Here is a 144,179-nt window from a genome sequence, read left to right on the forward strand (position 1 = left end):
CAACAAGCTCAAAAAAATAGAATTTGAAGAAATCTAATGGAAAAGTTAAGTCGTGGGTTTACTACAAAAGTGAAGGTTACTGAGCGGATGGAAGTTTTTGGATGACCTCAAAAACATTTTGCTAGAAGAAAAGTTTATCATACGAGTAAATCGTATAATAAACTTGGGGGGCAAATGTTATCCCCAAAATTTCAGTTCGATGACGTGGCAATCAGAGTGACAAGTGGCAATGCATGGTCAGTAAATGGCACATTAATAGTCAATAAATGTGTTGGCTCTTTGGAGTTGTGATAAAGTGATCTGACCGATCTGATAGAATTTCTGTCCGACCGGTGAAGATTTTTGACTAACCAGTCAAGTGTCATGCTAGACCGGAGATGTGTCATGTTAGACCAGAGATGTGCCATGTTAGACCATAGAAGTGTCATGCTAGACCAGAGACGTGTCAAGTTAGACCAGAGAAGTGTCATGATAGACCAGAGATGTGCCATGTTAGACTAGAGATGTGTCATGTTAGACTGGTGGAGTGCATGGCCAATCGGTGAGGTGTTTGGCCGACCAGTCAGGTGCTTGTCCGACCAGTCATGTGCTTGTCCGACCAGTCAGGTGCTTGTCCGACCAGACATGTGCTTGTCCGACCAGTCAGGTGCTTGTCCGACCAGTCATGTGCTTGTCCGACTAGTCATGTGCTTGTCTGACCAATCAGGTGCTTGTCCGACCAAACATGTGTTTGGCCGACCAGTCACTTGTCTTGGCCGACCAGTGAGGATTTGGCCAACCGGAGAAGTGTTTTGGACCTCCAGTTTTCCTTCTGGGTGTGATGTGGACCAACTAAATAGATCATTGCTACGCAAGAGATCCCAATAACGTCTTTAGCTAGAATCGGTCAAACCTGTGCGGGAATCTCTCATATTATCCCAAAGAATCACATATTGTTGTATTTTAAATGTTATTATTAATTAAATATTGTGAGAGTAACAGAAAAGACCCGGTCAAAGGGAATATTTGATGTACGATTCATGAGTCTATAAATAAATGGTTCATGGCATCATTTTGGGGATCTGATCTTTTTAGACTGAGAAAAACTCTCTAGTTTTGAGACTTTGGGACTGTTACTTGGGGTATTCTTAGGGCATTATCTAAGAGAGTTTAGAGAGAGAAACTATGTATTTTCCTACTTACACTTAAGAAACTCAGTTGGCTCAAGTTCATCTGATCTTAAGTGTGTAGGATATATATCACAACTCCAAGTGGATTAGGCTATTACCAATAAATTGGTGATAAACCACTATAAAATTATCTGTGTTGTATTTTTCTCTTGAAGGTTCATTGTAGTTTTGACGTCTACTCGTCGTTGGCCAAAATTGTGGTCAAAAAATATTATACAAAAAACTTCAATGTTGTACAGCAATTATAAATTCTAAATATATATTAAGTAGAAATTTTTATATTACTTATTTTTACTGTATTGATTGCAACTAAATCATTAATAATTGGATTTCAAGTTAGCAACTTTTTTTTATTTCCGTTCTTCTTCTTCGCTTCGAATTGGAAAATAGAAAAATTGAAGAGTTGAATCAATCAAAAACGCAAAGGAGGTTCATGGCCAGGGTAAAGATGCCCGAGTAATGATTATTTTGGAATGTACCAGTTGTGTTCGAAACCGCGTGAATAAGAATCAATAGGCCCGCGTGGGGGCTATTTTCCTTTGGGAGAATATAAGGTGGGATGTTCAGGACTTTTTTGGTTCATGTCTGACATCCCAAACAGTGAAGTATTCACCAGCCGAACCTTATGGATTACTTCAACCACTCAAATTAGCGGAGTGAGTTTGGGAAGATCTTGCAATGGACTTTATTGTTGGACTTCCTAACTGCTATGGCCTCACAACAATCATGGTAGTGGTCGATCGTTTCACAAAATAGGCACATGCTGGAGCTCTTCCAACTCAATATAGTGCAATAAAATTCATTGAACTCTTTTCAACGATGGTAATTTGTCTCCATGGTTTGCCACGCACCATTGTTTTAGATCGTGATCCAATATTTACTAGCAAAAATTGTTCGAAATGATGGGCACACGATTGAAGATGAGTTCATCTTATCACCCCTAAACTGATGGCCAAACAAAGGTGACCAATCGGTACCTGGAACAGTATTTGAGAGCCTTCACAACGGAGAATTTGAAGCGTTGGAGTCAATTTTTATCTTGGGAGGAGTATCATTACAATACAGTGTTCATTCGACAATAGGAATGACACCATTTCAGGCTATGTATGGACGGCCCCACCTACCATACCGATATATATGCAAGACTCAACTTCCGTTCATGTAGTTGAGGAAAAGTTGACTATGAGGGATGCAATTCTTTAGCAGTTAAAATTGAACTTACAGCGAGCTCAACATCGAATGCAACAACAAGCTAATAAGAAACGTTGACACATTGAATTCTCGATAGGAGATCTGGTCCTTGTGAAGCTACAACCATACTGCCAGACCACAGTCGGACACGCGAGATCAGTCACTTATACACTAAAGTTACCTGCAGGTAGTCAAATACACCTCACATTTCATGTATCCTTACTCAAACCATTCAGAGGTGACAACACTTCCGAGAATTTTCCTCTGCCTGAATTGAATCATGGTTCTCAACCTTTGTTATTGCCTCTTGCTATTGTGGCTAGTCGATTCATCAAAAGGGGATCTCACAACATTTCACAGCAACTAGTACAATGGTCTCACATCTCCCTTGAAGATGCTACTTGGGAAGATTTTGGACCTTTTTGCCAGATATACGATTTAGTTGGCCTTGAGGACAAGGTCACTTTCGAGGATGGGAATAGTGATAGACTAGCAACCCAAGAGGTATTACTGGACCTGAAGAAAATAGAGGCCCAAGTGAAGGCATGGATTGAACTAGCAACCCAAGAAGAAATGCCATCCCCAACTACAATACACATGACCCAAACTATAGTAAGTGAAGCAGCTGCCAAGACACATTCAGTTGAGGAAGAACTCGACACACCAGACCCTGAGAAGAGAAGAGCAAGCGTTGAGGGTGCAACGCGTGAGCAGAGGACGTGCGTGAAACCAAGATGGCTAAAGGAATATGTGATGATCGAGAGTCCTTGAGGAGTGGGCTAAGGCTATCAACCGATTTCTATTATGCACATTTATCTATTTTATATTTTCTTTTGCTTATCCCTTGGCTGAACTATATATGGGAAAACTGGTATTTGGAAGGTTTTTATGTTGAATGAGAAATTGGTATTTGGGAGTTTGGCATTGACTCAAAGAGTGCTTTGATATAGCTATTACGCAGAGATGGGAAGAGCTGATGATGGCAAGTTGTTTCCCGATCAGGCTAAATTTTGGTACTCTTGGATGAAGATATGTTTCTGTCTCGCCAAAAAATGTAATAAGTGTCCTGTACATTTAAAGGTTGAAGATGCACTCTGGTTTGGGAGGAGGCATGTGTACAGCGACCAACGAGGGCCTTTGGCAACCAACTAGGACACCTGAGGACATCTCCATCCTGCAATCTCTGACCACTATCTCCTCCCTCTTGCTTATTGTTCTTTCCATCTCTGACCATTTTTTCACGCATCTCACCCATGATCACTTTTCCTCCTTGGAACGACATTCAATATCCATTGATATGTGGCAACCACAACTTCCTCATTTTTTTAACTTTGGCAGTCAAATTACGAACTCCAAGACCACTATGATCTCAAAAGACAACGTTAAAGCTAGATGGATTTATGGATCAACAAAGGTATTATTACCAAATGGCTTTCTCTTTGTCTTTCACTCTGGTTAGTTCACAGGAGTTAAGTCCGGTCAGTGTTGTGCCAATGGCAGAGAGTCCAGTGATTGTGGCTACACCTAAAACATTGGATTTGATTCCTTCTAGTTTGGCGACTCCATATTATTCTGATATATGATGTTAGAAGAACAAATGTGACAGTGGAGAGCCTTTCTCCCCAAACTTCGAACGCCAATGTCATGTCGTTTTGAGTGGGCTTGCTATTTGGGCCACTTCGGCTTATGATTGTTAATGGCAGAAACTCAATTTCTTCATTATGGTCATTTCAATTTTTATTGGAAGCATTATTGTTTACACCATCACTGATTATATATCTTATTCTGAATTGGCGTCTATTTTCTAGTTGGAATGTTCTCAACAATAATTTCTACATAAATTAGGTATGTCTTCTTTTTATCATATATATTTTCTGATGATAACTTTCTAGTGGTTAATCTTTCCGGTGATGATTCAAAAAGTACTTTGGTACGATTTCAATTTTATTTGGTAGTTAATTATTTATTCAATTTTTGCGGGCACTATATTGGTACTTACTTATATCAGTCTATATAAATATCTCTATTTTGTTTTCATTATGTTTTGTTTCATTCCATTTTGTATTTGATTTTTAAAAAATTTTATTATTTTCAAGATTAATTTCCATCATCAAAAGCTATTGTTACACCCCGATTTCGAGAATGGAAATTTTGATCTTGCAACTCAAGCTTGTAAGGTGTAAGCTCGAGACTAGCACAGTCGTCATCTGATTAGCAAGTCTGAGAAAATTTTGCTGAGCAGTAAATGTGACAACGTCAGGATTGGTGAGCTCAGGAACTACGTAGTCTCGGAGGTGTTCCGAGTTTATAAGTTAGGCTCGTAACTTGCAGTGGCAATGGTTCAACACTTGTATAAATTTCTTGATTTATTCCCTGCCCTCAGGCAAGAAGATTCGAGCTCAAGTATTGTAAGCTCGAAGAGGATGGTCTCGTCAACATCACATATTGCGAACATAGGTGAACCAAGGTGATGAGATCGCAATAGGTAAATAGTCTTGAAGGCATATGAATCTAGCGTTCAAGCTTGCAAGCTGTGTGTGAACATGTTTATTGTTATAAAATTCCTATGTTTAAGGGATGTGATGTAATTTGTTGTTAAATCCCAAATATCATGGGATATTACTATGTACATAGTAACTAATGCATTTAATGGCATTATTTTAATTGATTTGTAGAACAATTCCCCGAAATCTATGGGAAGAGATTCAGTAAACCACTTTATAAATAGAGTGGGATGATTCATTTGTAGGGGACGGAGAAACGAATATTGGAAAAACTCTGCACAATTGCTTCCAGAAAGCTATCAGAGAATTCCAAGAAGTTAATAACACAGACTTGTGGACTAGGCAGATTTTAACTGCTGAACCACGTAAAAAAACCGTGTCTATATCATTTGTTTCCTCTAGTATATTTCGTTCAATTGCTCTTCTTCTCTAAGTTGATGAAAAATAGCGCCAACAGTTTGGTACTTTCATTGAGAGCTATTAAATAAGACGTGAGACTGTTTAGTCAGAAAGCCTCTCAAATCATCAATGGCCATTGCGAGTAACCTCAGTACAGGTGAACGACAATGCCCAATATACCCGAGGAGCAGATTCCTCATGCTGAAGATTACCCAAGACGGCCTAGAAAGCATCCCATGGTGGATCCAGATCCTGAAGAAATGAGCGATTCATCCAACTCTCAAGGGCTACCTGCCCCCAGCCGTGACGAGGATATGTATTACAATCCTAAAAGATATGTTCCAATTGTGGAACTTGAAAATCGCAATTTGCACAAACAGTTGCCAGAAGCAACAAAGCGCAACAAAGAGTTAGCCAAACAGGCTGCTGGCGTCTGGGCACCTCCTTGGAGGCCTAGGGGACGTCCTCGTGAGTACGGCCGCCAGGAGGGCAGAACAGGTGCCGCCACCAGCATCCCAGCCAGTTCAGCCAAGGCCCCAGAGAAGTAACGGGCTGAGGGTACTACCAACCCAACTACAAAAGCATAAACATGAACGGAAATAACCAAACCCCCTCAGTGGCTTGGAACTCGAATCCTGATGTTGCGCAAAACAACCCAGAGCCTGACCAGTCAAATTCAGGACCATCTAGGCTTGTCAATGGGTGACATCCACCGTCACCCATAAGCACTCACCATCGCCAATAAGGCACCCCTTGCCAATCCAGGAGGTTCCACGACCTGCACATCGAGATGGAAATAGATGGGCTAAGCATGGACAAGGGAATGAAAGAGAAGCTACCCGAGATCGTAGGGCTCCTCAACCTTTGGGAAGCCAAATGTCGAGATCACAAACTACTAGGACAAGGAGGCTAGCAGGGGATTTGAATCCAAATCTGCGAGACCATCTGAATGGCCGCAAACAGTCAGAGTATAATCCCATGCCGGGACAAGGAGCTGGAGTGTTTATTAACGATAACCATCCCCCTCAGGTCCAGGCTAGACCCTCGGTGGATTTAGTCGAAGAAAGGGTTGAACAACTAAAGAGGGCATTTAGGCTCTTACAAAATGAGCGTAGCAGGGACAAGGCTGAAGAATCTAATGAAGAGCTCGAGCCTTTTGCCCCACATATCTCCAACACCCCATTCCCTCAGGGATTCAGGATACCTCATGTCCAGCCATTTGATGGAAACTCTTATCCCTATAGCCATCTGAGCACGTTCAACACTATTATGCGACCCACCAATGTTGGTTACGAGCTCAGGTGTATGCTGCTCCCAACCACACTTACAGGACTAGCAAAAAACTAGTTTGAGAAGTTCAAAAGGCATTCGATCATGTCTTGGGATCAATTGTCTAGAGACTTTAAAAAACAATTTAAGGTTGTGGTTGGCATCAGGCCTGAGGCCTCAACCTTAACCAACGTCCGACAACAACAAGATGAGTCGCTAAGAAGTTACCTCACGAGGTTTAACTTGGAAGTGCCCAAGTTCAAGATGTCAACGATAGTGGTCACCTGATGGCGGTTAGAGCAGGCGTAATGCCGGGAAGTCCCCTCTGGGAAGACTTAAAAAGGAAACCTATCAGGTCTTTAACTGAGTTCAATCGAAGGGCATAGAGGTTTGTCAATGTGGAAGAGGCGAGGTTAGCACCCAACATGACCTCTCAGCCTGTAACTACAATGAAAAACATGAACTCTGCCTCGACCTCGGTAGACCCCTCAACTTCGAAACCCCTTGGGGATAACCCTTCTAAAAGGAAGAAAAATGAAGGGAATAACCCTGAGGCAAATGGAGGGAAGAAGAAGAAAGGGGACAGATATTTCTACGTATACAAGGTGTATACCGAGCTCAACGAGTCTCGGGAGAATATCTACCTGGCTAATGAAAACCAGATCCCATTCAGATGACCTGACCCCATGAGGAACCAAAAAGCAAAGAGAAATTCAAATAAATAATGTAGATTTCACCGAGTTATCAGATATACAACCGATGAGTGTCGAAAGTTGAAAGACGAGATCGAAGGTTTGATCTTGAGGGGTTATTTCGGACAGTACGTCAGAAACCAAAATCCCAATCAAGCTTCCACAAGCCAAAGGGCAGCGGCTGCATCACCTGCCCAAAACAATAACTCCCAAGATCGGGAGGATGAGCGACCCCCTCCAATTGATGGAGAGGATGTAATAACCGTCTCGGGGCGACCTCATATCACAGGATTGGGCAGGAATGCCCAAAAGAGATATGTAAACGAGCTCAAGACAGGCGACGGTTCTCCCTACAAACCTGAACCACAAGCTCTGAAACAACAAAGGGTTGAGACTCAACCCATAACCTTTAATGAAGAGGACGCGTCACACGTCCAGTTTCCCCATAACGATCCCCTAGTCATAACCCTCCAACTCGCGAACAAGAGGGTACGCCGAGTCCTGATTGATAACGGGAGCTCAGTGAATATCCTCTATAAAGCCACTCTAGAAAAGATGGGACATGCGCTTCACAATCTAAAAGCATGTGCAACCACACTATATAGTTTTTCAAGAGAAGGGATTGCCTGTATGGGACCCATTGAACTCCTCGTGACCATGGGAGACTATCCAGTCTCTGTAACAAAGATGATGGAGTTTGTCATGGCGGACCTTCCATCGGCCTACAATGTACTACTCGGGAGACCCGCCTTAGTTGGGTTGGGGGTAGTGTCATCTGTTAGGCACCTGGCCGTCAAGTTCCCGACTTCTAGTGGCATCGAGACGCTAAAAGGGGACCAGCTTGTGGGGAGGGAATGCTATAGCATCTGTGTTAAGGGAAAGAAGAAAACAAGTGCACAGACACGTGAAATTATTCAAAATAAGGATGGGACGGTCTTCAAGATAGATGAAGAGATCGACCCCAGAATAGAAGAAAGGGCTGGCCTCGAACCTCTAGAAGATCTCGAGGAGGTCAAGCTCGAAGACCCCACAAAGATAGTAAAGGTGGTTAAGAATCTTTCTAAATAAGTGAAATAGCAATTAATCCTCTTCTTAAAAGAAAACCAGGATGTATTTGCATGGCCACACTCGGACATGGTGGGAATCAGTCCAAATGTCATAAGTCACGCACTTACATCGACAAAAGCTTCCCCCTGAAGCAGCAAAAGCGAAGACTCCTGGACGACGATAGAAAGAAGGTCCTCAAGGAAGAAGTCAGTAGGTTAAAGGAAAATTGATTCATAGGAGAAGCATTCTATCCTGATTGGATTGCCAATCCAGTGTTGGTTCCGAAGCCAAACGGCACATGGAGAACCTGTATTGACTACTTCGACCTTAACAAGGCATGCCCTAAAGATTGTTTCCCCTTACCTCAAATTGATCAGCTCGTAGATGCCACTGTAGGTCATGGCATCATGTCATTCATGGATTCTTATTCTGGATAAAACCAGATCGCCATGCACGCGCCGGACCAAGAGCATACGAGCTTTGTAACCGATAAAGGGCTATACTGCTACAATGTCATGCCTTTCAGGCTAAAAAATGCTGGAGCAACGTACCAAAGACTGGTGAACAGAATGTTCTCCGAGCAGTTTGGTAATAACATGGAAGTTTATGTTGATGACATGCTAGTCAAGTCCAAACATAACAATAACCATGTGGATGATCTCAGGGAATGCTTCACCGTAATACGAAAATATAACATGAAACTCAACCCAAAAAAATGCTCTTTCAGAGTATCTTCGGGAAAGTTTCTGGGGTTCATAGTGAATGCGTGAGGAATAGAGGTTAATCCTAACAAGATCAAGGCATTGATTGATATGCCCTCACCTCAAAAGCATAAGGATGTCCAGAGTTTAACTGGATTAATGGCAGTACTAAGTAGGTTTGTTTCAAAATCTACAGACCGTTGTCTTCCTTTTTTCAACTTTTGAGAAAGGGCAAAAAGTTCAAGTTGTCAGAGGAATGCGAGCTTGCATTTAGGACTTAAAGAAACATCTCACCAAACCACCGATCTTCTTGAAGCTTATCACAGGAGAGGTCTTGTACTTGTACCTCCCTACCACCGAGCACACCATTAGTGTCGTGCTCGTCTGAGAAGACAAGAAGGTACAAAAACCATGTACTATGTCAGCAAAAGGTTACTGGGGGCAGAGTCGAGATATCCTTTAATGGAAAAACTGGCTCTCAGCCTGATCAACTCATCTCGAAAGCTCCGACCTTATTTCTAAGCACACCCTATTCATGTGTTAACTGACCAACCACTGCGACAAGTTCTTTCTAAACAAGAAGCCTCTGGGAGATTGTTAAAGTGGGCGGTCGAACTCGGACAGTTCAAGATCACATATCACCCGAGAACGACCATAAGGGGACATGCCCTGGAAGATTTCATCGTAGAATGTACTGGGGTGTCTAACGACAAAGTTATAACCCCAGCCCACGAGCTGTGGAAACTTTATGTCGATGAATCCTCCAATGAAAATGGATCAGGGGCAGGTATCATACAAATCATTCCAGCAGGAATTCGATTTCATTTCGCTTTAACGTTCAACTTCGAATCATCAAATAACAAAAGCTTAATACGAAGCATTATTGGCAGGACTTCGAATATCCAAGGAACTCAAAGTAAAGGCTATACACTGCTATAGTGATTCACAGTTAGTGGTCAACCAATTTTTAGGGGAATATTAGACCCGTGGCATAAAGATGGCTGCATATTTAGAGAAAGCCAAGAATGCGCTTGGACAGTTCGAGTTCTACGCTATAGAGTAAGTTTCCTGAGAACAAAATTCAAACGTGGACGCATTAGCCAGGCTCGCTATGACTAGCGAGGCTGATACACTGGACGTGGTCCTAATAGAGTTTCTATCGACCCTGAGTATCAGTGAGCCTAACGAAGAAGACGTATGCATGATCGACTCTCAACCTACCTGGATGACCCCAATAATCGATTACCTCGAAACTGTAATTCTCCCAGCAGAATGGAAGGAGGCTCAGAAATTGATGTATTAGATCCCGAGATAGACTATTGTGGAAGGGAGGTTGTATCAAAGAGGGTATTCTATGCCACTACTTCGATGTGTAACTCCACCCGAAGCAAAGAAAATTCTGGAAGAAATTCATGAAGGATTTTGTGAATACCACACTGGGGGGCATAGCCTATCCAAAAAAGTGATAAGACAGGGGTATTTCTGGCCTACAGTCAAGGCAGACGCATTCGAATATGTCAAAATATGTGATAAGTGCCAGTGATTTGCTTCCATTCCACGAGCTCCACTTACCGAGCTAACCATGCTGACCTCCCCATGGCCATTTGCGGTGTGGGGAATTGATCTTATAGGCTCACTACAAACATGCAAAGGTGGAGTGAAGTAGTTGTGGTCGCAGTCTATTATTACAAAAACTGGACTGAGGCTGAACACCTGGCAACAATTACCTCGAAAAATGTTTTAGACTTTGTGATAAAAAAAACATCATCTGCTGATACAGAATGCCCAGAAAGATAGTGTCGGACAATGGTACCCGGTTCGACAGTGACTTGTTTACCCATTTCTGCGAAAAGAATGGGATAATAAAAAGCTTCTCCTCCGTTGCCCATCCCCAATCAAACGACCACGTCGAAGCAGTCAAAAAAACCCTTAAAATCTCCATAAAGAAAAGGTTGGAGGAGGCTAAAGGAAGGTGGCCCGAGGAGTTACCCCAAGTTTTGTGGGCCAATCGAACCACAGCTCAAACTTTGACAGGACATACCCCCTTCTCCCTAGCATATGGATGCGAGGCCATGTTGACAATTGAAGTTGAAATACCTACAATATGGAGCCATGCCTACGATCAGGCCTCGAACCAATCCCAGCTCGAAGAAAGTCTATACCTTATTGAAGAAAGACGAGATGAAGCTCAACTGAGAAATGTTGTATATCAGCAATGAACTACCCGATATTTCAATAAAAAGGTTCGAGATAGAAAATTTGGATTAGGAGACTTGGTATTAAGACATGTATTCTTGGCTACAAGAGACCCGTCAGCTGGTGTACTCGGACCTAACTGGGAATGACCATACCAGATCAAGTCTATTATCTGACCTGGGGTTTATAAATTGGCGAGGTTGAACAGAGAACTGGTACCGCGAGCTTGGAATGGGGAACTTCTACGACCTTACTATCAGTAGTCTAGGATAATGTTTTATTGTAACCAAGCTTGTTTATTTTTCAGACTTTCTATTATTAAATTGTTAAACTTTGCTCAAAAGTTATTTGCTTTACTAAATGTTGTATTTTTCGCAAACTCTCTTAATTCAATAACCTATGGTCACACTCATAGGATATTAAGGGAGCATCAGTGGTATACAATAATATCATAAGTTTGAAAAAATAAATAACATAGAATAAAAATGTCTGGATCGTTAACCTGACATAAAAATGTTAAGTATACACATAAACTAACAAAAATGTGTGGATTATTAACCCGGCATAGAAGTTAGAAGTGTATACGCAAGCTAAAGTTGTCTGGATATAACCAGAAACGCGAGCTAAGATGATCTGGACATAACCAGATTATCAAAATTATAAGTGTTTGGATATGACCAAATACGCGAGCTAAGATGATTTGGACATAACCAGATTACCAAAGTTACAAGTGTATGGATTACAAACCCGACACGAGCTAAATAAGTTTGGAAAAAACCAGCCAAAACTAATCGACAGAAAGTTGGAATATAAATAAACCCACTTTGAGTTAAGTCAAGTTCAAGGCTAGAATATTTTGCAAAAAAAAAGATAGTTTTGACCTCACAACCTTGGGGAGCCACTCAAGGAAGAGGAAAAGTGGATAGAAAAGTAAGATACAACTAAAATACTAATCTTACATGCCATATAAGCACTTTTGAGTGCATGGTGAAAGTAAGGTTCGACCTTGACAAATAACGAGATCGGACATGGCATCGAGTAAACTGTGCATGAATGCATTGAAACTCGAGCTTAAATCCAACAGATATGTTTGTACGAATAAACAAACATAAAATCAAACCTTTAATATAAGATGCTTTAAATATTTCGACCCATAAATGTAAAGAAAAAATATTAAAGTAAAAGCTGAATGTAAAAATCAAGTGTATAAAGGTTTTCGAGCAAAGAAAATCATATACATATGGATTAAAATTATTGTTTGAATAAGTATAAAATAGCCCTAAAGTGAGCTATAAATTGTCTTTGCCCAAAGGGCTTAAATAAAAAAATAAAAAAAAGAGGGTTACAAAAACTTAATGGGACGTAGCCCATGACCTCACTTTTATGAAGCAGATGCATCCTCCTTGGCAGCATCAGGCTTCTCTTCCGCCTTTTCGGCCTCCTCCTTGGCGTCCTCCTCGTCTAGCCAAGCCTGCCACCTCTCAAGGAACTCATCTTCAAGAGTGTCCAAAAAGCTGGTATTGAGATCAGCATTGTTGGCCCAGATTCGGGGCATGACCATATCAACAACATGATCTTTCTTCCGCTTGAACTCCTCAAGAAGGTGAGCCTTCTCACCTTCGATTATATCAAAGGTGGCCTTCTTCTCCTCCTTAATCTCAGCATTCAGCTCTTCAAGCTCCTTGATTTTAGAATCCCTATCCTTGATCTCAGAATCTTTAGCCTCCAGCTTTGACTCGAGCTTAGACTTTGTGGCCTTAAGCTCGTCTGCGAGCTTAATCTGGAGTTTCTTCGACTCCTGAGCATAGGACAAGCTTGAGTGGACTTTGTTATTCAACTTGTAGTTAAGCTAAGAAAATGCAGCAAGGGCCTGTACACAAACAAAATGGGTTAGAACACATACAGAATAAATCCGATCAGGCAGCATGACAGGGTAAAAAGAATTACCGAAGTGATGAGCTTGCTACCCTTGTCATAAAGGGTGGCGTTGTCTCGACAAGATGTGAGGAATTTCCATTGAAGGGCATCAAGGTTGCTAAAACTTTTGCTAACTCGAGACAACACATCCGAGCCCAGACTGGCCCCGTGAGTTCCCCCGGCGCTGTCGATCACATACTCAGAAGTATGGGTCGAAATTGACAACAAGCGTTCTCGAGTGGGAACCAACCTCTTTGGAGCCGAAGTGATCTGTTGAGAAGTCTGAATGGCAGGAGGAGGCGGGGGGTGTGAGACCTTGGCAGATACCCTGACCTCGGGGCCTATTGCAGCAGCTTGGCTCTGGTCTAGGGAGTCCGGGGTTGGAGGAGTCGTCTTGGCTCTTTTTGGGATCTTAGAAGGGTGTCCCACTCTCTGCGACACCCTTGGACGCTTGCTCTGTTTACCTCCCGAGCGGCGGCTAAGCACATTATCGAGATCAGACTCCATGTCACTTACATATAGACAATTTACACATTAGTGATCGAGCTTAAACTACAAAAAGAAAGAAGGCTAAAGTCAAAAGAAACCTAATTGGTAATCTCCCCCGAGCCTGTGCTCGGCGACCAAGTAATCCCCCTATCTTCAGAGGATGCTGGGGGAGTCCCTTCCCTATATGTTGGGGATAGCCTCGAAAGGCCTCTATAATCATTGGTCCCATATTGAACTGCAACCCCATCCCAGTCTTCCTTTAAACAATACATAGTTTGGAATTTGCCTAACCAACTATCGAACCTATGTACCCTATAATCTACCCAAGACCAAACATGAAAATTATCACTGGAATTCAAGAATAGGATCAGAGTATCAGGCTTATATTTTAGCAGAGAGGGGGACCACATAGCCGAGCTAAGAATGATTTTACCTTCCCCGCTCGTGCTCGAAGCCTCGTCTTGTGCTTCATTTCCCGAGCATGGGCGTTCATGACGATGAGCCACTGGGGAGCGGGCCCGTGAGCTTGATGACCTCTGTCTTGGAGGAAGCTTCTCAGTGGGAAGAGGCATATGCTCCTACTTCAGGTACTTGCGATAAGCGACATTGTCTGTCAATTGATCTCGCTCCAAGAGGCCACATGCTAGGAGTTTTTCTTAATGAAGGAGATAGGATAGGGAGCACCTACCATAAGGAAGCTGGAGCCAAGCCTTCTTGTGCTCCACCATTGAATCCGAGGGTGTGGGACGGTGATAATTGGCTGAAGAAATGGATACGTGTCATTATTTTGAGCTTAATCATTAATCGAGCGAGAAAGAAATGAGTATGTGTACTTACGAATTTGTTGGAATGAATATAATTTTGAAGGAGCAAGGTCGTCCGTCCAGAAGAAGGCCAGCTTGGAGTTCGGAGGATGGTTCGGCATATCTTCGAAGATCTTCTTCTCCTTTGGATAGCTCAACAAGTAGTAGAAGCTATCCCCTCCTCGAGCTCGAGAGGGGTTACTCTTCAAACAACAGAGGTACAGGATCTCCTGCGGTGAGGGTCCTTCCCACTTCAGCTCGTGGTACAGAGACTTGAGGGCGGACATAACCCTATATGAATTGGTCTAGAGTTGGAATGGGGAGAGCCCAACAAAGTCTAGAAAATCCTTAAAAGAGGATTTCAAGGGGAGTAGGGCCCCTACCTTCATATGCTCACGACTCCAGGCCGCGATCTTAATCTTTCTATCAGGTCTGCTATCACCCGGGGCGTGGCAGCTCCGCTCATTCGAAGTTGCAGGACGACACATCAGTGTGTCGGAAAGCTTCAGGTCGTGGCGAGCTAGAATGTCAGAAATTTAGCCCGTTGAGGTGACCGAGCTCCAGTAATGTTTTGCCTAGAAAAAACCCTCTTGCATGGTCGGAATTGATGTCGTTCGCGAAGTATAAGGGCGATCTGAGGGTCCTCCATCAGCGAAAAGGAAAGTGCACCAGGCTCGTAAGTAACAATGACTTTGAGTTTGGGATCGAGAGGGATAGGTTTGAGCTCAGGGTCTGAATCTGGATAAATCGCAACCCGAATTTTCTTCCTTTTTCTTTCCTCGACCTCGTCAATTTGACGTCGGAAATGGGCTCGGATATCCTCTTATTAGCACCTCATGCGGTGCTCACGTATCAGTCGCTGGTTCCGGGTGAAAGAAGATTTTGGATTGGGAGTTGATGGAGAATAAGGGATTGCGAGCATTGACCCCCCACCAATTCTCAAAGTTATGCGACTTATAGCAAGAAAGAAAAGGGTGAGGGCTAGGCATACAAGAAATCAGAGTATAGTTTTTGGGATTCGGGCTCGAAGGCTCGAGATCACAGAGTAAGCTCGATTGAGACCGAGGTCTCGAAAGGACAGATAGAATTCGAGGAAGAACCCCGAACTATTGTAAAGTTCAGGCTTCGAGCGTGTATTTGACGCAAGAGTGGGAAAGTGTGGGTTCATTTTAAGAATCACAGATTTTCAGGGGGAAATTTGATGGTTACCTAAAAAGGTGATAATTTTGGGATTTGTGCAATTAAAAACCCTAATTCAGAACCCCATTTCTTGGCTGACACAATACATTACCAATAGTGTAACGCCCTAAATAACCAAGCCTGTTACACTGTGTGTTTATAAAGTGCCAGACTTGCTAATCATGTCAATCAATTGAAAGCGTGTCATCGAAACTGTAAAGGAACTAGGGTTTAAAATGTTTTGGTCTCAAAAGCCACATTTACATTAAGAAACGTTATACGTTTACACGGGATCCTGAAAATACAAGTTTAAAGATCGTTTACAAAAGTTACAAGGTTCAGATACAATAACCAGCCATACTAAGGCAAAACAAACAGTTAGGTAATCCCTGTCCTGATCCACTCCTCGACCATGGTAATCGAACAGCTAGCTATGTACATTCAACCATGCAGCCCTCCATCTCAGGATTGGTCCAACCTGCCCTTTCCTTTACCTGCACCACGTAGCACCCGTGAGCCAAGGCCCAGCAAGAAAACACAACAACAGACCATAGGCAATCAACAGACAAATCAATACCTCATGCTGTATCACATAATCTCAACCATATAATCATTCAGTATAATCAAGCATTCAGCACACTAGCATGTCATCTCATATCATATATCAATTCGCAAGTGATAACTAGGGCTAGCGCCCTCAGGCTGCTCCCTCTGTTATCCGATTCACCCCGGCCCACTTAAACCGTTCTCAGTGAATATCAAGCTGTCCTCGGCTACTAGTGGACAAGCCGCGCCCTGTGCGCAAATATAATGTACGACACTCTTAGGCCACTTTTACATGTCCCGTGGCGTAATACCATCAATGACACGATACAAGTATCGGGAGCACTTAGTCCCATCACAAACATATAACCGGGTGCAGTTTTCTTACCTTTCAATTCACTAGCCTTGATCCCTCAACTCCTTGAGCACGATCCCCCTCGAGCCCTAGCGCTCACCTAAACACAATCATGGGCCAAAGCCATCATCAATCCTCAAGTCCAAAACTCAGCCCCGGGGCCAATCCCGAGCCTCCAGGATGTCCTAGTTCCACCAAACAAGGTGATGGAATCAAACCCCAAACCCTAGGTCAAAAGCCCTTGCAAACAACCCTAAAATCCCCTTCAGAAGGCAGGGTAGCGCTACACTGCTCATGGGAGGGCACTACAGCGCTACCAACAGAAGAAAAACCCCATCAGGAAACTTGGCCTAGCGCTACAGCGCCCGAAGGCTAGCGCTAGTCACAGACAGATACCACCCCCAGTTCTCCTTCTTGCGATTTCCTCGAGCCAACCTCAACCAAAACTCTTCCAAATCTTACTCAACCTTAAAATCAACCTTATAACCATTCCCCACTCATCCCAAGCACCCCAAATACCTAGAACTCAAGCACATGCATCCCCAAACTCAAAATTCACCATAGCCACTCCTAAACACTAAAACTCAGCAGAAACCAGTTGAACATCAGAGTTAGAGCTTAGAATTTATACCTTTGGTGGGATTTCGACCACAAGTTGCCTCAAGATTCCTTTGGCTTGTTCCTCCTCAGCCTTGGGCCTGAATTCCCTAAAGTTCCATCCAACTCAACTTAAACACCATAACTCAAAAACCAGTAACAGAAACTGAAGAACTCTAAAGTCTTACCTCAAGTGTTGATGAATTCTTGCTTAACTTCTGCCAATTTCTCAATCCTAGGTTAGGATTCTTGATGCTTAGTTTATCCCAGCTCCCCTCTGAGCTTTGCTCCAGAAATCCTCAAGAAAGGTGGTGAGAGAACCACAAACCGACCCAAGGAAGTGCAACTCTGTTTTTCCCTTCCTTTTCTCCTTTCTTTCTTTTTTTCCTTCTTTCAGACTTCTATAACTTTCTACAATTCCCACTAACATAAAGCCTTGGTAATACTTAACTGCTGTAAGCCAAATGACTATTATGCCCTCCCTATTAAATCTAAACCCTTTAATCCACTTAAGGGCATTTTAGTCATTTTTCCCCAATTCCCGCTAACTCCTCGAGTGTCTCTAATATTTCCCGCTTAACTCCCGATACCTAATCAATCACCAATAATATTCCCTCAATGTCAAGATAGACTCTAGTATATTCACTAAATTCCCATTTATACCCCTAAGCTCGCCCCGAGCCGGGTACAAATCCCCGCCATGACTTTTTCACTACTTTGCTCACTAGGATCGTCTCGAGTCACAGATCACAGATATATCCACATAATAATGTAGTCTCGACAATTATCACATATATCAAAGCAGTTATGCCCATAATGGCCAGAATTACGATTATGCCCTTCTAACCTAATCAGGGCCTACATGCATACTAATACACATAGTCATGCATCTCAAATATTCAAATAGTCATATAACATGCTTTAAATCATAATCATACATCTTAATCATTGAAATCACATATAATTCCCATTATGCCCTCCAGGCACACTAATCAAGGCCCTTAAGCCTTATTAGCGAACTTGGGTCGTTACACGTAGTCTGTAAACACCCCATGTTTGCATTTTTTACACTAAATGTGGGTTTTAAAACTATGTCGTCAAAGATTTTGAATTGAAAGTTCATGCTAAGCAATATTGCTAAAACTACCAACTACATCATTCATTCATACGGGAATGAAAAACACAAAAATGCACGAAGAAATAAGAATAAGAGAATCAAGAACAACAAACTTACATAGAGAAGCTTGTGGGTATAGTGAGATCGACGACTAGAGGAGCGGTTGCAAGAATGCTTTCACGGAGTCAAAAATGCCAGGGGTGTTTTGTCTCTTCGGCTTGGAGAACATGCAAAGATGAAAGAATTTTAAGCTCTGGTTTTTTCTCTCTGAAACTAAAAACGTAAAGATAAAAGTGAAGAAGAAGAGAAGATGAGACTATATATATTCATACCAAGAGGAGGTCAAGGGTCGAGCTAATCTGGGCCATTGGCTGGACTCGGTATCTGATCAAACGGTCGGGTGCAAACGTGGCAATGGCGGCAAAAAGCTGGCATGCAAGTATACGTGGGTGTGGTGAAAAAGTACTCGAGTACTTTGATTGAGCAATCCGTGACTGGCGCGTGTCCACACTCGAGTGTAGTAGGTGGCTCAGTTTTCGAAAGAGGCAGTTCAAAAGTTTCCTTCTCATAGGATTCAAACTAAGACTTTTGAGGGGGAAAAATGTTACACCCCGATTTCGAGAATGAGAATTTTGATCTCGAAACTCAAGCTCGTAAGGTGTAAGCTTGAGACTAGCATAGTCACCTTGTGATCAGCAAGTCAGAGACAGTCTCACTGAGCAGTAAATGTGATAACATCAGGATTGGTGAGCTTGGGAACTACGTAGTCTTGGAGGTGTTATGAGGTTATAAGTTAGGCTCGCAACTCGTAGTGGCAATGGTTCAACACTTGTATAAATTTCTTGATTTATTTCTTGCCCTCAGGCAAGACGATTCAAGCTCAAGTATTGTAAGCTCGAAGAGGATGGTCTCGTCAACATCACATGTTGAGAACATAGGTGAACCAAGGTAACAAGCTCGCAATAGGTAAACGGTCTTGAAGGCGTGTGAATCTAGCGTTCAAGCTCGCAAGCTGTGTGTGAACATGATTATTGTTGTAAAATTCCTATGTTTAAGGGATGTGATGTAATTTGTTGTTAAATCCCAAATATCATGGGATATTACCACGTACGTAGTAACTAATGCATTTAATGGAATTATTTTAATTGATTTGTAGAATAACTCCCCGAAATCTGTGGAAAGAGATTCGGTAAACCACTCTATAAATAGAGTGGGATGATTCATTTGTAGGGGACGGAGAAACGAATATTGGAAAAACTCTACACAATTGCTTCTAGAAAGCTATCAGAGAATTCCAAGAAGTTAATAATATAGACTTGTGGACTAGGCAGATTTTAACTGCTGAACCACTTAAAAAAAATCGTGTCTATATTATTTGTTTCATCTGGTATATTTCGTTTAATTGCTCTTCTTTTCTAAGTTGACAAAAAACGACGTCAACAGTTATTATCTTAGATTTTTCAACAGATCATTTTCCAAGAATGGTAAGTTCGAAATGGTGTATATAGATAGTTCATAAGTTATTATTGTTAAAAAATATTGTTTTAATTTTTTAATTTGTTATTTTAACGATTATCATATTTTTTTTCTTTGTGTTTGTTTTTGAGAGAACATTTATTTTGGGTGATATTTTGTCATGCAATCTTCATCAAAAGAGAAACTGATAATTGGAACAATTAGTTATGAATTTAAGAATTAAATTAGATATTTTGAAAATTGTATACAAATATTTTTAGAAGTGTGGCAGTTTCTTTAATTGCTATTGGATGTTGTTATATTTTTTGTTAAAATGTCATATTATCAAATAAAATATGTTTTGTAATCTTTTCTTTATATTGTGCTATGTTGTGTCCTTTTCCATCTCAAATATATGGTTTGGTTTTGATTTATTTCCATCTCTATCAGGTTATTTTATGTTATTGAAAATGAAATTCATCTTTTGTGTTTTTCAATGTTTTGTTGTGTTGCGTTATATTACTGTTTATGCGAGTTATTGAAAATTTAGAGACAACAGAAGATCGTTTGGATGACTGTTGAATTTCATAGATAAGTTTTTAACTTTTATTGTTATTTTATCATGAGATCTTCATGTTGGATTAAAATCCTATTTTATGGGCACATATGTATAATGTATAATGCTATTATAAAATGTGATACAAAATTAAGTGACCAATTATGTTATAAATATCATAGAGTATTAAAGTGTCATGGATTTAATGTGTAGACAGGAAAATGAATTTTTAATTTTATAATGGGAAAATTGGAAATCACTAATTATAAATTAGGGTTGTGGTCCCCTATATATATATATGTATCATTCTATTATGTCTGTCATCCCGTTTACAGAGAAGAAAAGAGAGACTTCTCTCATAGAGATACATATTATATAGGAATATCTAAACCGTCTGTGCAATCTCCAACAATGGCATCAGGTTAGTGCTTTCGCTCTCATGTTCATCTTATTCTTTGATTAGGAAATGATCTATAGAAATATGATTTAGAGTATTATATTAAAATACTTTTAGTAACATGTTTAGGATCTGAGATTATGTATTGAAATATTGATATTTATGCATGTTGCTTGTGTGATTAATAATCCTTATAAGTGGTAACAAAGCTAGGTTTGCTGAATTTATTGAAGATTTTATGATTTTATTCAAGAAATTTAGGGTTTTGATCTTTCTTCATATTTTTGTTTTATAGCTGCTGTTGATAACATATGCTTCAAGATTTATAATCGGCGATGTCAAATTTCTATGTTTGATGTTTGACGAATTGATTATTGCTGTAAAAGTTAGGGTATTTGTTTCTTGATTCCTGAACAAATCAAGCCCAGCCTAAAGGAACACTTTGTGCATCAATTCCATCATATATGATATATATATATATATGTATATATATATGTATATACTAATACATGAGTTTCGTTATAAAATCATTGTTTATTGTTTTATGTTATATTGTTTGAATACCAGTTTGTAGCTTTTCATTTGGTTCATATTTTTTCTTTCATATTTATATATGTTTCAATTTACTAAAGTTTTTCATATATAATATATGATATAAATGGTTTTGTTAACAAAATATATACATGTATATTCATGAGGATTCCTTCGCGGAAAAAATGAATTTGGTCCAATTTGTTTTTTTTTTTCCCTTATTTAGTCTTATTCATATATATGTATATATGTTAACACTTTATTTTATATGTATATATATATTATTTATTTAGATATTTTGTGCATATTTTTCAATTTAGTTTATATTTAATTAAAAAAATTAAGGATTGATAATTTTTTAAGAAACAATTAAATTTAAATTTTGGTTTTTGGAATTTGCTCAAGGATGTCTAATATTTTAAATAGATTAATTGAAACAATATGTTGCCAAAGTGACTTCTTTTGTGTGGATTAATTTATTTAAAATATCAAAATGCTTGTGTGTTTGTAATTTATGCATATATTAACTGACCCAAAGGAAAGTGAATATTTCATTGAATTTCATACACACCTGTGGTGATAAGTATGTGATAATTATAACGTATTTTGTGTGAGCAATATGTTAGTCCAAAGATTGACATGTTGTTTGACATAATTTATTGTCAATGGTTGATTGCTACTACAAGAGTACCGCTTATAGTTAATATTATTGTCCAAAGATTTGATATTAATGTTGTGTTTGGTATCTTAAGATGGGATTAACCAATTTTTGAATTATTGTTTGATTATGCGGCTTGTTTTTTTTTTTTTTTTTGTTCTATATTCATCTAGTTCATCTTTTGTTGCCTCAATATCTGCTAATATTAATTCTATTCCTATGCTTAATAGGACCAATTTCAAGGATTGGAAAAGGAACTTACTTATAGTTCTGGGATGTATGGATTTAGACCATGCATTAAGGAATGAACAACCTGCACCTCTCACTAAGGAAAGCACCCGTGATGAGAAAGTGGGTTTTGAGAGGTGGGATCGTTCAAATCACACGAGTTTAATGATTATGAAACATAGCATCCAAGAAGCCTTTTGGGGCACAAAATCCGAATGGATTACTAAGGCCAATAATTTCCTTGAACAAATTGAGGAACATTTTGCTAAAAACGATAAGGTTGAAATAACAACACTTCTAGGTTCTTTCATGACCATGAAGTATAAGGGTCAAGGAAATGTAAGGGAGTACATTATGGAAATGTATCATATTGTCTCAAGGCTTAAGACACTTAAGATTGAGCTTTCTGATGATGTGCTTGTGCTTATGGTTTTGTTAACGCTTCCTGCATAGTTTAACCAATTTAAAATTAGTTACAACTGTAAAAAGGAGAAATGGACTCTCAATGAGCTCATTTCTTACTGTGTGCAAGAGGAAGAAAGGTTAAAAAAGGACAAGACTGAAAGTGCTCACTTGGCCATTGCCTTGAAGGATAAGGGCAAGAAAAGGAAATCGGAGAATGACGCTACTAAAGGTCCAGCCCAAAAGAAACAACAGAAGGATTTAGAGGGTTGTTTCTTTTGCAACAAGCCTAGATATGAGAAGAAAGATTGTGCCAAGTATCACGCATGGCGTGCAAAGAAATGTATGATTCTTACTTTGGTCTATTCTGAGGTTAATTTAGCTTTAGTACCTAGGAATACTTGGTGGATAGATTCTGGTGCTACTACTCACATAAGTGTTTCTATGCAGGGTTTCCTAAGCTACCAAAATCCAAGTGATGGTGAAAGACACATCTTTGTAGGCCATGGAAAATCAGTATAAGTGGAAGCAATTGGGCATTTTAGGTTGTTGTTGGGAAGTGGTTTTTATTTGGATTTGAAAGACACTTTTGTTGTATCGTCTTTTAGAGGGAATTTAGTTTCTGTTTTTTTGTTGGACAAACTTGAATATTGTTCTTCTTTTGGAAACAATCAGTTTAGTTTGTCTTTAAATTCAAATGTTGTTGGAACTGGTTACTTGAATGCTTGTGACAACATTTATTTGCTAGAAACAATTGCATCCTATAATGAAATCTTGCATGTGGAATCACGTGGTACTAAACACAAATTAAATAAGGAAAATTCAGCGTCATTATGGCATAAGTGCTTAGGTCATATCTCAAAAGGTAGAGTTGAGCGCCTTGTGTCTGATGGCATTTTAGAGTCTCTTGACTTCACAGACTTTTATGTTAGTGTCAATTGTATCAAGGGAAAATAGACCAAAACTAAGAGATTAGGTGCCAACAGATCTTCATATGTCTTAGAATTGATTCATACAAATATTTGTGGGCCATTCCCTATAGCATCATGGAATGGTCAACAATATTTCATATCATTCGTAGACGATTACTCACGATATAGGTACCTATATCTCATTCATGAAAAGTCCCAGTGTCTGGATGTGTTCAAAGCTTATAAAGCTGAAGTTGAGAATCAACTCAACAAAATTAAAAATGTCAGATATGATCGTGGTGGCGAGTACTACAGTAGATATGATGGCTGGGGCAAACAACATCCAGGACCGTTCACTAAATTCCTAGAGGAATGCGGTATTGTCCCACAGTAAACCATGGTACGATCTCCTAGCATGAATGGTGTTGCTGAAAGACGCAATAAGACTCTTAAGGATAACATAAGAAGTATGATTACTCATTCTACCTTACGTGAGTCCCTCTGGGGAGAAGCATTAAAGACAACAACTTACATTCTGAATAGAGTACCAACAAAAGCAGTTGCAAAAACACCTTATGAGCTTTGGATAGGTTGAAATCCTAGTCTAAAGAACTTTCACATTGGGGGATGTCCAGCTGAGACAAAGCCTTATAAGCCACATGAAAAGAAATTGCACTCCAAAATAGTGAGCAACTACTTTATTGGTTATTCTGAGCGATGATCCCACAATTAAAAATATTTTTGAGATGGGAACTGCAACATTTTTTGAGGATTTTGAGTTTGGGGGAGAAATAAGGTTAGAGACATTTCTTTTGAGGGGGAATTGAATTCAAACTCAGTTCCTACAATCATTTTTTACAATGTTCAGGCTTCTACACCTGTCATTGTTGAAGAAATGAATCCAAAACATCAACAAGACAATGTTGAACAACCCCCAATTCAAGATGAGGTAATTGTTCTAGAAGAACAAACTCAATAGCCTCAAGAACCAAAGCCATTAAGAAGGTCCACAAGAGAAAGAAGAAATGTTATTTTGGATGATTATGTTGTATTTCTTCAAGAACATGAGGATGAACAATGGAATGATGGAAGATGATCAAATCAATTTTCATTAGGCCATTAAAAGTTCTAACTCTCAAAAGTAAATTGATGCCTTGAAAGAAGAGTATAAGTCTATGCAAGACAATAAAGTATGGGAACTTGTCCCATTACCAGACGGTGCAAAACCAATTGGTTGTAAATGGATATTTAAAACCAAGAGGGATGCAAATGGTAATATGAAGAGGTATAAAGCGTGTCTTGTAGCTAAAGGCTATACTTAGAAAGAAGGCATTGATTATGCAGAGACTTTCTCTCCAGCTTCATCAAAAGACTCTTTTAGAACAATAATGACACTTGTTGGTCACCTTTATCTTGAGCTATATCAGATGGATGTTAAAAAAATATTTCTCAATGGAGACATTGACGAGACAATTTATATGGTGCTACCAGAAAAATTTATGCCAGGAGACCCAAAGAATATGGTTTGCAAATTGACAAAATCCATCTATGGACTCAAGCAACCTTCTCGTCAATGGTATCACAAATTTCACCAAGTAATTATCTCATTCGGTTTCGAGATGAATGTTGTTGATGATTGTGTATATCACAAGTTCAATGGGGGTAAGTATATGTTCCTAGTTCTATATGTCGACGACATATTGCTTGCCACTAATGATATAGGCTTATTGCATGAAACCAAGAGATTTCTATCTAAGCATTTTGAGATGAAAGATCTTGGGACACCTATTTTGTATTAGGAATTTAGATACATCAAGATCGTTCTTGAGGTATTCTTGGATTATCACAAAAGAGCTATATCAATAAAGTGCTCAAAAGACTTGGCATGCAAGATTGTAGACCAGGTGATACCCCTATTGCTAAAGGAGACAAATTCAATCTTAGTCAGTGCCCTAAAAGTAACCTTGAAATTCTGGAAATGCAAAAGATTCCTTATGCATCAGTTGTTAGGAGTCCGATGTATGCTCAAGTTTGTACGCGTCCAGATATTGCATACATTGTTGGAATGTTAGGTAGATATTTAAGCAACCCTGGTATGGACCATTGGATAGTATCCAAGAGGGTTATGAGGTATCTTCAGAGAACAAAAGGTTACATGCTCACATATAAGAAATCAGATCGTTTGGAGGTCGTAGGGTATTCTGATTTTATTTCTCTGGGTGCTAAGATATCAGAAAGTGTACATCAGGCTATATTTACATGTTATCCGGAGGAGATATTTCTTGGAAAAGTTCCAAACAAACACTTGTAGCTTCTTCTACTATGACAGCAGAATTTGTAGCATGTTATGAGGCATCGAATCATGGAATATGGCTGTCAAACTTTGTCACTAGGCTGCACATTTTGGAGAATGTGGAAAGACCACTCAAGTTATTTTGTGACAATAATTCAACAGTATTGTATTCTAACAACAATAGGAGCTCATCCAAGTCAAAGCATATTGATATAAAGTTCCTAGTTGTGAAAGAAAGAGTGCAAAGTGGACAAATATGCATAGAGCACATTGGGACACACCCCATGATAACGGATCTACTCACAAAGGGATTACCACCCAAGGTCTTTCATGAGCACATTGCTCATATGGGTGTTTTATTGTTTGAGGATATCATGATTTAGTGGGAGTTTGTATTTTATTTATTATGTTTATTTCAGATGTTTATGTATTTGATTATATTCTGATCAAAAATGAAGTTTTTCAGTTCATTCACTATGTTTTTTGTTATTCTGACCTCACTAAGTTTAAGGAGGACCAGTTGGAAATAATTATTTATAATTTGAACCTTAATTTAAACTTATTTATTAATTTAGATACAAATTTATCTTAATTAATAAATCTGCCATAATTTCTCTTTTCTTCTCAAAATTACATAACTCTATGAAACTATCCAAAATTGACTTGGTCAACTTTGATAATTCTAATTGAAAATTAAATCAATTAATTGAGACTATCTAGATGATTTTATCCAAGGTACAGAGGGGACCATGGGCCTATGAAGTCAAGCTCCAATAAGTTATCATAAAACTAACAAATAAATTTACCAACTTATTAATTCCTCGTGACTCCACTAAAGACTCGGAATTGCACTCTTGAATTCATAGAACACTCTATAACAAATATAGATACGCTATTAATGTTGGGGTTTGATGCCCTAATTAAAGCCCATATTCTTTGTAATCTCATTTTATTATCAATAAAAGAATAGAAATTATTTTTTGACTTGGTCAATCACTTTGCTCACATGTTTTATTTTCATGATTATTTGTCTAATATTAACTTCTATTAAATCCCGAGCATATAGCTAATCGTATTTATAGTGACGTAATCACAGTGGAATATAAATATGATTATATGTTCAAAATAAGTTAGTCCTAAGATTAGTTAGTGCACAGGATTTACATTGACTCGCCAATCTACGATATGATCCACTTACACATTGTGGTGTTATGTTCTTTCCAGAACATTAGCAAAGTAGATAAGATCGGATGTATTTGTTACATCGGATAGGATCGATATTGAATGTTGATAAGATAAGTAAACATACCATTATTATCTATTCTATTCATATCATATAGTTGACCATAGGTCAATTCAATCTCAATTCTGAGTGGTTAGTATTCTAACTGATTGTATTATTTGCGTTCTTTGACTTGTTCATTACCAGCTTACCCTACGTACTATCCCATACTTACATCTTGGGAACTCAGTAGTATAATCTATGATTAACACACCCACTCAATTATACTACCGAGTTCCCAAGATGTAAGTATGGGCTAGTCCGTAGGGTAAGCTGGTAACGAACAAGTCAAAGAACTCAAATAATACAATCAGTTAGAATACTAGCCACTCATAATTGAGATTGAATTGACCTATGGTCAACTATATAATATGACTAGAATAGATAATAACGGTATGTTTACTTATCCTATAAACTATCAATATCGGTCTAGTCTGATGTAACAAATACATCCGATCTTATCTACTTTGCTAATATTCTGGAAAGAACATAACACTGCAATGTGTAAGTAGATCATATCGTAGATTGACAAGTCAATGTAAATCATGTGCTGTAATGCCCCGGATTCCTTATTATAGTATAATGGCTGAATTAGTAGGCCGGGAGGGCCATAACTGTTTAATTATGCCATTAAATGTGTTTATGCATGTTTATGAGAATTATATTATAATATGATGTTAAATGCATGCATGTGAGTCCACATTTGTTTTCAGGGGTGTTTTGGTAATTTCGCCCGTTGAGGGTATAATTGAATATTCGTTTGCGTGTTAATGATTTATTGTGAGACTGCATTATAATGTGGATTGGTTCGAGTATTTCGACATGAGACGATCTTTAAACATGAATTATCGGTTTGGTCATAACAGGTTTGAGCTCGGGGCTCGGGGTGAGTCTCGGGGTGATATTAATGATTATAGCGTTACCGGGGATTTTAGGGTAACGAGATATGAATTATTGGTGTTTGAGGATATTGAGATTAGCAGGAATTGGGAAGCATTAATTATGATTAACGGGATAAGCGGAAAGTACCAATTTTACCCTTGAAATGGTTTTAGAGGCTTTAGGTGGCTTAAGGGTATTTTGGTCATTTGAGGGGATTAATATTACCCTTTAGTTGGCTGTAGAAGGATAAAGATTAAACAGAACAAAAACATGGGTTGTCTTCTCCCTTCCCGTACAACATCCTTCTCTATATTTCCTTTGGTGTTCTTGAGCTCTAGAAGAGGTTTTAAGCTAGGAAACTCAAAGGCTGGGTTGGTGGACTTGGTTCAACCATTGAAGGAGGTTCAAAACCGATTTCAAGGTGAGTTTTAGTCTTTGGTTTCAGGTGTTACTCTGTTTTCCTTTTAGTTTTCAATTCATGGTTTTTGATGTGGAAAGTGGGAATCAAAGGGAGTTTTTGTGTTGGTTTGATTGGGATTTGATGAGGGTAAGCTATGGGTGTTGTCTAGAGGTTAAATTGAGTGTTTGGAGGAGGTTTGGAGTTGGTTCGAAGGGTTGGTTCTAAGGGAAAACGCAGGGGAGAGTTGGCTGGTGCGTGCTGGTTTCTTGGCTGGTTTGCGAAATGAGCCGCGGCCTGTCTATGGTGTGCCGCGGCCTGTGTTGGCCTTAAAGGTGAAAATGGCTCTGTCAGGAGGGTGAGCCGCGGCATGGCTCTGGTGAGCCGCGGCCCATCAGGGCAAATTTAGCCAAGAACATGTTTTTATCTTGGGGATTCAAACCTTAGGCCTCGAGGTTGAACCTAGTACCTAGTTGAGTTATGTTTGATGTCCCGGAGGCTAGATCTTGGTTTGGGAACCCTCAGTTGTCATTTTTATTGATGAATCCTATATTTTGGTTATGACTAGGTGACCGTCAAGGAATTTAAAGGTTGATCGTTCTCAGGGGTCGTTCATATAATAATCCCCACTCGAACCAGAGGTAAGAAAACAGTGTATGATTATAGTTGCACCCTGTATAGGTATATGACATGCATGGTTTGATATTGAGGCATGTTGATTGATATATGTGGACGTGGATTGCATATTAAATGCTAGTGAACGCTGGTTACCTGCTTAAGACACTGACTAGTCAGGGACCGACTCTAAACTCGATGATCACGCATTGAATAGCTCTATGGCATTAATGCGGGACCGACCCTAAGGTCGAAGAACTTATAAGCGTTTGCCTGGTCTACGACCAGATGTCTATAGCCAAGGTATATGACCCCGATGACTGTTAGTCACGTGGCTAAGGGACGTTGTCCATAGTTTTGACTCTAGAGTCGTGAGGAAGGTTATGTTAGTGACTAATCACCTTGCACCTGTCCTTATCAAACTTATGAAAGAACCACTTGTTAGTTGAGCCCTGGTGACCCTATCGTCACATGGCTAGAAGAGGCTGAGCTCATTATTGTGACTTTTGGCTATTGTCACCTATTTGTTTGGACTGATAGTCCTGAATGGTTATTATGATCGTTGTTGATATTATATCATGATTTATTGTGTTTTCTTGCTGGGCCTTGGCTCATGGGTGCTTTGTGGTGCAGGTAAAGGGAAAGAGAAGCTCACCCAACCCTGAGTGGAGAGCTTGGGCGATGTTGTGTACATACAGGGCCGCTTGTCCGCCACGGTCAAGGAGTTCTCAGAGGGACTAAGGGTTTACCCTATTTTTGCCGCTTAGGCCAGCGAGGACTGTAAATTTGAAACAATAGCGACTCTTTTGTATTACGAACTACTTGTAAACATTTTGAAAGGCTCATGAGCAATTTATTTACTTAATGAAATGTATCATTTCCTTTTTACAGGTTTTCACCTTAACCTGATAATAGCACTTAGATCACGTTTTTAACCAAAGGACTCGGGTAGCGAGTCAAATTTTTCGGTTCACTGTTCACCGTAACTGTTATGGGGTAACCAGGGCGTTACATGTGCACTGACTAATCTTAGGACTAACTTATTTTGAACATATAATCATATTTGTATCCCACTGTGATTACGTCACTATAAATATGATTAGCTATATGCTCGGGATTTAATAGAAGTTTATATTAAACAAATAATCATGAAAATAAAACATGTGAGCAAAGTAATTGACCAAGCCAAAAAATTATTTCTATTCTTTTATTGATAATAAATGAGATTACAAAGAAATTTGGTTTTAATAAGGGCATAAAACCCCAACAAACTCTCACTTGCACTAATTGAAACTAATGCGTTTATTCTACTAATCCCATTTCCTTGATATGCTTATCAAATGTAGCTTTTGGTAGTGTCTTTGTAAAAGGATCTGCAAGATTGTCTTCAGATGCAATCTTCATAACCTTCACATCTCCCCTGGCCACATATTCTTGAATAATGTGATACTTCATTTCTATATGCTTACTCCTCTTGCGACTATGAGGTTCTTTCGAGTTGGCTATCGCTCCTGTATTGTCACAAAACAACTCAAGTGGTTTATCCATTTTTAGAATAACACCAAGATCCGAATAGAACTTCTGTAGCCTGACTATTTCCTTAGTTGCTTCTAATGCGGTTATGTACTCAGCCTCCATGGTGGAATCTGAGATTGCAGACTGCTTCACGCATCTCCATATCACAGCTCCACCCCCAAGAATAAACACCATTTCAAAAGTAGACCTCCAGTCAACAACATCAGTCTAGAAATCTGAATCGGTGCAGCCTACAGGGTTCAGAACACCCCCTTGTAGACTAACATAGAATCCCTAGTCCGTCTTAAATTCTTCAGGATATGCTTAACTACTATCCAATGCTCCGGTCCTGGGTTTGACTGATACTTGCTCACTACTCCCACTGCATAGCAGATATCTGGTCTAGTACACAACGCGGCATACATCAGACTTCCAACTGCAGATGCGTAAGGAACTTTTCTCATTGTATCTTCCTCTTCAGGAGTCTGGAGAGACTGCTTCTTTGAAAGATGAATTCCATGGCGGGACAGTAAACGTCCTTTCTTGGAATGTTTCATTAAGAATCGTTCAAGCATTTTATCTATGTAAACTGCTTGAGATAGAGCTAAGAGTCTGTTCTTTCTATCCCTAATGATCTGGATACCTAGAACATAACTTGCTTCACCCAAATTCTTCATCTGGAATTGAGTGCTCAGCCAATTCTTCACATCTGATAATTTTTTAACATTGTTTCCAATGAATAAGATATCATCTACATAAAGAACCAGGAATACTACCATTTGATTTGCCTTTAGTTGGTAAACACAAGGCTCATCAATATTTTGTTCAAAGCCATAGGTTTTGATTTTTTCATCAAACCTAAGTTTCCAGGAACGAGAAGCTTGTTTAAGTCCATAATTAGACCTATTCAACTTGCAAACTTTTCTTTCTTGTCCAGCTACTTTAAATCCTCCTGGTTGATCCATATAAATGACTTCATCAAGCATCCCATTGAGAAAAGTTGTCTTGACGTCCATTTTCCAAATCTCATAGTCGAGAGCAGTTGCTATGGATAGGAGGATGCGAATGCATTTGAGCATGGCTACCGGACTAAAAGTTTCCTCATAGTCCACGCCTTCTCTTTGGGTATAACCCTTTTGCCATTAATTGAGCTTTATAAGTCTCGATATTTCCATCAACGCCTCCTTTCTTCTTGTAGATCCACTTGCACCCAATGGTCCTAAAGCCACTAGGTGCTTCCACAAGATCCCAGACGGAATTAGAGTACATGGACTCCATTTCCTGTTTCATGGCTTCGAGCCATAGTTCCTTTCCAAGGCTAGTCATTGCCTAATTGAAATACAACGGATCATCATCACTAGTGTCACCAATAACCATATTGGTTTCACCATCCAAACCATAGCGAGCTAAGTTCCTAGAAACCCTCCCACTACGACGAGGCTCTGTGACTATTTGCTCAGGAATAGTGTTAATTTCTTCATTTAAATTGACTTGCGTCAGTTGGACATGAAGAGTGGGAATTTCATCATCAACTCTTGTTGATGACAATGAAACACTGGTTGGAGTCAACTCTTTAACCATCTCCTCTAAAACTACTTTGTTGCGTGGTTTGAAGTTTCGGACATAGTCTTTTTCCAAAAAAGTAGCATTCGTAGAAGTAAACACTTTCTTTTCTAAATGACTATAGTAAAGTCCACCTTGAGTACCTTTAGGATAGCCAACAAACATGCAAACTTCAGTTCACGGTTCTAGCTTTCCTTCCTTTTTCCTCAGGACGTGGGCGGGACACCCTCAGATTTTATAATGGTGTAAACTGGGTTCACGACCATTCCAACATTCTAAAGGTGTTTTGGGGATTGATTTAGATGACACGACATTGAGAATGTCGTTCGTAGTTTCAATTGCATGTCCCCAGAGCGAAGTTGGTAGAGTTGAGTAACTAAGCATGCATCGAACAATTTTGAATAAAGTTCTGTTCCGGCATTCCGCTAAACCATTTTTTTGTAGAGTACCCGGGGCAGTAAGTTGTGATAAAATCCCAAGTTCAGTTAAATGATCTTGGTACTGCATATCCAAATATTCTCCACCTTATCAGATCTCAAGATCTTTAACGTTTTACCTAATTGGCTCTGAGCCCTCGCTAGGAATTCCTGGAACTTTGAAAATGTTTCTGATTTCCTATGCATTAGGTAAAGACATGAGTATCTAGAGTAATCGTCAATGAAAGTGACAAAATACTCAAAACCACCCCTAGCTTATACATCCTATGCATTAAAGTCTGCAAACAGAAGAATGGGGAGGTGAGGAAATAGAACTCTAAAAAGCTTTTATAATAGCGTTGGTCGAGTATAAAAGTTAGGCTTTTACACAACATCATTCTATTAAAAAGCTAGTTTTTCAGCACGAGCAGTTTGAAAAGCGGATCAAAGGGTGAAAGTAAAAAAAAATTCTGTGAAAGCTTTTTCAACTCCCCTTAGGGCAGGAAAAATTTATTTTTCAACTGGCTTAAAAATCGAAATGATACTTCGGTTTTACGTCCAAAAAAGCATGATCTTGAATTTTTAAACTAAATCGTAACTCTACTGCGCCTACAAAACATTCTGTCTACAGGAATTTAAAACCAGAAATAGAAAGACTCAAACAGTATAGCACCAGAAGCATGCATCATAAGAAATTAGAAGCATGGAGTTTCGAAAACTTACCAAGAAGAGTGATCGTGAAGGTGGAAGAAAGGTCTTCGGAGATTAAAGAGCCCACGGTCTGATTCTTGGAAGTGCAGGAGAACGGTCTTCGGAAAAACTTAAAGCTTTGGTTTTTAGGGTTTTCTGCAAAGATAATGGCGTGCGTAAAAAGAAAGAAGAGGCTTCGACGGTCTTATATAAGTATTCTCTGATATTAAAAAAGTATAATCATTAGTCTTCCTTTTTCTAAGTATGGGGAAACGTGATGGCCGTCGAAATCGTTTCTGGGGAACTGAAAGGACATGATTGGACAGAAGTGGGTTGCTTTTTTCAAGAACACACGAAGGGTTCTGACACGTCAGAAGGGGTTACCGAAGGGTCGTTCTCTCAAAGTTTATTTACTGTTCGTAGTAAATAAACTTTGGGGGGCAAATGTTATCCAATAAATTAGCACTGGTGACGAGGCAAATAATCTCTTGACACGTGGCTGATACCTGGAAGCGTCTGCTAGAGTATCGACCAGGGGACACAATAGAAGCGGGGTAAGCCTGTCTTACCCGCGACCAGTCTGTTCGGTAGTTCCGCGTATAAGGCAACATTTATGGGAAGATCTTTATGAATCCCGAAGTTATCTCATACAATCTTATGGATATCCAATTATTCAGGGAAGAATATCTGTAACAATCTCTTGTGACCCTCCTTGAGCCTATAAATAAGAGGAGATGGCTCAAGGAATGGGGACCTTTTTTTTAGCTTTTGAATCATAGGAAACGAGAGTTATTCTCCAAATAAATCTGTATTGTTCCTTACAGAAGAGTGAAACTCATTGAACCCTGGTTCTTTGATCACCCCTCTGATTTTATATCAATATTATCCTAAGTGGACGTAGGTCATTACCAGATCCTGGGGCCGAACCACTATAAATTACTGTGTTTCCTTTACTTTTGTCATTGCGTTCTTCTCTATACATTCGTCCATATCAATCACGTTTCCACTCCGTGTCAGTTGGCCAAATCTTGGGTCAACAAGACTATCTAGATGATTTTATCCAAGTTAAAGTGTGGACCATGGGCCTATGAAATCAAGCTCCTACAAGTTATCATAAATCTAACAAATAAATTTACTAACTTATTAATTCCTCGTGACTCCACTAAAGACTCGGAATTGCACTCTTGAATTCATAGAACGCTCTATAAAAAATATAGATACACTATTAATTATCCATTGTTACAACCATAATTATCACTAAATCATCTATAGACGGTATACAATGAGATGGGACAAAAATACTGTTTTACCCCTCATTGTATTTTATCCTTAAAACACTTGGTTCCTTTTAAATGATATTTCAGTAAACTAATATTAGTTACTGAAATGAGATCTCTATCATTTAGCACCTTGAACCAAACTAAAAGGAAAGGATTGTTTCACCTCTTCATTAGAAGCTATAGATGTTCATATCTATAATTAACACTCCCACTCAATTATACTACCGAGTTCCCAAGATGTAAGTATGGGCTAGTCCGTAGGGTAAGCTGGTAACGAACAAGTCAAAGAAATTAAATAATACAATCATCTAGAATACTAAACACTTATAATTGAGATTGAATTGACCTATGGTCAACTATATGATATGACTAGAATAGATAATAACGGTATGTTTACTTATCCTATAAACTGTCAATATCGATCTAGTCAGATGTAACAAATACATCCGATCTTATCTACTTTGCTAATGTTCTGGAAAGAACATAACACTGCAATGTGTAAGTAGATCATATCGTAGATTGGCAAGTTAGTGTAAATCCTGTGCACTAACTAATCTTAGGACTAACTTATTTTGAACATATAATCATATTTGCATTCCATTGTGATTACGTCACTATAAATACGATTAGTTATATGCTTAGGATTTAATAAAATTTTATATTAAAAAATAATAATGAAAATAAAACATGTGAGCAAAGTGATTGACCAAGTCAAAAAAATGATTTCTATTCTTTTATTGATAATAAATGAGATTACAAAGAAATTTGGTTTTAATTAGGGCATAAAACCCAAACACTTTCTTCATTAAAATCGACTTGCGTCAGTTGGACATGAAGGGTGGGAACTTGCATTGATGATGATAGAACATTGATTGGAGTCTATTCTTCAACCATCTCCTGTAAAACTACTTTGCTGCGCGGTTTGAAGTTTTGGACATTGTCGTTTTCCAGAAAAGTAGAATTCATTGAAGTAAACACTTTATTTTCTGAATGACTATAGAAAAGTTCACCTCGAGTGCCTTTAGGATAGCCAAAAAACATGCAAACTTCGGTTCGTGGTTCTAGCTTTCCTTCCTTTTTCCTCAAAATGTGGGCGGGACACCCCCAGATTCTATAATGACGTAAACTAGGTTCACGACCATTCTAGCATTCTAAAGATGTTTTGGGGATTAATTTGGACAATACGACATTTTGCATGTCGTTCACTGTTTCAATTTCAAGTGCCCAGAATGAAGTTGGCAGAGTTGAGAAACTAAGCATTCATCTAACCATTTCCAATAAAGTTCTGTTTCGGCGTTCCACTACACCATTTTGTTGCAGAGTACCCGAGGCAGTAAGTTGTGATAAAATCTCAAGTTCAATTAAATGTTCTTGTAACTGCATATCCAAATATTCTCTTTCCCTATCAGATCGCAAGAGCTTTAACATTTTACCTAATTGGTTCTGAGCCATATCTAGGAATTCTTGAAACTTTGAAAATGTTTCTGATTTCCTATGCATTAGGTAAAGACATGAGTATCTAGAGTAATCGTCAATGAAAGTGATGTAATACTCAAAACCACTCGTGGCTTTTACATTCGAAGGTCCACAAACATCTGAATGACACAAGTCCAAGCTGTTCTTTGGCCCTATCACCCTTTGTAGAGAATGGATGCTTGGTCAGTTTGCCTTCTAGATAAGATTCACAGACATGTAATTTACCTAAGGTTAGTTCCCCCAAAGGTCCGTCCTTTGTAAGTCTTTGAATTCTATCATAATTAATGTGACCTAGTCTCAAGTGCCATAAATACTTCATGTTATCGTTATCGGTTTTTTAACGTTTATTGTTCGTAGGTTTAGCTGCTTTGAATAAATTATTATTATTATTAAGCATGAGGGGTTCATTAGGTCGTAGAATATAAAGCTCGTTTTCCAAACATGCAAAACACAATTTTGACCATTGGAAGAAATTGATATATTAGAACTTGTAAAAGTCATAACAGATTGTTTTAATTGCAACATGGAAACTGAAATTAAATTTCTACCAAAATCCAGAATAAAAAAATACATCTTTTAAAATTAATTATTTATTTCTGAACTTCAGGCGAGTTGTTCCTCTAGGTGGGACTGCAACGAACGCTTTGTTTCCAACTCTAAGCTTTAAGCCCCCTTCGTCTACTTCTTCCCACAATTCAAGAAGTTGTAAAGGGTTACAAACATGGTGAGTAAATCCATAATCAATAATCCAAACTAATTTATCATTCTCTAAAACACATGTTTCTAAGTTGAATGAACTATAATCATTACCTATGTTTTTCGCTGCTAGAAAGTTGGGGCAATCATGTTTCCAATGCCCCTTCTCATTGCATTGAAAGCACTTAGCTTTACTTTTCTTTTCTTCTTTTTCTTTTTCTTCCCCTTAGGCGTTTGTGCTCTTGGTGGTGCACTCATCTTTGCAGGCCTTGGGTTGGTGTTTTGTCTATCTTTGTTGTTTTTTCCAGATTTTGAAGATGAAGCTAGGTTAGCTTTAGCCTTAGCTGGATCAGCAACAGCAACAGCAGGAGTCTTCTTTTCTCCTCCCTTACTTGGTCCACCCATGATAGACTCAAAATTTTGAAGCTCGTTCATGAGCTGCATCAGACCATAGTTGAGTTTATTCATCACATAGTTGGTGGTGAACGCCAAGAAAGCTGGAGAGAGACTGTTGAGAATTAAGCCGACTTGATTCTCCTGATCTATTATTGCTCCGTGCAGTTCAACTTCTTGAAACTAGTTGGTTATCTTGATCAGGTGATCGCGAATGTGCTGAGACGGTGCCATTCAAGCATTGACATATTTCTTGGTGGCCACAAATTGAGTTTGCACAAACTTTGCCCCGAACATGTCTTGGAGTTGATCCATGATTTCATAGGTCATCTCGACATTCTCCATCTTTGTCTTGAGAGTGTCGACCATATTAGTCAATATGTAGTACCGTGTCTTTTTATTAGCCGCCTGCCAATGCTCATATTTGTCTCTTACAGACTTAGTAGCTTCTTTAGCTGGACTTCTAGGGATTCTTCAGTCATGACAAACTTGGAGTTGTCACCAATCAACACTATGTTGATGTTCTGCTTCCACTTAAGGAAGTTTTCTCCGATGAGTTTCTCCATAGAAAGTTGAGAAAGGATGGGAGTAGACACAGCCATAATAATATTACATATTATCAATAAAATAGAAATCAATCACATTTTCTCAATAAAACTTCTATTCACTCAATTTCAAGAAATAGAACAACATATACCATAAAATATGTAAGATATGGAAAAAATATCAATATAAGGATATCTCTATTTCTTTAGGTTTTTAACTAATCTATGATATTGTTGTCCCAATTGGCGAGAGTCAAAAAAATTATCATTAGTTAAATAGAGTTGTAAACTCATTTAATAATGGACACCATTATTAACAACCAACTATTCTATAAAAAAAGAAATTCTTATTTTATGAGCTAGACCCACGGTTTCGATAATCATAAATTTAGTCCTAGCAATCATCGTAGGGGTGAGTCTATTAGAATTTGACCTATAATTATCTATATTTCAAAATCTAACATTGTCAAAATAACTAATGAACACATTCTGTAGGGAGACAAATCAAAGCGTCTCGAGGCCCCATTAAGCTATTAACATTGTTAAACTAATGGTGGAGATCAAATATAATTCTTAAAATAAGCTCATTATTCAATTAAAATAGTATTTTTATTATTAATTTGCAAACATTAATGACTATAGTTCTTCAAAAAATTATAAAATTAAAATTTTAAAATCAATGTCCTATAATGTTCTGTTAATTCTAAAGTGTCACATTGAAACAAATTCAATTAAATTATAATTAGTTTGTTGCTAATCAATATTTAAGTTTAACTATAATAATGAACTTATACAATTAAGTCAAACTCAGACAAATGAGCCTTAACAATTTGGCTTGTATGGAGGAGGGTTGGGTCCATTATGCCGTTCCCATTACTAGGCCCCCCAAACTTCCATACAAGATCCAAAAGATAGGAATTTAAACATTTGTTTTATTATTTGTTATTAATTGATTAGGCCTACTATAGTCATGCAAAGGAAATGGACATTCACAAGTGATATCACTCACAAGAGAGGAATTTAAACTTTGGATTTTCTAATGGGCCCAAATAAAATCTATTATTTTATGAATGTTTTATTTAGCAAATTAAATATATTATGCAAAACATATGGGTCATTATATGTATCTAAGTCCAATTGTAAACATACCACATATAGTGTAATCAGACATGTTATAATTGGATGGTCTTAATTATGTTACTATATGAGCACGTATATGAATTTATGCAAAAACACTACAATTTATTTCATTTGCAAAAACACCACAATTAATTTTTTAGAATTTATCCAAAATTTGAATTAATTAAATTTTTGCAAAAATAAATAAGTCAATTTAAATGAAATTTATCAACAATTAACAAAAGTTAATTTAAATTTCATTTATCAACAACCAACTTATTTTAGGTTATTTTGAAAAATATTAATTTAATTTAAATATGATTTATCAACAATTAACTTAAAATTCATTTAAATCCCATTTATTAACAAAAAAAATATTTTATTAATTGGTTTGTAAAAGTGATATTTTTAAAATTTAACCAATTTTAAATTTTAAAAACAAATATCATTAACTGTTTTTCAAAAATATATTGTGTTGTTACAACTACCAACAAATATCTTAACCATTTATAATTAAAAAAAAATTAATAGTTGTAACAAACCTAAAATATCTTAAACAATGAAACAAATTCAAATATCTATAAAAATATCTAGTCAACAAATTTTCAAATTGCAAATAATTTAAATATTAAAATTCATTGAATAATAAGATATTAATATTTTCAAAAAAAATATATTAAAAATAACAAGTATTTAAAAAAATATCTTTAATAAATGATAACTTAATTATAATATTTTAATACATTAAAGGATTTAAAATTAATTAGTTAACCTATTTTTAAATTTGAATTTTAAACTTTGTAGAAAATATCTAATTTTTAAATAATAAACAATAAAATATCTTATTTTAAAATATTTGTAAATTATAAAATAAATCTGATATTTTTGGGTTTTTTATAAAAAATCAATTTCATATTTTATTATCTATAATTAAATTAAAATAAATCTGGATGAACAATACCCGTATCGTGGCCGTGTGTACAGGGGATACGCGCACACACACAAGGGTGCTATAACGACCTACTACCCAAGGATCGTTACGGTGTGCATTTTAAACATTGTTAAACTCGCTAAATGAGTCATTTGGCCATAATCGTATAACTAAATGTGATTAACGGTTTAGGGTTAAAAAATTTTGGTCAAAGATACAACGTTTCACTAAAGCGTTTACTGTATACATTGGGATCCCAAAAATATATTTTAAAGGTTAATTACAATAAAATGTTTACCTTTCTTTTGCCTTTACTTGCACCACATAGCACCCGTGAGCCAAAGCTCAGTAAGAAAACTCAGTATGCTCATGAACAAGTAATAACATGTTACCAAATCACAATAGGCATGCCTAGTAGTAATAATCATACTCATGCATGCAAGCAGGTACAAATAAATGTTTGTGGAGTCCTGCGCTCTGAGTAGATGACTAATAAATCTCTCGCTTTGAGGTAGATGACTAATAAGTCTCTCGCTCTGAGGTAGATGACTAATAAGTTTCTCACTCTGAGGTAGATGACTAATAAGTCTCTCTGAAGTAGATGACTAATAATTCTCTCTCTGAATAGACGACTAATAAGTCGTACTCTGTATAGATGACTAATAAGTCTATCCCTGTGTAGATGACTGATAAGTCTATCTCTGTTCAAATGATTGATAAGTCTATCTCTGTATAGATGAGTTTAAGTCTATCTCTATTTAGATGACTGATAAGTCTATCTTTGTGTAGATGACTGATAAGTCTATCTTCGTATAGATGACTGATAAGTCTATCTTTGAGGTCCCATGCTCTCCTAGCCATGTGACGTATCATTCACCTGAGCTTATAGCCTTGGCTCTATGTAACTAGCCTTTAGACTAGACAAGCACTTTTGTTTTCATCGAACTTAAGGTCAGTCAAGCATATCATGCTTATGTTGATAATGCTTATGTCGATTAGATCTAATCTTTTCGGCTTGCATTAAACACGCTAATACCGTTCTTGAGTCATAAGCCAATACCATACTACTAGTGCCCAGTACCACTGTCGAACTTGACTAATAAGTCACAGCTTCACAATCAATACTGACACCATTGTTGTGTCTGACTAATAAGGTAGTACCATACACAGATAAGCAAAGCTGCTATGCATTTACTATCCAATCAATGTCCATATATAGAGCACTCAACATGCCCCATCAACAATTACCAGCATAATTATAACCATGCACCTTCAAACATCCAGATATAAGGCATTCAGCATGCTTAATCGATAACCACAAGCATAATCATAATCATGCACAATTACAGAGACTCATGCTTTTATCAATTCCATATTCAACATTCATGCCATGCCATGCCATAACCACATGTATCATATGCATCTCATGCATCACATACTGGATGTAGTTTTCTTACCTTTGGTCCAAGCATAGGTTACCAATGAACAACCCTCGAGCACGATCCTATTTCTAAGCCCCTAGCAATAACCTAGTCACAACCACAAATGTTGTTTCAATTAGTTCAAGTTCCAAAACCCAATCTCGCGCTCTCGGGACCTCCAATCTCACCAAACAGGATGGTGAAATCATCCCCCGAGCCCTCAGGTCAAAACCCCAAAATGTACCAAAAACCCACGTTTTGAAGACTCTGTAGCGCTACATCGCTACCTATTGGGCGCTACAATGCTATATTTAGCACTTCATCCCCAAAACAGAGAACCCAACGTTGTAGCGCTACCAACCTAGTGCTACAGCGCTCAAACTAGAATTATGGGTTTCTAACTTCGCATTCTTCGAGCTTCAAAGCTCCAAATCCGACCCCAACGGGTCCCTAGCCCCTCAAATCAACATTTTAATCCCCCAAACAGTTCACCCAATAGTTTAGCAACATTAAAACAACAAAAAATAGCCAAAATCCCCATAGGAACTCATAATCCAAGTCTCGAGTTTGTAAAACTCAAGAACACCAAGAACATAGAATAAACTCAAGAATCCAAAGCTTAAATTACCTCTGATTATGTCGTTTCTCGCTAAATCCTCCGGATAATAAGCTTCTAATCTTCCATAGAATTGCTATGCCTTGATCCTCGCTTGAATCTGAGTCCTAAAACTCAAGTTTCCTTCGAAAATGCTAACGGTATCAAAAATGGAACGGGAGAGAGAGAGAGAGAAAACATACTGAACGTTCTTTTTATGTTTCTGACAGGTTACTTCAAGCTTAAGTAACCTCAAACAAATCCTAATGCTCGGGGTCCCAAAAACGCCCCCGGGGGTAAAATAGTCAAAATTCTAGAATTTTCCCCTAATCTCACTAACTCCCAATTTATCATCAAATATTTATTCCCATTACCCAATATCACAGTAATGTACTAAATACCCCTTGACTCACCCCGAGTCAAGTATGAATCCCGTTGTGACTTTCCCAAGCTTGCCTCCTAGGATCTTCTCGTGCTGAGTAACCCTATCATAACCAAATAATAATAAAGGACCACACATATACTACATATATGCCAAATATACCCGAAATGACTAGAATATGAAAATTGCTCAATTAAACAGAAATGGGCCTACATGCATATTTAATACACCTAAACATGCATATCTAGTCATATTATAATATAACTTACATAATCACATAATGATACACATAAATATCACATAATCATATAATTCCAAGATTTGTCATCCTAGCCCCCTAATCAAGGTCCTAAGCCTCATTAGGAAATTTGGGACGTTACAACTATCCCCTCCTTACAGAAAGTTCGTCATCGAAATTTATCTAAACACCCCGGAATATAAATTCCACATAATTGATTCCATTTCCCAGGCCGCTACCTCGACCTCACTGTTTCTTTATAATACTTTAATAAAAGGTACCATTTTGTTCCTTAGAACCTTGTTCTTTCTGTCAAAATCACAACTGGCTATTCCTCACAGGGTAACTTAGCCTCAATCTCCAGATTCTCATAACTCAACCTACGAGTCTCTTCTAACCCATGTCCTCAACATGGAAATATAAAATGCACTGTATACAGCTGACAATGCCAAAGATAAGGCCAATCCATAGGCAACCTGACCGATCCTATCTAGGATTCAAACGGTCCTTACTAATCTTGAGCTCACCTTGTCCTTATTTCCTCACCCCTTTCCATGGTGATATTCTAAGGAAGTTATAGTCTTCCACTTGGAACTCTATGTTTCTGCATTTCAAATTATTATAAATTCCCCATTTACTCTGAGAAGCGAGCATCCAAGCTCTAACCTTTTCAATAGCCTCAATGGTCCCCTGAACTACCTCAGGATCCAAATAAAATCTCACCCATCTCATTCCAATGAATGGGTGTTATACATTCTCTATCATATAAAATCTCCTAAGGTGCCCTCCCAATAATTGGATAACTTCCTCTCTGATTTACCATCAGTCTGAGGATAATAAACTATACTAAACTCCAACTGTATATTCATCACCTTATGCAGCTTTCCCCAAGACTTGGAAGTAAAAACAAGGACCTTATCTAATAAGATAGACTTTGAATTCCATGAAGGTGTACTACCTCTCTCACATTGAGGTTTGTATACTGATCAACTGTATTACTCGTCCTTACTGATACAAAGCGAGCTGACTTAAATACTGGTCCATAATGACCCAATCCAAATCTCGTTGGCCCACTATCCTGGGCAGCCCCACCACAAAACCCATCGCGATGTCCTTCCACTAAAGAATACACAGAGGCTGTAATGGCCCTATTGAAACCTAATACTCTGTCTTGACTTGCTAACAGGTTAAGAACTTTGTCACATATTCGGTTACATCCCTCTCCATCCCAGGCCACCAATATAAAGCTTCTAGATTCGGTTACATCTTCCTGATGCCTGGATGAAGAGAATAAGAGGGGTAGAGGGGTAATATGAGATTCATCTAAAATCCCTCATTTAATCTTAGTGTCCATTGGATTCCAAGTTCGATCACTATACCACAATAAACTCATATCTGACACTGCATAGTCCTTAGCTAATCCAGCTAAGACATTCCCCTCAATTTTCCATCTATGGGTCACTTAACTATTTTCCCTTGATCTTCTCTGAAAGAGTAAATCAAACATAATGTTTGCCACCTTGCCCACCAGTAACTCTACTCTAGTTATGGTCATATCCTTCAACTATCATGATGCATAGGCAATCACTTTTCCCTGTCACTGAGGTGCAATAACAATCTACAAATTGACTATGATCTGTAAGAAGACTCGGAACTCTTTCCCAAAACACATGTAATATCCTGCCTGTCCAAGGAAACTCCTACCCTCTGAGGTGTTCCTTGACCTTGGCAAATGTCTCATTGAGAGTATACCACAATACCGTCGATCAAGACGATCACAAATCCAATTCAGATAATCTTTAAATACTCTATTCATCTAATCCATCAAAATATAACTTAGCACTCCAGTGTCCATAACTAATATAGAAGGCAGTCTTCTGTCTATCCTTCTCCCTAATCTTTAGCTGATAATAATCAGATCGAAGATCCACTTTGGAGAATACCATCTTACTAAATAATTGAGCTTGTAGCTCTTACAATTTTGCTGAAGTCATCCAATACAGTGCCCTAGACCTTATTCGGTCCCTGGCACCAACCTAATCACCATTCTATCTCTTTATGTAAAGGTAACCCTGACTATTCCCCTGGAGATAAATCCAGAACTCACAGACTATCCAGTTTGTCTTGGTCCCACTGTCACGATCTAAGTGGTATCCACCATACTAGCTAAGAGTTTTATGCATCCTCCTGCGATAGATCTCTAGCTTTGAATACAGATGTCATATGCACAGTGCCAACTATTACAAAAGTTTCTCACTCTCAAGCCCAAGAGTTACTATCCCTTCCTTGCATTCTATCATTGCCCCATACTTGGCTAACCAATCCATATCTAGGATCATACTGAAGTCAGTCATAACCAACCCCATCAAATCAACTGATGAGTCATTTCCACCATAATCTAACTCATCACAACATAACCATGCAATCTACATAACATGTAACGCCCTGGATTGCCAAGACCGTTACACTGTGTGTTTATAAAGATGCAGGACTTGCTAATCAAGTCATTTAGTTAAAACGTGATATTGAAATCACTAATGAACTAGGGTTAAAAGGTTTTTGTCTCAAAAGTGTACATTCTATATAACAAAACATTTTATACATGGGATCCCAAAAAGGAACAGCGTTCGAAAGTCAGTTTACAAAATTTCCAAAGTTTAAACAACCATTAGCCATTCTAAGGCAAAAGAAACATTTCTGGTTCCCCTGTCACTGTCTTCCCCTCAATCATGACGGATGAGCAGCTGGTCATGTACATTCAACTCACAGAGCTCTCTAAGTCAGGGCTGATCAAGTTTACCCTTGCCTTTACCTGCACCACGTAGCACCCATGAGCCAAGGCCCAGCAAGAAAACATATTATGTATCATAAACAAAAATAACAGATGAATAATCCTTTAAGCATGATCAAACACTTAACACCCATATTAATCACATAGCAAATATTCAGAATCAAACTACAACCAAGCATTAATGACAATAAAGTTACATGACAATCAGGGCAGACAACTTAGGCCGCACCCTCTGTTTACCCCACTGACTCCAGCCCGCTTAAACCGAGCTCAAGGCATAATAAGCTGTCCTCGGCTACCAGTGGCCGAGCCGCGCCCTGTGCGCTAGTGTAACCCTGGGCACTCTTAGGCCGTGGTTTACTGTTTACATGGCATATTACCATCCTTTCATAGCATACATATTAGGGAACCCTTAGTCCCATTACAAATACACAACCGGGTGCAGTTTTCTTACCTATAATTTCCACGTTCACTGACTACGAGCGACGACCCTCGAGCACGATCCGCTTCCTGAGCCCTAGCTTAACACCTAGTCACAACCAAGGTAATGGATTCCATTAATATTCAAATAAAGGTTTATGGGTACAATGCTAGCTTCTGGGGCATCAAATTCCACCAAACACGGTCGTGGAATCGATCCCGAGCACCCTAGGTTAGGTTCCTACGCTTAAAATCTCAAAAGATCAAAAATGCACCTAAGGGTTGCGGCCCCTGAAACCTAGCCACGACCCGCCCCTGAGATAGAAGCTAAGCCTCTCTGTAGACAGACACGCGTCGCGGCGCTCCCCCTCGGCAGAGCCTCCTTGGCTCCTTTGCTTCGTAAGGCCGCAACGCTCTAGAACAGAGTCGTGACCCAAACCTTCATGCCCAAAAAATCCACCATTTCTAACATCCTAACCTTATTCAAAACCATCCCAAAGCACCCTAATAACAAAACCCAATAATCACAAAACTTTTAGCATGATCCTAACAGCATAATCCAACAGAAATCCAGTTTAAAAAGCCCTCAGAATCCCATTTTGATTCCTAAAACCCAACATCTCAAAAACACAAAAACTGTCATGCAAACTCAGATTTTAACCTTTAAATTACGAATTGAAGCTTACCTTTTTTGATGAACCACCTCCTTAACAGGTTCCTGAGCTAAAATCCAAGCTTCTCAGCTTTAATTCACTCCTTAACATAAAAACCACAAACACCTTTAGTACTCAGCCAAAACTCAGAGTTCTAAAGCTCAAGAATGAGATTAAATTCTTACCTTGATCCTGGTTGAGTGTCCCTTAGTCAGAACTAGGCTAATCCTTCATAAATTCAGCTCAAACCCAGAATTTCCAGTTGAGTTTTCCGTAGATTTCTATAGCCTTCTTAAGAGAGGAAAGAGAAGGAAGAGAGAAGTGAAAATGGGTCGGTTTCCTTATTTTGTTCTATTGCTTCCGGTTTACTTAGTCTAATCCCGAGGCTCGGGGTACCGAAAACGTCCCCGAGGGAAAAATGGTAAAATTCCCCCTTATTCCCGCCTAGGCTTCCGAACCTCAAATATATCTCCATATAGTTATTTCCATGACCCGATAACCCAGATAATTATCAAATACCTGAATTACCCCTTGACTTACCCTAAGTTAAATATTAAGCTCCGTTGTGACTTTCCCGCTGACTGGCTCCCTAGGATCGCCTCAAATCGCTCTCTGCATCTCTACCCACATAATAATGTGGTTCTCACAAATATAACATTTAACCACATTTACATTCATATAATCATACAATCATGATTATCATATAATCATGCATTAAATTATTAAATTCACACATAAAACAATTATGCCCTCCCGGCACACTAATCAAGGCCCTTAAGCCATATTAGTGATTTTGGGTCGTTACATAACAAGTCTATGCCTCTCTAGATGCAATAAACAAAGAACAACATGGCACTAAAACCAGTCAGCACAATACAAAAATCAGAACTAGAAAGCTAATCTACCACCACTGAGGGACCAGCCTCAGTCTCAGTCTTTGACTGCATCGGAGCGAACACTCGAGCTGGAGTCGAGCTGTCCACCCCCTTTTTATCATCCTTCCTTCGCCTTGGGAAATCCTTCTTGAGGTGCCCCACTATCCAACATATGAAACATACCTTTGGTCAGCATCCCTTCAGATGACGCCTCTTGCACCAAGCGCATACTGGGAAGAGTCTCCAATTCTTATTCTTGCTCGCTCCAATAAATGGAGGTGTCACTACTTGAGCTCCGTGCTCTCCGGCACTCTCCTTCTCAATCTGATTTTCTGTGCTCTCAACAGCAAGAACCTTTCATACCACCTGAGCATAGGTAGAGATTTCATACACTAGAGTGACCCTAACGCTCTGAGCTACACTGGGATTCAATCCCTGAATAAACTTTTCCTACCGAGCTACATCCGTGGGTACCATATTAAAAGCAAACTTGGCCAACCCATCGAATCTGTTAACATACTCAGTTATTGTTGCATTTTCCTGAACCAAATTCAAAAACTCATTCATCTTAGCAGTCTTGGCTGCATCACAGTAATATCTTTCATAAAACAGCTGCCTAAATTCTTTCCAGTCCATCATAGCTGTATCTCGTGTCTGAGATACTACTTCCCACCATGTCCGGGCATCATCCCGCAATACATATGTAGCACAGATCACCCTATCGTGACCTATCACCCCCATACTATTAAGGATGGAACTGATCATGCCCATCCATTGCTCAGCTCTGAATGGGTCTAGGCCTCCCTCAAAGACTAGAGGGTAATATTCTTGGAATCTTCCACAAAGAAATTCCCATCTGTTCTCAACCCTAGGCTGAGCTAATACTGGTGCCACTCCTGGCATAGCAAAGGAAGATGTGTTCCCTGACAAAACCTGCTGTTGTTTCAAACAACTAATCTCTTCCTCTTGCCTCTACAATCTTAATTGCATATATGTAAAAACCTACTGGAAAATCTGAGGGGCAGGTGAATAACTCAAACCCTGGCTATAATTCCCAGCCTCGGTATAACCACCACCAGGTCTCATTGTCTGCCTTGGATACATACCTGCTGATTGAATCTGCAGTCAATAACTTGACCCATTAAACATGATGAGCATATTAAAATCCTTCCCCACGGGAACAATCATACCACACTACATTCACAAACCACTGCAGTGCTAAGAATATGCCCATATAATTCATACATCAATCGTAACCCCTGCTCTTCCAACATTCACACCATGCTTCCAACTCCAGCATGCAAATAACACATTTATATATATTCATTGAGCAGGTAATCATATAATTATATCAATAATCAAGAGTCAAGCTCTATCAGAATCTCATGCTTTCTAATACAATACGCATTTAAAGCACTTACATTCTATTTAAGCAGTTAAGCACATAACCACATAAATAATTACCATACCCTGAGTGAAGCGTGTCTTTAGGACGAGTGTACATGCCCAGCTTGTCTACAGGAACCCTTAACCTTGGCTCGCTCTGATATCAAGTTGTAACGCCCTACTACCCAGGGACCGTTATGGTGTGCATTTTAAACAGTGATAAACTCGCTAAACGAGTCATTTGTCCATAATCGTGTAACTAAATATGATTAACAATTTAGGGTTAAGATTTTTTGGTCAAAGATACAACGTTTCACTAAAACATTTACTGTATACATTGGGATCCCAAAAATATATTTTAAAGGTTAATTACAAAAAAAATATTTACATCAGCCGACCTAAGCGGCAAAATAGGGTTTAACCCTAGTTCCTCTTTAAACCCTCGGTCGTGGTGGTCGAGCAGACACATATGTACACATCGTCACCTAAGCTCTCAAATTCAAGGATGGTCCAGCTTTCTTTTGCCTTTACCTGCACCACATAGCACCCGCAAGTCGAAGTTCAACAAGAAAACTCAATATAATCATGAACAAGTAATAACATGTCACCATATCACAATGGGCATGCCTAGTAGTAATAACCCTACTCATGCATGCAAGCAGGTACAAATAAATGTTTGTGGAGTCCTACGCTCTGAGTAGATGACTAATAAGTTTCTCGCTCTGAGGTAGATGACTAATAAGTCACTCGGAAGTAGATGACTAATAAGTTTCTCTCTGAATAGATGACTAATAAGTCATACTCTGTATAGATGACTAATAAGTCTATCCCTGTGTAGATGACTGATAAGTCTATCTCTGTTCAAATGACTGATAAGTCTATCTCCATATAGATGATTGATAAGTCTATCTGTGTATAGATGACTAATAAATCTATCTTCGTATAGATGACTGATAATTCTATCTCTGAGGTCCCACGCCCTCCTAGCCATGTGACGTATTAGTCACCTGAGATTATATCCCTGGCTCTATGTAACTAGCCTTTAGACTAGACAAGCGCATTTGTTTTCATCAAACTTAAGGTCGGTCAAGCATATCATGCTTATGTTGATTAGATCTAATCTTTGTAGCGCTACAAAGCTATCTATTGGTGCTACAACGCTATATTCAACACTTCATCCCCCAAACAGAGAACCCAGCATTGTAGCGCCACCAACCTAGCACTACAGTGCTCAAACCAGAATTCTGGGTTTCTAACTTCATGCTCTTCGAGCTTTAAAGCTCCAAATCTGACCCCCAACAGGTCCTTAGCCCCTTAAATCAACATTTTAATCCCCCAAACAGTTCACCCAATAGTTTAGCAACATTAAAACAACAACAAATACCCAAAATCCACTTAGGAACTCATAATCCAAGTCTTGAGTTTGTAAAACTCAAGAACACCAAGAACATAGAATAAACTCAGGAATTCAAAGCTTAAATTACCTCTGATTATGTCGTTTATCACTAAATCCTCCGGCTAATAAGCTTCTATTCTTCCATAGAATCGCTATGCCTCACTACAACAAATTTGACTAAATATTACACAATTTTAAAAGCGTTATTATTGATTAGCCAAAAAAGTTAATACTGGTGCCAAATGATTTTTTTTTGTTTTGTTAAAACATCCCGCCTTTACTTTTTCCCCACTGTTAACTCTCATTTTCATTCTCTAAAATCATAAAACAAAAGAAAATGCTCTCCTGAAATGGGTTCTCTCTACCCTAACCTTCACGCCTCACGCTGCACGCCTCTCCCCTTCACTCGGTCTCTCTCTCTCTCTCTCTATCCCTTCTCGCTCTCTCTCTCTCTCTCTCTCGCATGGCAGAAGGATGAATGGAAGGGTACAGGGGCTTCTATGTCTCAGCGATGGGCTTCGGGCAAGGACGGTTTGCCTTCCCCTCGTGTTCTTTCTCAGTCTCAGCGATGGAACGGTATCTCTCTCTCTCTCTCTCTCTACTTGCAATTACAGAGATGATGTGTGGGATTTGAGCACGCGATGGGGCTTAAAAAAAAGTCCACTGCTAAACTTCAGGACTCCAGGTTCTCTTTCTCTTTCCAAACTGAGTTTTATTTTGGTATTTTTCTCGTTTTTTTTTTAGTTGAGTGGAGTGAGATTTTGAACTTGAACTAGGGTTTTATGTTTAGATGTTTGTAAAGTCTGATAAGGCCGAAACGGTTTGCATTTTATGGGGGTTTGGGTTGATCTATTTTTTGTGAAATTATGATTTTAGGGGTTTTATTTGGAGTAAGAAAGAAAGGAAATGTAGTGTTTTTTTTAAATGTACTTTTGCTGGAAATTGAAATTCATTGTGTTTGTTTTGATCTTGGAATTGGCTCTTTTTTGCATAATCTTACTGAACTTTGATACTCAATTAAGCCCAACAGGTGTATGAATTTATGTTTAGTTTTTGGGGATAAAGGAAATAGAGAGAGATTTAGCTATATCCCTTACCCCATGAGGCATGAGCCTTGAAATTTGGATTATTTTAGATTGTGTAGTTTTATAAGAAATGGAGATTGAACTAGTTAGAGTCTATGTTAAATAAGAACTGGGAGTTGGCAATGCTCATGTGTTGGAATCATTTTATGTTGATGAACATAAGCTTATCTTCTCTTATTGGTTGTTTTTGTGTAGAACGGTGAGGAAGATTGTGAATTTGGATGATCACATTGCATTGGCCAGTGCTGGGCTCACATTACATTTCTAGCTGTTACTGTTCAATGACTAATTTACCATCTGAGCTTGTTTTTTTTATATAGTTTTACAATCAATAAATTAATTTAAACACAAAAAAAAAATGAGAAGTTGTTGTCCCATTTCGTCTGGTCTAGTATTTATGCTCATGCCCTGGGATTGATGTGTTTTTTTTGGGTAAGCAGGGAATATCTGCTGAGTGTTTCTTTGTTGGAGTTTGTGGTGGTGGTTTGGTCACTCTTCCAATTCAGGTCAGTTCAGCTCTTATTAAAATCCCATTGCATCAGATTGAATATATGAAATTTTGTTGAGTACTAATACACTAGTGTATCTGACTGGTCAATTAAATGAAGGCTATGACTAATTTATGTTTAACACCTTCAATATAGAATTTCAAAACCGAGGGATCATTGAAATTTCAATTTCAGGCAATTTTTTCTAATGTTCTGTTGTACATATTTGTCATGAATGGAGAACTAATAATCATGTATTCTCTTTCTGAGAACAGCTGGGGATAGGATGCTTGATGAGAGAGTGCCCATTGTTTGCCCTTGCTACTGTCGCAATGGTTGTGGTATGCACATATAATTTATCTCTTAAAAACTAAATCCATGTTGTTAAAAGTTTCAATTATGTGGATCTGACTTGTGTTGTGTAATCACACATGGAATTTTGACTATATTTCCTTATGCGGTGGCTGCTTCAACAGCATTATTCCTTTACCTGCAATGCGGTACTCTAGCTAGACAAAACCTTATACAAATTTTTGGACTTCCTTTAATATAGACAAAAGATATCATGATATAGAATACAAAGAAAATCAACCATGGTTTATATCTTTGGGTGGTATTGACAATCACTTGTTAGATAACCATCCACTATAGTTATAGCTTTTATAATTTGGGAAAGCAAAGTTACTTTGATTGGATTTTATCTCATTTTATGTTTATGTCAAAGCCAAAACACATCTTCACTATGTGTCCAGTGTTACATTTTCAATATCACACAAATATTTTCTATAATTTTTCACGTCTTAAGGGCATAGCTAAAAGTGCATTACAGAAAGATATAACTCTAGCTGTTGAGGGTTTTTTAGGAGTTGTCTTTACAGTGGCTGCATTAACAGATGAAGCAATGGATGTTGGTGAGGTTTTTTTTTTTTTTGCTATAAGATTTCTTCTATTTAATAAAGCAAGCAGTTCATCTGAGGGCTGACTAGCTTGTCTTGTGTACCAGCTTCAATCTCCGAGATGTGATTCTGATCCACCTATTATTAAGTCTACCAGGAAAACAACACATCTCTGTCTCTCAATGGTTGATTCATTTTGGTTGACCATACTTGATGCATTGTCTCTTATTTTTTCAAGGTTTGGTTAACTTTGTACCAATGCATTTGCAGTAGGATTACAAAAATAGTATTCTAGTAGTGCTTTTTTTTTTCCTTTTATTAATTAGCTTTGAGTCACTTTCGCAAGTCACAAGGAGAGGCTATTGTGTGGGAAATACTAAAGGGATATCAAGAATTCACACAGGTAATCATTGTTCTGACATGTCATCTCAGTATAGGTTCTTGGTGTGGAATTATTTTCTATAAATGTCTATTTGCTATTAGAAAAATATATACATATATAGGTATTGGCTGCAATTTCAGCCGGATAATAAATGGGTTCTATCATGCCACATAATATATTTTATGTGCTATATATGTCTGGCCATATATGTTGTTGCAAGATTTTTTTGGCTTAAACTATTTCCTCTTTCTGACCAATGTAAATGATGATTCTAGGCATGTGGGGTTCTTCATGTCATTAAACCTTTAAACTTCTTTGTAGCATCACTTTGCAAGTTTACTATAAATTTTCCAAATGAAGCAGAGAAAAGGAGGTACTGAATTATTTTGCAAGTTTAATATGTCTTTAAAATTCTTATGTTCATGTTCTACTATCTTTATGATGAACAATGGTCAGATTTATTTTTTGAAGTACTATGAAGGGTCCAAGGAAAAGGCTTTGGGATGATGATGAAAAGACGCAATAAGGGGCGAAGCAGATGCTCCCCAAAGTTCATTGACCCTATCTTCTCCCTAGCGCGAACCAGAGGCCTTTCCTCCATGGGCGATGGGCAACCGAGTCTGTCCATTATGTGAAGTAAGGTAACTTTAACCCATTTTTTTAATTTTTGATATATGAAGTATGATTTATATGTAAACTAAGGTAACTGAGCCTATCAATTTTGATTTTTTTTTTTTTGGTGTTGATTTATGGATTTGAAAGTTTAAAATCCTAAACCTCAAACATTTAATGGTCCGAATTTTCTCAAATTTTTATAGTTTTTTCTTGCCATTATATATGTAACACTCGATCATGCTCTTTGATGGTTTTTTTTTTTTTGCAGTTTATTTTAATATTGATTGTGTTCATGTTGCCATTTACGGACCAAAAGCAAACCGTTGAAGCAAACCACGACCACACCCCTGCGAAGCCTCCCTCACGCAGCTGAAGCACACCACGACCACACCCGTGTTGAAGTTGTTGGGTCTCTCGTCCCTCCCCCTCTATTTATCTCTCCTGCTGGCTATGAGCAAGAACAGAAGACCTCTGTTTATCTCTGTGAGAGGTATAGTTTGTGTTTTTTTTTATTCAGATTTCAATATCAAGTAAACATTTTGAATATTATCAGTATATATTTATGTGTGCTTGTGTTAGAATTATTTCTAAAATCCTGACTTTCATATGTTTGTCTCTCATTTTTTAGATTGAGCGTAATTTTCTCAGAGCTTGTGTTTGTGAGAACTAGTTTTGTCAGAGAGAAAGGTGTTGAAAAACTCAATCTTCGAGTTGTAATTTTTGAGTATGTACTGCCTTGGAATTTTTTCAGTTATTTTTCATTTCTGCTTTCATGCTACTTCTTTTGTGTTAAATCTAAGTGTTTTAAATCATGGATTTGGAGTAGTTAATCCTCAGTGTGCCTTAGAGTTTGGTTGTTTAGGCCTATGGGAAATTTGTCATATTCTGTATGTCATTATCTTTTGTGGAATTTTTGGCTTGTTGGTCTTATTTCTTCTATGACAGACTTTGTATAGTTATGTTTTCTTATTTTGATGAATATATTTGGATACTGCCTTGGAATTTTTTCAGCATATGATTATCTTATTTCTATTTTGTTGGAGGTCTATAAATAAGAGTCCCCTTTTCATTTTGTATTTCTATTTGGTTGTGATTATGTTGGTTCTTGTGAGTGTTGAAGAACATGTTTGAAGGGTTCCCTTTCTTATTTCATTTCCGTGCACAGTAGCTATTTGTTTAGTTGATTTTCCTTAGTTTGAATGCCTCCATGCACGACTACTATGAAGGGTTAAGTAAGGTATATACTTATTCAAACTACTGGATAGATTGAGATTCTTGACTCATTGGAATTAATTCACCCAAAGTAAATGGAACATTTAGGTAAATTAAGAGTGATTTTAAAATAAATTAATTAACCATATAACTATTGAGTATTCTCTTGACAACAACACTTAGTCAATACCTTACTATTTGTATTTGTTAGTGTCTTTAGTTCTGTTAGTATTACTGTTAATATAGACTCTTCCTGTAACTAATTGTAGTTAGTCTCTACAATGGTTAGAATTGCTTGTGTTGGTATTTTTGTAGTTTTTTCTCCTTTAGTCCTTTTTGCTGTATTTTTTTGTATGAAGTTAGGATTGTCCAGATTTGATTTATGCATGTTTTATTATCTGATTTTATTAAGCTTTTGTTATAAGTGCTAACTGAAGCTCTACTCTCTTAAAGTTAAACTATTATAATTTGCATATCTTTTTTTTGCAATTGTATTTCATTTGCATGTTTTAGGTTCTTGATCACAGAAGTGAAAAGACATTTAAATTTTGCATGTTTAGTAAATTTGTTCTTCTATTTTATTAGTTATCTTTTTGCCTTAAATACTATGTTTTGCACACTACCTTTATGTATTTTTTTTGTAATGATGAAATGGAGATCATTGGCACTTGTCTAATTGAGGATACAACCACATTGGATTGTGAGATTTTGGCCATTTGATAATTGAAAATTTGCTTCCATATGCAAGCAATATATGAAAATATTGAAACCTGCCGTTCTTATTTGATAATGACCAAGTGCTTAGCTCCAATTACTCAACATGGTATGTACTCAACTCAGTTTTTTATTTTGTTTCTTAGTCATTGAGTTAATATAATATATGGCTTAAGTTTATTCTTGTTTCTTGCCTGACCTTTTATTTTCTTGAGTTCTTTGATTCCTTCCAGCTTTTCCTCTATTCTGAAGTTGTTTTTGAACTAAGAGCGATGAGTAAGTATTTAGCAACTTTATTTTATAATTTAATTTATATTAATAACAAGGAGGGAAAGAATCCATTGAGCATTTATGTGGCTGCCTAGTAATAATTTTACGGGATAGGTCTATATCTATATGCACTTAACAATTTGTGATTCCGACAATGTTTTGGTAAAAGATGTGTCTATGCTATTGGGTTTTCTTTATAAATTAGTTGTTGTATTGTATATATATATATATATATGTTTGGTTGGTGTATCATTTGCATTTTCATTTCATAATCATAAAGTGTTTGAGCTAACTTTTCTAATGAGTATTTTACCAAGCATAAATCTTCAATCTTTCATGCCTATGTGTTGTAGTTAGTGTAATTGCATGGCCGGCTTATAAAGTCGTAATGAGGTTATTAACTTTCTTTCTTTTTGTACTCTTTTAGTTTACTATTAACTCTAAGTTTAAGAATTAATTATTTAAACTCTTGTGTAGCTAAGCAAATCAACCTCACAACAAAGACAAGTGCACAATGGAATGGATGATGAATTGGAGGGTGGAGCAAGCTTCATGGTTTAATTTTTGTGTATCTTGTTATGTTTCTATTTTTTTACTTTTGAAGCAAAAGATGTGCAAGACTATAGAATTTTATTATGTATTCTTTCAAACTCAAGTTAGAACTAAGAACTTTTGAAGTGGACATTGTCATGGTTTGAAGGAGTTCGTCTTCAAATGTAAAAATACTCATGGTTGATCATATATATTGAATATTTTAGATTTTTTTATCTATTTAATATTACACTTCTGATCAATTGTGATTTTTTTTTAATCAAAATACAATAATAAAAAAAAATTACAACAATTAAAAATGCATACTACAAAATAACAAAATGTTATTACTGGGAGAATTTACAATAATTATGGTTGTTTTGTATAATATATTATAATTGGGACAAAAAGTTATGATTTATATAATAGAATGAACTAAAAACGTAATAAAATGATCAAATATAACAATTTTCATAACAATTGGAAAGTGTTATGCATAAAGTATAAGATTAAACTTCAAATTTATAATCAAATACTCTAACTAAATGTTATTATTTGAATATTATAGCAACTAAAAATGTGTTATTGAATAGTTTAAGATAACATCGAACATAACATTCGAATACTGTTATAGAATAGAAAGGACTTTTAATAACAGGGGCTACGTTAGCGTTTTCAGAAGCGTTATCAATACTCCCTGTTAGCAGTTTTTAAGTGTTATGAATACTGTTTTTTCTTGTAGTGTCTCGATCCTCGCTTGAATCCGAGTCCTAAAACTCAAGTTTCCTTGGAAAATGCTAACGGTGTCAAAAATGGAACGGGAGAGAGAGAAAACGTACTTAACGTTCTTTTTATGTTTCTGACAGGTTACTTCAAGCTTAAGTAACCTCAAGCAAATCCTAATGCTCGGGGTCCCAAAAATGTCCCCGGGGGTAAGATAGTCAAAACTCCCAAAATTTCCCCCTGATCTCACTAACTCCCAATTTATCATCAAATATTTATTCCCATTACCCAATATCCCGGTAATGTACTAAATACCCCTTGACTCACCCTGAGTCAAGTATGAATCCCGTTGTGACTTTCCCACTAGCTTGCCTCCTAGGATCGTCTCGTGCTGAGTAACCCTAGCATAACCAAATAATAATAAAGCACTACACATATACCACATATATGCCAAATATACCCGAAATGGCCAAAATATGAAAATTGCCCAATTAAACAGAAATGGGTCCGCATGCATATTTAATACACCTAAACATGCATATCTAGTCATATTATAATATAACTCACATAATCACATAATGATACACATAATCATATAATTCCAAGATTTGCCATCCTGGCCCCCTAATCAAGGCCCTAAGCCTCATTAGGAAATTTGGGACGTTACAGGTGCTGGTTGCCGAGGGTTGTGCGCACGGGTCGCCTGCTATTGCGCGCGGAGGCGTACCATGCACCCTGGAGCTGCGTGCGCAAGGAGGGGTGATGCGTGTAGATGTGCGCAAGTGGCCAAAAAAACTTTTTGTATAATTTTTCAACCAAAACAGTTTTCTAAATAATTTTTACAATATATTACACTAAATAAATCATTTATAAAAAATTGCACAAAGGCGCGCCGTGCACCCAGGAGCTGCGTGCGCGGGGAGGGCTGACGTGTAGATGCACACAGGAGGCCAGAATAACTTTTTGTATAATTTTTCAAACAAAACCATTTTCTAAATAATTTTTATAATGTTTTACACCAAATAAAGCATTTATAAAAAATTAATTGCATAGAAAACACAATGTGGATGCCGAAAATCCACCAAGAAAAATATCTCTAGTCCCTACACGGAACACATGGCTAAGGGTCACTTAGTCATGTTATCGGGCTCATGCCAATAGGTCTCACGAGACCACGTTATGACCAAAACTCTCAAAGCCTCGTAGGTCTCTTCCTTTCTGGAGACTAAGTCACCTTACGCCCAAGTGCCCCCATGTTACATCTCCGCGAGACTCGCGTGCCCAACGAGAGCATCCCGCCTCATATTCAGCCAAGAAGCCCCGCGTGCTGATGTCTTGGCCAGGAGGGCCTCGCACGCGCTAGTGTCTCGGCCAGGAGGGCCACGCGCGCTGCTAGGAGGGCCTCACGTGTGCTGATGCCTCGGCCAGGAGGCACCTCACTCCTAGGGAGCCTCGCGCCTGGAAGGGTCTCGCACCACCATGGTCTCACGGCCCCCAAGGTGCCTCACACCACCATGGTCTCGCGGCTCCCATGGCCTCGCGCCACCATCATATCGTGGCCCCCAAGATGCCTCGCACCACCATGGTCCCGTGGCTCCCATGGCCTCGCGCCACCATCATCTCGTGGCCCCCAAGGTGCCTCGCACCACCATGGTCTCACGGCTCCCATGGCCTCGCGCCACCATCATCTCGCGACCCCCAAGGTGCCCCGCAGCTCCCATGACCTCGCGCCACCATCATCTCGCAGCCCCCAAGGTGCCTCGCACCACCATGGTCTCGCGGCTCCCATGGCTTCGCGCCACCATCATCACGTGACCCCCAAGGTGCCTCGCACCATCATAGTCTAGCGGCTCCCATGGCCTCAGGCCACCATCATCTCGTGGCCCCCAAGGTGCCTCGCACCACCATGGTCTCGCGGCTCCCATGGGCTCATGCCACCATCATCTCGCAGCCCCCAAAGTTCCTCACACCACCATGGTCCTGCGACTCCCATGGCCTCGCACCACCATCATCACGCGACCCCCAAGGTGCTCTGCACCATCATGGTCCCGCGACTCCCATGGCCTCACGCCACCATCATCTCATGACCCTCAAGGTGCCTCGCACCACCATGGTCCCGCGGCTCCCATGGCCTCGCGCCACCATCATCTCACGGCCCCCAAGGTGCCTTGCACCACCATGGTCTCGCGGCTCCCATGGCCTCACACCACACCTCGCCCAGCCATGCCAAGGTGCCGTGTATTCGTGCCGCACTTCATCTTATCCAGAAGCCTCTATGCCATGAGGCCAATGCCTCACGTACCCGTATAAGGTCTAAGACCTCTAGAAGGGGTATACGAGGAGTAATAAGAGAGACCCAAGAACTATTTGCTATCAAGCCAATCGTGGTATAGACGACTGAGTATATCGTTCATGTTAACACACAAGCTTTCCTACACTTAGAGAATGTGGAATAGCTTTGAGCAAATACATGCCTTGGAGATGTGAGAATAACCATCAGGTACAAAGCACCCGTACGTGTATGCTTGGGACGTACGACCATGTGGAGGACAGAAGCATGGCCCTGACATCTGTGCCATGCAAGTAGTGGAGGTGTAATGTGGTACCAATGCAAGAGTATTTTTGCAAGTCCCTGACACGTACTAAAGCCAACCACCACTCCTTCAACACCACCATGACCTGTGCCATAACCCTGACAATGTACCTATGTACAATCTTGTCCCCTGGGACCACGATGTACCAGGAGCCATTAGAGCTCCAATATAAATAAACTTTAACCCCTCTAGCAAGGGGGTTGGAAAATTCATTGTACACTCAAGCTATTAAGCAATATACAAAGGCTCACTCCATGGTTGATATGTGTTGATCCTTCCATAAGTTCATTATAAGTTCTTATCTAAATATCTCTATACTTACCTTTGAGTTTTCCGATCTAATTTCATTGACGAGATTTCACCTTCAACACACACCAAACTAACCCAAATTTGCTAATAATTTCATAAAATTCAATATGCGTCATAAAAAAACATGAAATCCATCCAATTACTCAACAGATCAAATAATTAAATTTTGTCATGTTCATGCATGAAAATAAAGATTGCCAAAGGCTCTGAGGCCAGTTGTTTGGAATACTTATACAAGATCTTATTTATATTCATGTTAATCATATATTAAACAAATTAATATAAGAAAACCTAGAACATGAGAACATGTTTCTATAATTGAATTTAAACAGAGATAATGATAAGAACACTTACATTATATGCAGTGGAATGAATAAGTCATTCCTTCAGTTTCTCTAACTCTTGTATCGTTTCTGTCACAGGGTATTACCAAGAAAATAAACAGATCTTCAAATTTCTTCACAATCTTCCAAAGTATCCTTAGATTCACCTAGACTAGAGTGGGTAATTCTTAACACATGAGATAGATACAGAGAGAGGAAGAGAAGATAATATAGAGGCTTAGAAAAAGACTTTTGTTGTAGAGAGAGTCTGAAACCCTAAAACATCAAAACTAGATCTTCTAATCATCTCTTTTTAACTCTCACTTAGCATTCCTTTTAAAGGCTCAATTAGGTCACTTATTTAATTAAAAAATCAATAAAATAATAGGCAATTACAACCCTTAGGTCGAAATTCTCATGGGCTTTAGGCTCGTGAAATTTTCCATTTAATTATAAGTCCGTTGGACTTAAGTTCAAGGCCAGTAATATTTTCTATTGATTAATTAATTAAATAATTCATCAAATTAATTATTTATAATTTGAGCCTTGATTTAAACTTATTTATTAATTTAGACACCAATTAGTCTTAATTAATAAATCTGCTATAAAATCTCTTTTCTGCTCTAATTGCATAACTCTGTGAAATTATCCAAAATTGACATGGTAATCTTTGATAATTCTAATTGATGATTAAATCAATTAATTGAGACTATCTAGATGATTTTATCCAAGGTACTGTGGGGACCATGGGCCTATGAAATCAAGCTCCAATAAGTTATCATAAATTTAACAAATAAATTTATCAACTTATTAATTCCTCGTGACCCCACTAAAGACTTAGAATTGCACTCTTAAATTCATACAACGCTCTATAACAAATATAGACACATTATTAATTATCCATTGTTACAACTATAATTGTCACTCAATCCTCTATAGACGGTCTACAATGAGATTAGACTAAAAATAATGTTTTACCTCTCATTGTATTTTATCCTTAAAACACTTGGTTCTTTGTAAATGATATTTCAGTAAACTAATATTAATTACTGAAATGAGATCTCTATCATTTAACACCTCGAACCAAACTAAAAGGAAACCATCGTCTTACTTCATTGTTAGAAGTTATAGATGTTCATATCTATGATTAACACTCCCACTCAATTATACTACCGAGTTCCCAAGATGTAAGTATGGGCTAGTCCGTAGGGTAAGCTGGTAACGAACAAGTCAAATAACTCAAATAATATATCAGTTAGAATACTAATGTAATGTACTCCTAATCAGCTGTGAGCGCCTTCTCAACAAATTGTGCGTAAGTAGTCAGTCCTGGAAAATTAGTGGTGCGAACATCCCGGGCTATCATAGGCTATAGTCCCTGGAGAAACATCACATCAGTGGGCACCAGATCCCCGGAAAACTTTGCCAATCTTTCAAACTTCAAAGCATAATCAGTCACTAACATGTTGCCCTAAAGTAACTTGCCGAACTATTCGGTCTTCGCCGCTCTAATTGTGTCACTATAGTATTTCTCATTAAACAGAGTTCTGAATTCTTCCCATTCCATAGTATTTACATTCCTGGTCTGGGATACCACCTCCAACCATGTTCAAGCGTCCTCCCGAAACATATAAGCGGCACATGCCACTCTTTCGTTACCGCCCACCCTCATGAAATCCAGGATGGCGATTATCATTGACATCCACTACTCAGCCTTCAATGGGTCTGAGCTGCCCTAAAAAATCGGAGGGTACTATTTCTTGAACCTCTTATACAAGGGTTCCCATCTGTTTTCCACTGCCTAAGGTTGTACTACCGTTGGTACCGCTGGCTGTATCACTACTGGTACTGCGGACTGTGGGGTCCCTGCTAGAACCTATTGCTGTCACAAGAGGTGAATCTCATCTTCTTGCTTCTTTAACCTAGCACGCATATCAACAAGCACCTATTGCTAATTCTTTGGAGCTGGCGGTGGGGCCTGGCCTTGGTCATTCTCTTCCCTGGCTTGTATTTCTTGGCCAACCACCTCTCTGACCTTCGAGGAAGCATACTGACAACTGTCCCATTCTGCAGTGATCAATTTGGCTGTTAGGTAAGTAATAACTATACCTCTTGCCGCCTGGCGGTCCAAGACTGAACAAACAAATAGAAGCAATGCTAATAAGCATGCCAACACATAATGTATTCAACCATGGTGCTAATAAGCACTTCCCGACATTCATCATAAAATAGCGATGCTAATAGGCGTTTCTAGCATTCACAAGCAATTAACGATGCAAATAAGCATGTTCAAGCATTTATACAAGTATAGCAATGCTAATAAGCATGTTCTTTAATCTCTGCCAGTATTAACAGTGCTAATAAGCATTTCCTGGCCTATATCCAATTAACAGCACTAATAAGCATTTCTTTAACATTTATAATCAATCATAGTGCTAATAAGCATCTCTCTATAATGCACATTACAATCAAGGGGCCTGGCCCTATCAGATAACCTCATGCTCCCTAATAAGGCATGCAAATAAAGCATATACATTCATTTAAATGATTAAGCACTTAATTACATAAATAGTTACCAAACCCTGAGTCGAGCTTGTCTTTAGTGGCGAGTGTACATGCTCGGCCAGTCTTCAGGAACCCTTAAACCTTGGTGGCTCTGATACCAAGTTGTAATGTCCTCCTAATCCAAGATTGTTACACTATGTACTTTAAATAGTGCCAGACTTGATAATCAAGTTACTTGGTTATAAACATGTAACTAAGGTTAATGACAAGGGTTTAGGTAAAAAGTTTTGGTTAAAAAGGAATAACTATTTTAATTAAATATTTGCGTTTATACATGGGATCCCAAAATAACATTTGAAAGGTTAATACAGTTCAAAATAAAAGCCCAGCCAACCTAGGCGGCAAAATAAGGGATACAACCCTAGTTCCTCAAAGATAACCCCAGTCGTGGTGGTCGAGCACTCGCATATGTACACGCTGCCACCAAAGCTCTCCAACTCAGGGCTTCTCAAGCTTTTTCCTCCCCCTTACCTGCACCACACATCACCCGTGAGCCAAGGCTCAGCAAGAAAATCATAAACAAGTGCAGGAACAGTAAATATAGATTCCAGATGCATATCTAGCATGCTTAGAAGTAATAACATACTCATGCATGCATACAATTACAAATAAATGATTATATGATCATTTTGGGGCCCGCTACCCTAAATAGATTACCATAGAGCCAACCTGGGGTCCAATGCCCTAGCTAAGTGACCATACAGTCACCCGAGGCCCTTTGCCCTAGCTCTGAGTAACTAGCCATAGACCTAGCCAAGCACATTGTTTTTCCAAATGACCATAAGGTCGGCCAACGTAATAGTACGTCCCTGATTAGGCCTAAGCCTCTCGACTAGTGCACAACATGCTATTACCACCCTTGACTAATAAGTCAATGCCTTAACCAGATATTCAGACAACCAGATAAACAGATAACCAGATACAAATAAGCATATCACTAATAAGTCAATGTCTTAACTAGATAAACAGATAACTAGATACAGATAAGCATACTTCAGATAATACAAGTATGCATACATATTAATCATATATCTCAGATAATTAAATACAAACACAGTAATAATCATGTTCCTTAACGGAATCGAGCCCTAATCACACATATAATCACATTTAACATGTACTGGGTGCAGTTTTCTTACCTCAGGTCCGAGTGCAACATATAATAAGAAGGACCCTCGAGCACGATCCTGGACCAATCCTAACCTCCGGGAAGTTGAATTCTACTAAACCAGGTAGTAGAATCGATCCCGAGCCCTTAGGTTTGAGTCCCCGTCACTTAAAACCTAACTTGGCCAATTTTGTCTATGCATGTTGCGGCGCCCCCTAGTGGGTCACGGTGCACCTCAAGTCAGAGACTCCCAGCCCCTACATTACCAGGGAGACGCGTCGCAGCTCAGCCCTGAAGGGTCGTGGCGCACCTAAGCAAAACAGAACCCCCTAGGCCCTGGGTTCACGCGGGTCGCAGCACGACCCTACGAACCCCAATTAAAATGATTTATATTATTTGAATGATAATAAAATGAGATTACAAAAATATTATATTTTAATTAGTGTCGATGCTCAATATTCCACGCCCGCAATAGATCCAAGACGTGCCTAGGCGCGAGGCCCTGCCTCGCACGGCCATGCCCAAGCGCGAGGCCTCGCCTCGCTCTCAACACGCCCAAGCGAGGCCATGTTCGCATAGTCACCAACTCGGCGTCACGCCTCGGCCACGCGTGGCCATGCGAAGCCCTCGCCTATGCCCAGGTGCAAGGCCCGTCTCACGCACAGCCTCGGCTACGCGAGGCCCAACGTCCCAGGGTCTCGCAAGTGCGGCCCGTGCTAAGGCATGAGGCCCGTCATCGCCCACCCTCGGCCACGCGAGACCCAGCGTCCTAGCATCTCGCGAGTGTGGCCCATGCCCAGGTGCGAGGCCCGTCATCGCCCAGCCTCGGCCCCGCGAGGCCTAGCGTCCTAGCGTCTCGCGAGTGCGGCCCGTGCCCAGGTGCGAGGCCCGTCATCGCCCAGCCTCAGCCCCGCGAGGCCCAGCATCTCGCGAGTGTGGCCCGTGCACAGGTGCGAGGCCCGTCATCGCCCAACCTCAGCCACGCGAGGTCCAGCATCCCAACGCCTCGCAAGTAAGGCGCGTGTCCAGGCGCGAGGCCTGTCTCACGCACAGCCTCGGCCACGCGAGGCCCAACATCCCTGCGTCTCGTAAGTGCGGCCCGTGCCCAGGCGCGAGGCCCGTCATCGCCTAGCCTCGGCCACGCGAGGCCCAGCAACCTTTAGGTGTAAGGCTACGCGGGCATGATGTCAGGGTTCAAGGTGGCCCACAAGAGACAAAAATAATATGAACAAGATACATCTAAAGGGGTATGTACGTGCCTACAAGGATCATGGGACAGGCCTGACACCTGTACCCGAAAAATAGTGGCGGTGGCGGTTGGGAATAGTACGAGGAGTGGCTACACCAACACCATGTTTTTTACACCAGTACAAGACAAGTAGTGGAGTCATGACCGGGTACAAAAGCTGAGGTGCTCCCACGAACTCTGACCATGTCCCAGAGCCGACACCACTACCCCTGGAGCCACTCTCCTGTTTGTGTACTCGTGTACCTTCTGGACCTCCATGTACCTAGGGCCATTGGAGCCCCCTATAAAATAAACTCTAACCCCACCTGATGGGTGGTTGGAAAATTTACTATAGCAAGGGCATCTTAGTGAATGAAAATTGATTTCACCATTGTTCTTCTGCAATTGTTCTTAGAGTTGATACTTAAATTTCTAAGGCTTTTCTATTGATAATCTTGATTTTGCAATTCTTTCCAACTTAACTTAGTTGACAAGTTCTCACCGTCAACAGTTTGGCGCCGTCTGTGGGAACGTAAGTACCAAGCTACTGTTCCACCATTCCTTCCAGCAAGAAGAAATGGCAAGACGTTCAAAGCGACTCAGGGAGCCACGGGAGGTGGAGGTCCATCTTAACGAAGTCCAGTTGAAGGCCTCCATGAAGGATCCTCCTCCACCCAGAGATGTGGAGCCCCCAAGGGATCATGAGGTTCATGAGGGTGATAGAGAGGCCTCGTCACCGGCCGTCCCGCCTGGAGGAAGTCCTCCAAGGGCACCACCTGGGAATGCCAAAAAATTTCCACTCCCTAAACCGCCGCAAGTACCGAACTCCGGCCGGCAGGACCCGGGCCCCTCGACGTGTAGACATGATAAGCATCCCTGGGTCCATTCCCTGAGCTCGAGTTCGAAATCTCGATTCTATGAAGAAGAAATACGTGAGCTCCACCGTAAGAACCAAAGGTTGGAGACCACCCTGGAGAACATGCAAGAGGTGCTGAATGGCCTATTGCAGGGTAAGTCAAGCGTGACCTTGCCCAAGAGGAAGGAGGAAGGTTGGGAAGGGGTAGAGAGCATCGTACTAGTAGATGATGGGAGGACCCGACACTCTACCAGTAACACCCCCCGAGTGAAGCAAAGCGAATATCCTAAACTGCCGAAGCAGGCCCAGAAATCAGAGCCAAGGACCAACGCTGCCCCTCGCAACGAGGATGAGGTCACCTCTAAAAGAGCACCCTCGGATTTACGGGAGGAGCTCAATAAAAAGAGGGCGGGTGAAGGGACCACGCCCCCTATGGTGCCTCGGGAGGGCAAGGGAAAGGCGGATCTTAACCCTTCCGCTTTGAGGGACTCACTAAGCAAGAGGAGGCAGGACCTGGACACAGAAATGAGGAGCCTGCGAAGCAAGATCGTCACCGCCTCTGGAGGTTAGGCTTTTGAGGAAGAATTCGACCATGAGTCACCCTTCGTGAGGGAGATTCAGGCCATCCGGCTCCCTGCCAACTTTAAGGAACCCAATATGACCCCCTACGAAGGAAGCACAGATCCAAAGTACCACCTGGACGCATTTAACGACTTGATGAAACTGGGAGGAATTGGTAGTGGAGCCAGATGCCACTGCTTCGCCGTCACATTGAAAGGACCCGCCTACAAATGGTTCAAAAGATTAAGGCCGGGGTCCATCAGGTCCTGGCAGTAGTTTTCTGATGAATTCCTCTAGCAGCACCACGTCGTGCGGGACTACACGATGCCAGGCACCAGCCTGGCCAATGTGAAACAAGGGGAAAATGAGAGCATGAAGAGCTACATTCACAGGTTCAATATGGAGGCCGCGAAAGTGGGGAGTCTGACCCGCCGAGTTAAAAATGGCTATTACAGCCGGAGTGCGCCCAAGAAGCAAATTGTGGGACAACATGCTAAAGATGGAAGTTACCGACTTAGATGACTTCTACGAGAGGGCGCAGAAGTACATTCGTGTGGAGGATGGCCATGCAAGCCTAAAGGCAGGAAAGGAGGAGTCCAACGCGAAGCCCCCAGCTAACGACGGGTCAAGTGTAACAAAGAAGAAAAGGGCGTATGATGGGTCAAGAGAAGATCAGCAGAGAAAGGCCAAACGGGGGAGTGATCATAGGCAAGTGGCTTATACTCATTATACGAACCTTACAGATACCAGGGAGCATATTTACCTCACCAATGAAGACCGAGTTCCCTTCAAGAAGCCCCCACCAATGAGAAAGGACCGGTCCAAAAGGGATCCCAGTAGATACTGCCAGTACCACAAGGATATCGGGCACACCACGGTAGAGTGTATCCACTTGAAAGAGGAAATTGAGGAGCTCATCCGCAGGGGGCATCTAGGTCGTTATGTCAGGAGAGAAAGGCCAAAGCCAGAGGACGAGCCTGCGATACCCCAGATGCAAGGGCGAGCCCCAGAAATACAGGGAGAGGTCCGAACCATTTTCGGAGGTCCAGGATTTGGGGGAGACTCTCGGAAGGGGCGAGATAGATATGCAAGAGAGGCCCGACGAAGTCCACCACCCTGCGTCATGAGTTTGGAACAACGACCCCCAAAAATCTTCAAGGGGGAAAATGACTCGATCACATTCACTGAGGAGGGTGCACGGGGGGTATATTTTCCCCACAACAACCCACTAGTATTGACAGTTCAGTTGGAAAATATGTGTGTGCATCGGGTCCTAGTGGACAATGGGAGCTCAGTGGACATCCTGTATCGCCCTGCCTTGGAAAAGATGGGACTAGGCATTCATCATCTGAAGCCCTATCAATCTTCCCTATATGGATTCACTGGGGACTCAGTGGAACCCCTAGGGATGATCGAATTGGCACTCACCATGGGGGAGCAACCTCGGCAGACTACAATCATGGCTAACTTTGTCGTAGTAGATTGTGCGTCAGCTTTCAATGCGGTATTGGGGAGACCATCCCTAAGAGAATTGAAAGCCATAACTTCTATATATCACTTGGTTGTCAAGTTCCCAACTCAAGGAGGAGTCGCTAGTATGAAGGGAGAACAGAAAGAAGTAAGGGAGTGCTACAAAACCTCACTTCGTACGCCTGTGAAACCGCGGGAACCAATGGCCATGGTGATACATGAGGCGCTACGTGTGCCCGCAGGGAGTCCGCAGGAGCTAGACCCCCGAGTCGTGGAGGAGTCAAGAGTGGAACCAGTGGAGGAAGTAGAGGAGGTTATAGTAGTGGAAGAACCGTTGAGAAAAATGAAGGTAGGAAGAAGCCTGCAGAGTGACATGAAGAAGGAGTTTATAAGGTTTTTGAAGGATAATCTGGATGTATTCGCATGGAGTCACAAAGATATGGTGGTTATAGACCCCAGTGTTATGTGCCACCATTTGAATATCTCCCCTGAAGCGAGGCCCGTTAGACAAAAGAGGCAGGCGCTAGACCCAGAAAGGTACGCAGCCTTAAAGGAGGAGGTCGACAAGCTGAAGACCAATGAGTTTATTCGTGAGTCTTTTTACCCTGTGTGGGTGTCGAATCCAGTACTAGTCCCAAAACCAAATGGGAAATGGAGGACCTGCGTCGATTTCTCAAACCTGAATAAAGCTTGTCCCAAGGACACCTTCCCGCTCCCAAGGATAGATCAGTTAGTAGATGCGACGGCAGCACATGAATTACTAAGCTTCATGGACGCCTACTCGGGGTACAACCAGATTCCAATGAACCCAGCAGATGAAGAGCATATGTCATTCATTACGGATAAAGGGCTCTACTGTTACAAGGTGATGCCCTTCGGGTTGAAGAACGCGGGTGCCACCTATCAAAGGTTGGTCAATAAGATGTTCACTAACCAGATAGGACGGAACATGGAGGTGTATGTTGATGATATGTTAGTAAAGACCAAGAATGCAACAGAGCTCAATAAGGACCTTGATGAGATGTTTGACACACTTAGGAAGTACCGAATGAAGTTGAATCCCGTCAAGTGCACCTTCGGTGTATCCTCAGGAAAATTCCTGGGCTTCATGGTCAATTCCAGAGGCATCGAGGCCAATCCTGATAAGATAAAGGCCCTGATAGAGATGAGCCTGCAGAAGAACAAGAAGGAAGTGCAATGCTTAACGGGAAGGGTGGCGGCCCTTAATAGATTTATTTCAAGGTCAACCGATAAGTGCCTCCCCTTCTTTAACATCCTCAAAGGGAGAAAAAAGTTCTCTTGGGATGAGGAATGTGAAGAGGCATTCATCAAGCTGAAGGAGCACTTGGGGAAGCCACCCCTGTTGGCGAAACCTGAGAAAGGCGAGAAGTTATACCTATACTTGGCAGTGTCTGAGCATGCCATAAGCGCAGCCTTGGTTAAAGGGGAGAAGAAGCAGCAACAACACGTGTACTATATCAGCAAGCGTTTGGTGGACGCGGAGAACCGGTACCCAGAGATTGAAAAGTTGGCCTATGCATTAGTTGTGGCCTTGAGGAAGTTGAGGCCCTACTTCCATGCGCACGCAATAGAAGTTCTCACGGATAGCCCTTTAAGGCAGGTCTTGCATAAGCCTGAGACCTCAGGGAGGCTGATGAAATGGTCGATCGAGTTGAGTCAATTTGATATCGTGTATACCCCAAGAGCTTCCATCAATGGACAGGTGCTGGCAGACTTTATAGTGGAGTTCACCCGTCAGCCGAATGGAGTAAGAAGTGAAGAAGGGGAGCAGCCTGTCATAGAGGAAGAGCGAGGGAGTCTTGAGGAATGGAGTCTGCATGTGGATGGGGCGTCCAATGAAGGAGGATCTGGAGCAGGTATCATGATGACAGGACCCGAGGGACAAAAGATGTATTGCGCGATCCGGTTCGGGTTTGAGGCCTCCAATAACAAGGCGGAGTACGAGGCGCTCTTGGCTGGCCTGCGTTTAGCCCAGGAGCTAAAAGTGACGCGCCTTCGTATTTTTAGCGACTCTCAGTTGGTGGTATACCAGGTAAAGGGGGAATATCAGGCGAGGGGACCCAAGATGGCAGCCTACTTGGAAAGGGTGAAAGGCTATCTGGGACGGTTAATAGCATATAGCATAGAGCAGATCCCCAGAGAGAGGAACACCCATGCCGATGCCCTCGCAAAACTGGCTTCCACCAAGGATGGGGATATTCTGGAGTCGATACCAGTGGAGTACTTACCTAGGCCCAGCATCATCAGCATGGACGTGCACACGGTCAGCGCCCCAAAGGAGTCGTGGACTGAACCGATTAAAAGATACCTGGAGGAAGGAACCTTGCCTGCGGACAAAAAAGAGTCCCGGAGGTTGGTGTACAAGGCCGCTAGATACACCTTGGTAGAAGGGGTTCTATACAAGAGAGGGTTCTCAATGCCACTCCTGCGATGTGTGGAAGGGGAGGAGGCATTGAAAGTATTGCATGAGATACACGAGGGAGAGTGTGGCAACCATGAGAGTGGACCCTCCACAGCTAGGAAGGCCATGAGACAAGGGTACTACTGGCCCTCCATGGAGAGAGACGCGCATGACTTTGCCAAGAAATGCGACAAATGCCAGAGGCACGCCAACTACCCTCGGAAACCCCCAAATGAGCTAACTAGCATGACCAGCCCCTGGCCCTTCTCTATATGGGGGATAGACTTGATCGGCGCTCTTCCCACAGGCAGGGGTGGAGCGAAGTACGCGGTGGTAGCAGTGGACTACTTCACTAAGTGGGTTGAAGCGGAACCTCTCATGAAGATAACGGCCAAGCATATCACCCCTTTCGTCAACAAATTCATTGTCTGTAGATATGGAGTACCCTACAAAATTGTTTCTGACAACGGTACCCAGTTTGAGGGGGGAGCTTTCGAGGAGTATTGTAGGGGAAGAGGGGTAAGGAGAAGCTTCTCTGCAGTTGTACACCCACAGGCCAAAGGACAGGTGGAGGCCATTAACAGGGTTCTTAAGAAGAACTTGAAGGCAAAGCTAGAACAGATGAAGGGAGCCTAGGTAGAGGAGCTACCAAATGTGCTATGGGCCTACAGAACCACCCCGTGCACGACCACTGGGAAGTCCCCATTCTCCTTGGCTTACGAATGCGAGGCCGTACTCCCGGTTGAGATGCAGGTTGAGTCCCTTAAGATACAGACGTATGGGGACGAAGCCAATCGCGTAGCTCTAGCGGAGAGCTTGGGCCTGCTAGAAGAAAAAAGGGAGAAGGCACAAATGAGAATAACAGTATACCAGCAGCGCGCAGCAAGATACTACAACTCGAGGGTGCGAGAGAGGACTTTCAGAGTTGGTGACCTAGTGCTGAGGAAGGTCCTCCCCAACACGCGAGACCCAGGGGCAGGAGTGCTAGGGGCGAACTGGGAGGGGCCCTACCAGGTTGTTCAGTGCATACCCCCAAACACTTATAAGCTGGCGCGCATGGACGACACCATCATACCACGAGCATGGAACGCAGAGCACCTTAGGAAGTACTACCAGTGAGGCGCCCACGTCCAGTGATATAAGGATAGGTTTCCAAAGTGTTGCAGGTTATCTTAGTGTAGGAGACAAGAATCAAAGAGGTTACTTAGATAACCTCCTGAGTAGGTGTAAGTTTTTTTTTATGTCCTATGAGAATCTAATATGTATCGTTGTAGTCGGAATTCTATGAATGAAACTAGTTACACCTCCGCACTCCATTTTTTCTACTTTGCGTGAGCATCAATAAAAGTGCCTACCGAAGTAAACTTCACCAGACACTTGGGGGGCAATAGTGGCCCGTGAAGATAAAGCACGCAAAAAACAGGAGAATCCAAAAAAAGGACCCTACGCACCAGGAGGACCCAAAAGGGACCATGACCCTAAAAAGGACCCCTTATATCGGGGCCTTAGGCGAGGTCCTTATATATAGAAAACAGGGAGAGGACCTTTCAAGGCATCCCTTGGGTTCACAAGGATTAGTTACCCTTGTGAACATCAAGGAGGCCAAAGGGTCTTACAAAAAAAAAAAAAGAATATATATATATATTTAGTAACAACACTAATAAGTCTAGAGCGGCCACCAAGCCGTCTAGCCAAAAAGGGTCTTAAAAGAGACCCTTGCAAAAATAGTACTATGAATAACGACGAGAATGACGCTTCTCGCAAAAAATAATAAGCGCACGCAAGAATATATAAAAGGATAGCTAGGACCCAAGGGGTCAAAATATCCTTATAAAAGTAATCAAGAGGCACCAAAAGAGGTCCCAGTGAACCCTTTCACATGGGCTCCAAAGGACCTCTAGCCTGGTAACTAAAAGAGGGGAACCAACCAAATCCCATCACACAGGCTCAAAAGGACCTCAAATGCAGTATAATAAGAGATAAATAGCAACACATGTATTTATACATTGAAAAAGAAAGTTTTGAAGACAGTACAAGAGTTACAAAATAAAAATAGTAAGAACGATAATATTACAACAACTCAAGCGAGCATACATCTACTACGGGCTGGCAGAGACAATGAAATAGCAACCTCAGGGCCTCCTGCCCCGGGCGCTCCACTCAGCCGCCCGGGTCACGGCATACTCGCTAAAGGAGGAGAAGTCAAAATTGGGGTCCTGCCTCCATACTCCATAGAGGGCGCGCTCTATAGCCCTATGCTCGGTGTCGCCCTCTCCACTTCTAAAGCGGCAACCATCTCCTGCGACGCAGCAACCTCAGCTCTAGCAGCTTCAAGATCGATCTCTAGGGAGGAGACCCTCGCCTGAGCAGCAGCCGCGGTAGCCTGGGCACCCTAGAGCTCGCTCTCTAGCTTGGAAACCTTGTCCTGCAGCTCTGAGGCCTGGTCAACCACTTTCTTCCTCTTTATTAACGAGTTGCCAAGTTTGGTCCGAACCCTTGAAAATTTGCCCTTGGTTTCATTAAGATCTCTCTCAAGCTCCTGAGCCCGTGCTGCGAGACGGTCCTTCTCGGCGCACGATGCGGAGAGATTGTTAGCCGAGTCGGCAAACCGCAGAGCCACAATATAGGCCTGCACAAGAAAGTTAACAACAGCAACAATAAGTGACAAAAACAGAAAATATATGCATGAACACCTATACACAATAGGGCCGACGCAAGGTGCGGGAACTCACCCAAGTCATGGCGCACCTTAGGGTTTCCCCAAGGTCCGACTAAGAAACATTCACAAGACCGTTCCAGTCAGATACGGGGAGGCTCGAGGCAAGTTGGCTGTATTGCTGCCTGTAAGACATCGCCATCCGAGTCACCCAGGGCTCCCCATCCGCACCAGTGGCACCTGGTTGGGTGGGGACGGACAACCCGCTCGCCGAAGTAGGAGGGGGACGCGGTGAAAGTGGAAAACTGAGGATCTGGTAGATCAGAAGGAGGCTCCGGAAGGTCGGCAAAATAAGTCCCCAATGGTCCAGGGTTGAGAGGAGCCTGGATGAAGGCGTCGTAGCCCTCGGGGTCAGGGCAAACATAACACCCCGGTGCGACATGCTGGCCTCGAGATTGGAAGGCTATGTCCTGGTCATAAGTGTCATAAGGGGGGCATCCCCCGGGGGACGAGGATCGCTGGTGGGGTCCCCCACGTTCAAGGGGGTCTTCCCCCGGCTCGTCCTCAGCCTCACCTTCTTCTGGGAAAGGCTCAGCCGGCGCAGCCTGTGACGCCCCACGTCACTATGGCTGCTTTCTGGAATGACGACTGGCCCTACAAACCAAGACAAGTCTTTCCAGTGTGTTTTGTCTCCACTCGCACACTTCCTGGGAAAACTTCCCAGGAGGTCACCCATCCCTAGATTACTCCAGGCCAAGCACGCTTAACCATGGAGTTCTCAAGTGATGGGCTACCGAAAAGAAGATGCACCTTCCTGATATAGGTAGTACCCATCAATCCATTTAAGCCCTCTTCAACTGTGTAGTCCCATACCTACACAGTCTTAGAATCATTACACTTGACCTTCCCCAAGCGGTGTGGGATTGCACAGCTTACCCAGTCTTTCCCCTTATGGATCACGGGATTTTGACTGTCACAATCACCCCCCCTTACGGGCCCGACGTCCCCGTCGGCCACACTTCCGGCTGGGTCAAGGCTCTGATACCATTATCTGACGCCCCACGTCACTATGGCTGCTTTCTGGAATGACGACTGGCCCTACAAACCAAGACAAGTCTTTCCAATGTGTTTTGTCCTCACTCGCACACTTCCTGGGAAAACTTCCCAGGAGGTCACCCATCCCTAGATTACTCCAGGCCAAGCACGCTTAACCATGGAGTTCTCAAGTGATGGGCTACCGAAAAGAAGATGCACCTTCCTGATATAGGTAGTACCCATCAATCCATTTAAGCCCTCTTCAACTGTGTAGTCCCATACCTACACAGTCGTAGAATCATTACACTTGACCTTCCCCAGGCGGTGTGGGATTGCACAGCTTACCCGGTCTTTCCCCTTACGGATCACGGGATTTTGACTGTCACAATCACTCCCTTACGGGCCCGACGTCCCCGTCGGCCACACTTCCGGCTGGGTCAAGGCTCTGATACCATTATGTGACGCCCCACGTCACTATGGCTGCTTTCTGGAATGACGACTGGCCCTACAAACCAAGACAAGTCTTTCCAGTGTGTTTTGTCCTCACTCGCACACTTCCTGGGAAAACTTCCCAGGAGGTCACCCATCCCTAGATTACTCCAGGCCAAGCACGCTTAACCATGGAGTTCTCAAGTGATGGGCTACCGAAAAGAAGATGCACCTTCCTGATATAGGTAGTACCCATCAATCCATTTAAGCCCTCTTCAACTGTGTAGTCCCATACCTACACAGTCTTAGAATCATTACACTTGACCTTCCCCAGGCGGTGTGGGATTGCACAGCTTACCCGGTCTTTCCCCTTACGGATCACGGGATTTTGACTGTCACACAGCCATTGTCTTCTTCGACCCAGAAATCGACCACATGAACTTGGGGTCCGAAACCGGGGACAACTGATGGAGGTTGAGATTTTCCATGGTGAATAAGAATGCTGCCTTCTTCATGGCGGGGTCAGCATTAATGAGGTCCTTCACGGCGTTCGCCTCCGACCCAACGACCGCGGGAACAGCAAATTCCTCTGCATGATCCACGCCATTGTCAATGCAAACATAAGTACGAAATAGTAAGTTCTAACAAAAAGAAAAGGAGGACCAGGGTACTTACTGGGGGTGGTGCGGTAGTGCTCGTGGATAGAGAGAGGGCCCTCTACGAAGAAAAATTCTTGTTTCCAAGACCCCGTATTAGACACTGAGCCCTCTATCAAGGGGAGCTCGTTATTGGCCTTTTGCAAATAGTAGAAGCCCTTGGACTTGGGAGAGGCCATGAGGTTGTATAGGAAGTGCACCTCTTGCACCGTAGGAGCATGTTTAGCCAGTTCCTTGAACACCACAAAAAGGCAGCTCAAGGTCAACCAATTGTTGGGTGACAGCTGAAGGGGGGCCAGGTCGAAATAGTTAAGGACCGCTACGAAAAACGGGTGCAAGGGGATGGTGCCGCCCGCCTTCAAAATGTGCTCGCTCAAGGCCACGAGGCCGGTCCTAGGGCGGTCAGCCCGGCATGTCTCCAGAGGAGCGTATAAGGCATATTCTGGGGGAACACGATAGTGCTTCACAATTTCTTTCAATTTATTCTCTGACATCGAACGCCAGCAAAGGAGCGTCATTCTGTTCAGGGATAGATACCTGTCGTCGTGCCCTCGGCATATCTGCAAAATCAAAAGAAAAATGTGAGGAAGAGACAGAACACTTGACCCTCCACTTTTTCTTCCTAGCAAGAGTCTTCCATCGAGGGAGCGACTGCGGAAGTGCTAAGCTAGGAAAAACCGAGACTAGGGGCTGAGGAGAAGTGGAGGCAGCCCCATGATAGTCATCAGGCGAGGATGGGCTGGAAGGCTCAGGCAGAAGGTGTCCCTCCATAAACTCCAACTCCCTCTGCAACTCTAAGAGGGTCACCCTAAGGCTCGCTACATGGTCACTAAAGTCCGGGGGGAAAGGTGCTCCGTCTCCTCTCGACACCGAGTCAATTTCGCTCTCCACCACCCAAATTTTATGCCTAAGGTCAGCCATGTACTCAAGATGGCGGATACGGGCCTGCCTTAAGGGTTTTTCTCAGGGGACTTTGAATCTGAGGACAGGTCAATAAACTCAACCCCCGGAGGTATGTCGGACGGGCCGTCACTGGCCATGAGACCTCGTCCCGAAAGCAAAAAGGGGTTCACGTATAAATGAGGGGATGGCTACAAAACACAAAGGAATAGGCTTAATATCTCTAGATGCAAGCGTCCTAAATGGCCCACTACAGGGTATAAAAAAGAGGGACGTGCAAATGGTCAAACTCACTACAAGCTCAGGCCAAGGTACCCCATCCCGAGTAATGCTAATTTGGACCCAATGAACGTGAGGGAAAAAGAAAATATACCTCAAGCAGATAAGATGTATACATACCAAATGGTCGAGGGCCAAAAGCACCAAATGGTCGAGGGCCAAAAGCACCGAATGGTCGAAAATGCGCCTCTACAAAAATAGACAAAGAGGAGGTGTTAGCCTCCAAATATACATACCAAAAAATTAGCTCATATGTAAAAAATAAAATAAAGAAAATTATGGCAAAAATGAGGTTTTGGGGGATTGAACCCCTTACCTCTTAAAAGGAGTAAGGGTCTAGGAACCACTAAGCTAAGGAAGTAGTGTGTAAATAATAAGCCTTGCGTGAGGGCCTATTTATAAGAATCAAGGAGAATAGTCTACAAGAGCACCTACAGGCCTCTCCTAGACTGGGGGGCAAGTGTGGATGCTCAATATTCCGCGCTCGCAATAGATCCAAGATGCGCCTAGGCGCGAGGCCCTGCCTTACACGGCCATGCCCAGGCGCGAGGCCCCGCCTCGCTCTCAGCACGCCAACGCGAGGCCATGTCCGCATAGTCACCAACTCGGCGTCTCGCGAGTGCGGCCCGTGCCCAGGTGTGAGGCCTGTCATCGCCCAGCCTCAGCCACGCGAGGTCCAGCATCCCAACGCCTCGCAAGCAAGGCGCGTGTCCAGGCGCGAGGCCTGTCTCGCGCACAGCCTTGGCCACACGTGGCCCAATGTCCCTGCGTCTCGCGAGTCCGGCCCATGCCCAGGCGCGAGGCCCGTCATCGCCCAGCCTCGGCCACGCGAGGCCCAACAACCTTTAGGTGTAAGGCTACGCGCACATAATGTCAGGGTTCAAGGTGGCCCACAAGAGACAAAAAGAATACGAACAAGGTACATCTAAAGGGGTACGTACATGCCTACAAGGATCATGGGGCAGGCCTGACACCTGTACCCGAAAAATAGTGGCGGTGGCGGTTGGGAATAGTACGAGGAGTGGCTACACCACCACCACGTTTTTTACACCAGTACAAGACAAGTAGTGCAGTCATGACCGGGTACAAAAGCTGAGGTGCTCCCATGAACTCTGACTATGTCCCAGAGCCGACACTACTACCCCTGGAGCCACTCTCCTGTTTGTGTACTCGTGTACCTTCTGGACCTCCATGTACCCAGGGCCATTAGAGCCCCCTATAAAATAAACTCTAACCCCACCTGATGGGGGTTGGAAAATTTACTGTAGTAAGGGCATCTTAGTGAATGAAAATTGATTTCACCATTATTCTTCTGCAATTGTTCTTAGAGTTGATACTTAAATTTCTAAGGCTTTTCTATTGATAATCTTGATTTTGCAATTCTTTCCAACTTTAAACTTAGTTGACGAGTTCTCACCGTCAACAATTAGGCATAAAACCCCAACATTCTTTTCATAATTTGGTATGAGACGCCTAGATAGAGTTCTGGGTTCATCTGAGTGGATTCTAGCTTACCCTAAGGCAGTTAAGTCTCTTTCGATTAAGGACTATGACTAGGGCTGTGCAGAAACAATCCGATCCAATAACAAACTGACCGATCCAATGTCAACCGACCGCTAAAACTTGGATATCCAATCATGATTGGATTGGATCGGATGACATTTTTAAAAATCCAATATTGGATCGGTCGGTTCTTGGATGACATGTAAATCCAATGGATCCAACCGACCGATCCAATCCAATAATGATCCAACAGACTCGGGAACCGGGCTACCATAAAATTTTCTAAGAAGCTTGGAATATTGTTGTTAGGGGGGCAAGGAATTTCCAGCTGGTTACAAAGATTGCCCACACTGGGAATCTTCTTAAAAGATGGAACAAAGAGTCTTTTGGGTTTTGTAAGGAAAAGCTTCACCTCCTCAATAGTCTATTGAACAAAGTCCAAAATCGTCCTTCTTCCGTTTCTTATCTTTAGTTGGGGGCAGATATTATTCTTGAGATTGAAGAAGTAAATGCTCGCTAGACTGATATTTGGAAACAAAAATCTAGAGAGATTTGGCTGAATCATGGTGACTGCAACACTCGCTTTTTTCATGCCTCTACAGTTATTCATCGACATCACAATTTCATTGGCCTAATCTCGGATGATGGTAAGAATTGGATTTTAGGGAGACGTGAAATTGGGGATTACTTCATTCAGAAGTTTAGTGGCCTTTATAGGTTCGCTAATCCCCCGCAGGATGACGAGCTCTTCGACCTAGTGACTCCTGGTATAACAGAAGAAATGAACCTTAATTTATCTCAAATCCCCGATGGTAAGGAAATTAGAGATGTGGTGTGGGATATGGCGCCCTTCAAAGCCTTGAGCCCTGACGGTATGTCGGGTCGATTTTTTAGAGCCCATTGGGATATAGTGGCAAAGAATCTTGTTCAAACAGTTCGACATTTTTTCCAAACCGGGGAATTCGTCTGTTCTCGGAATAGAACCTTTCTTATTCTCATTCCCAAAAGACCATCTACAAAGTGTTCGGATGATTATAGTCTGATAAGCTTATGTAACTTTGCCTACAAGGTCATATCTAAGGTGCTTGCTAATAGATTGAGAATGGTTCCTCCTCTTATTTTTCCTTACCAATCAGCTTTTGTTCAAGGGAGATGGATAGCTGAAAATGGTATTATAGCTCATGAGATAATGGACTCGTTCAAGAAAAAGAGGGGCAAGAAAGGTTTCTTGGGGCTTAAACTGGATATGTCTAAGGCATATGATAGACTTGAATGGCATTTTATTGATCACACCCTCATGGCTTTCGGGTTCGATGCAAAGTTCCGTAGTTTGGTTCACCACTGCATTTCCACTATGTCTTATTTTGTTCTCTTAAATGGTGGGCCTTTAAAACAATTATCTTCTTATAGGGGTCTGAGTCAAGGTGACCCACTGTCTCCGTATCTCTTTATTTTGTGTAGTGGGATTCTATCCAGGCTCATCCCCAGAAACAAAAAACTAATGGTGATATTCATGGGTTTATGGTGAGCCCTTCTAGTCCTGCAATCTCTCACCTAATGTATGCGGACGATACTTTCATTTCCTTTCGCGCAAAGAAAAGAGAAGTAGAGGTGGTTCTTAGGGCCCTAACACTTATTGTGCTTGTTTTGGACAGAAGCTCAATACTAGCAAGTTTGCGGTCATTTTCTCCTCTAATACTAACCATCATATCCGTAATGACATTGTGGACTTGTTACAATTCAGCGAAATGTCTAGGAATGAGAAATTTTTTGGAAACCCGCTGTTTTTCACAAAAAGAAGAAGGAAGGACTTTCATTTTGTCAAAGAAAATATCATTTCTCGGTTGGAAGAATGGAAATGTAAACTTCTCTCTCAGGTTGGTAGATCCACCCTCATTAAATCTGTGGTGCAGAGCCTTCCAGTCTATATGATGTCAGCGTTCCTTATCCCTAAATCCATTTGTGAGGAACTTGATAAGGCTCTCCGTAAATTTGGGTGGATTGGGGTTTCGGAGAAGACCCATTTTTTGGCCCTTTCTAACTGGGATTCCATTTGTACTCCATGTGAAGGTGGAGGTTTAGGGATTAAGAGGTTTTCGGACCTAAACCTTGCCATGCTCACTAAGTTGGGGTGGACTTTAGGGGGGGGGGGGGGGGGGGGGTGCTCAAACTCTCTGTGGTGTGAGGTCTTTAAAGCAAAATATTTCCCTCCCAGTACGTCGTTATGGTCAGTAAAGCTTCCTTCCAATGCCTCTGTCATCGCTAAAGGGATTTTTCTCTTCTAGAACCCTTCTTATAAATGAAAGTTGCCACCTCATTGGTAATGGATTGAGAGTTGACAATGGAATGCTCTGTGGGTTCCATGGCTCAATTGGGACCAATATAGAGCGGCCTTTAATCCTGGAACCATTACCTCTAATCAGTCACTTCGGTCTGTGGTGTTTCAGCGGAATGGTAATTGGAATATGGAAGAGGTCGCTTGTTGGTTTACGCCTAGCTTATCGGGAGTTTTATATGTGCTCAAAAGACTTCCTTCCGATTTTGAAGATAAACTGATTTGGAAAGGCTCAACAGATGGGCCGTTCAAGGTGAAAGATGCGTATAAGGCTATAGTTAGGAATAGAACGGGGGAGGACACTACCTTCTGGAAAATACTTTGGAGGACTCCGATGCATGAGCGTATTGGATTTTTTCGGTGGAAGTTGGCTTGTGATATCCTCCCTTAAGGTCAAAGGCTTTGGCGCATTTTCCAGTCTCCTATGTCCTGCAGCCTTTGCAATGCAAATGAAGACTTGCTTCAACATCTCTTCTTCACTTGCCCTTTTGCTAGACAACTCTTGTTTGGCAATCCTTGGTACATTAGAAATGATGCACTCTTTTTTCTTCAAGAGATGAAGTTGTTCAATGGATTATTAGCTCCCCCTCCTCAATATCCTTCTGTTGCCCAAGGTGAGAGCTATTTTCTGCAATTTGCTAGTTATATGTTATAATCTCTGGCATGCTAGGAACAAGGCATTTCATGAGGGAACCAAATGGACAACAAGAGCCATAAAGAATTTGACTACTGCAGGTATCATGGAATCTAATTCCTCTGTTAGTTCAGTTTGTCATAATCCGTGCAGTACAGGTCAGATTGTGGAGGATGGCCATAACTCTCAACAAGTATCTAAAAAAGTCTTTGTGGGGTTATTGGCTGCAGCGATAATGGCTCTCATGAGTTTATGGTTGCAGAGAAATCCATGGTGTCCTCTCCTCTTGAAGCCGAAACAAATGCCCTTCTGTTTGCGGTCAAATTCTGCTCTGAACTTGGGTGGAGTAATGTTAAATTTCATTTAGATTACCAGAGGCTCGTTGAAGCATTTAGGAAAAGGAAGTGGTGGATTGGACCATGTATGCAATTTTCATTGATCTTTTTTCTGTTATAGACTCTTTTGTTGGTTTTCCTCTGGTTTGGGTTTCAAGAAAAAACAATGTTAATGCTCATAGGTGTGCTGCTTTTGCAGCCCATCATAACAGGACTAGTTTTCTGTTTTCTGGGGAGGTAGATCCTTGTGTCTACCGTCTTTCTTGTTGGTTGAGTGAATCTTTTTTTTTTCTTAGCAAAAAAAAAAAATCATTAAAAAGTAAAAAACACTAAGGACAAAAAGGAAATAGATAAATGAAGGAACTGAGTGTTAAATAAGAGTGTGACCTAAGGTATAAAGAAGAAGGGAAATCTACAAAAATATACTAAAACTTAAAAAAATATGCGAAAAGTACGGTATATTACAAAAATATGGAGCTTTTGTACAAAAAATATGGAAAGGCAAATATGTAAATACAGAGTGACAAAACTGAAAAAAAAAGCTAGCTATATGTAGTGTTTTTGTGAACAACGTTTACAAATTTGTAAACATTTGTTATAATTGTAAATTTAACAAAACTGGTTTTATAACTAAAAAATATATTTTTGTAACTAACACTTACAAAAATAATTTATAATTTTAACATCAAAATGATGGTAACAAAGATTTACAAATCTAATATAAAAATATTCAAAGTTTAAAATGGTGACTATTAACAATTATATTGTAACACACAATTATTAAACCAATAACTAATGTTACTACATTATAACAAGTAAACATAAGTTACATTTTAGTAAAAATAACTTTTACATTTTTTAGAACAGTATATAGAAAAATCAATAGAAAAGTAATGTCTTTTTGTCAACAAAAAATATTATAGACTACTTTATAACTAGAAAAATTATTTTTGTAATAAAATTTTTTAAAACTAGAAAGTAAGAAATTTATTTTGTAGCTAACATTTTTAAAAAATATTCAAAGAATAATGATATTATGATTATCTTTAATTGCAGATTGTAACATATACATATTAATATTAATTTTAATTAATTATATATTGTAACGTATAAACTATAATAATTTATATAAATACTTTTTTAATATTAATAAATAAATTTATGTTGTATATATAATATGAAAGTTATAAAATAAAAAAGAAATACGTCATTTGTTTAATTAAAAATATTATATATTTATATATATACCAATATTCAAATATTGAAAATCAATAAAAATTTCATCAAGATGTGTTTATATTCAATTAATATATCTCATATAAATAATTTAATTCTATCACAATATAAAAGAAAATAGAATAAAAGATTTATAGTTACTTGGAAACTAGTACCACTGTTTGCATATAAATCGTATTTTAGTAATTATTTTGAATTACCATAAAAATCAAACTTCATTTTTTAAATTACCGTATTATTTATAATTTTCCCAAAAGAAGAAAGGAAGAAAATACAAAATAGATCCAAATGGACAAATATCCTCTGTTAAATTTCAATTCATTTTATATAATAGATAGATATACTAGATTTTAGAGACGTGCCTGCCCACCAGGTTTTTTTAATATAGTTGATAATAACTTATTTTAAGTAATTAATATTTTTTTTTTCTTTTGTGAAATTGGTCTTCCTACAATTATTGTGAGTTCAAATAAATAAAAAAATTTAAAACTTAGAATGTTATTAAAGTTTATGTAATATTTCTTATTAATATTTTATAATCCTTTTTTTTATTTAGAATTTTTTTTATAATTTTTAACCAAATAATAATCAAATTTCTATAACTTTATTAATAATTGACCGAGTAAAATTATCTAGTAAAATTAGATATTCACAAAGTCTACTCATTATTATATATAATTTTATTATACGTTTATGTATATGTCTTTTAAAATAATATTTATATATAACTTTATTGCAATAGTTTTGTAATAATTAATATATCGTAAGTTCAAATTAGATGAGAAATTGCAGCCCTAATAGCAATTTTACTATTTCTCTTAACAAAGCTTAACATAGCAAATTATAGGAGGGAAATTTTACCCTTTATGCATCATAACATATTTAATTTTTTTTTAAATGCCAACATAAAAATTCTCCCCATAATATGCCCCCTCTTATATTTTGGACAAAAATACCCCCCTCACTCAAATTTAACACTTCGCACATTTTTTTTTCTCTCTCTCTCTCTTTCTCTCATCCCTTATTTACAGCCATTTTTTCACAACTCGGAGGTGTAACAGATTGGAAGTTTCTTGGCGTTTTTTAAGAGAAAAAATCATGGGTAAGTATCATTTCATTAATCTACTTGAAAATATGAAATGCCATGGTTAGATATTAGATTCGAACTGTTCCGCAGTTGAGTTTGTATTTTTTTCTGCAATTTTTGAACTGTTCTTCGGATATGGGATTATGTGGGAGCCATTCCAAAATCGATGATACATCGATGCCATTTCGATATTGAGGCGAATATCTAATTTCGATGTTAGTATCGATGTAATATCGATGGTGTATCGATGTTGAATCGATGTCATATATGTAGATTTGGTTCAGCGTCGATATGGAATCGATGTGGCATCGATATACTATCGAAATTGAATCGCATACATAGGGCAACCATCAGCATCAATGGCATTTCGATGGTACATCGATGCCATTTCGATACTGAGGCGAATATCTAATTTCGATGTTAATATCGATGTAATATCGATGGTGTATCGATGTTGAATCGATGCCATATATGTTTATTTGGTTCAGCGTCGATATGGCATCGAAATGGTATCACATCGAAATGACAACCATTAGCATCGATGATGCATCGAAATTTCATCGATGTGGCATCGATTTTGAACTACAATACAGATTTTCATAGGCATCAATTCATCATCGATTCTTCATAGATTACACTTTATTTTTATGATTTTCTTATGTTTTTTTGTTTGTTTGTAAATTTGCAGGTTCCAGAGTTAATATAATTGTTTCTTACAACGGTGTTTGGGAACAGAAAGGAGAAAAATGGAATTTCAAAGCTGGTTTGAACACTATAATACATGTACCAATTGATGTTGGTTACATAGAATTATTGGAGAAGTTGTATTCAAAGTTGAAAGTGGATAGGTCATTGTTTGACTTAAAGTTGGAAGTGTCGTTTACATGCAATGATTTTAGCGTAGATCCCATTGAAATCACAGATGATGAAGGAGTTAGTGCTCTTATTCTTGAAAATTCGAAGTCCTTAAAACATCAGGTTCCTTTATGCGTTAGTTCGATTGCAAAGAATATTGCTCTTATTGATCCATCTCCTAGAGTGAGTGTTAATATGGAAAATCATAATCAATCATGCACGGTTGTTCCACAAACAGCTCTTGGGCCAAGTGTATGCATGGGAGGTCCTAGTCATAATGAAACTTTTTTTCCCCCAACAAATCTCCCGCATGATGATGGGTATGAGTATGAGCCTTATGTCAATGACGATCCAGTTGCCCTTTTTGGTGATGATGATGAAAGAGTTAAGGGGTGTAGTAGTTCTGATGATAACTTAGAGGATCAGTTGTCGATGCTACATGTGGTTCAAGTAGATAATTTAAATGTACGACCATTGCCAAGTCGTCAAGAAAGCCAAGGACAGAGGACTGCTGGCTCAGAGAGCAGTCGTCCAACTACACAAGATGATGGAAATAGATGGAGTTCTCCAGCGTATATTGCTGAAGATATCCCATGCCCCTCTTATGTTATCCCCACGTTATCTGGGGTAAATTGTGGAGTAATAGAAGTTGGGAAAGTTTTTGAGAACAAGTTAGAGTTGAAGACGAAGGCACACTTGTATGAAATGAAGCAGAACTTCGAGTTTGTGGTGAAGAAGTCAGGTACTGAAGTTTGGTATATCACTTGCAAGGATCCTAATTGTGGGTGGAGATTGAGGGGGAAGAGAATTCCTAAATCTGATATGTTCGAGATAACTCGTTTCACCAACAAACACACTTGCTCACTTGACCTCCAACATAAAGGCCATCGCCAAGCTGCACCTTGGGTTATTGGTCATTGCATAAAGAAAAAATATCAAACTGGATCGAATGTACATGGAAAACAACATAAGAGAGGACATTAAGAATGATTATGGTATTGAGTTGTCATATGGAAAAGCTTGGAGATGCCGAGAGAATGCTCTTTCTTATGTCAGAGGGACACTGGAAGCATCCTACCAGAAGTTACCATCGTACCTGTTCATGCTTTAACAGAAAAATCCCGGGACGTTGACGGATTTTTTCACTGAGGAAGATCGATTCAAATATTGCTTTTTCTCACTCAGAGTTAGTAGAAGAGGGTTTCGTACATGTCGTCCTGTGTTATGTGTGGACGGTACTTTTTTAAAGACAAAATACGGTGGGCAGATGTTATGTGCAGTCGCGCTGGATGCAAATAACCATCTATATCCAGTTGCATTTGGTATTTTGGATAGTGAGAATCATGATTCTTGGAAGTATTTCATGTCAAAGCTAAAGGAAGCGATTGGGGAAGTCGAGGACCTGGCGTTTGTTTCTGACAGGCATGCAAGTATTACACATGCCTTGGAAACTATTTTCCCCGATGCCTATCACGGTGCTTGCTACCACCACATTAGTATGAATGTGGTTGCTAAATTCAAGACTGATCATTGTCATGTGTTGATGTATAATGCGGCATATGCTTTTAGGAAATCCGAGTTCCACGCTAACTTCGAAAAAATCAAATCAAAAGACCCAGCCATTGCTCAATACCTAGAAGGCATGGGTTTTGATAAGTGGTCCCGTGCTTACTTTTTTGGAAATAGGTATGTCATTGTGAATTGTATTTTAATTTATGAAATCTTCTAAATGTATGTTACTATTAAATTTTAGTTTTCCTGGATACTAGGTATAATATAATGATAAGCAATTACGCTGAAAGTTTCAACAATAAGACCCGGGACGCTAGGAGCTTTCCAATAACTACATTCGTCGAATTTATTCGCTTCACACTACAGTCCTGGTTCTGTGATAGGAGAGAAACTAGCAAGAAGACAACTACAACTCTTGCACCGACCTATGAGAAAAATTTGGTGGATATGGCTGAGAAAGCTCGATTCTTGATTCCTTATGCAATAGGGAGGCATGAGTTCCATGTGTTAGATGGTGAGCTGAATGGTGAAGTCGACCTCTTGAATAAGATATGCACATGCGGCGTGTTTCAGATTATTGGTATCCCATGTGCTCATGCACTATCTGGATCCCTTAAGCGAGGGGTGAACTTTTATTCGTTGTGTTCAGATTACTATAAAATTGAGACATGGAGGTCCTCTTACACAGAATCCATATATCTTACTGTTAACGAGGAAGAGTGGATTGTTCCACATGACATTATGACAATAAAAGTGAGAATACATGCGCAGAAAAACCCGGTTGGTCGTCCAAAGAAGAAACAAGGTAGGCCTAAGACGAAACGTCATCCTTCCAATGGAGATAAATTGGTTGTTCAACGCAAGTGCAACACTTGTGGAGGTCTAGGCCATAATAGGGCAACTTGTAAAGTTCGTGTTTGAAATTTATGGCATCAATGTTAACTTTTTATTTGGGTACTAATGGTCTTTGTTACTCTTTTTATTTGTGTATTGATGGACTTTGTTACTCTTTTTATTTGTGTATTAATGGACTTTGTTAGTCTTTATATTTGTGTATTAATGGACTTTGTTACTCGAAACGACATTTTTTATATACAATACTAAGGAGAAATATACTATTGTGTGTCATCGAAATCAAAATAAATATTCTAACATCAAGGGTACACATTCTCATAAAAAATGTCGATGCATAATTTATCCCTGAAGTACTGAATGTTGTCCTCGATGGCATATGATAAGGGAATGTCTCCAAGAATGAACTCCAAGTGTTTGATGGCGAATACGCTGCAATCTCTGCTGAAACCAAGAAATCTTTATTGTGAGTGTATTGAAAATTAAAGGAGAACAATATTGAAAATCTGAATTTAGTACGTCTACCTGGTTCTAGACTGTGAGACAAGATCAGTGGACATGCGCCGCCAATCAAAGTTTGGAACGGTGATCTTTGGTCTAGCTATTTTCAACTTGGGGTGTCCTTTAAACATACCAGAAGCGTTGAGTAAAGATGGAAGCATCCTAGTCCAAGGCTTGATCAACTCAGACAACTTATTATGGCTAAAGTTAGAATGATCTGAGTCAAATACAGTGATTATCCAATCAGCGAAATTTATTTCGCAAAGGACCCAATGCCGATTTTCCATGCACCAGTGGAAGTAGACCTTGTTGCAATCACCCCAATGATTCTTGTACTTTTTGCCATCTCCTTTCAGGAAATCAAGAATGTCCGAATCCCATTGGTAAGTCCTGCCATTTTTCTTGAATTCCTCATATCTAGCAGGAATATATTGTGCAAATGATGAATCAAGTATGGTGGCTTTCACGGGGTACGTCTTCAGCAACTCAAAAAGATGTCTCCGTATAAGATAATTTGCAGCGTCGAGATGCTGTAAATAAATAGAGTAACGTTAAGGAAGAGTGGATTGTTAAAATGAAATAAATGTTCTAACAAACATAAGAGACTTACAGTTTCTGCCAACCATTCTTTTGCCACCTTCAACTTCAAGAACCAAATGGGGGTCCCATCACAACATTCCAACTTCCTCGGTCTGCTGTTGTCAATCTCACCGAGTACCCATCGGTTAAAAGTTGTCAACATATCTTGATCCAACACCTTTAAAGGAAGGATCGTAACTGGGTCCTTGAACTTTGGTTTCTTAGCTGCTGGAGTAAAGTCCTCTTACCTTACTAGTCTCTATCTAGTGCGCTTACCTGTGAAGGAGCAATTAGTATCTAATCTCTTTAAAACAAAAAAACAAAATACTCATGGATTAGTCGTACCTAAGACTGTCTGCATTGGCTGAGAAGGTGTGGCTTCTCCAACAGAAGGCTCATAACATGAGGGGAGAATGTCGTACTCTACATCATCTGTTGGAGTGGGTGCATGAGTATGTGCAGGAGTAGGTATACCACCTAGTGTTGCCAGCTTCTCTAATATGACTTCTTGATTTTTAAGGACGATACCTAGAGTGGCCTTAACATCGTCCACTGCACCTAATAGTATGGCTATCTCACCCAACACCTCCTCATAAGCCTCAGGAGCAGGAGCAGAAGTAGGTTCTGTACTAGTATCTACAGCAGACTCTGTCGGGGCATCCTCCACAAATATGCCAGCCTCAACGACTATCTCAGCCACCGCAGCAGCCTCTGCCTCAGGATCGTAAGGTCTTCCATCCTCTGGTGCAGGCTGGATCATATTCTGCAGCATCGCATACCTAGGAGCATCCCCCTCTATCCTCTGATATATGGCATCAAAGAAGTCTCGCTCATTTGGTCGAGGCCTTAGGATAGAAATGCATGACAACTGTAATGGAAACAAAACAATCAAATTAGAAACAACATAAGTTGATTAGTATAATTCAAAAGTTCTTGAATTATTTAAATGTAATATAACTTACATGTCTCCTCGCAAGTACATCCTTCAAATGCAAATGCTTTGGCTGGCCTATGCTCTCCCACTGTAGCATCCTAGGTAACTTGAATCCACAGGGCTTGGCGTGTTCCTTCTGTAAATCAAGAATCGTCTCGTATGCCCAATATTGCAAGGCTGGTGGATACCCCTTGCAAGTGTACTTTGCCTCCACCTTAACACCCTTAGAAGACTCCACCTCAGTGATCTTCTTCGCCTTCTTACCTGGTATTGTAGCACCAATCGCTTTCATATCTCTATTGAATTGTTTCACAGTTGTATCGAATGAAGGGGATCCCCATGGATACTTCTAAAAATAATCTAAATCCTCGACCATCAACAATGAATCTCGCCAAATAGCATTGTCATTCTCAGCGCCCAATAGTATCCCCTCCACAAAGTAAACCAAACCGAGCTTGCACAAATCATCAGGTACATCGCACATACTAAAAGCTCGTTCCAACATACTGAACCGAATGTCTTTCTCAGGTTCCACACTGAAATATGTATCAACTAGGTGGGAGGAAGTAATGTGAGGTTCAATGTCAACGACAAGTGGTGGACAAGAGCAGCTCAGGCAAGTGATAATGGCAAACTTGTGCACCCCAAACTTACATAAGTTTGGGCCCATCAAGAAATGCACCTCATCGCCACGCGGAGACTTGACCTTCTGCAAAAGCAGTGTGTGCACCAATGCCCCAGAGAACGAAAAGGGAGGGGCTGTGAAGAATGGTCCAAAAACAGACTCATTCACCCTCCCCAACAATCCATGCTCCTCAAATATTTTCTTCAATTTTGTTAACCTCCCGGAACCCCTATAGGTCATACGACCGACATAATGATCCTCCATAGGGATCTCAAGCGGTGGGATACGTTTGGGTGGCATATGCAAAATATCCAAAAAAAAATAAAGAGAATTAGTTGAATTTATAAAAAATACTCAATCTATTGTTGTCATCGAAATGGAATCGATGTACCATCGAAATAGCATCAATGGAGCATGGAATCGATGCCATATATGTTCAGCATCGATATGGCATCGGTGTGGCATCGATATACCATCGATTGCGCATTGATAATGCATCAGCATCAATTATGCATCGATGTGGCATCGATGGCATTTCGATGGTACATCGATGCAGAATGTCGATGATACATCGATGCCATTCCGATGGTACATTGATGCCATGTCGATGCTGAGGCGAACATCTAATTTAGATGTTATTTTCGATGTGATATCAATGGTGTATGGATGTAGAATCGATGCCATATATGTTCAGCATCGATATGGTATCGATGTGGCATCGATATACCATCGATTGCGCATCGATTATGCATCGATGTGGTATCGATAAACCATCGATTATGAAAGAATCAACATGGCATCGATATACCATCGATGGAGAATCGATGGAGCATTGATTGCGCACTTTATGTCATCGAATTACAATCAATAGAGCATCGATGTGGAATCGAAAGAACATCGACCGACAAATTTTTTGCAGAATTTAAACATAATCTTCCAAAATGATGCACATAGAATCAAACCCATTTTAAGCTACATTTTTTTGCAAAATAAAGATTAACAATCAAACCCATTTCATCGATTTATACATTACGATTCAATTTTTTTTTTTAAAAAAAACCACATGACAACCGAATGTCTTACCTTACCGTGGCCGGCGATGGAGAAGACGGTGGCAACGTCGGCTGTGAGGAGAGAGAGAACTTCGCCTGAGAGAGATAGTGAGAATGTGAACCGAGAGAAAATAATGAGAAAGAAATGAGAGAGTTTGGTTGGGAAGAGAGAAGGTGAGGGGTCTCGGTTAGTGCTAGGGGTGTTTTTGTCCAAAATTTTAAAATGATATATATTTGGGAGAGTATGTTATGTTGTCATTTTAAAAAAAATTAAGTATGTTATTGAACATACTGTCTAAAATTTCCCTTATAGGATCGTTGCTTGATATACATCCATCTGTGTTAATCAATAATAATTATTTTAATTAAAATTTCCTTAATATGAAAGTATATATTAACAATATCTAATTATTTAATCTTATAATAATAATAATTGTTTACCGAGTTTTTCGGAAACGAATACAAGCAAAATAATAAAAAGATATGAACTGTAGAAGTGCGGAAATATAAATAAACAAACAGGTTTTTTACGTGGTTCAGGTGTTAACGAGCCCTAGTCCACGAGTTGATGTTATTATACTTGTAGTGGATTACAGTGGAATGGCTGGTGTATATGACCCTCACAAACTCACAATGTTTCTCTCGGGTTCTCTTGAAGAAGATGAAGCTAGAGAGATTTCAGCAGAGTTCTTGCTATATAATCTTTTTTGGCCGTCCCCCCTATCGTAAAATGAAGGGGTCTTTATAGCTAGGGTTTTGGATTAGGGTTTCACTCTGCCCCCCTGAGCCTTAATTACACCAGCCATAAATAGGGGATACAATTACCGTAGTCGCCTGGCTACCAGGCTCTATGTGGGTATATTTACATGAAAGTATGGGGAATGCACAAAGGCAGCTGTCTTTTCCAGGCTGTCAGCGGAACAGTAGGCGAAGTGGTACTTTTAGGCGTGCTGGGATGTGTGCGGCCTCGACCTGTCAGGCGTGTCAGGCGGGATCCTGTGTCAGGTGGAGATCGTTCCAACTATGCCTCCTCCATGACTCGGCCGCTTGGTCTTCTTTCGTGTGAGGCACGGGACTGTATCCGCGAAGGTAGCCTGAAGAGCTTCTCCTGGAAGAACCTTCCCCGAAGGATATCCCTTCGAGAGTCCGGGAGAATTAACGAGCCTCCGTGACTTTCGGTTGCTTGAGAGAGTAAGCTTGACACTAAACGGGAGAGGCGAAGCCTTTCTGTCCATCCGCGAGCTCTGGTCACCTTTCGTGAAAGACTTTGATAATTCTGCTTCCCCGAGGCTATCCATCTAAACGCTATCCGGAAATCTGGATAACATTTACCCCCCAAGGTCGCGGAGCTTTGAGAGGTCCGGGAGCTTGTACAGCCCTCCGGGTATTCTGGTTTCTAGATTAGGCGAGGGGTCACCTCCTGTGTTCCTGGAAGGGTTCTTTTTTTTTCCCGCCTGAGTGTTAGTATGAAAAAGAAAGGAAATTTCTTCTGTTTGAACTCAAGTACTCAAGTGTGGCAAAGGGCCACGCGTCATGCCGGGTATGGCTCTGTGAGCAAGACGTGTGCGTGAGGCGACTGGCTGAGTATGCGTGCGTCAGGCATCAGAGTAGTGATTTGACGGTATTTAATGGTACACCGGGCCCGAGATGATATAATGATGGGAAATAAATACTTTATTCCCATCCGAGGAGTCATAAATAGGACCGGCGCTTCATCTCCCACCGTCGGATCTGATGCATGCGGTATGGGAAGATCAGGACCGTCCATTTGTAGAATTCGAAAGGACTTCGTTCCTGCTATAAAAACGAGGGAACGGACCTTTCTTCCTCTTTACGCTCTCAAATTCTCAAGCTTTCAGATTTTCAGATTCCCAAATCTTCGAACTCTCAAGCTGTCAAGCTCCCTTTCCTGCAAATTCGCCACTTCTTTTGGTAAGGAATCCTGAAACTTTTCTTTCAACTTGACCGTAGGTTTGTTCGCCGAAGCTCTAAGTCTGAATCGTTGCCTTGTCTTGGCAGCATTTACTTCACGTGATCGTGCGGTGCAGTGACTCGGTTACTCCTTCAATCTTCAACTACCCGAACACCAGTAAGTATTTCTACTTTGCTCTTTCCTTCCAATCCTTAGATTGTTGGTAGTTGTTAGGGTTGATTTTTCTGCCGGCGTCGTCTATATGCATGCGTGAATAGGGCTTTGATAGGCATGTGACTGATGTGAGTCAATAAGTGATCTCTTTGCATGCTTTGACGATTTGCGTTTGGAAAGTCGTTCCTCGTCTTGCTTGTGCTGTTTTAGGGCATAAGCGTGAGCGCCTTTAGGGTGTCTTTCTATGGAAAAACACTTCTCTTGGTGGGCTTAGGCTCGGAGTTTGAGTTTGGTTCCTTGCTGTCCTTCGGGTGGCATGGTGCCAACCCCTCGGCAAGCTCGGTGGGAGCCTCTCCAAGAAGTTTTCGGGGAGGGTCTCCCCGACGCCTTTGATACCGCTAGGGTATGACAAGGGTGCTGACTGCTTAGAGTGTTTTCTTCTTTGTTTCTTTTGTTCAGTGACGAACACCTCAAAGGAACAAATCATCGCTGCGGTAGAGGCTGAATCTGCCTAGGAGCAAGGTTCCCCTATCGCTGGCGCAAAGGGGAAAGGAAAAACTAAAGTGGTCGTGGCTAGCCCACCGACTATCAACAGTTCAATCTGGGAGATGGACCAGAAGCCGAACCTGTTCAGGAACTACGGCATGCTGGAACTGTACTCCTTAGAGGCAGGCCTGAAGAACATCCCAGGCCTGATGTGGCACCGTCTGTCGGTGCTGGGTGAGTCTGCTAGTCAGAGTCACGAGGGCTTTGGCGCATGGAGCTGGGCACACATAGTGTGTGGGGCGCACTTGCCCCTAAGAAGTTATTTTGCCAATTTCTGTGTGAAGGCGGGGATTGCCCCCTTCCAGTTGATTCCCCCCAGCTACAAGCTCCTAGCGGGGTGGTACATCTTTTGCAAGTCCCGGGACCTGGAGGCCCCTACCCCGGAGGAGGTGTTATACTTCTATGGGCTGAAGTCTCAACCCATGAGAGGTCATCCAGACAAGGTGGGGTTTTACAGGCTGGAGAGGTACCCGGACGTGATGTGTCCCACCTGTCATACCGCGAGGGTTCCAGATCTCCGGGAGTACTGGTTCCTGACGACCGGCTTCCCATTGAAGAGGGTGCCAGCCCTATCTTTGGACTTCAAAGTCCCTGGTAAGTGCTCCTTCCTCTCCTTTTTAACTTTGTTTCTTTACGTTTGGTTTGCCTTTCGGGAGGATCTCTAATGCTCGTATTTGGATTTTGCAGAAGTCGTCCCGCGGACACCTCGCTGTGCGAAGATGATAAGGAGGTCAAAATTCTACGAGGGGCTCTCGGAGGAAGAGCTGAAGGTGGAAGGACTTGTGACCACCGACTCTTTGAGGGAGTATGGGCTACTCGCCTCTTTTCAAACTATTGAGCCAGTGAGTGGCAGGGGGCAAAGTCAGGTGTCAGCTGACATCCGGGAGCAGATTGCCCTGGAGCTGTCCAAGGTGATCTACCAAGCGGCCCGGGACGAGAATAATTTATCTCCTAGTTGGGCGGAGAGGTTCCCCGACCCCCAGCCGGAGGAAGAAGAGATCGAGGCTCACCACGCCGCAGCTTACCCCAATGAAGGGACTCCGGGAGCTGGCACCTCCGGGAGAGGTAAGACTAGTTTTCGATTGATCCACACCCCCAGCCTGTCTGAGGTTTCCCGGACTTCTCAGGCGGGGTTCGATCCCTGCTTCCTTAGGCTAGATCCGCGTAGGATACCCTTTGACAGGTATTGCGATAGGGTAGATGAACTCCTCGGGTGTTTGAGTGACGATAGTTTGCCAGAAGGTGTCACCATGGTTGACCCTTCTTCCCTCAGCATGTTATTCCCGAACTTCGAGGAGCACGGGAGCTTCCTGGAGCAGGAAGCGATGTTTTGTTTCGCTCGGGGAAGGCCATCCACGTTTCTCGTGCATGGTCGTCCCTTTCAAACTTTTCTCTTGCTTGTTTCTTGTTCCCCGCTGGTGGACTTGTTTGCGTTTTTATGTTGTAGCATGTTTTGTTTTCTGCTTATCTTTCTTCACATCGCTTGCCGGTTGGTTAACTTTGCTTCGTGCATTGCTTGCAGGACATCCCGAAGCAGAGATGTTGGGGAGAGTCACCTCACTTATCAAGAAGGCCGCCACCAGCCAAGACCCGTCCAAGGGGAAAGGATGAAAAGCCAGAGCTGGTAGGGGAGGTAAAGCTGCCACATCCAAGAAGACAGGTGGCGAGGCGCAAGGGTCTCCGGCAGTGGAGAGGTCTCCTGCCAAGGGGCCTTCCGAGACCATGGCGGCCTCGAGTAGTAGCAGCGACGGGGAAGGGCTTGTGTTCCCCGCGAAGACGACCGGGACGAGCAAGCGCCCCGGAGGAGAGGCTGAGGGCGACAAGAAGAAATGCCTCAGACATTCTTCTCCCGGAGGTGATGGAGACCTCCGGGCTGCGCGCAGTCCTCGCCAGACTACTGTCACCCAGCAACAACCACAACAACAACGACAACAGCAACAGCGAAAACAACCACCACCGTCGCAGCAGCAGCAAAAACAATAGCAAAATCAGCAGCAACAACAAAGGCAATTACCTCCGCCACCGCAGCAGCAAAAGCAACAGCAACAACAGCAGCAACAGCAAAGGCAATCACCTCCGCCACCGCAACAGCAAAAACAATAGCAACACCAGCAGCAACAACAAGCCGGGGCAGTAGTGTCTTCCCTACCGTCTCTGATACCCCTTTTACCTCCTCCTCTAGTCCAAAGGGAGTCCACCCTTCCGAGGTCTCCTTCTTCTCCTTCTCTTCCACTTTCTCGACAAACAAGCCTTCCTCAGCCTGGCCTGAAGTTCCAATTTCCTCAGAAACCAACCCGTTTCTCCGCTGCCCTCCTGGAGGGTGTAAGACGGGCTGATAATTTTTTGAAGAGGCGGTTGGAGGCCGAGAAGGCTGTTACTCAGGGAAGGGCAGACAACCTGTCTGCCGTGAAGAGAGCTGAGCTGGCAGAAGGGGTGAGATCCCTTCACCCGGCTGGAGCGGTTCTGGATGGCCCAGCCTTGGAGAAGAGGCTGGTGCCTAGACTCGGGCGTGCTTTGGCGCCGTTCGGGGCGGAGATGATGGAAGACATGGCCTTGAGCTTGTGCGAGCTCAATTCTGAGAAATGGGCCATCAGTAGCAGTAAGGACCCGCTGTTGCTGACACATGCCGTAAAGCAGCAACTTACTGGGGTGAGCTATCAGTTACTGTGTTTTGGGGTCGTTGGTCTTAGTACATTTGGTTCTGCTTAACTTATTCTGCTGTTTTTCCTTGCAGGCCTCTCTTATCGCGGAACGCTCGTTCCGGGAGGTGGGTGCAGTTCTGGTTCAGCTGGAGGAGAGCCAGGCGGATCGCCAGGCCTTGGAGGCAGAGAAGCAGAAATTGACCCAACAGGTCGAGGGCATGAAGGGGGAGGCTATGGAGGAGATTAGCTAGGCTCGGCGCATGGCCGAGGAAGAGGCGGATAAGAAATATCTTGCCAAATACCGAGAGTACCGGGCTAGCGCAGAAAATGAGTTCAAGCAGCGGTCGGATGACTTGAAGGCCGAAAACTCCAAGCTCCGGGAAGAGCTATCCCAAGCCAGGGAGGAGAAAGATACCTTGGAAGCCCGCTTGCAATCAAAAAATGATCTCCTCCTTAAGCGGCAAGAGGAATATGCCACTCTTCAGAATAGGCTTCACAAGGAGGAGCACGATCATAAGAGGAGCAAGGATCTCGCGTCTATGCAGGAGTTGGGGCTTGCTGAGAAGGATAAACAGATTGGAGCCTTGCAATTCACCGTCAAGGCACATGTAACCGAGAAGCAATCCTTGCTGGGTCACAATAAGGTGCAGCGCAAGGAGATTGATTCCCTTAAGGGAGAGCGGGATGCATCCAAGACCGAGCTGGAAAAAATGAGGGCTCAATTGGCTGTCGCGGAGGCAAAGCTGGCGACCTCTGAGGCGGAGCGCCTGAAGGAGAAGGAAGATGCCGAGGTGGTGCTGAACAGAACGATTAATCTATCCCACGTGGTCCTCATGCACAAACTTTGGAAAATAAACCCGGAGGTAGTAGGCTACCTGGGAGAGGACCTCGCCGCAATGAGGGAAAAGATACAGGCGTGGGATCAAAGCCCAGAGGTGTACGTCCAGACTTATAACATCGACGAGCCTGCTGGAGTCCCTGAGGCAGAAGATCCCGAAGAGGCGGGGACCTCTGAACTTGCCATTGATGACGCTCCATCTTCCAATGAATTGACTCCACCAGTCCCAGTTGAGACCGCTGTCTCCGAGCCCCCGGTCGTGGATGCCGCTGCCACCCCCAGTGCTTGAAGGGGTCTTATCTTTTGTAAAAAATATTCTTTACTGATTATTATTTTTCATTTGTATTTTTCTTTGGGGCGAAGCTCCCTGTACTCTTTTCTCATTGCAGACATATTTGCCGTAATTATAGCATTTTTCTTTCCTTTTCTGCCGAGTTCTTTGCTTAACTTTGCGTTTAGGGTAGGCTTTTATGCGGTAGAAACTGCTGTAGGGGCGCATGAGGTTTTGGTTCCAACGGCCAGAACCTATGCATTTCCAATTTGAAGCTCAAACGGCTAATGTTTTTTCCCACGTAGTTTCTAGGTTACGAAGGTTTCCTGGTTCCAACGGCCAGACTCCTTTCACCGTATTTCAGCTTTCCTAAGGCAAATAGCCAATCCCGGGACTTGTAGTTATACCGTTTGCTGGGATTGCTAAGGTGAGCCGTTCCATGGTGCCGGAACGGGAGTTCTTTTGGTGAGCGTCGTTAGACTTAGGGTTAGATCTTTGCGAAGCAAAACTAACTGTCGTTGCAAACCTCATGGTGGCTGACTTCCGGGACCTGGCATGAAGCCCTGCGAGGCAAGGCTCGTTGCGGTCGGGGAAATTGCCACGCCCACCATGTGCGATCCTGGAGCAGGGGCTTTGCGAAGCAAGGCCTGCTGTAATTGGGGGATCGATCATATCTGCTCCTGGAGCTGAAGCTTGTAGTGGTCGAGGAGCTCACCATGCATTATTTTGTGAGATCCGGAGCTGAAGCCTGCGAAGCAAAGCTTACAACGGTTGCAGATTTTGCCATCTTTCGCCTTGCGGGACCCGGAGCTGGAGCTTGCGAAGCAAAGCTTACAGCGGTCGCGGATCTCGTTATTCATTACTTTATGAGACCTGGAGCTGAAACTTGCGAAGCAAAGCTTTACAGCGGTCGCGGAGTATTCTGCGCAGGACTTGTTAGGGAGTTGGGGGTGTTTCGGCGTAGCTCTCTGAATGTGCCTCAACCCCCAGTCCTGTTCATCGCTGGGCTACCCAGGAGATAATTTTCATGATGCATAATGGCAGACATTTGCATGGCAATTTTCACATAACCACATAAGGCACATATGACACGTAATGCATTTATGTTCATGGCAACAAATCAACTTAAGCTTAACAATTTAAAAATTTCAAACACAATGCTAACACATAAGTGGTGTTCTCTGTATGTTTTGTTCAAGGGGCGTATGGCTATGCCTTAGCCATGTATACCCCCCCAAGTGAGCGTGGGGTCCGGACGTCTCCGGACCGCGTGGTCACTTGTTAAAACGCAGCTTGGAACAAAGGGATAAAAAATGCAGTAAAAGCGGAGTGAATTTCTCCGTGTTTTATTAAATTAGCCTGTTAGGCATGCGTTTTACAGCTGGGAGGATTATCTCCATATTTTACATTTTGGCTACATCTACCAAGGGCTTCCGACTAGATAGTCCGGGGCCTACTGATAGTAACGGCGGAGGTGCTCCGCCTTCCAGGCGCGAGGGACTTTAGAACCGTCGAGTCTCTTTAAATGATACGTCCCATGGCCCACTTTTCTTGGACTTCATAGGGGCCTTCCCAGTTGGGTCCGAGGACTCCCACTCCCGGATCCTGCGTAGCAGGAAATACTCTCCGTAGGACAAGGTCCCCAACTTCGAATGTACGGCTCTTGACTCTTGTGTTGAAGTGTCGGGCTATCTTGCCTTGGTACATTTTTAGTTGGACCTGCGACTGCTCCCGGAGCTCTTCGATCATGTCCAGGGACTCCTGGAGAAGGGCGTGGTTCCGGGTAGGGTCGTAGGTGTCCTGCCTGTGAGAGGGGATCATAGTTTCTACTGGGATGACGGCCTCGCAACCGAAGGTCATGGAATAAGGTGTGTGCCCCGTCGAAGTTCTCTCTGTTGTGCGATAGGCCCAAAGTACTCGCGGAAGCTCTTCCGGCCAGTGAGCCTTGCATGCTTGGAGTTTTTTCTTCAACGTGGTCTTTAAGATTTTGTTCACTGCTTCCACTTGCCCATTGGCTTGAGGTCTGGCGAATGCGGAAAAGCTTTTGATGATTCCATGCGAAGCACAGAAGTCCGTGAAATGCTTACTGTCAAATTGCTTTCCGTTGTCGGACACAATTTTTCGCGGAAGCCCGAAACGACACACTATATTCTTGATGACAAAGTCCAGTGCTTTCTTAGAGGTGACCGTGTTCATAGGTTCAGCTTCAACCCATTTGGTGAAGTAGTCTACCGCGACTATGGCATACTTCACTCCACCCTTCCCAGTTGGGAGGGAACCTACTAGGTCAATGCCCCAAATGGAAAACAGCCAGGGGCTGGTCATTAAGGTAATTTCTGTAGGCGGCGCACGCGGAACCTTGGCGTACCTCTGACACTGCTCACATTTTCTGACATAATCCACACAATCCTTCTTCATGGTGGGCCAGAAGTATCCTTGACGAAGGATCTTTTTGGAGAGGCTCAGACCGGAGGTATGGTCGCCACAGAAGCCTCCGTGAATCTCATGGGCGATGGTGCTGATTTCGGTTCCGGCAACACACCTAAGGAAGGGTATGGACAACCCCCTGCGGTAAAGCTTTCCATCCATAACCACGTATCGGGGAGCTTGATATTGGAGCTTTCTTGCGTCAGCTTTATCAGTGGGGAGCTCTCCGGTGGTGAGAAATCTGAGGATGGGCCCTATCCAGGAATGGGAATGGTCGATGATGGCATTTACCCTCCGTGTCTCGGTACTAGGCACTTCTAAGTGCCCGATGGGCACTAGGCCATATTGTTCAATTTCCGGGTCTGTTGCAAGCTTGGCCAGTGTGTCCGCGAGTGAATTCTGGTCCCGGGGGACCTGGCGGATTTGGTGGCCTTTGAAATGCTGCAGGAGGCCGCGGGAGAGAGACACATAGGCAGCCATTTTTTCGCCTTTCGTCTGGTATTCTCCGGATATTTGGTTTACCACAACTTGGGAGTCGCTGTATACTTCGATTTTTTGGGCTCCGACTTCCCTGGCCAGTTGTAATCCAGCTAGCATGGCTTCGTGTTCTGCCTCGTTGTTGGATGCTGGGAATGTGAAACGGATGGCGCTCTGGAGCTGATGTCCTTGGGGAGAAATTAGGATAACCCCTGCTCCAGCTCCTTTTTCATTTGAGGCTCCGTCTACATAGACCTTCCACGTGGGAAGTTCCGGGACAGGATCTTCCGGGAGGTCATTCATTCCTGAGCATTCCACAATAAAGTCCGCGAGAGCTTGACCTTTTATGGAAACTCGTGGCTGGTAGTGGATATCAAACTGGCTCAGTTCCATGGCCCATTTAAGTAATCTGCCAGAAGACTCGGGCTTCTGCAGGACTTGCCGGAGAGGGTGGTTGGTGAGTACTCTGATGGTGTGCGCCTGGAAATAGGGCCTTAGCTTTCGGGAAGCAATTAGCAAGCAGAGGGAGAGTTTCTCGATCATTGAATATCTGGACTCGGCGTCTAGTAATCTCTTGCTCACGTAATACACAGGGAGCTGGAGACGGCCGTCTTCCCGGACGAGAGCGGCACTTACGGCATGCTTGGTTACAGCTAAGTACAAGAACAATGCCTCTCCTTCGACAGGTTTGGACAGTATGGGAGCTCGAGTTAGATGTTCCTTGAGGTGTTGGAAGGCTGCTTCGCATTCGGGGGTCCACTCGAACCTCTTGTTTCCTCGCAAAACATTGAAGAAGGGGACACATTTGTCAGTGGCCTTAGATACAAAGCGGCTGAGAGCAGCTATCCTTCCCGTAACGCTTTGGACATCCTTATGCTTTCTGGGAGAAGACATATCTATGAACGCCTGAATTTTCTCAGGGTTGGCCTCCACTCCGCGGGAGCTGACAATGAAACCGAGGAACTTCCCCGACGAGACCCCGAAAGTACACTTCTTCGGATTCAGTTTCATTCTGTACTTTCGGATCACGGCGAAAGCTTCCTCAAGGTCGTCGCTGTGGTCCCCGGAGGTCTTGGATTTTACCAACATGTCGTCTACATACACCTCCATATTCCTCCCCAGCTAGTCCTTGAACATCCTGTTTACTAGGCGCTGGTATGTCGCCCCAGCATTCTTCAACCCGAAAGGCATGACCACGTAACAGTAGACACCCTTGTCCGTGAGGAAGCTGGTGTGTTCCCGGTCCGTGACATGCATCTTGATCTGGTTGTACCCGGAGCATGCATCCATGAAGGATAAGAGTTCATACCCGGAAGTAGCGTCTACCATTTGATCGATTCGCGGAAGAGGGAAACAGTCTTTTGGGCAGGCTTTGTTTAGGTCCGTGAAGTCAATACACATTCTCCAGGACCCATTGGGTTTCGGGACCAGAACCGGGTTGGCCAACCACACGGGATAGTGTGACTCCTGGAGAAAGCTTATGGACATCAGCTTGTCCACTTCAGCTTTGACTGCTTCGGCCCTCACTGGGTCTAACGACCTCCTCTTTTGGCGAACGGGAGTTGCAGATGGGTCGATGTTGAGTGCGTGGCACGCAACATTAGGATTAATCCCCGTCATATCAGCGTGGCACCATGATAGGATATCCTGATTTTTCTTCACAGTGGCCACGATCTTTTCTCGAATGGCTGATGGAAGGTTTTTCCCCACCTGAATGACTTTGGTGGGATCTCCCGGGTTGAGGATCACCTCCTCGACTTCCTCCATCGGCTCTATCGCCCTCTCGACCCCCAATCTAGGGTCGAGTTCGTCAACATATGCCCCTTGGGCACCCCCATTTTCTGGCAGATTCTCCGCCAAAGGAGCGGCAACAGTCGCCTCCTGGACCGTGTAGACGGATCGGACGGAGACGTTATAACAGCTTCGTGCACTTCGTTGGTCCCCTCTGAGGGTGCCGATACGCCCGTTGTCACACGGAAACTTCAAACATAAGTGGCGTATCGAGGTTACTGCCCCAAAATCGACTAGGACCGGTCGGCCTAGGATGGCATTAACGAGCACGTCCGGGTTTTTTACGTGGTTCAAGCGTTAACGAGCCCTAGTCCACGAGTCGATGTTATTATACTTGTAGTGGATTACAGTGGAATGGCTGGTGTATATGACCCTCACAAACTCACAATGTTTCTCTCGGGTTCTCTTGAAGAAGATGAAGCTAGAGAGATTTCAGCAGAGTTCTTGCTATATACTCTTTTTTGGCCGTCCCCCCTATCGTAAAATGAAGGGGTCTTTATAGCTAGGGTTTTGGATTAGGGTTTCACTCTGCCCCCCCGAGCCTTAATTACACCAGCCATAAATAAGGGATACAATTACCGTAGTCGCCTGGCTACCAGGCTCTATGTGGGTATATTTACATGAAAGTATGGGGAATGCACAAAGGCAGCTGTCTTTTCCAGGCTGTCAGCGGAACAGTAGGCGAAGTGGTACTTTTAGGCGTGCTGGGATGTGTGCGGCCTTGACCTGTCAGGCGTGTCAGGCGGGATCCTGTGTCAGGTGGAGATCGTTCCAACTATGCCTCCTCCATGACTCGGCCGCTTGGTCTTCTTTCGTGCGAGGCACGGGACTGTATCCGCGAAGGTAGCCTGAAGAGCTTCTTCTGGAAGAACCTTCCCCGAAGGATATCCCTTTGAGAGTCTGGGAGAATTGACGAGCCTCCGTGACCTTCGGTTGCTTGAGAGAGTAAGCTTGACACTAAACGGGAGAGGCGAAGCCTTTCTGTCCATCCGCGAGCTCTGGTCACCTTTCGTGAAAGACTTTGATAATTTTGCTTCCCCGAGGCTATCCATCTAAACGCTATCCGGAAATCTGGATAACAATAATTAATTGAATGATTAGATTTAATTAATAATACATATAAGTAATGATCAATATATAAATAAGTCAATTTAAAAATATATATAAAAAAAAGATAGATCCTTTTATAGTAGGGATTGAAAAAAATCACTAAATGTTGGGTTGCTTATTTATTTATTTTTAGATTAATTATATACATAGTTATCATTAAAAAAATTATACTATTATAATTAATTTTAAATTATTACTTATTTATTTAATTTATCTCTTAAAAATATTTTTTTTCTTCTTCAACCTTTTTATTTTTCAAAAATTCAATTTATATCCATTAATTTTTAGACAATAAATACATAGAGAAAATACACTTTATTTTATCATTTTGTTTTTCAATTTCCCATTTTCTTTAGTACATGCATTGAATCTTTTTCAAACCCTACTATATAAAAAGACCTATACTATACATAGGGGTCGGCTACAGTGTAACCACTTTTTGGCTACAACAGTGCAACCACTTTTTATTTTTGGGTTATTTTCGACACCTCGATAATATTTTTTTCCAAAAATTTTATATGACGATGTACATTGTAGTCATTTAAGAAATTCTACAAATTTTCAATAAATTCCGAATAATTTATAGTGGCAAAAACAAAATTCAAACAACTTGTTCGCACATGCTTATCCTTTTGTATACATGTGTAAAATTTAACTGTTTGAACATTTTTTTTAGAGATAAAATTTGGCCTCGTTAATACCCTCAAGAGCAAACCCAGTGGAAAAATCTCAAGAGGGAAAAATAGTACCAAGGGGATATCATTGATAGGAGGCATCAACCTCAATAAGAAAATCAATACAATAAGGATGCCCAATACACCAATTCATTTGGCTATCCATGGATAAAGCTAGTTTAGCTAAAGAGTGAGCAACACTATTAACTAATCTAGGACATAACTTAAAAGAAATGATAGTAAAATTCTCACTACATACAATGAGTTGTCAATCCTCTTGTTGTTGATGGCTTGAATCACATGAAGGTTGTCAGATTCCAATACAATGTGATCAAGGCTGTCAGATTCCAATACAATGTGATCAAGGTTCCAAGTTTGGCAAAGCTGAATACTCTTAAGGACACCCAACGCTTCAACAACTGATGGCGAAAATGTGGCATGAATCTTCCAAGTAGCAGATTGTAACACCCTGGTTACCCCAGAACAGTTACGGTGAACGGTGAACCGGAAATTTGACTCGCTACCCGAGTCCTTTGGTTAAAAACGTGATCTAGGTACCATTAACAGGTTAAGGTGAAGAACCAATAAAAAGGAAAGGGTACATTTCATTAAGTAAATAAACTGCTCATGAGCCTTTTAAAACGTTTACAAGTAGTTCATGTTACAAAAGAGTTGCTACAGTTCATATATACAATCCCCGCCGGCCTAAGCGGCAAAAATAGGGTAAACCCCTAGTCCCTCTGAGAACTCCCTGACCGTGGCAGTCAAGCGGCCCTGTATGTACATTACATCGCCCAAGCTCTCCACTCAAGGCTGGCCAAGCTTTTCCTTCCCTTTACCTGCACCACATAGCACCCATGAGCCAAGGCCCAGCAAGAAAACATAGCAAGACATGATATAATATCAACAACGTTCATAATAACCATTCAGGACTATCAGTCCAACAAGTAGGTGACAATAGCCAAAAGTCACAATAATGAGCATCGCTCCCTCTAGCCATGTGACGATAGGGTCACCAGGGCTTAACTGATAGGTGATTCTTTCATAAGTTCGTTCACGACAGGTGCATGGTGATTGGTCACCAACATAACCTTCCTCACGACTCTAGAGTCGAAACTATGGACAACGTCCCTTAGCCACGTGACAAACGGTCACCGGGGTCATATACCTTGGCTATAGTCATCTGGTCGTAGACCAGGCAAGCGCTTATAAGTTCTTCGACCCTAGGGTCGGTCTGGCATTAATGCTTTAGAGCCATTCAATGCATGATTCTCGACTTTAGAGTCGGTCCCTGACTAGTCAGTGTCCCAAGCAGGTAATCAGCATTCAATAGCATTTAATATGCAATCCAAGTCCACATATATCAACCAACATGCCTTAATATCAAACCATGCATGTCATATACCTATACAGGGTGCAACTGTATTCATACACCGTTTTCTTACCTCTGGTTCGAGTGAGGATTATAATATGAACGACCCCTGAGAACGATCAACCTTTAAAAACCTTGACGGTCACCTGGTCATAACCAAATTATAGAATTTATTAATAAAAATGATAATCGAGGGTTCCCAAACCAAAACCCAGCCCCCGAGACCTCAAATACTACCCAACCGGGTGCTAGGTCCAACCCCGAGGCCTATGGTTTGAATCCCTAAGCTAAGAACCTCATTTTAGCAAAATTGGCCTTAAGGGCCGCGACCCTCCCTGCTTCTGCGCCGCGGCGCGCCTCCAGACAGAGAGGCTCCCTGCCTGCCAAACGCCAAGGGCCGCGGCGCTCCCCTGCTGCGCCGCGGCGCCCAGCCCAGAATGGCTAAGTCGGCCACACGAACCAGTTTTTCTCCCTGTGCAATTCCCTCTCAAACCAGACCTTTAAACCCTCATAAAACCTCCCTCAAACATGTAATTAAACCCCCACACAACCCCCTTAGCTCACTCACATCAAACCCCAATCAACTAACACCAAAAACTCCCTTTAATCCTCACTCCCCACATCAAAAACCATGAGTTAAAAACCAAAACGAAAAACAGAGCATGTATAAAAACCAGTGGCTAAAACTCACCTTAGAACTGATTTTGAACCTCCCACACAAGCTAAAACAAGTCTCCAATCCAGCCCTTAAGTACCTCTAGCTTGAACTATCACCAAGAACACAAAACCATCAAAGGAGCAATGGAGAAGATGAAGAAGGTGATGTACGGGTATGGAGGAAGCAAACCCCTGTTTTGCTCTGTTTATTCTACAGCTTTCTAGGTCACTTAAGTCATATATATCCTTCCAAAAAGACCAAAATACCCCTTATGTCATCTTAAGCCTCTAAAGCCACCCCAAGGGCAAAATTGGTACTTCCCGCTTAACCCGTTAATTATAATTAACGCTTCCCATTTCCCGCTAATCTCAATATCCTCAAACTCCAATATTTCATATCCCGTTACCCTAAAATCTCCGGTAACGCTATAACCACCAATATCACCCCGAGACTCACCCCGAGCCCCGAGCTCAAACCTGTTATGACCAAACCGATAAATCATGTTTAAAGATCGTCTCATGTCGAAATATTCGAACCAATCCACATTATAATGTGGTCTCACAATATATCATTATCACGCAAACAAATATTCAAGTATACCCTCAACGGGCCAAATTACCATAATACCCCTGTAACAAATGTGGACTCACATGCATGCATTAACATTATATCACAATATAATTCTCATAAACATGCATAAACACATCTAATGGCATAATTAAACAGTTATGGCCCTCCCGGCCTACTAAACCAGCCATTAACCATAATAGGGAATCCGGGGCATTACAACTATCCCCTCCTTACAGAAATTTCGTCCTCGAAATTTACCTGAACAGCTCGGGATACTGACTCTGCATATCAGACTCCAGCTCCCAGGTCGCCTCCTCGACCTTGCTGTTCCTCCACAACACCTTAACCAAAGGTATTGTCTTATTCCTGAGGACTTTATCCTTCTGATCAAGTATCTGAACAGGCTGCTCCTCAAAGGAGAGATCTGGCTCAAGCTCCAGATCCTCATAACTCAATACGTGACTCTCATCCGATACATACCTCCGAAGAGCGGACACATGAAATACATTATGTACGGCCGACAACGCCGGAGGCAAGGCTAGCATGTAAGCCACTTGACCAATCCTTTCCAGGATCTCAAATGGGCCTACAAATCTGGGACTCAGCTTGCCTTTCTTCCCAAACCTTCTCACCCCTTTCCATGGCGAGACTCTAAGGAAGACATAGTCTCCTACCTGGAACTCCACGTTCCTGCGTTTGGGATCTGCATAGCTCTTCTGTCTACTCTGAGAAGTAAGCATCCGAGCTCTAATCTTATCAATAGCCTCACTGGTCCTCTGAACCGCCTCAGGACCTAAGTATCTCCTTCACCTGTCTCATCCCAATGAATGGGAGACCTACACTTCCTACCATACAGCATCTCATAAGGTGCAACACCAATGGTAGACTGGTAACTGTTATTATAGGAGAACTCTATCAAAGGCAGATACTTACTCCATGATCCACCAAAGTCCAGCACACATGCCCGCAGCATGTCCTCCAATATCTGGATCGTCCTCTCAGATTGTCCATCTATCTGAGGATGATAAGCTGTACTGAACTTCAGTCGTGTACCCATGGCTGTCTGTAAACTCTTCCAAAACTTGGAAGTGAACGTAGGGTCCCGGTCCGACACGATCGACCTAGGAGCTCCATGGAGGCGCACGATCTCTCTCACATAGAAATCTGCATACTGGTCAACGGTATAAGTAGTCCTCACTGGTAGAAAGTGAGCTGACTTGGTATAGCGATCCACTATCACCCAAATGGAATCGTGCTGACCAACTGTCCTGGGCAAGCCCACCACAAAGTCCATTGTGATGTCTTCCCACTTCCACTCTGGGATATCCAGAGGCTCCAATAACCCTGCTGGCCTCTGATGCTCAGCCTTGACCTGCTGACACGTCAAGCACTTAGCCACATACTCTACTACATCTCTATTCATCCCTAGCCACCAGTACAATGATCTTACATCCTGGTACATCTTCGTGGTGCCTGGATGCAAAGAGTAAGGTGTAGTATGAGATTCATCCAGAATCTCCCGCCTCAATGCAGTGTCTAACGGAACACATATCCGCCCCTTGTACCTCAGCAACCCCAAATCAGACACTGTATAATCCCTAGATACTCTAGCCAAGACATCCTCTCTAATCTTGATCAGCTGTGGATCACTCAACTGACCCTCTTTAATCCTCTCTAGCAGCGTAGACTGTAGCGTAACATTGGCCAATTGGCCCACCAGTAACTCTATACCAGCTCTGGTCATATCATCAGCTAACTCTCTGGCTATCAGCCTAATACCATGAATCTGTCCCGGACCCTTCCGGCTTAAAGCATCAGCTACCACGTTGGCTTTCCCTGGGTGATACAGAATCTCACAATCGTAATCTTTCACTAATTCTAGCCAACGCCTTTGCCTCATGTTCAAGTCCTTCTGAGTGAAGAAGTACTTCAGGCTCTTGTGGTCTGTATAAATCTCACACTTCTCTCCATAGAGATAGTGCCTCCATATCTTTAAAGCAAAAACCACCGTTGCCAACTCCAAATCATGAGTAGGGTACCTCTTCTCGTACTCCTTCAACTGACGAGAAGCATAAGCTATAACCTTCTCTGATTGCATCAAAACACAGCCCAGACCCTGATGAGAAGCATCACAGTATATCATAAACTTCTCCTAGTCTGTCGGAAGACTCAGAACTGGAGCTGTAATCAACCTCTGTTTCAACTCTTGGAAACTGTTCTCACACTTGTCTGACCACACAAACTTCTGACCTTTGCGTGTCAGCTCAGTCAATGAAGTAGTAATCTTTGAGAACCCCTCCACAAAACGCCTGTAATACCCTGCCAATCCAAGGAAACTCCTAACCTCAGAAGCATTCTTTGGCCTTGGCCAATCTCTAACTGCTTCAATCTTTGATGGATCCACTTTAATCCCCTCCTTACTGACAATGTGCCCAAGGAAGGACACCTGAGACAACCAAAACTCACACGTTTTGAACTTTGCAAACAATCTGTGTTCTCTCAACCTCTGTAGAACCAACCTCAGATGATGCTCATGCTCTGACTCAGTCTGAGAATACACCAGAATATCATCGATAAAGACGATCACAAACTGGTCTAAATAATCTTTGAACACCTTGTTCATCATATCCATGAAAGCGGCAGGGGCATTAGTCAACCCAAATGACATAACTAAAAACTCATAATGCCCATACCTAGTGCGAAAAGCGGTCTTCGGTATGTCTCCCTCCTTAACTCTCAACTGATGATAACCAGAACGAAGGTAGATCTTAGAGAATACCGTCTTACCCTGCAATTGATCAAACAGATCATCTATCCTTGGCAAAGGATATCGGTTCTTAATTGTCAACTTATTCAGTTCTCTGTAATCTATACACATCCTCAGGGAACCATCTTTCTTCTTTACAAACAGAACTGGCGCACCCCAAGGTGAAAAGCTAGGTCTGATAAAACCCAAATCCAACAGCTCTTGCAGTTGTACCTTTAGCTCTTTCAACTCAGCTGGGGCCATCCTGTATGGTGCTCTAGACACTGGCTCCGTCCCTGGGGCCAGTTCTATAATGAACTCAATCTCTCTGTGTGGTGGCAACCCTGGCAAATCCTCTGGAAACACATCCAGAAACTCACACACAAGTCTAGTATCCTCTGGTCTCACTGGTACGACCTTGGTGGTATCAACCACACTGGCTAAGAATCCAATGCAACCCCCTTGCAGTAAATCCCTAGCCCTCAATGTTGAAATCATAGGAATACGGGGTCCATGCACAATACCAACAAATACAAAAGGATCCTCACCCTCAGGCTCAAAGGTGACCATCTTCCTTCTACAATCAATGGTTGCCCCATACTTGGCCAACCAGTCCATACCCAGTATCATATCGAAGTCAGTCATAACTAACTCTATAAGATCCACTGACAACTCTCTGCCCTCTACTATCACCGGCAAAGATCTGACCCACCTCCTGGATACAACCAGCTCCCCAGTGGGTAACAAAGTACCAAACCCCACAACATGGAAATCACAAGGTCTACACAATCTATCAATAACACTACTAGCAACAAAAGAATGTGTAGCACCAGAGTCAATCAATACATTATAAGCAGTTCCTGCACTAAGAAGCTGACCTGAAACAACTGAGGGGGAAGCCTCAGCTTCTGCCTGAGTCAATGCAAACACTCGCGCTGGGGCCGAGCTGTCTGCCTTCTTGGGCTCTTCCTTTCTTGCCTTAGGGCAATCCTTCTTCAGATGACCCACTGCTCCACAAGAGAAGCAGGCCCTTGCCTTACACTCTCCCAAGTGATGCCTCTTGCATCTAGGACACTCAGGATAAGACTTCCAGGCTTCACTGCCCCCAGGACGACCTATTGTAACACCACGAGGTCTCCTGTCAGGACCTGGAACTGGGAAGGTATCAGGAACCTTCCTCTTCTGATCACTGGGGCCAACACCCCTACCAGAACCCATAAATGGAGGACCTGGCCTCCTGAAATCTCTTCTGGCTGCACTCTCACGCCATATCTTAATCTCTACAGTTTCAGCTGTAAGTGCCTTCTCCACCACCTGTGCATAAGTAGTCACTCCTGCCACAGTGGTGATGCGCACATCTCTGGCTAACCTGGGCTGTAGCCCCTGTAAGAAACGCTCTCTCCTGGTCCCATCAGTGGGCACCAACTCCTTGGCAAACTTTGCCAAACGGTCAAATCTTAAGGCATACTCGGTCACTGATAAGTTTCCCTGAAGTAGCCTCATAAATTCATCAGCCTTCGCCGCTCTAATGGCGTCATTATAGTACTTTTCATTGAACAGGGTCTGAAATTCCTCCCAGCTCAAGAGATTAACATCCTTGGTCTGGCCAACCACTTCCCACCAAATCCGGGCATCTTCCCGAAACATATAGGCAGCACAGGCCACCCTCTCATTACCAACTACCCTCATAAAGTCAAGCATAGTGGTAAGCATGCTCATCCATTGTTCAGCTTTGGTAGGATCGGCACTGCCTTCAAACACAGGAGGTTGTTGTTTCGTGAACCGCTCATAAAGAGGTTCCAATCTGTTTTCAACCACAGGCAGTGGCCCAATAACTGGCACCGATACAGAAGGTGCTTCTGCAACACTGGCCACCACAGGCACTTGCTGCTGTCTTAGGAGACGAAGCTCCTCTCCCTGTTTTACCACTATAGCCTGCAAATCATTAAACATTTGCTGCCAGTTTGCAGGTGCTGGCTGTGGAACCTGAGATTGGTCATTCTCTAGACCCTGACTATTGTCATTACTCTGACCCTGACCACTCTGGCCAGCTGCAGTGTCTGTCTGTTCTGGGTTCATTCTGTCACTGATACCTTACTGAAACAATAATCAATACGGCCAGTCAGGTAGTAATAACTAAACCTCTTGCCGCCTTACGATCCAAGAACAAACAGATAATAGTCACATTCCACAGTCATTCAATATTCACAATCAGATACATGTTCATGGCATTCAGCACTCAGCATGTATCACATAATAACTCATAAACAACCATACTAATAAGCAGGCGCCAGCAATCTCAGCACTAATCAGTACACATTTGCTGAAGATATGATATTTCAGGGCACAGGCTCAGCATAATATCTCATGCACGCAGGTAATACATATATATCACGTTTAAACAATTATTCATGTAACCACGTAAATAGTTACCAAACCGTGAGTCGAGCTTGTCTTCGACGATGTGTGTACATACCCAGCCATTCTACAGGAACCCTAACTTTGGCATTACTCTGATACCAAGTTGTAACACCCTGGTTACCCCAGAACAGTTACGGTGAACCAGAAATTTGACTCGCTACCCGAGTCCTTTGGTTAAAAATGTGATCTAGGTACCATTAACAGGTTAAGGTGAAGAACCAATAAAAAGGAAAGGGTACATTTCATTAAGTAAATAAACTGCTCATGAGCCTTTTAAAACGTTTACAAGTAGTTCATGTTACAAAAGAGTTGCTACAGTTCATATATACAATCCCCGCCGGCCTAAGCGGCAAAAATAGGGTAAACCCCTAGTCCCTCTGAGAACTCCCTGACCGTGGCAGTCAAGCGGCCCTGTATGTACATTACATCGCCCAAGCTCTCCACTCAAGGCTGGCCAAGCTTTTCCTTCCCTTTACCTGCACCACATAGCACCCATGAGCCAAGGCCCAGCAAGAAAACATAGCAAGACATGATATAATATCAACAACGTTCATAATAACCATTCAGGACTATCAGTCCAACAAGTAGGTGACAATAGCCAAAAGTCACAATAATGAGCATCGCTCCCTCTAGCCATGTGACGATAGGGTCACCAGGGCTTAACTGATAGGTAATTCTTTCATAAGTTCGTTCAGGACAGGTGCATGGTGATTGGTCACCAACATAACCTTCCTCACGACTCTAGAGTCGAAACTATGGACAACGTCCCTTAGCCACGTGACAAATGGTCACCGGGGTCATATACCTTGGCTATAGTCATCTGGTCGTAGACCAGGCAAGCGCTTATAAGCTCTTCGACCCTAGGGTCGGTCTGGCATTAATGCTTTAGAGCCATTCAATGCATGATTCTCGACTTTAGAGTCGGTCCCTGACTAGTCAGTGTCCCAAGCAGGTAATCAGCATTCAATAGCATTTAATATGCAATCCAAGTCCACATATATCAACCAACATGCCTTAATATCAAACCATGCATGTCATATACCTATACAGGGTGCAACTGTATTCATACACCGTTTTCTTACCTCTGGTTCGAGTGAGGATTATAATATGAACGACCCCTGAGAACGATCAACCTTTAAAAACCTTGACGGTCACCTGGTCATAACCAAATTATAGAATTTATTAATAAAAATGATAATCGAGGGTTCCCAAACCAAAACCCAGCCCCCGAGACCTCAAATACTACCCAACTGGGTGCTAGGTCCAACCCCGAGGCCTATGGTTTGAATCCCTAAGCTAAGAACCTCATTTTAGCAAAATTGGCCTTAAGGGCCGCGGCCCTCCCTGCTTTTGCGCCGCGGCGCACCTCCAGACAGAGAGGCTCCCTGCCTGCCAAACGCCAAGGGCCGCGACGCTCCCCTGCTGCGCCGCGGCGCCCAGCCCAGAATGGCTAAGTCGGCCACACGAACCAGTTTTTCTCCCTGTGCAATTCCCTCTCAAACCAGACCTTTAAACCCTCATAAAACCTCCCTCAAACATGTAATTAAACCCCCACACAACCCCCTTAGCTCACTCACATCAAACCCCAATCAACTAACACCAAAAACTCCCTTTAATCCTCACTCCCCACATCAAAAACCATGAGTTAAAAACCAAAACGAAAAACAGAGCATGTATAAAAACCAGTGGCTAAAACTCACCTTAGAACTGATTTTGAACCTCCCACACAAGCTAAAACAAGTCTCCAATCCAGCCCTTAAGTACCTCTAGCTTGAACTATCACCAAGAACACAAAACCATCAAAGGAGCAATGGAGAAGATGAAGAAGGTGATGTACGGGTATGGAGGAAGCAAACCCCTGTTTTGCTCTGTTTATTCTACAGCTTTCTAGGTCACTTAAGTCATATATATCCTTCCAAAAAGACCAAAATACCCCTTATGTCATCTTAAGCCTCTAAAGCCACCCCAAGGGCAAAATTGGTACTTCCCGCTTAACCCGTTAATTATAATTAACGCTTCCCATTTCCCGCTAATCTCAATATCCTCAAACTCCAATATTTCATATCCCGTTACCCTAAAATCTCCGGTAACGCTATAACCACCAATATCACCCCGAGACTCACCCCGAGCCCCGAGCTCAAACCTGTTATGACCAAACCGATAAATCATGTTTAAAGATCGTCTCATGTCGAAATATTCGAACCAATCCACATTATAATGTGGTCTCACAATATATCATTATCACGCAAACAAATATTCAAGTATACCCTCAACGGGCCAAATTACCATAATACCCCTGTAACAAATGTGGACTCACATGCATGCATTTAACATTATATCATAATATAATTATCATAAACATGCATAAACACATCTAATGGCATAATTAAATAGTTATGGCCCTCCCGGCCTACTAAACCAGCCATTAACCATAATAGGGAATCCGGGGCATTACACAGATCCCTTTGTGGCACAATCATGGTCCTTAATCACCATTCCCAAACCAATTGTTCTACGAGGAATATGGATACCTGCATCAACATTGACTTTCAGAAATGAGTGGGGTGGCGCTTGCCAATATGATGAGCCTCTTGAGCTCTGACTTTAAGTGCTAGGCGTTGCCTCAGGGTGACCACAATTAACATTACTATACCAAGTTATATAGTCTAAAGCCCATGGAATAATCAGATCATGATGAAGCCGGACACCTTCATTGATAATTTTTCTTCTATAGATACAAATGCACCAAAGGACAATGAGCATTTTTTTGAAGGGCCTCATTGGATATTGGAAGAATTCATATATGCTTGAATGATAAGTCTGAGGGAGCTTAATATGTTGAGTAATTTTCTCATGAGAGTATTGAAGGCCAACACAACCCCACAAAGCATGGTAGCTAGATTCAAGGCCTCTGTGGCATACCTGACAAGTGTTCTCAACATCCATGCCATGAGCTTGGAGGTTATCAAGAGTAGGTAGCCAGTTATAGAAGCTTTCCACACAAAAAAGTTTAATTATTGGGGGGATTGTAAGAGCCCATAATCTTTTCCACCAATTAGAAGGCCCGTGAGATGATTCTGGTTGACCCAACCCCTTTATCTTTGCAGCAAGCCAGTACCCACTCTTTACCGTATAAATACTAGTGTTGTCATGGTGCCAAACTAAGAAGTCATTCTTTTTTGAAATGGTCAAAGGAATAGAATGGATAGCATTAGCTTCATCCCTAGTAAAATTCCCAAAAATTAACGGGGAGTTCCACTGCCCTGAAGGGAGGCGCAACGAAGCAACCTTTGTGTCAAGAGGGAGGGTGCGAGGGGATATAGATAAGAGACCATCACCCTTTGGTATCCACTTGTCCTTGTATACAAAAATATCACTACCATTTTCAACTTGCCACCTTAGGCCCTCATGGAGAAGCTCTCTACCCCATAAAACACTTTTCCAAATGTAGGTGTCTCTGCTAAAGGATTTGGATAAAAGAAAAGAGTCAAAATGATGATAGAGACCCTTCATAATGCAACCCACTAATGATTCAGGATTAGTAAGTAGTCGCCAGGCTTGTTTAGCTAGAAGTGCTTTATTGAAAAAAAAATCTTGAAAGCCTAAGCCTCTCTTATGTTTATGCCAACACATTTTTTCCCATTGGCACCAGTGTAACTTTCTTTTCTTCTCATCTCCTCCCCACCAAAACCTAGCACTAAGTTCATTGAGTATGTAGGGATGGATTGGATAACAACCTTGACCAACACTTCTTTCCCACCTGTTTCCAGAGATGATCCTTTATCGACTGAAAGAGGGATTTTTTAGTAGCCCCATCAAAATAAGGGAGACCCAGATATTTTTCATGAGTAGCCACGAGGTTGACATTAAGGATGTTGGCGATAGAAATTCTATCATTTTCAGATACCTCTGAGCTAAATCAGACAACAGATTTAGAGAAATTCACTAGTTGACCTAAAGCTTGACTATACCAATGAAGAATGTCCTTGAATCAAGAGCAGACCCTGATTGATGCTTTAAAGAAAAATAGACTGTCATTTGCAAATAATAGGTTTGAAATGGAGCGCCCAGTTCTTCCACAAGATATGCCAGATAGTAACCTAGTATCACAATCATGTTTTACAAAGAGTAGATAAAGCTTCAACACATAGAAGGAAAAGAAAAAGGGAAAGAGGGTCACCTTGTCTGAGGCCCCTACCAGGCGAGATACTCCCTATAATTTTTCCATTCACAATTATAGAATAATAGACTAAATATATACAAGACAGAATTTTCTGGACCCAACTTTCATGAAACCCCAATTTCCTCATAATATCACAAAGGAAGTGCCATTCAATTCTGCCGTAAGCTTTAGACATATCTAGTTTCAACGCAAGGCCACCTTTACCCTTCATATGCCTCTTAAGAACATTGACACACTTGATGCCTATCATGGTGTTTTCAGAAATAAGTCTGTTAGGAAGGAAAGAACTTTTCTCTTCAGAAATGACAGCACCCAAAACCTCTCGGAGTCTATTAGTTATAGCTTTGGGAATGATTTTATAAATGACATTACAGAGAATAATAGTTCTGAAATCAGAGGCACTAATAGGATCGGTCACCTTTGGGATTAGCGCAATCAAAGTTTTATTGATATCTTCAATAGTACCATCCCCATTCAAGAAAGAGAGGCAAAAGCATCTAACATCATGACCAATAGAATCCCAAATTTTTTGATAGAAACATCTACACCTGGACTAGTATTGGGATTCATTTGGAACAGGGCGTGTTTGACTTCTTCATGAGTGAACAACCTGGTAAGTTGGTCATTCATCATTGGTGAAACTTTGGTTGGGATGGCATTAAGAACTTGGGTAGTAACAAATCATTGAAATAGTCATGGAAGATCAAAGAGATAGCATGTTGACCCTCTGCCAGGGAGCCATCATGATTGCGTAGATTCCTGATATGATTTTTACACTTTTGGCATGTGGCGCTACGATGAAAGAAAGAAGTATTTTTATCCCCAAATTTCAACCAACTGTGCTTTGATTGAGAGGCCCAATATTTTTCCTGCTTATAATATAAAACATCAAGCTCATTTTCAAGCTTTCTATAATCCTCCCATGATACTTGGTTAAGAGAGACATCAACTGGATGAAGTTGATTTTTCTTTTTATTTATGGGTGTTTCATGTCAGCGATATTGCTTTTGGTTCCAAGTGCCGAGAGCTTTTGTGATGTTTCTAATGTTTTGTTGGATGCTAATTGGCGCCGAATTCCAACAATTTTTTATCAATTCACGACATTCTTTTTCCTCTGCCCATGCCGACTCAAAGTAGAATTTATGTCTCTTCCATAGACCTCTATTAGAAGGATTCAAAACATCAGAGCAAATGTTAGTACAGAGAGGACGGTGGTCAATACCTCTAAATCCCAAGTGTCGAACTGAGGTACCAGGACAGAGACCCAACCAATCCACGTTACAAAGCATGCGATCTAAAGGACATTGAGTAAAGGATGCTGAAGGGCGTTTGTTACACCAAGTATATTTTGGACCAGTGAAGCAAAAATCCACCAAGCCGCATTCTTCCATAGCATTTTTAAATTTATTCATAAGATAGTTTGGTCTCATGCCTCCTCCTTCCTTCTCATGAATATATAGAATTTCATTCAAGTCACCACCACAAAGCCAAAGTGCGTACTTTGTTTTGATAGACGAACTAGAAGCTCCCAAAAGAAGTGTCTTTGGCTAGCATCTGGTTGTCCATACAACCCATTAAATCTCCAAGGGGCTTCACCACCATTAGAAATGAGAACATCAATGTGTGCTTGAGTGAAAGATAACAGAGTAATGACCAAGGGTCTTTCCACATCAGACAAAGACCCCCACTATGCCCAATATTATCAATCACCAACTTTGCGTGAAAACTCAAGTGAACTCGAAGAGATTCAAGTTTAAAATGCGGGCTAAGAGTCTCCGATAGAAAAATGATATCCAGGTCGATGTCCCGGATATGGGAGTGGGGTGTCCAGAACGTCCTGTCACTGCCCAAACCTTGGACGTTCCATGCGAGGATATTCATGGTGACCGGGGGGCCTGCTTCGCAGGCTCTACTGATATAATCGAGAGAGAAGCTTCATCACCATCATGATCTAGAAAAGCATTCGAAGCAAAAGTACTAGTAATAAGATCCTCATAGTGATTTGGAGAATAGTGATGAGGCTCTACTAATTCCTTTCCAAACATAGGTGAGGATCAGACTGACTTTTTTGTTTTGCCGATTTTCCTCATCAAGGGTTGTTTTTTGCTTTTATTAGAACTCCTCCCATGTCCTCTAGATGGAGTGATCTTCAACATGGTATCAGGAAGAATTCGAGTTGAGATACCTGGGCAAAAACTCTTTTCTGTGTTCACTGCGTCTACATTAGCTTCTTCCATAATAACTGGGACGTTAACAAGGGTAGTAGACGAAAAAAATTCTGGGACGTTAGGATCTTTGTCATTTAGTGCATGGGTCTGAATAGTCCAAGCAAAGTTGGGCTTAGCTCCCAACGGATCCTTTAGTGTCTCTTTTTGGGTTGTATTAGATGATCCAATGATGAGATCATCTTTTCCACATGTCACGTGATCAATTTGGTGAGGCCCTAGTTTGACTTGCTGATTCACATGTTCAATTTGATGATGCACCTCCTTAACTTTCTAGTTCAATGTACAAAGAGTACTTAAATTCTGGTAATATTTTAGTACCATTTTCGTCACTTTTCCCACTATAGGAATCATGCAAAGTAGGTCTAAATATAATGTCTTTATTCGGAAGTTCCCCCCAGGTCTAGAGGCTGAAATCACTCCCTCATCAATAGCATTAATGCCATCCAAGATGGCCTTTCCTTTTCCAGATCGGTTCCAGCACCACCTCCACCGAGTGGTGATTTCTGTAGAATATTACAGAGAGAAGAAGTTTGGAGAGAAAACCTCAGAAAAATGCTTGAAAAACATAGCATTATTCAGAGAGAAGATTTTATTTATATATGTAGGCTTTACAGGAATTAGAATTCTGTTATAACAAAATTAGTTACAAATAGTACATGAAGCAAAAAATAACAGAAAAAATAAGCCTAAACCAACTAAGTTGAGCTAACTATTTAGTTGGTTATCATCCCCCTCAAACGAAAAGGGGTATTCACAACTTTGAGTTTGGTCTTGAGATAATGAAACTGGTCCTTAGGCAGTGATTTGGTGAGAACATCTGCAACTTGATCAACAGAAAGGACATAACGAACAGAGATTTCATTATTCAAAATTTGATCACGCACAAAATGTTGATCAATCTCCATGTGCTTACACATGGCATGAAATACAGGATTAGCAGCTAATGCAGCGGCACCTTGATTATCAACCCAGATGATGGGAATATCATAAAGTTGAACCTGAAGTTCAGTGAGTAAGGAGAGAAGCCACTTGATTTCTGCTGTTGTATTAGCCAAAACCCTGAACTCAGACACCGTTGAGGATCGAGCAACCACTTGCTGCTTCTTAGCAGACCAAGATATGAGATTAGGTCCAAGAAACACTGCATACCCTCCAGTGGAACGCCTATCATCGATGCAACTGGCCCAATCAGCATCAGAATAAGCTTCAATGGACAATCGAGGAGCTGGTCAAAGAAAAAGACCTTCAGAGATCGTCCTTTTAAGTTTCTCAGCAATCGGTTACAGGCTTCCCAATGGACATTAGTAGGAGCATGGATGAATTGGGATAGCTTATTTATGATGAGCACAACATCAGGCCGAGTGAGAGTTAAGTACTGCAAGGCACCCAAAGTACTCCTGTACAGTGTCTTGTCTTGAAAAGGAGTACCTTCAGAGAGTGAAAGTTTGTGAACACCATTGGTAGGGCTGGAACAGATTTTAGCTCCTTCTAATTTCACCTTAACTAACAAATCAGTAATGTATTTACTTTGAGACAAATACATTCCCTCTGAATCTCTGTGAATCTCCACACCAAGAAAATAATGCACATGTCCAAGATCTTTTAAAGCAAAGGAAGTGTTCAGATCAGCAATCAATCGTGTAATCAGCTGAGTGTTTGGACCTATAATAAGGATATCATCTACATAAACCAGTAAAAGAACCAAAGTGTCAGCAGTACCAAAAACAAAGAGTGACGAGTCAGCTTTGGAAGCTTGGAAACCCCAGCTAAGCAAAGTAGTTTTAAGCTTATCATTCCAAGCTCTAGGGGCCTGCTTAAGGCCATAGATAGCTTTATGTAGATGACAGACATGAGTAGGTTTAGAAGAGTTTTCAAAACCTTGAGGTTGAGTCATGTAAACTGTTTCTTGTAGAGTGCCATTAAGAAATGCATTAGAAACATCGAGTTGGCGAACTTCCCAATTGAATGACACTGTTAAAGTGAGAACCATTTGAACAGTAACTGGTTTCACAACAGGGATGAAGGTCTCTTCATAGTCAATACCAGGTGCTTGAAGATATCCCTTAGCTACAAGCCTTGATTTGAATCTGTCAATAGTACCATCAACCTTGAGTTTAATTCGATGAACCCATTTGTTCCCTATAAGATGCATATGAGGTTCATATGGTACAAGTGTCCAGGTACCATTAGCAACAAGAGCATTAAATTCAGTATTCATAGCAGCATTCCAAGCAGGATCACGAAGAGCTGCTTTGACAGATGTAGGTTCTCTAGGCAAAAGAGACTCAACAAGCTTGTGCTTAGTCGCTAAGTATGCCTCAGGCTTATAAATACCATGTTGACATCTAGTATTCATAGTGTGAGTCTACTGGGGAGCAGCAACTTCAGAGATAACAGGAGCTGATGAAGAAGATGCAGACCCAGAGACAAATGGATTGCTTGGTGAAGAAGATGGAGACATGCTACCAACAGGATATGGCAATGAAGACTGCTCATGAGAGGCATTAGAAGCATCTGAACTACTAAAAGGAACATCTGAAGCAGGTGGTGCAGGTTCAGGTGCTGAGTTGGAGATAGCAGCAGGAAGAGATTGAGATTCATATGCAACAGTAGTAGGAGAAGGGGACTCAGATGAAACAACAGAAGGAACATTTGGATGAGTACCAGTATGAGTAGTATTGGTGTAAAATTGAGTAGTTGGAAAGAAAGTAGCAGAAACAGTAGGTACCTGTTGGTTGGATGAGCAGGAAGATGCTGGAAAATGAGTTTTATTGAAGATCACATTTCGAGCAATGAAGAGTCTGCCTGTAGCATTTTCACACAGATATCCTTTGTGCTTAGGATAATAGCCCAAGAAAGTCCACTGCTCAAATATGAACTGCAATTTGTGATGAGAATAGGGTCTCAAATGAGGAAAACAGGCACATCCAAAAGGTCTCAAAATTGTGTAATCAGGCTTTTGTTTGAACAAGCACTCAAAGGGACTAATATTACCAATAACAGGAGTAGGCATTCAGTTAATGGAATATACAACACATTGAAAAGAATGCCACCAATAAGACATGTCTAAACCAGATTTAGCAAGTAAAGTCAAACCAGTTTATGTCACATGCCTATGTTTCCTTTCCACTCTCCCATTTTGCTCATGTGTAGGAGGACATGACAGTTGAAACATAATCCCTTGATCCCCCAAAAATTTCTCAAAGGGTCTATATTCTCCCTCTCCATCAACTTGCACACCCTTAATTGGAAAATTAAATTGTTTTTCCACCAAATTTTTAAATCTAATGAAAATTTCAAAAGCTTGAGATTTGAGAGTAAGAGGAAAAATCCAAGAAAACCTGCTACAGTCATCAATAAACAGAATGTAGTATTTGTAATTACCTTTGGACACAATGTGTGAGGGACCCCATAGATCAGTATGAATAAGTTCAAGGGGTTGAGAAGCCCTACTGGATGACTGAGGAAAGGGAAGCTTATGGATTTTACCTAGCTGACAAGGATTACATAATTTTAGATTTTTAAGGGAATGAGGGATATTAGATTGAGACAGAATTTTACTTAGAGTTGCGGGGGCTGGATGGCCTAACTTGCAATGCCACAAATTAATATCTGAGTGTAAAATAATTGAATGAACAATAGGAGACAAAGAAGCAACATAAGAAGAAGTATTTTTTTTATTGATTGAAGATTTAGTACATGGAGAAACTGCAGAAGCAGTGTGAATACAAGTATTATTACATTGAATGGGAGCATTACAATGTGTAAGAGTAGATGTGGCAAGCTGACACTCCAAAGAATGCTGAGACAGATTTGAGCTATCATCTCCTAGAAGATAAAGACCATTCTTATGCTTCCCTTTGAGCAGAACAACACCCGATTGTTTGTCCTTGACAAAACAACAAGATTTATGAAACTCTAAGAAAACATTATTATCATTGGTCAATTTAGAGACACTAACCAAGTTTTTAGTAATGGAAGGGAGTTGTAAAACAAAATCCAATTTTAATGGATTAAAGGAGTGAGGAGAAATAGTAGCTTTACCAACATGAGAGATGACAAGTCGCTTACCATCACCAACAACAATAGTTTCTTGGCCAGTGTAGGGAGTGGCAGAGTCGAGATTATCCATACTAAAGGCTACATGATTTGTAGCACCAGTATCAACATACCACCCTGCATCGTCACCAAAATCAGGAATAGATTGAGTCACATGAACTTGAGGATCATAGTCAAGTAGGTGTTCGGTTAGATGAGCCTGAGGTTGAGATGAAGCAGTTTTAGGAGTGACCCAATTCTTGTCGAATCTGTAGTGACAGATGGCTGCAGTGTGCCCATATTTCATGCAAACTTGACACAGGGGTCTATTGGTGTTAGGTGGTCGAACAAAGCCACGAGGAGAGAATCTTGACTGGGTTTCAGGACCTGTACTTCCGCCAGAATTAAAAGGAGGTCGATAAGACCCATTTCTTGATCCAAAAGTGAGATTGGCCGACATTTTGGTAGACAGATCTAGCCTAGAGGTATGGCGTTCAAGTCAAGTTTCATGGGACATGAGAAGAGCTTGAACTTCTTCGAGCGATAAGGTATCACTCCGAGAAGTGATTCCAGACACAACAGGATCAAACTCTAGACCAAGACCATTAAGGAGATGAAGAATCATGTCAAGATCAGTAATCGAGTGTCCAGCAATGGCTAAAGAATCACATATAGATTTGATCTTATCAATATAGTCAGAGATGCTAAGGGTACCTTTGTGGAGGTTCGAGAGCTGACTTTTGAGTTGGAGCAATCTTGCTTTGGACTGACTAGAGAATTTCTGTTCAAGAGCTTTCCACACAGCATAAGAGCTATTGTAACTCGAAACAGTACCAAGAATACCTTCGGTCATAGACGATCGAAGCCATGATAGTAGTAGTTGATCTTTACGCCGCCATTGCAAAAATAGAGGGTTATTTTCACCATTGAGAAGCTTGGGAGGTGGAGAGATATCACTGAACAAGATCTTATCTAGATCGTGACCGATGACAGTAGGGACAACTTGGGACTTCCAAGCAAGAAAATTAGCTCGATCGAACTTGACAGTAAGAGAAGAAGAGAGAGAATTAGAGAAAGGATTCCATTGTTGAACAGCAAGAACTTGTTGAGTGAATGGAGTAGCTTGAGGCAGAGGATCGTTGACCCCAACTGGAGACGAGTTGTCGCTAGAAGAAGCCATGGATGTGAGACAGAGTGGCTCAGATACCATGTAGAATATTACAAAGAGAAGAAGTTTGGAGAGAAAACCTCATAACAATGCTTGAAAAACATAGCATTATTCATAGAGAAGATTTTATTTATATATGTAGGCTTTACAGGAATTAGAATTCTGTTATAACAGAATCAGTTACAAACAATACAGGAAGCAAAAAATTACAGAAAAAATAAGCCTAAACCAACTAAGTTGAGCTAACTATTTAGTTGGTTATCAATTTCTTCTTCCAAGTTGTTACCGGCGGCAAGCTCAATGACACTGGTGTACGAGACCCTACCGATTTACCTATTGGAGTTGGTGCAGTCAAAGATGTGCGGCTACGCTTGGAAGAAACTGGTTGTTTTTTAATAATATTAGCTTTAATCCACTCACCGTACTTGTATTGGCATTTACCGTTAAGGACAATTTTCTTTGCCTTGCATTCACGTAGAGGATGTCCGAGTATGCCGTAGTTATAGCAGAGGTCTGGTAAGCGTTCATATTTGAAGGCAATAAGAGTTTTCGGTTCCCCTTCTAACAATCCGACTTTCACTGCTCTAGGAAAGGGCTTAGAGATGTCAATGGAGACCCTTACTCTGGGGATTCTACCCTGATAATCCCCTGAGATATTTGAATCAACTTCTATCACTGTGCCGATGAGACCACCAATCTCCCCCTTCCTAAAGATTGATACCAATATCAGGGGCCAAACAACATATAGGAAGATTATGTAATTGAATCAAGAAAGATACATCCACAAACTTCATTGTTGTGTAGTCTCCAATGCCGTTAGGTTCCTCTAAGACCAGAAGAGAGTTCTCCAATATCCATGGACCTCCCATCAAGACCCGAGTCTTATCTGTAGCCAATGTTGTAACGACCCGAATCTGCTAATCAGGCTTAGGATCTTGATTAACGTGCCTGGAGGGCAATAAATGGTTTAGTATACTTTAATATGTTAATGGGTGAATTTATGTGAATATTTGATAGTGGTGCATGTTTAGTGAGTTAAATGTGCATGTGGGCCCCGTCTGGGTATTAGGGGCATGAATGTGATATATATGTTGTATATGTGTGATATGTCTGTACAGCACGATCTGAGACAGTCCTGGGGAGCAGATAGCCAGAGAGTCACAACGGGGTTGAGATTTGGACTCGGGGTGAGTCGAGGGGTAATTCGGGTATTAGTCGAGTTATGGGATTATCGGGACATAAAAATAAATATTTGGAGATATATTTGAGGATAGAATGTCTAGGCGGGAATGTTGGGGAATTGTACCATTTTTCCCTCGGGGACGTTTTGGTACCCCAAGCCTTGAGGTAACCTTTAGACTTAAGTTATATAAGACAAATAAAAGAGAGGAACAGTTTAGAAATCTTTAGAAACCGACTCACTTTATTTCAGCTGAAGATAACCATATCTCTTCTTCACTTTCATTCCCTAAGACAAAACTCAAGGAACTATGGTGGAAACTAGCTTAAGCAGGGAATTGGCTGAGGAAACTTGGGGAACATGAAGCTTGAAGATTGAAGCATAGGGGGAACTGGTTCTAAGACTCAAATCAGCAAGAGGTAAGTTTGATTATGGTGGTTAAGTCTAAAGTTTCAGCTAGTTATTAGAGTATGCATGCTAGTAAGCTTGATTTATTCTTGTGTGGTTTAGTTGAGTTTTGGGGTGAATTCTAATGGGTTTTGATGTTGTTACTGAGTTATTATGAGCTGGGTTATATGTGTTTAATATCTGGGTTAGATAGGTGAGTTTTGGTAAGGGTTAGCTTGAAGAAAATGGAGGAAATTGATGAAGAATTCTGGGTTCAGCGGGGAGAGCCGCGGCCCGCATGGGGTCAGTAAAGAGCTAGCCTCTGTTTTGAGGCTAGCCGCGGCTCTAGTGGGAGGGGTCGCGGCCCTTAGTGTCTGTTTGTATCTTTAAGGGTATTTAGGCTTGGGAACTTAAAGGGTAAGGCTCGGGATGGATGTGATCATTTGGATTGATGGAATTCAAGGTCCCGGAGGTTAGGGTTATGATTTGAGGTTATTCATTGGATTAGAATTTGATGACTGAATGTTGGTGATGTGTTGTGACTAGGGATTTTGATGAGGCTCCAGTTTGAGGACTGTGCTCGGGACATCGGTGCTCAGAAAGCTCGGAATTCAGGTAAGAGAACCTTGTTCCCATAGAGCTTGTGTGCAGGGCTGAGCCCAATGTGTTTGAATGAATTGATATGCAGGGCTGAGCCCAGTGTGATTGAATGGATTAGTATGCAGGGCCGAGCCCAATATGTTAGTATTGTGGGGCGTAGCCCCTTATCTGTTTATGCTTGCTTGCTATGCTTTGTGAGTTATGATGTGAAGGGTCGGCTTGAGCCGGAAACGGTGTAGACCGAGAACGGCGAAGGGCCGGGAATGGCATTGGGCACGTTGAGTGCAAGGCCGAGAACGGCAAGAGGCCGAGAGCAGCGCTGAGCACGTGGGGTGCGAGTTGCTAGGGCGGGTCCCTAGAAGGATACCTGGGATATCCTCACGGCATGGTCCGCGAACCCAGGGCTTGGTAAATGCCTGGGACGGCTAGGCCGTACGTGTTTAGCCATTGGTGGCATGTTTAAATGTTTGTTATACGTGTTGCATATGTTATCTGCTTGTGGGTTCTCTTGCTGGGCTTCGGCTCACAGATGCTCTGTGGTGCAGGTAAAGGGTACAGAGGTGATCAACCAACCATGAGTACAGCAGGCGTGAAGCGACGTGTACATGTTTGGCCAGCCTGGCCGCCACGGCCAGAGAATTTTGGGAGATGCTTTTAGATAAACTCTGATTTTGTTGTCTAGTCGACCTGGTTTAAATAATATGTCGTAAACATTTCTAAACTGTATTTCGGGATCCCAAATGTAAACCTTTTATGATTTTCTAAGAAAATTAATATTTCTAAAGTTTTTCCTCTGTTTATAGCTTAATTACACTGTTTGATCTAAAACCTCGATTAGCGAGATGAAAGTACATTTTAAAACTCACTTGGTAACGGCTCTAAGGAAGTAGGGCATTACAAATGCGAACCGGAATAAGAACGTATTGGCTTTTAACAATTCAACCTCAAACGGGCCCTTTAGTTTCTAGAATAAATTTGATGCGTGAACTACTGATTCACGTGGGATCAATAACGTCGATAACACACATCCAACTAGAGATTTTGCAACACTTTCAACCCCTTTTTGGACAACGGAGGCATCCAATTCTGCTTGAATGATATCATCATCATCTTCATCAATCTCAAGGGCCTTGCATAAGGCAGCAAGATCATCGCCATTCATGATAAACGACTGATGAAGAAAATTACTAGTATACTTCGAACCTTCTCAGTCAGAATCCGCACCAACCAGAGGGGGAGGGATCGGTTTGAGAGAGAGAAAAATCTTTCAGAATCTTTGATTAATTTTTTTTTTTTTGACGTATTTAGATTTTTGAAGCATGATGTCTTAAAACTATAATGTACACCTAATATAAAAAAAAAATTATGAAAGTGTAGAAAATAAAAAATAGTTGTACCATCGTTACTTATATATATATATATATATTATTAATTAATTACTATTATAATAAAATCAAATAATTAGATATTGAGAAGAGGAACGAAAAAAAAGAAAAAAAATGGTAAAATACAAATGTTCTTCACACTTGAGATTAGTTGAAAGAAGATTAAAACATTAGTATAATAATAATTTTTTTGTTCCAAGTAAAAAAAATCAGCTTTACACGTCTAATTATAGAGGTAAATGTTTGTAATAGTGCGTGAAATAGTGCCTCAAGCTAGCACTCCTCTAATATATAAAAATAAGGAAAAAAAAAGACAAAATAGATAAATGACAAATGTCCTATGTCGAAATCCATTCTTTTTATATAATAGATAGATATATAGAATATTGCAGAACAACCTTAATAATAATAATAATAATAATAATAATAATAATAATAATAATAATAATACATAACAACCTAAACATATCTTGCTTGTGCTCGTGGGGAAGACATTTGTCCTCGAATGCATATTAAATTTGTTTAATATGGAGCTTATATATTTTTGCATCTTGAGTTTTGTCTCATTACTTGTTTGTACTATATAGTTTGACAAATTATTTTGTAGACTATGTATTTTTTAAAATAGTTCAAATAGAATCATAAACTCAATTTTATTAAACAAAAAATTGAATATAACAACACAACTATTATGTAGTGTTGACTGCATTTTTTGCTATCAACCTTAAAAAGAGAGATTAAAGAAATAAGCGAATAGAACACAAATATTTTTACGCGGTTCATGTTATAAAATAACCTTAGTCCATGAGTCTCTCGTATTAAGAGGATTAGAAGTTTGTGAGGGCAAGCTTCGATGGTGTATTCTCAAGCAATGTTTAGATTGCTTTGAGTACAAGGTGTTTTCTCTCTAAAAAACTGAACTCTTTACAATGAGACTCTCAGCTATATTTATAGAGGTTAGGGTAATTAATACTAATCATTTGTAATTAATATACGTCATTCCCGTTATTGAGGGATTAATAGCAATTCAATGCATTGGGCTGCATTGAATAAAGACCACAACCCAAGCGAGACTCGCGGGGCCCATTACAGAAAGGTACCTACTTTATGGGGAACATGCCCCTGGTACTGTCAGGGCATGTTGTACGTATTTCCGTGTCAGACGGCGTAGTGGGAGTACGAATGGTCGAGTTGTACAATCGACAACACTGTAGGCGGATCGACCAAAAATGTTGTCAGGCATTCCTTTGATGCTGCTAACCCACATTGGTTGACACCTGGCTTATCCTTTAGATTTCGAGGGCAAGGTCCTCAGCCTGGAATATAAATGATGGCAAGAAACCCATGAACTGCTAAGCAACCCTTGGGACATAGCCTTAGAAAGACGTTCGTAGCTCTCAGGACATGGCCCTGGGCAAATGTACACATCCTCCCTCTATCCGAGGGGAAATATCTCTAACTGTACAACCAACCTCCTGAGGACTTATCCTCGGGGTGTGGCCTCATCGAAATAAGCACATGTCCTGCCACATTTCCTACTCGGATTGCCACATGTTCTACTCGGATGATCACGTGTCCTTGGGTGAAAATACGGACAGCATTTGCCCCCCAAGTCTCTACTCATCATCAAATAGTGGAGACTTAAAACTGAGGAAAACTTCGAAAAGTCCTCGGATAGGAACGTATGGACTTCTGCTGATGTCACTACAAGATTTCCTGCCAGCTGGAACCCCATTGTTAGGCCCATCAATCCGTGAAATTAATGAAAGGTCAGTTCTGCGCCCGAAACGTCTTTTCTGTACCCTAGGCATCGTTTCAATTTATACTCGAGATTTCCATTTTCCAATGCCAATGATCACGATTCGTACCTCTCTGATTTTCAACCCTTGGATCGTTCTCGAGTACCCTTATCCTAGATAATCCGACGGTTGGGGTGAATTTACTTCACCCTCAAGCACCGGACCTATAAAAGGTCGAGAATCAAATTTTCAACGTTACTTTAGCCCATTTCAAATTTCTCGTGCCTTCAAACTCTTCAACCTCTCAAGCCATTTTGCGGCATTGCCTCCACTCCAGCCCCCTTGCCACTCTAGACGACTAGCACGAAGCTTCGTACTTCTGAGTGAACGACAAACTGATCTTCAGAGTTCGCACTCAGTTCAGCACAATCTGACGCTACATGTCGAGTAAGTGTCCTTGAACTATGACTTTCCATTTTCATGCGTATTAGAGGATTTAGGATGCATGCTTAGGGGTTGTCTTTCGAGCCTTTCAAAGGTTGTTATTTCCTTATTCGCAGTCATAAATGGCCCATTTAAGCGTTCTGAAGTGTTCTGGGGCGTTTTTCCTTAATTTGTGTCTTCGGTCGAAATATGGAAATATTCCAGATTCCAGCGATGTTCCTCATCTCCGATGGTGTTCATCTTTTCCGATGGTGTCTCTGATGTCAAGTACTTGGCTTCGAGGACACCCCAATGTCATTAGTCTATTTCTTTCTCCTACCTTAATCTGTGTCTTCGGCCGAAATCTAGAAAAATTCCAGATTCTGGCGATGTTCCTCATCTTTGATGGTGTTCATCTTTTCCGGTGGTATCTCTGGTGTCAAGTACTTGGATTCGAGGACACCCCAGTGTCATTAGTATATTTCTTTCTCCTTCCCTGAGTAGTTGTCTCATTTTGGCCCAACTTCCTTCGGGTCAAGGCACTAATTGCTCGGTGTTTATTTTTAGATGTCCAGGAGCTTCATCAACTCCACCAACAAGGGTTCAACGCCTTTGACCACGAGATCCTCCAGATGGCCCGAGAGACAGAAAAACGACCCGAGAAGGGGAAACAAGTGGCCGGTGGCAGCCAGAATCTTATCGTACGGGAGAGCTCGGAGTCGGCCGCAGTGAGACCTCGCAGAACTGGCCTCTCAAAGGAAGAGGCCAGCGCTGGTCCAATGCTGTCACATACCCCATATCCTGCCATAGGATTCAAAGCAGAAGACATTTCGAGTAAGCTACGCCATCGGGGTGCCTTGGATAAAATACTCACCAACTACGGGGTAGATGACAGTGAAATATTAGTGCGCCTGGCTCGGGAGGATGAGAGGGCGCACGAAAGTATTCACGGGCTCGGGCCCTGGAGCACTTCACATCTCCAAGCGGGGCAGCCCTACCGCTGCATTAATACTATGTTGACTTCCTCAAATTCGTCGGCATAGCCCCATTTCAACTATCTCCGAATGGCTATTGGGTATTGTCCGGGCTCTACATTCTATACAATATTAAGAATTGGCCCACTTCATCCCCCGTTGAAATACTGTACATCTATAGTTTTCAGTAATGCTCAAAAAATGGGGGAAAGGGGGGGATATTATACTCTGATGAAACACACGAGTCTGGGGGAGGCTATAAAGCTCCGTGCGGAAAAAATAACCACGCTCGGGCTTATAAAGATCAATTTTTTTGGGTGGACGGTTTCCCAACGAGGACTAATCCCATTCTACTCCTGGACTTCACCATTATCGGTAAGTATTGCTCTCGCGTAAGTTAGCTTGATGGTACTTAGCTCGCTACTTATCTCTATTCATGTTGTCCTAATCAGGTCCATATCGTCGTGCCCCTTTCGTTGATTCCTTCGACGAGAGGCTTCGAGCGATAGGATCTCTCCGTGATGAGGAACTAGAACTCCCCCTCCTCGTCACTGATGCCTGTCTTTGATAGTACGGGTTGTTGTAGGCGGGGCAAAGCATAAATCTGGTGGTCCTAACCAAGTTTCGGGACTCAAAAAGATCTCGGATGGAAGCAAGGCTACATACGGATTTCATGACAGCCAAGGCGCAACAACAATACCAGCAGCGTCTTTGCGAGGAGCACGCAGAGAACATTCCTGCTATTAAAGCAGTTGCGGAGGCGAAAGAAGACGAAGAGCTTGAGGCGGAGATCGAAGCGGGGATCGAATCATCCTTCACGCTTCAAGGTAAATCTCTGGTCATTCTTCATTATACTAGGCGTGTAGGGGAGGGAACTAGTCCCGACCATATCTTGTTTTCTCCCTCCCTTCTCGAATGTGGCCAAGTTTCGGAGCATTGCTGGTCTGCGAAAGAGTACCAAGATTACCAAGGCCTCATCGATGCGTTCCTCCACAACTCGAAGAGAAAAAGGCACCCTTACGGTTTCGTGCCTCTTGACGAGTCGACGGACATGCACGCCTCTTGGTTTTGTCAGTACAAAACCAATTTAACATAGGAGATGGGTTGTCTTGTACGCGAATTTGCTAGTACCGTCCCCAATTTCGAGGAGCCTGGTCATGGTGGGGCTCCCGAGAAGTTTTATCTTTCTTTTCTAAACGTATTATTCTGTTGTGGTTTTCCTTTCATTTATCGGGACTAACTAGAGTGTTTCCTTTGTGCAGACAGTATGGCCCTTTTGGACTTGGTGCGTTCGAAACGTAAAAGGGTGTCGGGCCCTTCTGAGATCGACCCCCTAAAGGCCTCAACGGCGGTGCCCGCGCCCTCTTCGACTGTTCCAGCACCCTCAGTCATTGCTCCAATGGCCCTTACCCCGAGCGCTGCAGTCGCCGGCGAGGTCATATACCTTGAGGCCTCATCTCCCCGAGATGAGGGATTCTCTAGGAAAGGCAAAGAAATCCCTTCCAATCTCCCTCAAGCCAAGGATCCTCGGTTGGTCATCTTTCTGGAGTATTACGGTGACGATGGCTTGGGTCTGCACAAGGAGGTCACCGAGTACTACTGTAACGCCCTACTTCCTTAGAGCCGTTACCAAGTGAGTTTTTTTAAAAAAAACTTTGTCCAATTAACTCGCTAACCGAGGTTTTTAAAACAAAAGTGTGACTAAGAAAAAGTTAAGGCTGTAATCTTTGGAAAATGCTTTACTTCATTGAAAACTTCAAGTATTTGATATTTGGGATCCCAAAATAAGGTTTGAAAAATGTTTTATAACTTAAAATAAGTTTACAGTTGATTGACTATCAAATTACAGGTTAATACAACCATTTAGAAAATGCCCCCAACCAAAGCAGTCGGGCAGGCCAAACATGTACGCGCCGCTTCATGCTCTCCATACTCATGGTTGGTTGACCAAATATCTTTGCCCTTACCTGCAACACAGAGCACCCGTGAGCCAAAGCCCAGCAAGAAAACTCAAACAACACATATCATATGCATATTATATAATCAATCTATCAGATAATCCAAGTAGTCCATTAGACTAAACAAACACTCCACGTGCTAGGTGTTACTCTCGGCCCCGCTGCCGTTCGCGGCTCCCTTGCCGTTCTCGGCTCATTTTCCGTTCTCAACACTATAATGCCCCAAATTTCCTAATGAGGTTTAGGACCTTGATTAGGAGGCCGGGAGGGGCATAATTGATTTATTATAGTATTTAATGATTATATGCATGTCTATGTGAATTATATTATTATATGGTGGTGGATGCATGCATATGGGAGAATTTATTATTGTGAGGGTAATTTGGCCACTGTGGGCGTGATTGTATATTTTGGGTGCATGATTGTGATTAATTAATATAGCCACATTATAAGGTGGATTGGTTCGAGCTATCGACATGAGACGATCATGAGATGTAAGTGTTCGGTCTAGTCATAACGAGTTTAAGTTCGGGGCTCGGGGTGAGTCTCGGGGTGAATTTTATGATTATAGCGTTACCGAGGATTTCAGGGTAACGGGATGTGATTTATTGACATTTGAGAATGTTGAGAATAGCGGGAATTGGAGAGCGTTAATTATGATTAACGGTATAGGTTGAAAAGGACGATTTTACCCTTGGGAGTGCTTAGAAGCCTTTAAATGACCTAGGGGCATTTAGGTCATTTGGCTTGGATATACATGAGGTTTAGTAGGCTGTAGAAAACAGAGTTAAAACAGAGTCATCCTCATCCTCTCCTTCTCTCTCTCCCGTACAAAACTCTCCTCCATCTCTCTTCTAAATTTTGAGAGCCACTTTGGGGTTTTGAGCTAGGAAATCAAAGGTGCCAGCTAGGGGACTTGTTTCAACCATTAAAGGGGATTCAAAACAGGTTTCAAGGTGAGTTTTAGACTTTGGTTTCAGGTATTGCTCTGTTTTCAAGTTTTGGTTTTCAACTTTTGATTCTTGTGAGAAGTTTGGATTCAAAGGGGTTTTGATGGATGATAAGATTGGGTTTTGATGAGGGGAGGTTATGGGTGTTGTCAAGGGGTTTAATTGTATGTTAGAAAGAGGTTTTATGAAGGTTTGAAGGACTGGTTTGAGAGGAAAAACACAGGGGAAGAATTGAGGTCGCGTGCTGGTTTTTGCCTAGTCTGGGCTGAGCGCCGCGGCGCAGCTGTGGTGCGCCGCGGCCCTTGGCGTCTGGTAGGGGGGAGCCTTTCTGTTTGAAGGCGCGCCGCGGCGCAGCAGGGGAGGGCCGCGGCCCTTAAGGCCATTTTGACCAAAAACATGTTTTTAAGCTTGGGGATTCAAGCCATAGGCCTCGGGGTTGTACCTAGTACCCGGTTAAGTGAGGATTGATCTCCCGGAGGCTAGATATTGATTTGGGAACTTATGTTGATCATTTTTATTGATGGTACCTTATATTTGGTTATGACTAGGTGACCGCTAAAGGACTAAAAGTTGATCGTTCTCAAGGGTCGCTCTTTTAAACGTTCTAGCTCGACTTTGAGGTAAGAAAACTGCACCCTGTGTATATGAGACATGCATGGCTATTATGATGCATGTTGGTTGATTAATGGGTATGACACGCGTGGTTATTATTGATGCATGACGGCTAATTATTATGTATGACATGCATGGCTACTCTTGGTTCATGTTGGTTGACTATTAAATGTGACATGCATGGCGGTTATTAGTGCATGTTGGATTGTTGGATATGTTGCATATGAAGCATGAGAAACATGTGTTTGGGACATGCTTTATATACTGAGTATGATACTATTCAGAGCTTGAGCCTCTGTGTTTATGCATGGCCCTAATAGCACTACTACCTGTTTGGTAAGTATGCTAAATGCCTCGTTTATGGATAAGGAACATGTGATATATGATTGGTGGCATGTCTTACTTGTGAAAGACACTGACTAGTCAGGGACCGACTCTAGAGTCGAGAATTATGCATTGAATGGCTCTATGGCATTAATGCCAGACCGACCCTAAGGTCGAAGAATTTATAAGCGCTTGCCTGGTCTACGACCAGATGTTTATGGCCAAGGTATATGACCCCGGTGACTGTTTGTCACACGGCCAAGGGACGTTGTCCATGGCACGACTCTAGGGTCGGGAGGAAGGTTATGTTGGTGACCATTCACCATGCACCTGTCCTAATCAACTTATGAAAGGATCACGTATCAGTTAAGCCCTGGTGACCCTATCGTCACATGGCTAAAGGGAGCGATGCTCATTATTGTGACTTTTGGTTATTGTCACCTATTTGCCTGGACTGATAGTCCTGAATGGTTATAATGATCGTTGTTGATATTATATCATGTTTTATTGTGTTTTCTTGCTGGGCTTCGGCTCACGGGTGCTACGTGGTGCAGGTAAAGGCAAGAGGAAACTGGACCATCCTTGAGTTGGAGAGCTTAGGTGATGACGTGTACATATGCAGCTGCTCGTCCGCCACAGCCGAGGTTTAAAGTGGAACTAGGTTGAACCCTGTTTTGCCGCTTAGAACGGCCTGTTGTAAATATTTTCTGTAATAAACTCTTAAACTTTATTTTCGGGATCCCAATGTATAAATTAAACGTTCTAGTGAAACGTTACATCTTAACCAAAGTTTTTAATCCCTAAACCGCTAATCATACTTAGTTCACGATTTTGGCCAAATGACTCGATTAGCGAGTTTAGCACTGTTTACAAGGCACACCGTAACGGTCCCTGGAGCTGGGGCGTTACAAACACCTTTGCCGCTCTCGGCTCATTTGCCGTTCTCGGCACCTTTGCCGTTCTCGGCACCTTTGCCGTTCTCGGCTCATTTTCCGTTCTCGACACCTTTGCCGCTCTCAGCTCATTTGTCGTTCTCGGCACCTTTGCCTTTCTCGACTCCTTTGCCGTTCTCGCTACTATAATCACATATAGTATAATTCAAATAACATTCAAACATACAACAATTCAATCAAAACTATACCATAATCATGTAATACAATTTAGGGCCGTGCCCTGCATTAACACTATGGGTCCATGCCCTGTCCTACGGGTACTACAGTTTTCTTACCTGTATCCCGAGCTTCACAGTGCACCAAAGTCACGAGCACGGTCCTCTAACATGAGCCTCTCCGAAACCCTAGTCACAACACATATAAAACACTCTTTAATACTAACCAATTCCAAAACCACTTTCCGGGACCAATCATGTACTCTCGGGACCTCCAAATTCCTAAAACAATGCATCGGAAACATCCCCCGAGCCCCCGGAACAAATGCCCGAAATTGAAAAATTTCCCATCCTGAAAATAGCCTAGCGCCGCGGCGCCCAGAGAAGTCAGAAAGTTCCCCTGATTGGAAACAGCCTCGCGCTGCGGCGCTCCTTCGCGAACCCAGAAATCTGGGTTTTTCCTCTGCATTTCCCCGAGCCAATACACTCCCAAATCATCCCAAACTCACACCTAAGCCCCAAAACCAATTCAAAACCCCGAATAGACCATTCAACAACCTATAAACATCAGCATCAAGATCAAACACACAATCGCACCCAAAAATCCACCCTTTGATTTCAAACTTCAGAAACTTAAACCCATAGGCCAAAAACACAAACCCAAGCTTGAAAAACCTAAACCATGCCTCAAAATCTTAAACCACAATAGATATGAAAACCCAAGGATGTTTAAAACTCTTACCTCAATGAAGAATTCAACCTTGAGCCCTCTCCAAATCCAGCTTTAAGCCAAAACCTCTTGATTACCAAGCTAAATTCCCATACAAAACCAGCCACAATTCTCTTTCAATTTAATGCTTAATCTCTAAAAATCAAACTTGAAACTTAAGCAAAACAGGGGGTGAACTCTTACCTCTGAAAAATCTTGACCTATACTTGATTTTAGTTGCCCCAAGCCTCTTGATTCTCCTCCTAAATTGCCCAACTTCAGCTCCTTTCTTCCTCTCCTTCTCTTCTAGCTTTTTCTTCAATTTCTATCAAGAGCTATATTATGACTTAGTGCCAAACGTGTACCCCTTTTTCCCCAGCTGAAACTTATCTAATCCCCCTGCCAAATGACCATTTTACCCCTTCATCAAAACCCTTTGCTAACTAAACCTCAAGGGCACTCTAGTCCTTTCTCCTATATTGCAATTCTACCATTTCTTTCACCTAAACTTGTTACTCTCAGCAGTAACTAATGGTTACTCAGGTTAATCAATCACCAATAACCATTAACCGCTAATTCTCTACTTAACCATAAAATTCCCAAAGTACCCCTAGGCTCCTCCCGAGCCGGGTATAAAATCCCGTTGTGACTTTTTAAGTTAACTAGCTCTCTAGGACCGTCTCGGCACGTGCATCACAATAATAACACCACACTCACGTGGTACAAATCACATAATACAATTATCACATATATGCCCTCAGCGGGCTAAAATTACCAATTTACCCTTATAATACAAACGGGGTCCACATGCATATTTATTTCACCTAAACATGCATACTAACCACATATTCATTAAATTCACATAAATTAATGCAGTATAACAATTATTGCCCTCCAGGCACACTAATCAAGGCACCAAGCCTTACTAGCAAATTTAGGTCGTTACAACTACAATGCTCGCATCGGTGAGGGCAACGAGAGTATCCGACTGTTGATCGAATTTCTCCACGAGGACTGGCCGAAGGAACATGTCTCTACTTCTCGTCGCGAAGAACTTGAACCTCTCCTCGTGGGGAGAATAGAAGATAAGGCCTTGCCACTCAGCACAGAACTCCTGCAAGGAATGACTACATCCTTGTGCGAGATGATCACCGGTAGCTTCGCCTGCTGCGGCGGTGACAACGAGGTGGCACTGGTGGCAACCAACCGTCATGCTTTCACTAGAGTAAGTCTTGATTTATGTTCAAGTTCGATGAATATCTTGTCTTTTTGGCTGACTTGTCATTTGTACAGGTTGCGGCCCTAAATCAATGACTTGGGGACTTGGTGCTAACATGGTCCCTAGAGCTAAAGAAGGCTCACGAGGAGTTTTCTCAAACTCAGGTGACTACAATCCCCCTGAAGGAACATTCGCGGCTTTAGAAAGAGGTGGAGGACACCAGGGCCCGCGTCCGAGAAGTGGAGGATCAACTGGTCATAGAGAGGTTGAAGTTATCCACCTTGGAAGAAACATCCTCCAAGTTGTTGGAAGATGCCGCAGTCCGCACACATACCATGGAGGAGGAACTGGCCCGAGTCCGCGAGGAGTTTCGATGAGCACAGGAAATTGAAGCCCGTGTCGGTGAGCTGGAAAAATCCAACGGGGAACTAGCCAAAGACCTCGACGTGATGGCCGAGGACATGCTCTTCATTGCGTGGCAGAGAAACAAAGACATGGACCTCTCGTTCATAGAGGATCTTGACATGAGGACTAAACTCGAGGCACGCCTCGAGGCGGACACTGCCCGCGCAGCTCAAGAGAGAGAGGCCTCGGCGGCGGGTCGAGCTCCTGAGGACAACCCAGTGGTCGAGCTGGTGACAAAGGTGCCATCAGGCAAAGGGCCCCAGTAATTTTACTTTGTTCAACCTTTTTCTTTTTAAACTGAATAAGCCCGTGTGCCATAGTTTTTAGGGGTATAGACAATCAATGCTCGAGCCCCCGAGCACACTTATAATTATTTTTTCTTTTAACTATGCATCCTTCCTTTTCATTTGATTCGGTTCTCTGAATTTAGCGTAACTTAATAGCCATGAGAATAAGCACTCAAACCACCTTAGACACTTGGTTCTATAAATTCAACGTAACACAACTGTCACGAGAAGAAGAACTCAACCCATCTTAAAACATCTGGTTTTATAAATTCAACGTAACACGAATGTCACGAGAACAAGAACTCAAACTGTTTTATACACTTGGTTCTATAAATTCAATGTAGCACGAATGCCATGAGAGCAAGAACTCAAGTCGTTTTAAACACTTGGTTCTATAAATTTAACGTAACACAAACGTCATGAGAACAGGAACTCAAATTGTTTTATACACGTGGCTCTATAAATTCAACGTAACACGAATGTCACGAGAACAAGGACTCAAGTAGTTTTAAACACTTGGTTCTATAAATTCAATGTAACACGAATGTCATGAAAACAAGAGTACCTTTGACGCGAAACTCGGCGTCGTATGCCCCTGAAATCCAAAGATTCAGGCTTTCAGGGGTCCTAGCACGTGAAACTGCCTGCCCCCCGAGTATGCACTGCTTTCTAAGTGCATATCTTGTCACTTCCAGACCATCTCGCACCTCCTTGGGAGGTGATGTTAACGAGGTGCCCAAGCATGGGCATCCGCTCGTATCTCGCAGATTAGGATTTGGTTATTACTCTCTGGGCGCATGCTATCCTCGGGAGGTAACTTGAGTTCTTAAGTATGCGCTATATTGGGTTACCTAGCTATGGGATATAGTGACATTAGGGGTGCTTCGCTCGTCGACTAGCCAAGCTCCCCATGTCATGGATTTTTCGAGGCTGAGTATGGGGTACTCGGCCTCCCGTTTACATCTCGAGATCAAGAGACTTTGTCAAAGCTCCTCAGGCTTGGTGTCCATGAGAGGTGACAAAAGTCTATTCTTGCGCTACTTGTGTCATCTAGCTCCTAGGTGCTAAGCTCAGTTCTGCCTGGAACAAGCTGCCTTCTAGGCTAGACTTGACTAGTTTCCTAGGATTTTATATTCTCGGGATGGCAACGCTAGGCTTACTCCTCTTAACAAGTTTAGTTTCCTAGGTCGTTCCTTGTGAGGCATGATGCTGCCCTAACTCCATGCCCCCTAAGTGATCCGAGACTAGTCTGCGATCACTTGGCCTGGCAAGCGGGTGCTCGTACATAGCTTTAATAGAATGTAAAGGGAACCAAAGAATATAAGCTAACAATAAATTTCTTACCATGTTTTACATACACAATTTCCATTACATGTGCCCGAAGGCTACAGGGGGTATTACATAAATAAACAATGTTTGCTGCTCATATTACTGGTAATACTGGCGAAGATGTTTGGCATTCCAGGTGTGAGGAATCAGCTCCCCACTTAGTCAGGCTAACTTGTATGTTCCGGGACACACAACGCTCTCGACTTGGTATGGGCCATCTCAGTTGGGTCCCAGCACTCCCACACTGGGGTCTCGGGTGGCTAAGAAGACTCTTCGCAACACCAGATTTTTGACCCCAAACTTTCTATATTTCACTTTGGATTTGAAATATCTGGCTACCTTCTGCTGGTAGGACGCTACTCGAAGCTGAGAAGCTTCGCATAGCTCCTCCATGAGGTCCAGGGACTCCCGAAGTAAAGCATGGTTCATGGTCGGGTCATATGTATTCCGTCAATGTGTGGAGATTGCTGCCACAACTAGGAGCATAGCCTCATATCTGTAGGCCATCGAGAAGGGAGAATGGTCGATGGAGGTCCTGGCAGTGGTTCGGTAGCTCCACAATGCCCTGGGTAACTCCTTAGGGAAAACACATTTTGCCTGCACCAGCCTTTTCTTCAAAGTGGACTTGAGTGTCTTGTTAACTGCTTCCACTTGGTCATTGCCCTACGGATGGGCCATAGAAGAGAAGCTCTTGATCACACCATGTCATTGACAAAAGTCCGTGAACACTTCACTGTCGAACTGCAATCCGTTGTCGGAGACTATCTTCCTCAGAAGCCCATATCGGCAAACGATGTTTTAATGATGAAATCCAATGCCTTTTTGGAGGTGATTATAGCGATTGGCTGGGCCTCAACCCACTTCGTGAAGTATTCGACGACCACTATGACATATTTCACTCATCCCTTCCCTGTAGGCAGGGACCTGATAAGGTTGATGCCCCTGACAGCAAAAGGCCAGGGATGGTCATCTACATAAGCTCATTTGGAGGCGCTCGGGGGATATTTGCAAAGTGCTGACACTTGTCGCATTTCTTGACGTAATCCATCGGGTCTCCATTCATGGTGGACCAAAAATACCCTTGCCTTAAGATCTTCTTGGAGAGGCTCTGCCTCTCCGTAGAAACCTTCGTGTACCTCTCGGAGTATTAAACTGGCTTCTTGCTTGGATACACACCGAAGTAAGGGCAAAGAATAACCTCGTCTGTAAAGCCTATTATTCATGATTATGTACCTCGGTACTTGATACAACAACTTCCGAGCTACCTTCTTACCTTAGGGTGACTCCCCGGAGACGAGGTATTTAACTATTGGCTCCATCCACCAATCTTGGGGTTGTATAGATTCCACCTCGTCTGGAGCCGAGATACTCGAAGACTTCAAGTAATCAATGGGGACCACATTGATTAACTCAGCATCTTTGGTCGTGGCCAACTTAGCTAGGGCGTTTGCATTGGAATTTTGCTCTCGCGGTACTTTCCGATTAGTGAATCTTCGAAATTTATGCAACATTTCTTGAACCTTTGCCAAGTACACTGCCATTTTTGTTCCCCGAGCCTAGCACTCTCCGAAAACTTGGTTCACCATGAGTTGGGAATTACTAAAGATCTCGAGTCCCTTGACCTTGAGCTTCAATGCCATGCAGAGCCAATTGATTAAGGCTTCATATTTTGCTTCATTGTTAGAAGCGCTAAACCCAAAGCGGAGGGCACTATGCACCCTATGACCCTCGGGGGAAACCAAAATAAGTCCCACCCCAGTGCCATTTTCGTTCGAAGACCCATCCACAAATAGTTTCTAGGCTGGTACGAACACTGGGGTACCCTCAGTCTTCTCCTGATTCCCTGTGCACTCTGTGATGAAATCGGTGAGTGCTTGACCTTTTATGGTAGTCCTTGGACGGTAGGTGATGTCAAACTAACTCAGTTCCACTAACGGCTTCTCCATCAGCAGGTACCTAGACTCTACCCCAAGGAGTCTTTTACTAACATAATAGAAGGGGTGCTGAACATGGCTTTCTTCCTTTATCAATGTGGCACTGATGGCATCTTCCGAGATAGCCATGTAGAGCAGGAGAGGCTCTCCATCTACTGGCTTGGACAGAATCAGAGGGTTTGCCATGTGCGCTTTGAGCTGTTGGAACGGCTGTTCGCACTCTTCCGTCCATTCAAACCTCTGACTTCTTTAGAGAACATTGAAGAAAGGGATGCACTTATCTATTGCCTTTGAGACAAAACGGCTCAAAGTTGCGATCCTCCCTGTTAGGCTTTGAACGTCTTTATGTTTTTAGGGAGATGGCATTTTGATTAGGGCCTTGATCTTCTCAAGGTTCGCCTCAATTCCCCAAGCACTGACAATGAAGCCTAGGAACTTGCCGGAGGCAACCCCAAATGTGAACTTTTGGGGGTTTAGCTTCATCCCGAACCGATGGAGCACCGTGAAGACCTCAGTCAAGTCACCCACATGGTCAGGGGCAGTCATGGACTTGACCAACATATCATCCACATAGACCTCCATGTTCCACCCCAATTGGTTCTTGAACATCTTGTTAACCAGCCTTTGGTAGGTGGCGACAACATTTTTTAGCCTAAAAGGCATCACAATGTAACAATAGACACCTTTATTGGTTCGAAAGCTAGTGTGCTCCTAACCGGCGACGTGCATAAATATCTGGTTATATCCCGAGTATGCATCCATGAACGATAGAAACTCGTAACCAAAGGAGCCGTCAACCATCTAGTCTATCTTGCGGAGCGGAAAGCAGTCCTTTGGACATGCCTTGTTAAGGTCCGAGAAATCGATGCATGTCCTCCAAGTGCCATTCAACTTTGGCATGAGGACAGGATTGGATAGCCACCTAAGGTATTGGGCTTCTCGGATAAACCCATTGGAGATGAGCTTGTGCACTTCGGCCTTGAGAATCTCTTTCTGAGTTTGAACAAAAGTCTGTTTCTTCTGCTGACCGGGAGCAAAGATAGAATCGATATTCAAGGAATGACATATGATATTTGGATCAATACCTGTCATGTTAGAATGTGACCATGTGAACATCTTGGTTTTCTCGAAGGAAGCCCACCAATGCCTCTCAGACTTCCATTTTTAAGCTTCCCCCAACTTTTATTTTCCTGTCGAGGGTGGAGGTATCAAGAACTATCTCCTCCATCTCCTCTATTGGTTCGATGAACCTCTCTTCTTGAACCCTTGGATCTAACTCGTCAGGTCCGATCTCCTAGACAGCTTGTACCTTCGAGGCCTCAGACTTCTTGGGGCCTACCTCCCTTACCATCATCATGGGAGCCTTGAGGGAGACATTGTAACATTGTCTTGCCTCTTTCTGGTCGCCACAGACTGTGTTAATTCCTGCATCTGTGGGGAACTTCATGCACAGATGATGGATGGAGGTGACGGCCTCGAACTCCACCAGTGCAGGTCATCCTAAGATGGAATTGTATGCCGAGGAACAGTCCACCACCACGAAGGTGCAATATTTGAAGGCTTGGCAAGGTACCTCTCTAAGCGTCACAGGGAGATTTATCTGCCCCATCGAGATTAGGGCCTCTCCCGAAAATCCATAGAGTGTTGAGGCGCACGGGGACAAGTCTGTCTTGGTCAGCCCTATCTTCTCAAAGGCTAACTTGTACATGATGTTCACCGAACTCCCGTTGTCTACCAGAATCTGCGCCACCAATTTGTTGGAGATTTGGCTCTCAATCACCAACGAGTCGTGATGTGGGAAATGCACTCTCTGAGCATCGTCTTCGGAGAATGTTATGACTTGGTCAGTCATTCGTGGCATTTGGGCAGGCAGCTAGGCCAAATTCATGACCTCCTGAGATAGTTCCTACCCGCCCATTCACCAGAGGAGGCCCTTGGGCCACTGGATGTTGGGGGGTTGCAGGAGCTACTGCCAGGACTTGTGGTGCAACAGGTGGTACTGCCGTTCCTGCCACGAGAGGCTGTGCTTGATGCGCTCCACCCTTGGCATATTGGTGGAGGTGTCTCAGCTTGATGAGGTTCTCAATCTCGTCCTTGAGTTGACAAAACTCATTGGTGTGGTGCTCTATGTTGTTGTGTGATTAGTGTCCAAAAGTATCATTTTATTAGTCTTAAAGTTTAAAATTAATTAAGTTTTAATTAATATTTTCATGGATTTATTGCCATATATTTTATATTTGAAAATATTAATTTTAATTTAATTTGTGTTCAATTTTCAAGAAATAAAACGTAATTTGACACAAAGAAAAAGAAAGAAGAAAAAAATAATTATAATTGATGAAATCATGAAAAAATGGAATTTTTGAATATGGAATGGCCCAAATAAGCCTAGGGCGAGCCCAGGCCCAAGCTTTCAGCAGTGCCCACATGTCCAAGTTGAGCCACGGAGCCGAGCTGCTGACGTGAGCCGCCTGCTCCACGGGTCCCACCAGCTGCCACGCTGTCTGACCCCACGGTCCCACGCGCCTGCCAACTGCCCTGCACACGTGACACGTGGCCCACGATGTCCCCCATGCTCCTGCCACGCCTGAAGCCGAGCCAACCAGATGCTGCCACGCGTCCCACTGCCTGGTGGCTGTCCCCCACAGTCCAACACCACTTGCCCCACTTCCATAAGTTTTTGTAGCCACTTTCCCACTATTTTGTACACAATTTTACACATTTTGGGTCCTATTTCCGCTATAAATAGAGAGCCAAATGGAGGAAAAAAGAAGCAGAGGGTGGAATTAAGAGTAGAGAGTATAGTTAGAGAGAAACATATTTTTTGTTCTTATTTTTCTTTCATTTCTTTTACATTTCTTTGAGTGAAAACAATGCTTATTTTAGGCTAAATTCTCTTGTGGAAAGGCTAGAGTGAAGTTCATGTTTCACATTATAATTTTAATATATTGATTATTTATTTTGTTCTTCATTTCTATATATTTGTTACAATTAAATTTACTTTCTTCTAATTTTTATTCTGAATTTATTAGTGTCTTTTACATACGTCTAGTCTTGCTCTTCTTATGTAATTTAGGCTCTTGATCTAATTTAGGATATTTGTTATATTATATGCTTTTTACCGCATTCTGCCATTGGTATTTTGTCGCTCTAAGGTATATAATATGATATGTTTAGAAGTTAATATAATTTAATTAAGAAGATATTTTAAGGTGAACTTTATTATATATATTTTCCAACTATAATTAATGGTGTAGAATTATAGTTGAGTAGAATGAATCAATTTTATTAATATATATATATATATATGTTTGCATGAATGAAACTTATGCCTTCTATATTTTCTTTCTGGTTGTAATTCCTCAATTTTGTTTATTTAGTGTTAAAAAAAATATATTCTTTTTCAAAGTTTATTATTTCTTAATTTACTAATATTTCTTTTTACTTGTATTTTACCTCTCTGCGGATACGACATATATGTTTGCATGAATGAAACTTATGCCTTCCATATTTTCTTTCTGGTTGTAATTCCTCAATTTTGTTTATTTAGTGTTAAAAAAATATATTCTTTTTCAAAGTTTATTATTTCTTAATTTACTAATATTTCTTTTTACTTGTATTTTACCTCTCTGCGGATACGACATATATGTTTGCATGAATGAAACTTATGCCTTCCATATTTTCTTTCTGGTTGTAATTCCTCAATTTTGTTTATTTAGTGTTAAAAAATATATATTCTTTTTCAAAGTTTATTATTTCTTAATTTACTAATATTTCTTTTTACTTGTATTTTACCTCTCTGCGGATACGACATATATGTTTGCATGAATGAAACTTATGCCTTTCATATTTTCTTTCTGGTTGTAATTCCTCAATTTTGTTTATTTAGTGTTAAAAAATATATATTCTTTTTCAAAGTTTATTATTTCTTAATTTACTAATATTTCTTTTTACTTGTATTTTACCTCTCTGCGGATACGATATAGCCCGATTGCTATTGCAACCGCTTAGGAGTTTATTGGGCGATATCATTGTGGAAACGACAAAATTTGTCAGGGTCTCGCCTATCCCTGTCTCTTTGGATGGGTTGCGACTTCTTGTAGTGAACATGTTGTGTCGTGGCCACGAAGATATTCTGTCAGGAGTCTACCAAGTCGGTGTACTCATAATACTACGAGGCATACTTCTCGCCTGATGTGACTCCCTACTCGGGCTGTGTGGTTCCACCTCCCCTGGGCTTCTGTCCCTTACCCTTCCTTCAGTGCCTACTACCGTTGGGAGCTCGACTGGATTCAGCAGGCTGGGAGAGGGCAACAAATCCAGTGCTGAATACAGGCTGAAAAGCACTATATCCAATAGGCACTGCCCTGAACCGTGTTGGAGCCATACAGAATCCAGGAGCAAACATGACGCTATAACCGGAAGGTGGGGCATTTTGGTTGGGTTGGATTCCCCTCGAGATCTGTTGGATGGGAACAAAGGGGGAATATTGGATCCCTGAAGCCAT

Source organism: Humulus lupulus, chromosome 7 (genome assembly GCF_963169125.1).
Source record: "Humulus lupulus chromosome 7, drHumLupu1.1, whole genome shotgun sequence".
Lineage (NCBI taxonomy): Eukaryota > Viridiplantae > Streptophyta > Magnoliopsida > Rosales > Cannabaceae > Humulus > Humulus lupulus.